The 136,144-nt window shown below is 51.1% G+C and overlaps 38 protein-coding genes across 38 annotated transcripts; 20 read left to right on the forward strand and 18 right to left on the reverse strand.

Moving 5' to 3' along the window:
- Nucleotides 1-10,056: 10,056 nt before the first annotated feature.
- MAA_06313 (developmental regulator flbA) lies at nt 10,057-12,731 on the forward strand (the record flags this gene model as incomplete). The annotated part of the gene is made up of 3 exons (XM_007824311.1): nt 10,057-10,704; nt 11,155-12,492; nt 12,615-12,731. The coding sequence occupies 3 exons, from the start codon at nt 10,057-10,059 to the stop codon at nt 12,729-12,731; spliced, it is 2,103 nt and encodes a 700-aa protein (XP_007822502.1).
- A 2,194-nt stretch (nt 12,732-14,925) lies between these two features.
- On the forward strand, nt 14,926-15,608 carry MAA_06312 (Mmc protein; the record flags this gene model as incomplete). The annotated part of the gene is made up of 2 exons (XM_007824310.1): nt 14,926-15,315; nt 15,393-15,608. The coding sequence occupies 2 exons, from the start codon at nt 14,926-14,928 to the stop codon at nt 15,606-15,608; spliced, it is 606 nt and encodes a 201-aa protein (XP_007822501.1).
- A 773-nt stretch (nt 15,609-16,381) lies between these two features.
- Nucleotides 16,382-17,176, reverse strand: MAA_06311 (uncharacterized protein; the record flags this gene model as incomplete). The annotated part of the gene is made up of 1 exon (XM_007824309.1): nt 16,382-17,176. The coding sequence occupies one exon, from the start codon at nt 17,174-17,176 to the stop codon at nt 16,382-16,384; it is 795 nt and encodes a 264-aa protein (XP_007822500.1).
- Nucleotides 17,177-18,763: 1,587 nt separating this feature from the next.
- MAA_06310 (uncharacterized protein) lies at nt 18,764-21,299 on the reverse strand (the record flags this gene model as incomplete). The annotated part of the gene is made up of 4 exons (XM_007824308.1): nt 18,764-19,339; nt 19,443-19,871; nt 19,927-20,088; nt 20,154-21,299. 4 exons carry the CDS (start codon nt 21,297-21,299, stop codon nt 18,764-18,766), a joined length of 2,313 nt encoding a protein of 770 aa, XP_007822499.1.
- Nucleotides 21,300-23,363: 2,064 nt separating this feature from the next.
- Nucleotides 23,364-23,597, reverse strand: MAA_11348 (C6 zinc finger domain-containing protein; the record flags this gene model as incomplete). The annotated part of the gene is made up of 1 exon (XM_011413336.1): nt 23,364-23,597. The coding sequence occupies one exon, from the start codon at nt 23,595-23,597 to the stop codon at nt 23,364-23,366; it is 234 nt and encodes a 77-aa protein (XP_011411638.1).
- Nucleotides 23,598-25,727: 2,130 nt separating this feature from the next.
- On the reverse strand, nt 25,728-27,255 carry MAA_06309 (bystin; the record flags this gene model as incomplete). Its single annotated transcript, XM_007824307.1, has 2 exons — nt 25,728-26,598; nt 26,660-27,255. 2 exons carry the CDS (start codon nt 27,253-27,255, stop codon nt 25,728-25,730), a joined length of 1,467 nt encoding a protein of 488 aa, XP_007822498.1.
- A 708-nt stretch (nt 27,256-27,963) lies between these two features.
- MAA_06308 (putative domain UPF0507) lies at nt 27,964-29,261 on the forward strand (the record flags this gene model as incomplete). Its single annotated transcript, XM_007824306.2, has 4 exons — nt 27,964-27,984; nt 28,079-28,228; nt 28,291-28,404; nt 28,476-29,261. 4 exons carry the CDS (start codon nt 27,964-27,966, stop codon nt 29,259-29,261), a joined length of 1,071 nt encoding a protein of 356 aa, XP_007822497.2.
- A 241-nt stretch (nt 29,262-29,502) lies between these two features.
- Nucleotides 29,503-32,100, reverse strand: MAA_06307 (Galactose oxidase/kelch, beta-propeller; the record flags this gene model as incomplete). Its single annotated transcript, XM_007824305.1, has 4 exons — nt 29,503-29,936; nt 30,002-31,019; nt 31,081-31,760; nt 31,974-32,100. 4 exons carry the CDS (start codon nt 32,098-32,100, stop codon nt 29,503-29,505), a joined length of 2,259 nt encoding a protein of 752 aa, XP_007822496.1.
- Nucleotides 32,101-35,135: 3,035 nt separating this feature from the next.
- MAA_06306 (glycoprotein X) lies at nt 35,136-37,953 on the forward strand (the record flags this gene model as incomplete). Its single annotated transcript, XM_007824304.1, has 2 exons — nt 35,136-35,320; nt 35,721-37,953. 2 exons carry the CDS (start codon nt 35,136-35,138, stop codon nt 37,951-37,953), a joined length of 2,418 nt encoding a protein of 805 aa, XP_007822495.1.
- Nucleotides 37,954-38,257: 304 nt separating this feature from the next.
- MAA_06305 (peptidase family M3) lies at nt 38,258-40,431 on the reverse strand (the record flags this gene model as incomplete). Its single annotated transcript, XM_007824303.1, has 2 exons — nt 38,258-38,525; nt 38,594-40,431. 2 exons carry the CDS (start codon nt 40,429-40,431, stop codon nt 38,258-38,260), a joined length of 2,106 nt encoding a protein of 701 aa, XP_007822494.1.
- Nucleotides 40,432-41,943: 1,512 nt separating this feature from the next.
- On the reverse strand, nt 41,944-42,965 carry MAA_06304 (myosin regulatory light chain cdc4; the record flags this gene model as incomplete). The annotated part of the gene is made up of 4 exons (XM_007824302.2): nt 41,944-41,972; nt 42,069-42,302; nt 42,383-42,536; nt 42,963-42,965. 4 exons carry the CDS (start codon nt 42,963-42,965, stop codon nt 41,944-41,946), a joined length of 420 nt encoding a protein of 139 aa, XP_007822493.2.
- Nucleotides 42,966-43,863: 898 nt separating this feature from the next.
- On the reverse strand, nt 43,864-44,610 carry MAA_06303 (Methyltransferase type 11; the record flags this gene model as incomplete). The annotated part of the gene is made up of 1 exon (XM_007824301.2): nt 43,864-44,610. One exon carries the CDS (start codon nt 44,608-44,610, stop codon nt 43,864-43,866), a length of 747 nt encoding a protein of 248 aa, XP_007822492.2.
- Nucleotides 44,611-45,267: 657 nt separating this feature from the next.
- Nucleotides 45,268-45,791, forward strand: MAA_06302 (NAD(P)-binding domain protein; the record flags this gene model as incomplete). Its single annotated transcript, XM_007824300.1, has 2 exons — nt 45,268-45,352; nt 45,424-45,791. The coding sequence occupies 2 exons, from the start codon at nt 45,268-45,270 to the stop codon at nt 45,789-45,791; spliced, it is 453 nt and encodes a 150-aa protein (XP_007822491.1).
- A 649-nt stretch (nt 45,792-46,440) lies between these two features.
- MAA_06301 (Baculoviral inhibition of apoptosis protein repeat protein) lies at nt 46,441-49,037 on the forward strand (the record flags this gene model as incomplete). Its single annotated transcript, XM_007824299.1, has 4 exons — nt 46,441-46,569; nt 46,629-46,922; nt 46,978-47,087; nt 47,141-49,037. The coding sequence occupies 4 exons, from the start codon at nt 46,441-46,443 to the stop codon at nt 49,035-49,037; spliced, it is 2,430 nt and encodes an 809-aa protein (XP_007822490.1).
- A 4,542-nt stretch (nt 49,038-53,579) lies between these two features.
- MAA_06300 (MFS transporter) lies at nt 53,580-55,343 on the forward strand (the record flags this gene model as incomplete). Its single annotated transcript, XM_007824298.1, has 3 exons — nt 53,580-53,702; nt 53,917-54,128; nt 54,212-55,343. The coding sequence occupies 3 exons, from the start codon at nt 53,580-53,582 to the stop codon at nt 55,341-55,343; spliced, it is 1,467 nt and encodes a 488-aa protein (XP_007822489.1).
- Nucleotides 55,344-58,407: 3,064 nt separating this feature from the next.
- On the forward strand, nt 58,408-60,009 carry MAA_06299 (G-protein coupled receptor protein; the record flags this gene model as incomplete). The annotated part of the gene is made up of 4 exons (XM_007824297.1): nt 58,408-58,700; nt 58,751-59,017; nt 59,119-59,212; nt 59,314-60,009. 4 exons carry the CDS (start codon nt 58,408-58,410, stop codon nt 60,007-60,009), a joined length of 1,350 nt encoding a protein of 449 aa, XP_007822488.1.
- Nucleotides 60,010-60,711: 702 nt separating this feature from the next.
- MAA_06298 (major facilitator superfamily transporter) lies at nt 60,712-62,468 on the reverse strand (the record flags this gene model as incomplete). Its single annotated transcript, XM_007824296.2, has 3 exons — nt 60,712-61,839; nt 61,913-62,296; nt 62,358-62,468. 3 exons carry the CDS (start codon nt 62,466-62,468, stop codon nt 60,712-60,714), a joined length of 1,623 nt encoding a protein of 540 aa, XP_007822487.2.
- Nucleotides 62,469-66,049: 3,581 nt separating this feature from the next.
- Nucleotides 66,050-66,646, reverse strand: MAA_06297 (Cyclin-like F-box; the record flags this gene model as incomplete). Its single annotated transcript, XM_007824295.2, has 2 exons — nt 66,050-66,150; nt 66,226-66,646. The coding sequence occupies 2 exons, from the start codon at nt 66,644-66,646 to the stop codon at nt 66,050-66,052; spliced, it is 522 nt and encodes a 173-aa protein (XP_007822486.2).
- A 1,386-nt stretch (nt 66,647-68,032) lies between these two features.
- MAA_06296 (Pogo transposase / Cenp-B / PDC2, DNA-binding HTH domain protein) lies at nt 68,033-69,175 on the forward strand (the record flags this gene model as incomplete). The annotated part of the gene is made up of 1 exon (XM_007824294.1): nt 68,033-69,175. The coding sequence occupies one exon, from the start codon at nt 68,033-68,035 to the stop codon at nt 69,173-69,175; it is 1,143 nt and encodes a 380-aa protein (XP_007822485.1).
- A 386-nt stretch (nt 69,176-69,561) lies between these two features.
- MAA_06295 (EAP30/Vps36 family protein) lies at nt 69,562-71,328 on the reverse strand (the record flags this gene model as incomplete). The annotated part of the gene is made up of 1 exon (XM_007824293.2): nt 69,562-71,328. One exon carries the CDS (start codon nt 71,326-71,328, stop codon nt 69,562-69,564), a length of 1,767 nt encoding a protein of 588 aa, XP_007822484.2.
- An 821-nt stretch (nt 71,329-72,149) lies between these two features.
- MAA_06294 (Pfs domain protein) lies at nt 72,150-73,813 on the forward strand (the record flags this gene model as incomplete). Its single annotated transcript, XM_007824292.1, has 2 exons — nt 72,150-73,537; nt 73,600-73,813. 2 exons carry the CDS (start codon nt 72,150-72,152, stop codon nt 73,811-73,813), a joined length of 1,602 nt encoding a protein of 533 aa, XP_007822483.1.
- Nucleotides 73,814-81,672: 7,859 nt separating this feature from the next.
- Nucleotides 81,673-83,697, forward strand: MAA_06293 (scd2/ral3; the record flags this gene model as incomplete). The annotated part of the gene is made up of 3 exons (XM_007824291.1): nt 81,673-81,780; nt 82,010-82,640; nt 82,910-83,697. The coding sequence occupies 3 exons, from the start codon at nt 81,673-81,675 to the stop codon at nt 83,695-83,697; spliced, it is 1,527 nt and encodes a 508-aa protein (XP_007822482.1).
- A 999-nt stretch (nt 83,698-84,696) lies between these two features.
- On the reverse strand, nt 84,697-85,633 carry MAA_06292 (uncharacterized protein; the record flags this gene model as incomplete). The annotated part of the gene is made up of 2 exons (XM_007824290.1): nt 84,697-85,399; nt 85,461-85,633. 2 exons carry the CDS (start codon nt 85,631-85,633, stop codon nt 84,697-84,699), a joined length of 876 nt encoding a protein of 291 aa, XP_007822481.1.
- A 1,619-nt stretch (nt 85,634-87,252) lies between these two features.
- On the forward strand, nt 87,253-89,621 carry MAA_06291 (prolyl oligopeptidase; the record flags this gene model as incomplete). Its single annotated transcript, XM_007824289.2, has 5 exons — nt 87,253-87,738; nt 87,804-88,772; nt 88,838-88,928; nt 88,986-89,149; nt 89,211-89,621. 5 exons carry the CDS (start codon nt 87,253-87,255, stop codon nt 89,619-89,621), a joined length of 2,121 nt encoding a protein of 706 aa, XP_007822480.2.
- A 2,601-nt stretch (nt 89,622-92,222) lies between these two features.
- On the forward strand, nt 92,223-94,479 carry MAA_06290 (ion transporter; the record flags this gene model as incomplete). Its single annotated transcript, XM_007824288.1, has 4 exons — nt 92,223-92,353; nt 92,420-92,554; nt 92,638-93,446; nt 93,503-94,479. 4 exons carry the CDS (start codon nt 92,223-92,225, stop codon nt 94,477-94,479), a joined length of 2,052 nt encoding a protein of 683 aa, XP_007822479.1.
- An 894-nt stretch (nt 94,480-95,373) lies between these two features.
- MAA_11349 (uncharacterized protein) lies at nt 95,374-96,713 on the forward strand (the record flags this gene model as incomplete). Its single annotated transcript, XM_011413337.1, has 4 exons — nt 95,374-95,607; nt 95,678-95,813; nt 95,912-96,270; nt 96,333-96,713. The coding sequence occupies 4 exons, from the start codon at nt 95,374-95,376 to the stop codon at nt 96,711-96,713; spliced, it is 1,110 nt and encodes a 369-aa protein (XP_011411639.1).
- Nucleotides 96,714-98,715: 2,002 nt separating this feature from the next.
- MAA_06289 (uncharacterized protein) lies at nt 98,716-100,106 on the forward strand (the record flags this gene model as incomplete). The annotated part of the gene is made up of 2 exons (XM_007824287.1): nt 98,716-99,575; nt 99,638-100,106. 2 exons carry the CDS (start codon nt 98,716-98,718, stop codon nt 100,104-100,106), a joined length of 1,329 nt encoding a protein of 442 aa, XP_007822478.1.
- A 452-nt stretch (nt 100,107-100,558) lies between these two features.
- On the reverse strand, nt 100,559-102,487 carry MAA_06288 (Glycoside hydrolase, family 35; the record flags this gene model as incomplete). Its single annotated transcript, XM_007824286.1, has 1 exon — nt 100,559-102,487. One exon carries the CDS (start codon nt 102,485-102,487, stop codon nt 100,559-100,561), a length of 1,929 nt encoding a protein of 642 aa, XP_007822477.1.
- Nucleotides 102,488-103,976: 1,489 nt separating this feature from the next.
- Nucleotides 103,977-105,290, reverse strand: MAA_06287 (WD40 repeat-like-containing domain protein; the record flags this gene model as incomplete). The annotated part of the gene is made up of 1 exon (XM_007824285.1): nt 103,977-105,290. The coding sequence occupies one exon, from the start codon at nt 105,288-105,290 to the stop codon at nt 103,977-103,979; it is 1,314 nt and encodes a 437-aa protein (XP_007822476.1).
- A 1,496-nt stretch (nt 105,291-106,786) lies between these two features.
- MAA_06286 (PQ loop repeat protein) lies at nt 106,787-108,036 on the forward strand (the record flags this gene model as incomplete). The annotated part of the gene is made up of 3 exons (XM_007824284.2): nt 106,787-106,866; nt 106,903-107,196; nt 107,295-108,036. 3 exons carry the CDS (start codon nt 106,787-106,789, stop codon nt 108,034-108,036), a joined length of 1,116 nt encoding a protein of 371 aa, XP_007822475.2.
- A 1,054-nt stretch (nt 108,037-109,090) lies between these two features.
- MAA_06285 (uv-damaged DNA-binding protein) lies at nt 109,091-110,066 on the forward strand (the record flags this gene model as incomplete). Its single annotated transcript, XM_007824283.1, has 2 exons — nt 109,091-109,445; nt 109,510-110,066. The coding sequence occupies 2 exons, from the start codon at nt 109,091-109,093 to the stop codon at nt 110,064-110,066; spliced, it is 912 nt and encodes a 303-aa protein (XP_007822474.1).
- Nucleotides 110,067-113,786: 3,720 nt separating this feature from the next.
- On the reverse strand, nt 113,787-115,804 carry MAA_06284 (uncharacterized protein; the record flags this gene model as incomplete). Its single annotated transcript, XM_007824282.1, has 2 exons — nt 113,787-115,466; nt 115,514-115,804. 2 exons carry the CDS (start codon nt 115,802-115,804, stop codon nt 113,787-113,789), a joined length of 1,971 nt encoding a protein of 656 aa, XP_007822473.1.
- A 707-nt stretch (nt 115,805-116,511) lies between these two features.
- MAA_06283 (DNA damage-binding protein 1) lies at nt 116,512-120,279 on the forward strand (the record flags this gene model as incomplete). Its single annotated transcript, XM_007824281.2, has 3 exons — nt 116,512-116,744; nt 116,829-119,922; nt 119,980-120,279. The coding sequence occupies 3 exons, from the start codon at nt 116,512-116,514 to the stop codon at nt 120,277-120,279; spliced, it is 3,627 nt and encodes a 1,208-aa protein (XP_007822472.2).
- Nucleotides 120,280-120,895: 616 nt separating this feature from the next.
- On the forward strand, nt 120,896-121,907 carry MAA_06282 (Rieske [2Fe-2S] iron-sulfur domain protein; the record flags this gene model as incomplete). The annotated part of the gene is made up of 4 exons (XM_007824280.1): nt 120,896-121,175; nt 121,308-121,396; nt 121,464-121,614; nt 121,726-121,907. 4 exons carry the CDS (start codon nt 120,896-120,898, stop codon nt 121,905-121,907), a joined length of 702 nt encoding a protein of 233 aa, XP_007822471.1.
- A 515-nt stretch (nt 121,908-122,422) lies between these two features.
- On the reverse strand, nt 122,423-124,248 carry MAA_06281 (T-complex protein 1; the record flags this gene model as incomplete). The annotated part of the gene is made up of 3 exons (XM_007824279.1): nt 122,423-123,949; nt 124,010-124,095; nt 124,161-124,248. 3 exons carry the CDS (start codon nt 124,246-124,248, stop codon nt 122,423-122,425), a joined length of 1,701 nt encoding a protein of 566 aa, XP_007822470.1.
- A 690-nt stretch (nt 124,249-124,938) lies between these two features.
- On the forward strand, nt 124,939-126,674 carry MAA_06280 (bifunctional aminoacyl-tRNA synthetase; the record flags this gene model as incomplete). The annotated part of the gene is made up of 2 exons (XM_007824278.1): nt 124,939-125,360; nt 125,426-126,674. 2 exons carry the CDS (start codon nt 124,939-124,941, stop codon nt 126,672-126,674), a joined length of 1,671 nt encoding a protein of 556 aa, XP_007822469.1.
- A 224-nt stretch (nt 126,675-126,898) lies between these two features.
- MAA_06279 (Acyl-CoA N-acyltransferase) lies at nt 126,899-128,053 on the reverse strand (the record flags this gene model as incomplete). The annotated part of the gene is made up of 1 exon (XM_007824277.1): nt 126,899-128,053. One exon carries the CDS (start codon nt 128,051-128,053, stop codon nt 126,899-126,901), a length of 1,155 nt encoding a protein of 384 aa, XP_007822468.1.
- Nucleotides 128,054-130,183: 2,130 nt separating this feature from the next.
- On the reverse strand, nt 130,184-132,415 carry MAA_06278 (lipoxygenase; the record flags this gene model as incomplete). Its single annotated transcript, XM_007824276.1, has 2 exons — nt 130,184-132,041; nt 132,102-132,415. 2 exons carry the CDS (start codon nt 132,413-132,415, stop codon nt 130,184-130,186), a joined length of 2,172 nt encoding a protein of 723 aa, XP_007822467.1.
- Between the last annotated feature and the right edge of the window lie 3,729 nt (nt 132,416-136,144).

The following is a 136,144-nucleotide window of genomic DNA, read 5'->3' on the forward strand; positions in this document are numbered from 1 at the left end:
TTGGTTTCGTAACATCACGGCAATCGATTGCGGAGTTGGCGACCTGGAAGACAAAGAACCCTGTACCCCAGGCCGAAATAGTGGCCCTGAGTGCCAAACCATTGAAGACATGCTGGATATTTCTAAAGGAGGTCCAACAGGAGCTTCTAAAGCATCTCAGCATAACCGTTGTGCTTGTGGTGATGCTGGGTGTTGGGTGAACGGACATGTTTGGCAACCAATGACTAAGTACCTAGGAACCTGACGGCAGGAGCGAGGGGGGCCTTTCCCACAATGGGACAATGTAGTACGTACATACAGTACAGATAGAGGCAGCCCTACAGGAAGGTGCGCAACTCCTTTCAGGGCCCTTTAACCTTGGCCTTGCCTGGCGCGAGCACTCATGTGGCACGGAGCGCCAGCATTGTTGCTGATCCCCGTGCTCAGACGCTCAAGAACCAGACTCATTCTAGCACTGGATCCACATGCGGCCTGCTGGGTTCCGCCGGACACTTGACATTTTGGGTCAGTATTCCAAATACTGCAAATGTCTTGCTTGGCATCAATTCTACTCCGTACCTTAGGTAAGTACCTAGGGTAGATGCCACCTACAGGCATACCTCAGACTCACAGACATGGAGTAGTTGCCCCGTCGCCCCAGGTATTCCCAAGTACTAACTATATCTAGTCCGTATTGGCGCATGCAATGTCATGGCCAGCCACCGCACACGAGAGGAGGAGCGCAATGCTCTACAAAAAGAGGCAATAAGCGCGAAATACTCCGCACTTTTTACCGCCAGCAAACCAGCAAACAATAAGCAAAAAGGCGAACGAGCAGGCGAACAAGCGAACGAGGAATCAGGCAAAGAGGCTAAGGTGGCGGACAAAAGGGCGTGGATTCATCTTCAAACCCACGTGGCATTGCCTTTCCCCGCCAGGCCCGTCCTGACCGTCTTGTGCTCGGCCACCAACTGGTCCGTTCCAATTGATGTCCACTATTTTGAGGCACACGCCCCCCTCGAGAATCTCACCCACCCAGATGCTCTCCTCGTTTCCTCCCGAGGCCCTGCAACCTGCAACCAGCATTATTAAACGAGGCTTTTGGTCTGAGACCAGCGTCTTCATTCTTCGAGCCCAGTCCAGTCCCCTTGTTGCGATTCAAGCACAGTCCCTAGAGGCCGGTCTGTCAGCGCCACCCAAGGAGAATTCGCTGCCACACAGAACCATGTTTCTCGTGCAGCTTGCAGCAGGCAAGCTGCACCCTGAGAACACCTGTGCCGTTCGGGGATCTTGTCCACATTCTCTGAGGGCGAATCGTTGATCAGGCACGGGTCTGCGTCACAGTCGCCGCCTGGCTGGGACACGACAGGGTTGGTGCTGCCGGCACTCGCCCACAACCCAGCGATGATTCGGGCCAAGATCTTGAGAGTATGCATAGATACAGACACCCTCGCTGCAGACGCCATGTAGGACAACTGGCGACCTTCTCGATATTTCCGTATCTGCTATTGAAAAGTCATATTTGAGAAATGACCGCGATTGTCAGTGCAATAGGCTCTGGGCCGTCCAAGTTTGTCGGGGTTCTCCCATCCAAGGATTTCAAGCAGCTAATTATTCAGCGTCAACACTCATAAGCATTCGACACTTTTGGAGTCGCTCAACGCCACTGGTTGGTCGAATACCTAGCTATGACCACAAACTGTCATGGAAACCCACCGTCACAAGACCGTTGACGCAATCAATCACCCAGATGACTTGTCAAGCTGTCATCTCATAGAAGTTCCCTTCACTGTTGTGCGTTTCTGCATCCGCTTCAATACATTTGTTGTCGTTGTGGAAATCCCAAGGTCGTGCAGGTTAGCATGATAGGACCCAAATCTTGGTCTTTGTAACACATGCTTAAAAGCTTTTGCGGGGTTCGGCTTACGGGGAGCGTCGGTCCAGCGACTGGAACTTCTGGAGGAATGCCGGAATCATGAATTCAACTCAGAACCAGGTATGACTTCGAAGGTTGCCACAATCAGCTACTGAATGGCCTCAAATGCTGAGTGAAGCAGAGTCGTAATCTGCCTTTTGACTGCTTGGCGAGTGCGTGATTCGTGTCATCCATGCTATCTGGATGCAAGTCTATCAATCAGGCCACGGTCTTGGGGACCACCGATCATCAAACTGCACATAGAAGACGTCATCCTACCTCACCTCGGGTACATTAGGGATGGTGAACCAGCTTATTCCCGCGAGTATGTTAGGTGTCGGCCTCGTTTGCCACCTCTAATTTCCCCTCAAAACATGCGCCAGCGGCGATGGCTTTGGACAGTGAGGGTGTTGCACAAATGGCCCACCCATCAGAACGCAATCCGCGATATCACGGCAGTTTGGAGGAGCCAGTCCTGCGCATTGCGGTGGACTCCGCAACGTCGGCCGAGAGATGGAGTGCGGCCGACCGACAAACGACTATTGACCTTGGGTACCAAGTTTCGAGAGTAAGTTGTATGGACTGTGTGGCCTGGATGGTTCGAGAGTGGGCCAGTGCTCCGTCGCGATGTGTTTGACCCCCACGAAGACAAGAGTCCCGCTCTCTTCAAGAAAATCAACATAGTATTGCATATTCACCCCACCCGCATAGACCTACCAAACCAGTCCGAGTCCAAAATTGCCTACTAGGTACGTATGTAGTCCTATGTCCAAGGATTTCTAACTTAGATACGGAGTAGTACGGCCGCGTACATATATCCAATCAGCTTAGCAACAGCGTGGTTCGCCTTGTGCATTCACCTATCGTAGTGGGGCAACTGAAGGTCAGGTCGTCAGTTGATGTCGGTTCTCAGTCTCGCGTGTTCAATCAGTCGTCCTTGAAATGTTTGCGTTTGCTGCACAGAAGTAAGCAGCACGAACGGATCGTCATGTTGGCGGGCGCCGTTGCTCTGAAAGTACCTAGGATGCATCAGCTGTTAGTCGACCCCAAGCATCAAAGTACCTCGATGCTCATCTACAATGCTCGAGGGCTGCTGTAGTGTCGATCGCCATGGTGGTAGAGTAAAGCAGTTATCGAAACGGGAGCACGAAGTATCCGTACCGAGTGCTACTTTATACGATACAGTTTCTCCGTATGGAGTACTGGGCAATCAATTGATGTCGCATCAGGAAGGAGCGGCCGAGAACCATCACGTCAAGTCAAATGCACGCATCTAGGCACGTCTGGTCTGCAAAACCCTGTCTCTTTGAACTGTACTCAACATCGCAAGTCCCGAGGTTCATGGCCAGCTGCAGCAACATATTCATTTGTATTCTGCATTGCTGGTAGATTATAAGTGCCCTCGGACACTACCTGGGTATCGTACTTCGTCGTGACCGAGGGAGGTCCCACTGCAGAAACAAAAACGTCACCATCTGCTTCATCGTCAACATCGCTTGCTAGCCTAGGGCCCAATTCACCCCACGCCATCTTGTATGATGCGAACCGGCTGCTACGCAAGCCACGAACCGTCTCACCGCAGATATCAAAAGACGCGTTCTTGTGTCTCCACATGGTTTCCAACCTGTGGATGAGACACGGGTGCCCCTTCACATGCTCGGGCGCCAGAGAGTAGTGAGTACCCTCTGGAACGAATGAATGCTTTGCATCGCTACTCTGACTCTAATACATGATGACTGTAGGCTTTCGCATCCAAGTTGGAAAGTCACAGACTCCGCGCCATGACGGGAATTGGCACGTTGCTTATTCAACCCGCGCTTTATTGAACCCTTGAATATCACTCAGCAAGACGCCGTTAGTCTGTGTCGCAAAGCCTGCATTGTTTGCATGTCGCCACCCAAGCCTCAGAGCTCGCTGTCTGTGGTTTGAACACAGCAAACACTCCACAGACCCAAGATCGATACAACACAGGGGGTGTACCCATTGCGCAATCTGCCAAAGCTTTGCGAAAATTCCCCTTTAATGCCCGCCAACTCTGGTGGTTCAGACCTGGACCACCCGAGAGACGCACTAACAAGCACACGAATAAAGTCGGTGCAGAAACTCTGTCTGCCATGTGGCAACTCTCTGCCAAGACATTTGTGCCACCAGTTACAAGTAGAATCAGGAAACACCCTGGTTCTTTGTGCACACCAGTGCAAACGTGATTCTATTTCAAGCTTAAGAAACACGTTGAGCATGACAAGTCATGCAGGACAACCAGCCACACCGGCCATGTGTCACTCACTACCCCTTTCTCCCCGACCCCTTGTGGTGTTTTTTGTGGATGGGTACTTCTGGCCAAGCCTTCCTTCGACAGGGAAGCCTTTGACGGTGTTCCCCTCAGAGATCTGGCAGGGAAGATGCGGCACCCTTCGTACTTCCCACCAGTGAGTGATGTTCACTGTTTCACACGGACGGGTCCTCGACGGAGCACAGAAATCCATCGTGTTTTCTAAAGGCAAGTCCGCCGTAGTCAAATAAGCATTGGGTCACCTATATCTGAGCTGGTCGTTCAAAATTTTGCCTTTTTTCGAAGCCATCAAATTTGTGTGTCCATTCTCGCCATGGTCTTTAAGGCAAACCAGTCACGCCTAGAAATATCTGGAAGGGTTCTTGTACTTTCACTTGCTAATGCTTCCAACATCTAGACACCTCCCGCCAGAGCGTTACGGAATACTACCTATCTGGATTACTGGCATTTTAAGTGGCAAGTGCCGCAGCTTCAGGAGTTACTAGTAGTACGTACATACTACATGAATGGCACGAGCACACCAAGCGCAATCGAGACGGCACATGGCTGGCTGACTCGTCACCGGAGCGTATTTCCGGAGTATGTATGTGCAAGGTCTCAACTTGACGATAGTTACCAGCATCTTTCGCAAATAGCCAGGAACCAGCTCCCTTTTTGCACAAGTTCAGCATTAATTATGGCTTTGTTCCCTGTCAAAAAGGGTGTCCAAAATACCACGCTTGTCGCAGAGATCCGTGGAGAAACAGTGAGTCAGGGAATCCACCATGTGCAAGGGTGAATCGAATCGGGCCAGAGAACCATCATAATTGCGTCTGAGCGGTTTGTACTCCGTCGACATGAGACATCCTCCTTGCTCGTTGAGCAGGAGCTGACAACTGCGCTGAGCATACCCTTCATTTCACCCTTGCCATCATCATCAGCACAGACCCACGACGAACTTCCAGAACATATCTGTAACTGATAGTTGTGGACTACGGCTGGGTCAACTCCATACATTCAGGAAGCTAATGAATTATTCGTATTGTGGCATTTTCTCTCTGCGCAATGCTTGATGTACATGTACATACGACATAAGACCCCCCTGCCCAATTAAGCGAAAATTTCTTTTACTCCATATTCTTGTAGTATTGCGGTGCGGGATCCTGCTAACCGCTCAAAGGGGCTGGTTTGGGAGGCAACTTGTTTCAATATTCGAAACTATTTCCCAGGGCGGCGCCAGCCACAGTGTTCCGGAATTACTACCCACTGATTCACAGAGGGTGCTGGATTGTCTGTTCGCGAGCTAAATGTCCAGGTGCCGTGATGAATAAATCGGCTCTGTAGGAATCAACTATTGGCGTTCTGCGCCCGATCAGAGTTTGTATAACTATCCTCCAATCACCTGAAATCACCCACTTTTGATCCAGAAGGCACCGCAGTCTTGTTGGGGCCATTTGCTTTTGTCAAGTGCAGACGGAAAACACAGGCAGTCGAGGAAACTGTATAGCCTCACAAAGGTAAGTTCAACTCTCAGTTTGTTGCGCCCGTCCGTTTGGTTCATGGTAAAGAGGCTGGACGTTGCATTACCAATGACAAAGGTGGTTGGACCGATATCATCATAACCATGAAGCTGGCTCTGAGGGAAAATATCAATTTTTTTTCTTTGTGGCCGCCACCATGTGCCGACCGACAGGGCAGATCGATGCCTTCTGATCTGTGCTGCGCTGAATCTCAACATGCACTGGCGGAGTCGGCTCGAACACACGAAAGCGAAGCAATCGCGGAGCAAGGAATGGGAAAATTTTCGGCTATGCGGGCCATGACAGGCGACAGGCGGATTGTCTCGTGATGCTGTGGATCGCTTCGCGCATACCAGCGAATGCTTCATATGGATATCATGCTATACCATGGCTTTTATTGCTGGAGATTCATGAATCGAATACTAGTTGCTGTCAGAATTGGCAGGCGAGAACAAGGCAAAACGGAGCCCTATTACTCCTTCGACGACGTCTAAACAAGGTTCAACAGACCAGAACCTGACATCAATTGATGGAGCCCATCGGGCTGGACGGAAAGCGACCCAGCCCAGAAGTACTTGGGTGCGCTGTGGGGGGGCAACACAACAGCGCAATTGACAGTACGGCTACGAGCATTGAACATTGAATCTTGACCAGCAGACATGGACGGACTCGACATTCGCGAACAGCCCTCATTTGCCAAGTACGCACCAAGAAGGGAAGCGCCGGGCGACCCAAAGTGGCCTAGCTGCTTGCTGCAAGCCGATCCCTGGAGCCACGCGCCGATCTGGGACGAAACTCGTGCGAGTCCACGAGGGCGGTTCCGCTATTCGCTGAGTAACTTCTAGGTACTCGATGCCGCACTCTAGAACCCATACCTCCTCCCTGGCTACTCCGTACCTCTCTCTACTGGGCTTTCAGTAATACCGGCATAATTCGGACTGGTATAGGCCTTGGACAGATGTGGATGGATGATATCAATGGTATTATTACTGCCGCATCGACCTCACAGCACCATCTCCCCGGTTCTCCGTCGGCTAGTTTCCTTGTCACAGCATCCCAGCACAGCACGGCACAGGCACTAGAATCCAACATGTCTTCTAGGCCCTCACAGCCGATGGCGGTGTGGCCAAGATGGATTTCGCGCGGATGTCCCGCCAGGGCTTGTTCAGTGGCCGGAGTATGTATGTGCGTATGGAGTGCATAATATTGCATGCGAATTTCGGCATGCTCAAAAAAGTGCAAAGTGGCATTGTGCGCCAACGCACCCAGTGTAAGCGGCCCCACCAATGCTTATCACCGACATGGACTGGGCCAACACTGACTGGGCAGCGGGCATCAATTACTATGATGTGCTTCTCCAAGTCATCGTGAGGACGGTACCGAGTACGTACTCCATACATTGACGGATGACTGGTGCTCCCGAGACGTCATTGCCTCTTGAGCTCCCAAGGGCGTCCAGCAGAGCAGTTCCTGCAGTCTGGGGCAGAAAACGACGGCTCACGATGCAGCCAGGCCAACAACGTGCGCGGGCTTTTCGCATGCGAGTCGTAGCACAGACATGTGCCAGATTCGCCGACAATGGATTCAAGTCGGCTGCGGACGGGCCGTAGCTCGGTTGCGGGCGCGCCTTTCTAGAAGGACAATTTAAACCACGGGCTCGGTCTTGCCGGTATTGCGGCCGGACGTTATGAGCTCAACTCCAAGGAAGCAAAACACCCCAGCCCGTGCATCGTCAATGGACTGACTGCTCGCGAGGGGAGCTTAAGAAGTTCATGCATGCCTCGCGGAATTGGGGCGGGGAGCGACCCTTCGGCGTGTACTGTGAGTGTGCCTCTCGTCGAGTTGCCGCATCCAACAAGTCTTCAAAGCCACATGGTTCCGGTCCATCCACTGCCTGTTGGCCGTTGCTAGACCTTGCCTGAGGCCGCCTTGCAGTTTATTTGTACCACGACAGGATCTGCAATCTGCGATAAACAGGTGTCTGTTTGTGGAATGCACCTCAACTAGTTGTTCGCTCTTGCACGTACTTGTGTACTTAAGTAAGTATGCGTGTACGAAGCGAGGACGTGTGAAGACATTGAGCCAGCGTTTGGTCCGCGCCGGCTTGTGATACATGGCACCAGTCCATCGGTCGACGACTGCATCGATGGTCCTGGATTCTCGGGCATGCAATTTCAGCGTGACGAAAGTCGGTTCCGACTCATTTTTTATTTGATATCGTACGGCTCTCGAGGGTCCAACGAATGCCCTCACAGGAATCACTGAACAGGTACTGGCAACCTGGACATGTCGTTCTTGCAAGGTGGATCGTACAGTACATACAATAGCCTGATCCAAAGCCCGTTTCGGCCAGGCTCCGGATGTGCACATCAAATACCCCGTACGCCTCGTGCTAGCAGGGCGAAGGGTTGAGATGATTGACGCTATTCAAATTCTTTGCATTTGATAAAGCACGCGGGCCCATCGTGATGCGGACAGCCAAGTTCCCGTGTCACACCCACCGGCACATGGCCCGAACGTTGCATCCCACCAGGATAAAGCACAGAGAGTGCGATAATTGAGACGTTGATGACGGACATGCAGTCTGCCCAGAGTAGCGGTTCCCAAGGTTGGCAGCCAAAAGACGGAAGTTGAATAATACCGACTTCCCCTTGGTCTACTTGTCGAATAGACAAAATCCATGTCACGCCGTCGGTAGCATGACGTATCCCCTTTTTATTTTATTTTTGTTGCGCATGGCATTTCTTTGATTTTGACCTGCCTTTCTCTCTCTTCCTTGCTCTTCCTCTTTTTTTTCTCTCCCCATTCATTATACAGGGGCTCACGGAGCCTCGGTTTCACGGTCGTCTTTTATTTTTCTTTTTCTTTTCACGATGGATCATCCCCCACCTCTTGACCACCCTGACCCTGGTCTGCCTTGTGTCAGGCGCTGGCAGATGCTCAAGTGGGCGAGCTTGAGCGCAAGCGGTTTGTAGCTTGGGCTGGTATTTGCATTGCGATACTCATGCTCATCGTGGCTTTTTCGTCCCTACTCGTATCATGTGTGTGTTTATATGTCTTCTCTGGGATAGAAACACATAGCTGGCGGCCTTGAATCAGTGATTCGGCTTGAATTTGAGAAGCACTTGAGCGCTTGGGCACTGCATCACTTGAGTAGACAAGCAATTGTATTTGCTGGCCAACATTTGGTTTACCAAGGGCTTTACAATGTTCCAGCCGGTGGTCCAGTGCAGGCTTCATTCAACTGCTTGAGGCTGAGGAGCCAAGTTACACCAGCCATGGCATTGAATAGTCGCTTGCCCAAGTCTGCATGTGCTGTGTATAGAAGCCAGCAGACGCAGGCTATTGACCAATGCTGGGGAAAATGGAAACGTACTTGCTGCATGCGTGCAGAGTTGTGCCGTTCCAGAGGTTGCCGAGTCGGGGTTGTCACGTCCAGTCGAGCAGGCTTGCTTTGCTGCCATGGCTCAAGGTCCAGCTACGGCTCAATATATGCATGTCGACGATGGGCAATGAGCGTGGAAACCAATGCCGCAAACCGCCAGCTGGGCAGCCCTTTTTTGGCTGATGCGCTCGACATGTCGGCGAGGTGACGCCAAAGTCAAGGAGCACTTGAGCACCGAGGGCTATCAAATGCAGTCAATAATATCCACCTTAGAAGCCCCGGCCCTTCCATCCACGCTATCGTCAGTCCACAGTCCACCACAGCGCACTGGAGCCCGCAGCACTGGAGCCCGCCCACAGCCCACGACCACGAGCGTGAGCACGAGGCCATGCCCTGGTCTTCCTCGTCCGACAACTCGAGCAGCGCAGGCGGCCTAGCTTGGCCCCTCGACCCAGGACCCACCCTCACGCCTCATGTCCCACGTCCCACGCCCCACGCCCCGGGCCCAGCTCCTGAAGATTTTTGCTGCAAGTACCCTCTACATCCGGCCCCTGGGTGGCTTCACACACCAGGCTCAGGTAGTGTGGCATGGCATGGCATGGCATGGCACTTGCAGGCATGGCAGTGGGAGCATGGGCATGGGGGCATGGGGGCATGGAGCGCGGTGCTGGCTCTTGTGCCATCTTGTCGCCTGTGCGCCTGCTTCGTCTGTTCCTGGGCTCCCACGTTAAACTGGGCAAACGGGTGCACCTTTGCGCCCTCGAGTGGTCTCCATACTTGACTCCGTACACCCCACCCCCACCCCCCCTGGCGAGACACTGAGAGAGCACTTGCTTGCACTTGAGACCAGACGCTAGGCGCTAGGCTCTGACCATCTCTTGTCTGGTCCTAATTCTTTTTGGTCGTCCCATGCAGTCCGCTTTGTCTTCTATTTCAACTTTCCCATCGCCGTCACCATCTGTCCTAACTTTTTTGGCTTCGTCAGATGGCCGCCCTGTCGCATCGACCTCCGATCGAAGACGACACTCCCTCGCAAGCTTCCAAGACGCATCATCACAGTCACGATAGCCACCACGCGCACCACACCCCGCCATTGAAGCACTACACCTCTGCACCCCGATCATCGACGTCAGACCGCCTGACTGCCGACCTCACCACCCTGCCCGCTTCCTCCCACCACCAGCGACACTCGAGCACTCCGTCCGCAAGTTCCTTTTCCCGATCACAGCGTTCTGCCACCAGTCTTCTCAGCCGAGCCGCTGCCGCCCTGGACAGAACCCAGAACGCATTCGCCGGCATATCTGAACCCGTCATCCGGCCTCGACACTCGAACTCGGCACTGGCTCGTCTCTCTTTGCAATCAGTTTCTGCTCCCAGTCCAGAACCCTCAAGCCCAGGCAGAACCGCCGGATCCAAGGCATTTTCTGTCAACGGCCCCTTCACTCCCGCCCCAAGAGCCCAAATCAAGGTAGTGTCTCCAGCGGCTCAGGCGAACCATCCACCTTCACAGCCATACTCGGAGACAGATCCAAGTCTGCCCGCACCTATCAGAGTAGCGCCGTCTGACAAGAAAATGCATCAAACATCGTCGCGCTTATTGCGCATGACGGACGATGACCGACCTTTCACAAGGGTATGTTTTCTGCAATCCCATGTCCTCGCCATCCCCTCCTCGCTCTTTTTTGCTGCGCTCGACAAGCCCTGGGATTCATCCCTATCATTCTGCTGTACCGGGAGAGACGTGCATTTCAGTGTTGGAGAGCAATCAGCGGATTGGTTTATCAGGTTGGGTGACGTGCGTTTGCACACCACGAGGCGGGAAGCTCTGTGGGGGTCGCCTCCTTGGTCTTGTTTAAGCGAGACTAGACTCACTCAATCTCTCACTCACTGATGCCAACATCGTCTCACTCAGACCACCTGCTCTGACACTTGAATGGTTCCACTCCAATGCGCAGTGTTGCAGATGCGGAAGATTGTTAAAGTGAAATTGGCTGTTTTTTTTTCTGTAAAATTTATTTTAATTCTCTCCAAAGACATAATTCTTGGCCAAGAAGCTCTTTGCTAATTGCATCCAAAAAAACAGGATTTCAAAGATTTATTCGCAACTCTCATTGTCAGCTTGCTGCCTCTTTCTGCACACCGCGTACGGTTGTCAAAAGTTGAATACACCTTCCTCTCAGAAGATGCCATCAATAACCTCGGCTCACTAAAATTCTCACAATCAAATCGAATGCCCGATCCCAAGGACCCTTCTAGAATTGTTACCACGACGACAACAACGACCTTTTCCATGGCCAAGGACATGGCCAGGTCCATCTGCCAACGCTTCGTGGAGGCCCGCTTTATTGAATCAGCAGACGGTAAATACCAGCAAGTGTACAACATGAAGGGATCTGTTTGGCAATTGACTCCAAAGGGCATCACGGTGCTGGATCGCTTCTGTTCCAGGAATGGCATCCAACAGAAGCAGGTTGGCGAATTATCCAATATGAGCTCGGCTCAGTTGGTCATTCTGGAACGTGACCAGCAAACAGACAAGCTTCTACACGATTGGGGGACTATCGAGGTAATATTCCGCCGCTTTGTTGGTGCCGATCGACGCAACGTCAAAACCAGCGTCACTGCCGCCGACTCGGACTCCCTACACGATTATAGGGATGGGCTCACCGGAGTAAAAATGGCAGCAGAGCGGAAGGTGAACGGCAAGGCCTACAGAGACACATTCACCGGCAAAGCCACCACGGACTGGCTGATGGACTGTTCCACAATCGTCGACCGTCGTGAAACCGTCGAGATTGCGTCCCTGTTTGTAGAGTACGACTTGATGGAGCCTGTCGTTCAGGATCGGGCCTTTATGTCACAGAACACTGGATACAACCTGTTTCAGCCAACGAAGCATGCCATCTACCAGCTCACTACCCGTGGTAAAGAGCTAATTAGTGGAAGTGGTTCTAGGGGCCGTGCATCAGAGAGCGAAAATGGTACAGGCTCTCAACGAAATGGCATCACGAGAGATTCCAACACTCAGAGACTAGAGAAGATCCTGAACGATGCTGCCCTGCGCCTTCTTTTCAGGGAAAATTTACGAGAAACCCATTGCGAGGAGAATTTATCATTTTACAAGGACGTTGGCGAATTCGTACGCAGCTGCAAGGATGCCATTCGTCAAGCTCAAAAGGCACCGAACGCGAGCTCCATGGACACCATCAAGGAAATCATGGCTCAAGCCTACGGCATCTACAATGCCTTCTTGGCTCCAGGATCACCCTGTGAACTCAACATCGACCACCAACTCCGCAACAACCTGGCTACTCGCATGACCAAGGCTGTGGGTCAAGACAACACAATGATTGAGACGTTGCAGGAGGTAACGGCTCTGTTCGAGGATGCACAGAATGCAGTTTTCAAGCTGATGGCTAGCGTAAGTCTATCCTTTTCTAGAATTGGTGCCTCTTACCCTTGTGCCCCCGAGGCTCCGTGGCGCGCATGAATCGGCAGGCCCGGCAGACTGTGCTAACGGAGATTTTTTGCCTTTGTTTGCAGGATTCGGTACCGAAATTTCTTCGCAACGCCAAGTACGAGCAGCAACTCAGGAACTACGATCTTGACATGTCGGCCCGCGCACCCGAGCGGAGCCAAAGTCGTTCCAACCGCAAATAAGAAACATTTCTTCTACTGGGCTGAGAGTCCGAGGCGGCTGGCCAAAGAGCGGCCGCGAGTCATGCACCGTCACGTCAGTTAAAGTTTATACGCTTGCGTCGAACAGCATTTTCCACCACTCACGAGGCGGCCGTCAATTTCACTTTTTTACATGGTCATTTTGTTTTATCATGAGATGTTCTAGATTCGAGACCTTATACCTCTGCATCAATCGGTGTTCTTTGCGTTATTTTCGGAAACTATATACTTTTTGCCTCATTTTATGGCCTCATTTATATACAATACCAACACCCATGGGCGTGGATCACCAGGCGCGCAATCCAGAACGAGACGTCAGTCAAGGGCATTGAGTGAGCGCAGTGGCTAGTGTTCTGAACTGGCTGATCAACACTGCTGCCTTTATGCTTTACGTTTGGCATGCTCCCTTTTTTTCATTATTATTTTCCCTTCTTAAAACGCGCTTGTTGCGATGGCCTGCGGCATTGGCCTGCGTGGACTTGTTTTCTGTGTCTCTGTTTGATTGGAAATGAAGACGGCGTTGGGGAAAACGACCTTAGAGGGGGCGGGGCAATTTCACCTTTTCTATGATGACAACAATGCGAACATGGATGGCATGCGTTGATATCGCGCCATTTATGAGGCGTCGGGCCGAGTTGCGGCCACAGTGAGACCAGTGACATATTCTGGTTGGGCGCGTTCAAAATTTTGCCTCGTGCGTCGGTCCGTAAGTGTCATGGCATATGGGAGACGTGCAACGGCGCAAGACGGGCGGCATTGGCCATGTCATGCAGAAGCCACCAAGCCACCAAGCCACCACCAATGCTGCCACTTAACGGTCTGGCGGAGGGGAAACGGTCGGGAGAAGACTTTGGGAGGAGAGGGCGAAACGCAAACCGGCGCTGAGACTCCCCAAAAAAGGCCAATCAGATGGGACTGGTCTGTCGCCAGTGTCGTTCCCCAACGGCATCCCGAAAGCCGAAGTGGTGGCGGAGTCTTATTCCCCGGGATTTCAACCCTATTCAGGCAAATGTTTGAGATTTCCAAGGCTTTGGATGTATGTACGCCGTACCTAGAAGACGAATGTAAATCATTACGACTCGGGGTTCTGAGGTCTGCGGGCACGCTTGGCAGACAGCGGGCAGCAGACAGCAGACAGGACCGCAGACGGCACGAGGGGGCCGGTACATAGATGATTAGGAAATAAAAAAAGAGACTGAACAGACGACGTTTGAGCTGTCAGAGTATGAAAGTGCCATGACGTGTTAATGGGTTGGTTGTGTTGGACTTGTGACGAGCGCAACTGGTAGTGATGTGCAGGACTGGATGAATGCATGCATGCACAGTTGCAGCAGCTAGGAGGCAACAGGGCAGGCGAGCCATTCCCCAAGCGGGTGCGACAGTCTGGTGGTGATGGATCGACAAGAGGTGTCTGCGAGGAATGCGAAATGTCTGGTTGCCGCGGGAGCACTGCAGGGCACGCGAACTGGCTGGCACGCGAGGAGGCTTCCCGATCTGAAAGCGTGTCCAAGTGCCGTGGCCTTTTAACAGATGTCGGGATCGCCCAGCTTGGCACTCAGTGCTGTGTGTGTGTCACTAGATTGATAGATGTCGCCAGAAGCGACGGGGCGACTGGAATGCCGCGTCTGGCCCGGCGCGTGCTCATTGGCCCGGTGGGCAAGCTTCGTCTGCGTAGGTGCCGAGACCAGTTTGGTTTCTCTTTTCTTTTTCTTTTTTGGTGTTTAAGGGGGATGGAATGGCCCTAACAGGACGAGATTTGACTGATTCACACGAAGGCGGAGATCGGAGACGGTCAGGACAGACGGCGTGTTTTGTTTTTAGTAAAGTGCTTTTTTGGTGCGCGGTGTCTCGTTTGCATTTTTGGCAGAGTGTCTGTTTGCGTAGGCCGGAATTCTGGGCCGCGTACACAGGAACGAGGTCTGGTTTGGGGATGTGAATACAACCAGGAGAAATGGGGGAAAGGGTAGAACCGAGATCCAAACATAAATAGCTGCGCGTCTCTGGCCCTCGAGTTGATAAGCTGCCTTTGCTTTTGTTATTTTGCCTTCTCCTGTTCTATCAAACACACCAGACATTCGTTCTACAACACTCGCTAATTATCTGCCGTTGTTGTTTGCACCAAGCCGCAACAACACAACACTCGCTAGTCCCTTTTTTTCTCCCAGAACCCGTCACCATGCAGACCAAGGCCCTCATCTTTGCAGCCGCCCTCGTGGGCTCCGTCGTCGGCCAGGCGCCCGCGCCCGCGCCCGCGTCGGTCGAGCTGGGCGCCGGCTCCTCCAAGGCGTGGGAGGCGCCGGCTCCGACGGCCAAGCCCGACCACGACTGGGAGCACTCGTCGGCCGCGTCGCACGAGTGGCACCCGGCCTCTTCGTCCGAGGCCCAGCACTCGTGGGGCTCCTCCGCGGACCGTCACAATGCCACCGTCGTCACCAAGACAAAGGTCGTCAGCCGCTACACCACCTACTGCCCTGAGCCTACCACCGTCGAAATCGGCACCAAGACGTACACGGTGACGAAGCCGACCACCCTGACCATTACCGGGTGCCCCTGCACCGTTACCGAGGTATGTTGTTGTTGTTGTTGTTGTTTGTCCCCTCTGATGGATAAGGAGGACTTGCTAACCTGGCTTTTTGTATCCAGACGCACAAGAAGCCGCCTCACACCAAGGAAGCTCCTCCTCCTCACACCAAGGAGATTCCTCCCCCCAAGCCGCCTGTGCAGACTCCCGGCGTTCCCCAGCCCCCTCCCCCTGCTGCCACGACGGGCGTCGTCGTCGCCGGCGCCGACGGCCTCACCGCGGCCTACGGCTTCGCCATGGCTGCCGCTGGTCTCGTCGGTGGTGTTTTCGCCTTGTAAGCCCGGTCATAAATACCTAGGGCGGGGTGGCATGAGCCGCCCTTTTTTTTCTTTTTTTTCTTTTTTCCTCCCTTGCGCAAAAGGGGGCAGACCTACTTGTCCAATGAGGTCTTTTTTGGGTTGTAATTTCTTAGACGAGGGTTTTTAATCTTTTTTTTGAGAGTGGTTCTACGTAATATAGTTCGGTTGACTGGATCATGAGGCGACTTTGGAGGACCTGGATTTGCTCCCTGCGCCGACTCGTCAGCCGGAGTTGTTTTATGGGTGGTTGCTGTTGTACTTCCATTATAGCATTGCATAGGGGGTCTTGTTTGCGAGCCGGGCGGTGCTTTGGATGCCCTGCCGGGTTCGTGAGCGCCCTTGAATATACGACTTGCTAATTCCATCCGTCTGCTCGGGGAGTCAAGTGTCGACTGCTTGATGGACTGTGGACTTTATCGTCGAGGTCTCAAATGTCTGTTCTAGTAAACAAAAAGTAAAGGCAAAAAAAAGAAAAAGAAGACTTTTTTATTTCTTGGTAGTTTATTGATGCAATATATTAACACGGGTATAGGTGTTGCCACAATGTAAAACAACCACGGCATCGGTGGCTTCGGGTTTCTAATGACCCCTGACTTTGTATTCGTAGATATTATTATAACTGGCTTTCCAATCAACGAATTGGCAACCCCGGAGAATAGACGGGCAGGGTTCAGGGTTCTTCTGTTGGCGGCTTTCGTCGCAAGCGCTAACTGGAGGAGCCAAAACATGTATACTTGCGCAGCAGCGCATATTTATTGAAGTTCGGCGGCCTGTGGTTCGCGCTGCCCAAGAGGGTCATATGAAGGCAGCGGCTTCGAATCGTACAACTCGGCCGGCGGCGTGGGCGGCAACGGCCGATCATTGAACGGGTTCGTGCCGCTTGTCAAGGCCGGGCTGCTCACATTCCTGCTATGCCCGTGGAAGCGATTATCACGCTGCCAAGAAAAGCCCAGCAGTGTGGTTTGCACATTCCGGGGCTGCTGCTGCTGCTGCTGCTGCAGCGTCGTCGTCGAGCTCTCGCTGCTCGTCTGGCCCTTGGCGACACGGTGTAGGCGGTCGACCAGGGTAGAGTGGCTCTTCTTAATGGTCTTCTTGACAAAACTGGCCATGAAGATATTACACCGCAGGTCCACGTCCTCCCTCAGGTACAAGCCCGTCGTGGGGGCGCCGAGCCCCAACTCCATGGGCTCCAGAGGCTCGCCGGGCATGGAACCCCCGATGGACCACTTGGAGCGGGTTTCGACGCCCATGGGCGCGTAGCAGTGCGTCTGGATGCCGCGCGGCAAGTCGTGAAAGGCAGCCGTGTAGGTGACGTCGCTGGAGGCGAGACCGCCGGGTAGGTACGACACCTTGTCGGTGAGAGAGTACCACACACAGCCGAGTTCCTCGTCGGGCGCGTGGCGGGGTGGTGGAATGCGGTGCCGGTCCTTGATGAGCGGGTTGAGATCGATCATTTGGAGGTGGTCATGGAGGAAGGCGACTGCGGCATCGCGGGTGAGGCCCAAGGGGAGGGGGGTGACGGTTGTGAAGACGGTTCGTTTGGACATGATTGATGGGCGAGTGAGCTCAACTCTATCTGGGAGCGTCCGAGGGAGGAGGCAAGTCTCGGTTTAGGCCTGTAGGGTTTTGTAGCCAGTGGCGGGTGCTGTTGACGGTGATGATGCCAACGACGTCGGATGGCAAAAGGCAGATGCAACTCCGTTACGGGCGTTCAACCCAAAGCAAAGACTGATGCCGTCGTCTGGGTGTTCCGGTACAGGGGCTGCCCAGCAAGAACTTCAACAGCACAGGCGCAGGCACAGGCAGCATCTGGCCGGTCTGCGATGGGGGGGCGACGAGGACACCGGCAATCATGTATGGGAATGAAAATGAGCCGCATCCAGTCGCAAGGGCAAGGATGGTGTTTTGAAGCCGCCAGGCCGCATGAGGCTTCTCAGCGTCTCAGCGTTGCAGAGTTGCAGAGTTGCAGAGTCTCAGCCCCCTGCATTGACCTTGATGCGACCAGACCAGCCGGTTAGTTGTTGGCTGACTACTTTAACCGTGTAAGTACCCGGAGCAGGTCGTAGCACTCCAGCCTCGAGCGCTCGCAGCGTCCAAGCCTGGACCCGAGCGCCACGTGCGTGTCAACGTTGGGTGGGTTACCCCAACATTGAGCAAGGAGGAGGGCGAGGGCGCGGGCGTGTTTTGGGAAGCGCACCTCATTCGTCCCGCTGGCTGTCTGGTGTCGATTTTGCGTCCGGCACTTGGCCGTCGTCTTCTTCTTCCGGCCAAGGAGAAGACGCAAATCACTCACCCCAAACGACCAGCTCCGTACCATTGTAGCAGACGAGCAGAGACGAAGAGAGGAGAGTGCCGGGATCTGCACCCCAGGGCCGGCCGGCAAAGAAGGGATCCCAGGGCTTGGCACAGATCAATTCCATCAATTGATCTCACATGCAGCCAGGCGGCCAGCTGCTGGTTGGCTGGGGTCCCCGAAATGCCGTCCATGGTCCACGTCGGTGTACTATTCTTAGGGGACACTGCCCTTCCGCACGCACGGCGCACCTGACAGCATGCATGTGGTGTCAAGTCTGGTTCGGCTCCTCCGTTTCCAGCCCTGCAGCACCAGGGCTCCCCTAAACCGGAGACATGAGTGGCGCCGGCTCGGAGCAATCCGTGGTAGCACAGTACTACCAGACTACATGTAGTGAGTAGTAAAAACTACCACCTGCTTCCGAACGTACCAAACGAAGCCCGGCCCGGCCCAACAATTGTACCACCTCATTCATTAACAAGGACAGCCTGGTTGGTGCAGTCCATTAACTGAGCTGTGTGCCGGCCTTCAATGCTGCTGAAAATGAACGAGCCAGCATTGAATAGCTATGCCGGTTGTGGTCCTCAAGCCGACAGACAATTAGTATCAACTAGCATGTACTTGACGGGGTATAAGAATTACCAGTTTCCTGGTACCTGCTACCGGGTAGGTAGAATAAACGAGAGCCAAAAAGTCAACTACAGCCTGCCCATATCTATGCCCTGGTTGTACATATGCTCCTACTACATGCAATGCGATCATCAATGCCACGTCAACGCCTTGTATGATACATCGTGTCCCATTTAGTGCCACCTCCCTTGAAGAACCACCAAAACATGCCTCATATCTCCCGGCACCATCTTGCCAGGGTCGTGCTCAGCTTGACTGCCGTCGGAATCTCCTCCAGCGCAACATCAACCTTCCACATTTTGCTGTCCAGCCCTCCATGTCCGAGGGACCTGCCGCCGCCGATTCCAGCAGGCACCAACAATCCTAGCGCAATCAACCTCTCCCAGGCCACTCCTGCAACACCACGGCTCCATGCCCTCGCGCTGCCGCCCATGGCCAGCATGCCCGCCGTCGACGATTGGACTCGTTGTTTGCCCACCAGCGAGCTGTACTCGTCGTATGCCATGGCAAAATTGACCGTGTCCGTGTGCGCCACAATGTCTAACCTCGCCGCGGCGATGAGTAGTCCCAGCTCAAGATACGACAAGGTGGACAGCAATTGCATCCGTGAGTCTGGGGGAGCCAACGAAGTCGTCGGCGACAATGCTGTCGGGCTGTTCATTGTGAGGTTCCTTGACGAGAGCGAAGAAAGAGGCGATATCCATTCCGTAAAGAAGGCCGCCGCAGACTTTGTTGTAAAGTAATGATATTGTAGCAAGTGTTGGAATTGCCGTTGCTTGTAGAGTTCCTGCCAATCTGTCAGCCTGACCTCCGTGCAAAAAAAAAAAAAAAAAAAAAAAGAAAAGAAAAAAAAAAGAAGAAGCCAAAGGTCACGCTGAGATGAACTTTACCTCTATCTTTTGGGTCCAATATTTATGAAACTCAATGTAGCCCTCCGTGTGAACATCTACACCTTCGCTCTCAACATCAGGTTTGTCAATCATAAGGCCCTGGCGACAAATCTGCCAGAATGCCGGCAGAGATTTGGGTGGAGCGAGATACACGTAGCGGTGGCTAAAACGACTCTTGACTCTCTTCTCAAGCATGTCTACTACGCCAATACGAGTGGTGCAACCCAAAACGGCAATCGGAGCCTTGCGAGACTGCGCAATGTCGTAAAGATTATACAGTAGGGTCTGTCTGGGATGGGACGCAAACATGTCAAACTCGTCAATGATGAACACTACCGACTGAGATGTGAGGTTTTCGTCGGTGCCCATGATTTCGGATGGGTGAGAGAGCAGAGCCAGAAGCGATGCCATCGTATCTGCGTAGTTTATCTGCACTCCGTATTAGCAGTTGACTTTGACAATGCATGCTATGTTATCAGCGTACCCGGTTCAGTAGGTCGTCTTCAACCTCCATCTCCTTTCCAAGCTGTCGCCAAATTTCCTTCAGGGCCAACTTGTCATCAGTGTGGATGAACCCATTGAGCCGTACTACGTGAAACTCATGCCCATGTTCCTTTGATAGGTCAACTATGATGTTTTCCACCAACTGCACATCGTTCATCGTTAGTACACTCTCCATACGCCGCATAATCCACATCTTTTATTTCTTACCGTCGTCTTGCCAGAGCCACGTGGTCCAATGACCAACATTGAGTTACCCTCTCCCGCCATAACAGTTTGTTCAATAAGCTGCCTAACCTTCTCATACGGCTCCTCCTGCCCGAACATCCGTATCCGCCGCCGTCCCGAGCATCGGTCCAAGAGCACACGCTGAAACCCTCGCAGGTGATGATCCAGGTTCGGTATGTCGGGCACCTCGACCGGATATGAAGGTTCGTTCGTTTTGGGGGTGGGCTCGCCTGGCGCCTTGAGCACATCTTCCTGAGAGCAAGATTTGCACAACCAGTCGCCTTCGGGGACCTCTGCGATATCGTAGCATTGCTGATGCACGGCAAAATCGCAATTGTCGCAAAGTATAATCTCGTTTGGCGCTATTGAGTCTGGCTTGTAACACATCTCGCAGACTATACCGTCGTCCTCTTGCTGTGCCATTTGCGCTTTGGCCGCTTTTGGTTTTCTTGCGGTCGAGGTCTTGGGTAGATCATCAAAGTATACTTCGCCATCGGCACCCCCGTTAAAGGTGACGTTTTTGCGTGGCCGGCCTCGTTTCTTGGTTGGTGTAAGAATGCCCTTTGGCGGTTGTGCTTTGTTGCCAGCGATAGAGCCCGGCTTCTGGGCGGATGCTGTCGCCTCCTTGGGCTGGTAGACAGATGCGGGCGGCAATGGACCCTGATACCTATTTCCCACCCCGGCTTGCTTGACTGGACGCTTTGGAACAGTACATTTTTTTGATTCGGGAAGATCGCCATTGTCCCATATTGTTCCTCTCAATGCTGCTATCTTGATGGCGGGCCGTTTCAACGGTGATGAAGCTGGAGGAGCAGGAGCAGCGGGAGCAGCGGGAGCAGCTGGGTTGAGCAAACGACCATTTTTTTTGTTGGTGCTGAGGAGAGGCTTAGGTTGGGTCGAAGTAGCCGTCAAAGATGGTTCGGTGCCATTGACCTCTTTCCGAGACTGGCGGCCGGCTCCAAAAACGCCCGAGATAGCTGAGGCAATGGCTTTAAGGGCTTTGGGGGTCGAGGGTGAGCCAGCTGCTGCATCATCCAACTTTCTCCTCTTGATCGGGTCGGGTATTATATCATTTTCGATGTCGTCCACCGATCGCTTTCGGCCAGTCGGGGTAACATCCTGATCCATCACCAAGTCAGCTATGAGCTGAAATGCAAAGCTCGTAGGTGATAGTTGATACGACGGTGTTCTGGTTGATCAACCTCCTCCTCTGGCATGTCGTCAGACGAGGGAGGTCATTTGGCGCGTCAATTGACTTGGGCGAGACGCGTTGAGCGCGAAGCCGATTGGCAAGGCGCTGTCTGTATCCACCAGACAACTGAATTGGGGACCCACAGAGTGGCTGGCCCAACTGTGGCTCCAGGCCTGTTTTTTCCAAGGTAGGACATGAAAGGCGCTGTGGTTGTAATGCAATGTTTAATAACGGTGATGCGGATATGAAAAAGTTCCCAGATGATGAGTGGAAGAGCCTCCTACAGCCGACCGCTCTTATGGACGTCAAGCAAGAAACAAAGCTCCAAACGCAAACTCATCAACGTCTAGCTACTGTCGATAACGAATCGTCATACGCCATCTAATGGACCAGTCACCTCAGTCTGCTCGCGACACTCTAAAGGCACGGCTTCCAAATCAAAAACACAATCATCAAAGGGTGTAATGATGCTGGATCTACAAAATCGAGCTGACGGCGTTGAGTTTGATGATATACAGCAACTCAAAGAACAGCCAAAGACACTTGCCAAGCTTCTTTATAAGATTCGTCTTATTATGGCAGCGGTGGGAGTTACGCCCCCTCACAGCTGGAATATCTCCTGGGTATAACCATCTTGGGCTCTTGAGAAAACTAGCCACGGTTTAGAAACAGTGCTGACATGTGAGCTCGTAGTCTGTTGTGGCTCACCTGGTGCCTTGCGGCATCATATGATGTGCGATTTGTAACAGATAGTATATTTGGCATGTTGAATGCAGTCATTTTACGACATTTGCGACATCACATTGGTCAACATGAACTTTGCAGAACGTACGGCGAGACACAAGATATAGATGTATTCTCCAAGAACGAGGATGCGTTTTTTACCTTTGTCGCATCTGTCCAAAGCATCATAGAATCCACGACAAAAAAGCTTTTCTCAGTCTTTGGAATCGACGTTGCCAAGGACGTAATTCAGCCGACACAGAACAAGACGGCAGGCAATATAAACGCTGGCATGCTTCAAAACAAGGTTGCCAATAAGACGTGGCGGCGTCATCGGCTTGTGGTACGTATACTGACAACATGTGACATCTAGCATACTCCTTGTGCCATATCAGTTCAAAAACTCTTTCTCATCAATTGCTAATGAAAGATATTCTGCAGTTTGCTTACGGGTCCATTGCTGCAGGGAGCTGCCTCTTTCTAATGGCCATCCTATCGATGATATCTCGCCCGACTCGATGGAAACCTTGGCCAATCCTACGTCTCATTATACTCATCACCCCGGCCCTGGGAACGGGTCTCATTTTTATTCTTCCATGGTTCAATTCGCCGTCCGAGGAACTTGATGCTTCCCATCTTTGCTGTCTACGCCGTTGTTCTCATTCTCACCCATATTGGCGGTAACGGAGAAAGCTTCAAGCGGGCGGGGACTTTTTTCTCACTCAAAAGAAGCAGTCGTACGAACCTGTTGATGTGCTTATGATGCCTAGCAACGACTGGGTGGTGCGGATCAAAAGCCGGGTGTTCAAACTGCTTAAGCTCACCGTACGAGATGCACCGACTGGGGGAGCTGGGTGCTGTTTGTAATAGAAATGAAAGATCACCTTCCCATTATGACCCCCTCAAGGAGTCCAAGGAATACAAAGGCGCCTCCCACATTTGAGCTGGATCTCAGAGGGACAATGAAGATTGAAGCTGTTTAGATTGGCGTTTCCTGAGAAGCAGAGAAACACTATTTTAATAACTCTCACAGGTCTTAGCCTGGCGTTGGTGTACGAGATTAAAAAAAGACGACGAATTATCTCGGGAAGGAATAGAAATGGATCAGAGCATAACGATTGGCAGCAGTACGGCTTTCGGACCACCAAAAAATCCGTGTTTTTTTTTTTTTTAATAAAGACAGAGATATTGAACTTATGATACAAGGAAAGAGATATTTTCAACCTAATAAAGGCCCCCGGTTAGCTCTGTGCTAGTACCCGTCTCACTGGTATCTCTCAGAGTAGACCTGGCTCTCCTTCGCCCGTGGTAGACACACAGTCCTGTCCCGCCGCTTTTATGTCGAATATTGGCAGGGCAAAGAGGACTGCTTGGCAAGTGCTCCGGTACATCGAATACAAAGTCCACAGCAGATGGCTGTTGATGCTGCTGCTTCCGGCGTTTGCTGCGCGGAGGCATTGGATCAAACCATTCTCGAGGCTGAGAGGAGAAACTGCTGCGTTGATAGCCATGGTGAGGGCTTGAGTGGGTGGAAGATTGCGTTGGAGATGGACTGCTAGTTGAATTATGATCTGGAGGCGTCATCGAGGTGAAGAAACCCCTGGGCTTTCCGTCCGCCGTGTCCTCGTCCAGAGGCGGTGTGCTGACTCGAATAGCTTCCTGAAACCTTGTTCAATGTGATGCTCTATGACTATGGCGTTGCAGACTAACAACAGCGGATGTGTACTTACTCCTCCAGGGAATTGACTATTTGCGGACCGGAAACTATCTGAGAAGCTGTGGGTTTGGTCCTATTCGTGCGTATTTGCGAGTAGAGAAAGGCATGAACTTACTGTTGGTGCTAAGGAACATTCCTGACCCGTATTTACGGGTATTTTTGGATCCTCGTCTCGAGGAGTTTGGAGTTGCACATAATGACTGGTGAGAATGCTTCGGATGCGAGGAGGCCCGACCAAAGAACTTGTGACTGAGCTTCGAGTGCGCAACTTCTTCCTTGAACCAAGTACCAGTCTTGCCAAGACTGTGTGACCAAGCAGACATCCACGGGAGACGAGTACATGGGACGCTACTGTTTTCTGGTTTGTGGTCATCATTAGGGCCTTCTTCCATCTGTACCTTTAGTGAGTTGATGCTATTCAAGCGTAGACTTCTTGTGTTATATCACCAACCGTATTATGCTCCAATGGTATGTTGTCGAGGCGTAGCTCATCCTGTTGTTCAGAGTAGTCACTTCTTTTGGATATTCGTAATCTTTTGGAACTTTGAGACCGAACAGACGGGGTATGAGGTGCCATCTGGGGACGCAATACATCAAAGATTGGGCCAGGGGTATTTTCATTCCCTTGCCAATTCACTCTAGACTCATTCGAATTTGGCGATACTCTGACACTTTCATCGGACCCAGTAGCCAAAGTCTTGCCTACTGGATGCTGTAAAGATAAGACATGGGCAGACTCAGAAAGGTACGGGCTGGGGGCTTGCTGAGCGCCGGTGGTGCCAAATTTGGATAATGGTGATGACACCGATGCCGTGGGAGACGCGTATGATGCATCTCTTCCGTCCGTCTCGCTTGTGGACTTGGGTGATCGTGATTTCCACCTCCAAAACCGAGAGCTCGCATTACTCTTCGTCCGTGGTGCGGCTGCAGGCTGTCTCTCTGCCCAGTAGCCCTCTGGGAACCACACCTATTCGTATCCCTCTCGAGCTGGACGTGGCGGGTCTACACCAAAGACAATAGGGGGGTTGCAGCTCTTGAATAAATACGGTAGTACAAATGGCGAGGCGGCAGAGGAAGATGATCCTGTATTCGCTCTATCGTCGGGCATGGTACTGCGCCATCCTTCTCCTCGAGCATCTCTAGGCCCGGGGGGTTGTGTTGGAAAGGTAAGATAGAATAATGGCGGAGTTGAGAAACCCTGGAAAGGAAGATTAAAGTAGCTGTGGCAAAGTATAATCAGCACAACCATTGTAATGTATGGAGATGTGTTGAGTGATATACTTTATCTCGCTTGCTCCCGTTGGGCTAGGTAGCATCATCCTCCGAACCAGAGAGTCCGACATGGGACCTCTCTAATAGCGCGTCGGCCCTACTAGATGAACCGTGTGAAGCCTTGGGTTTTGATGCTGATTTCCTTTAGGGCACAGTGCCACATTGGTGGTTTCAAGTGTTCGGATCGTCAAGTTGTGTCAGGAATTGTGTGAAAAGAAGCCTTTTAGGGAATGGAGACCTTTAGGATCTCGGCGTTGGATAGGAAAACTTGCATAGGGTAGGTTTGGATTAGGGACGGTCTAAATTACATTTTGACAGGCAGGCGGAGGAGCAAGATGGTGGGTGTTTTTGAAATGGTCACAGGGAACTCCATGGGGTGATCTAGAAGAAGGAACGAACGGTGAGTGGTTGTCAAGTGAACCCATCTGTATAGAGAGACAATGGCCAATGCCATTTTTGTCTTTTTCTTTTCTTACCTTTTGGACACGAGGAGAGCCATTTATTGTAACACAATTAACTGTTTTCCGCTAACATATTCGAAACGCAAAAGCGAAGTCATTATTGCCCGAAACTAGCTCCAAACGCCATGCAAGAGCATCCGAATGCCATGCTCGAATCTTGCCCCCAATGCTTTTCTCCAATTGCTTTTGTTTTAAGAGTCGACTGCCATGGTATCATCGCCATCCAGAGCCTCACCTTGGGGTTCCAAGGGAACACCACGTCCCCGTCCCGCCAGCAGTTCTCGTCGCACTTCCGGACCAATGGCAGAATGGCCGTGGCCTAGGAGCAAATCAAGAAGGGCTTCACGTTGGTCTTCGGTAATATCACCTTTGTATCTTTGGGCAAATGCTAGTAGACTTTGATGCCAGATAACAGGCAACTTCGTCTTGACGTCTCCCTCACCGGACACCCCGGCCATGGCATCGCCTTCCTGGACGCTGGCAGGGTCCTCGCTACGAAATCGAAGAAAATGAAATACCAGAGCGTCAATGACCTGGTATGGCAGAGCGTACTTCTTCTCCAACAATGTCCTAATGAAGATGTTGGTAGCACCACCACCTTCGCTTCCCTGGGAGGCTTCTTGGGCAGCGATCTCGCAAAGACCCTTGAGGGCTGCAGCAGAATGCAAAACTGGGACGGAGACTCTAGCAAGTACAGCGGAGATGATGTGGGCTTCTCTCAGGGTGCAGGTACCACTGCCAATAAGCGGGAAGAGAAATCCCTTGAAAAAAGCAGAAGGCTTGTACAGTGCCTTCTTGAGAGAGTTGAACAAGTGAACATTTAACTTCTTGTTTTCGTAAATGTCTTCGCGGACTTTTTCCAAGACCACCATTTCGAGGAATCGCTGCACGACAATTGGCTTATGAGAAACAAAAATTCGGGTTGCCTGGAAGCAAGCATTTGGTGTCCAACGATCTGGTCGGGTAATTTCGAGAATTTCCTCCCAGTGGGGAATAGTTGGGAGGATTTTGAATGGCTTCGGCAATGGACCAGACTTGTAGCGCGATAAGATCTCTCCGATTCTACAGTTGCGGTCAGCACCATCTCCCCTAGTTTTTTTTTTTTTTCACGACGGGTACTCACTTGGTATAAACCTCAACTACTTTGGGAGGTAGTTCATAGTCGTCAACTGGCACGCCAGCATCCTTTCTAGCCTCAGCAGCCTCGTGCGCTGCGATCTTCTGCAGAATGATATCTGCCAAGTTGCGGCTTTCGCCTTCAACTGCGTCGCCCGAGGGCTTGAGGTCCCAACCATGCTTCAATAGATCGTCCTCCTCGTCAGGCATGAACTTCTTGTACATTTCAAGATCTTCAGGGTCGACTTCAATCTCCTCCACAACCTCGTCGTCATCACCCCAGGCGTCATCATCGTCATATGTCTTGACTTCCTCACTATCAAGCTTGTCGTCGAATCGAGAGTCGTACCCGAAGGAGTCGATGGTTGGCTCGGGAGCAAAAGAGGCTCTCTCAGAATTTTCCTCCTCGGCTAACTCACGACCTATCCTCAAGATGTTCTTGGAGGCCTTGGAATCGACAAAGCTTTCATCGGCATCCTCAATGTTCTTTGACTTCTTTTTGGTGGGCTTGTTACGCAAGAGACCAGTAGCGAGAATATCGTTCTCGAGAGGGTTATGGCGACGGGCAGGCCGGTCGGCCTTGGGAGTAGTAGCCTTGGGCATTCTGGGCGTATTCTTTTGGCGATGGAAGCACTGACGACAACAAATGCCCAAGTAGACTATAAATTACGCCAGTCTCGCGGGCTCTCACTCTATGGTGGCACGCGGGCGGTGGGATGGAAAATCGAAAATTTGTGCCTTATCGATCTGCCGCCCCTCATTCTAAACTTGGTTTAGCGCCGAGATGGTTAGCCACAGAGCATTCTCACCGCCTTCGGAATGTTGGTACTTCGACATCTCTATTTCGGACGATGAATCATCTTGTTTAAATTCCAACAATGGTGGAAATCCTATCGCAGAGACTCACAATTGTTTTCATGATATGCGTTCCGACGTTGCCGGTTGTCGGCTTCTTATCGCTCAAAAGCCGCGCTGTCACTCAAATCAACTAACGGGTACGGAAGGGCTGGAGTATGATACGAGTTGCGACATAATGGCAATGCGGAAAGACAATATTTCGTAGCCATAGCCCCCAGTATTTTTGCTCTTTGGAAAAGGGCTGATGAATGTGACAATCGCCATCATGTTGATATAACGTTTAAAGATTGGCCCCCTGGCGATGACGCTGAAGCCCCCATGAGGCTCCGATAAACCCCCACTATCAAAACTGCCCCTCCAAAACTTTTATGTCGAATCGATGTCTAGTCATTGAACATCCTCAGTGCTCACTGTGACACTCACACACTATACTGAACACCTGAAACCGAAAAGATGCCCACAGAACTGGAAGAGGTGCGTCAGAATCCCTTCAAAGCTGAAACATATTTTGGAATTTCTTGCAAGAAAATAAAGAAAAAAAAAATCCTGACTTGGCTTCTTGTTACAGCTTGTGGGCTTCATTGCTCATCCCAACCCACAGATTCGGCTGGCGGCCACCGAGAATCTGGTGCCATACTCAACGTCGGAGCCTGTAATATTTAAAACGGAAGAAATGAAACCCATTAAAAACCTGAAGCTTTTGATTCGGGATCATCCTGTATATTGCGACCGGAAACCCTGACCCTCTGCATGAGTTCAGGTTTCTAACCTTTTGTGTAGAAAATTGCCGAACATGTCCTGACCATGTTGATCAACCTGTCAGGAGACCCTGAGATTCTGGAGGACTTGGCAAACGATGACAAGTTCATCGGTGTGATATTAGACCACATAGTTGTACGTATCATCGTCCCCAGGTCCAACGTAGAGTCACAATTTCTAAATCATCTAACCACCTCCGTGTTTAGGGCCAAGGGGAGCCCAACGCCAACTTATTAGCCATGCTTCTCGCGAATCTAGCCAAACTTGATAGTTTCGAGTCCATACTGGAAAGAAAGCAAACTGCCCCCTCGGCCCTCGGCTCCGACGACTCCATTATGAACCAGCTCATGGACCTCTTCGTCAAGGGCCAGGACGGCGCATACAACAAGAAGGCCGACTTTGACTACCTAGCATATGTGTTTGCTGACTTGTCCAAACACGAGAAAGTCCGAAAATATTTCCTCACGGAGCAGAAATACGACGGGGTCATCCCCCTCACCAAGATCAGAGTCTTCACAGAGCATAAATCGGACGTCAGGCGGAAAGGTGTAGCGAGTACCATCAAAAACGTCGCCTTTGATATCGACTCCCACCCTGTGTTTCTAGACGAGGATGGCATCAATCTCCTGCCCTATGTGCTGCTTCCTATTACCGGAAATGAAGAGTACGAGGTGGAGGATACGATGGAGATGCTGCCGGACCTGCAGCTTCTATCGCCAGATAAAAAGAGGGACTCGGATAAGAAGAATATCCAGACGCATATTGAGACGCTGACGCTGTTGACGACGACGAGAGAAGGCAGGGAACTGATGAGAAGAGTCAAGGTGTATCCAATTGTTAGAGAGACGCATTTACGGGTGGATGATGAGGGCGTTAGAGAGGCTTGCGAGCGGTTGGTGCAGGTTTTGATGAGGGATGAGGAAGGGGAAGAGGGCGGTGCAAGTAGTCAGGTACAGGAAGTGGATGAGGATGACGAGATTGTCGAAGTGTAATGGAGACGTAGCGCATCCAGGTGTGGCCTTACATGGGGCATTCAATGTTGACAACGGGCGTGATTGCACTGGCAGAAATACGTTGGTCAAATTAAAAGCTATTCTGAAACAGTGCGTAAAACAGTACGTAAAAAAAGTCAGTGCATTCTCTATGTAAAGATAGGATATTAATCATCGTGTCACATTGCAAAATCATTATAAACTAACACAAATCAGAAGCTATACCGCAACTATTAGTTTATCAATCGCTGGGGAAACGTCCGTCTTCAGACTCCCCAGACATAGTCCGATCAAGGGGGCTCATTACCGCAGTCGCAGAAATGTAATCGCCGCCAAACCTCTCACTTGTCGAGGTTGGAGATACGGGTATGTCGGGCCGAGAGCGCTCTTCAGGAGAGATCATTGGAGGGTCTTGATTTTTGGAAGATTCAGAAGCGCTGGAGAAATTAGGTATCTCCAATCTCGGACGGGGTTGAGACCATGTGCCCAGTAAAGGAGACTCAGTCCATTCCCTCTCGCCGTCGTGCGTATGGGAATCGGCACTCGGGCTCCCAAGTCCCGATTGTACATTGTACTGGGAAGTGGTTGTTTCGAAACCGTAGGGGCCAAATTGTTTTTGAAATGTGCTCATTGGTGTGAATCCAGTATCATGTAGCTCGGCAGGTGAAGATGTATCTATGAGAACAAGTTAGTCGTTACATACCTCAGAGGGATAGAATGCTATGTAAACCCCAACTTACCGCACAACTCAGATACTTGGGTGTCTTCCATCTCGTGGGGTGTGGTATCTGTTTTATCCGTCGCAATCGGCTCGAAGGTGGAATTCTCTTCGAGATCAGGAGACGTTCCAGTTTCAGGCTTTTGAAGTGATTGTATCATCATTGATCTTTTGGCCGCTCCGGGTCCTCTAGCCCACGTCATGATATTCAACCCGCTCTCATCAGCGGTCGAGTCTGTTGATGAAGCAGTGGAGGATTTCTTTCTCCTGGCACAACAATACCACAGTGCTATACCAAGTCCGACGGAGATAATTATGGGCACAAGAACTGCGGGAAGAATGATTTGAAGCAAGTGGCTATCATGCGGAAAGTCAGCCTGCTCTGGAGGAGATGTTGTAGCACCAGGTGGCGGTGGCGGTGATGACGCGGAGTTATATGGCCAGTACTGTTTGATCTTTTTCGTGTCATATGCCACTGAGAAGACAGCCCCTAGCTCTTTTGAAGCCCAGCCTGAGGGCACAGGCAATGAGACAGTTGCTCCTCCGGATGCGGTTCCGCCTACAGCAGCAATGATCTTTTCGTGTACACCGTAATCGCCATATTTTGTTGGTGAGTAGCCGTCCAGCCATTCCCCACTAGTCAAGTTAAAAACAACCACGGGACCCTGATCTAGACATGTGATTGACGATCCAACCTTGGGTGTATATCCTCCGAAAACCATCATTTGGTCCGGATATGGCTTGAAACACTTGTGTCCCGAGCGACCATGGACGGGAACTCCCTTGTTAAGTAAGGTCCAAGAGAATGACGGTAGTGACAGAACCCAAACCTCATCAAAGAAATCGTTCTTCCGGTGTATTCCGTCATAACCACCGTAATAGTATATGTTGAAGCTAGACTTGTCTGACGCTGGCGCTACGACGGCACAACCTCGCGTCCTTGCCCCTGGACCACCTTCCGTTGGTTGTTGGTACCATTTCTTGTTTGCAACGTCGTAAATGTCGATGGTACGCATAAATTCCGGGCTTTCAAGCTTCTTCTACAATGTTAACACGCGCAATTCAAGGCAAAACGACCACCTCGACGAACGGCCTACTTACACTCTCTGTCTCATTCGCGGATTGGAAATTTCCAGATGCCCAGTCCGGATACACAACTCCACCCAAAACGACCAGAATGCCTTGCTTCCCAACTGGGACCCAGACGACTTCGGGGTTTGCTCTTGGCTTAATGTTATCAGGAAGAGTTATGTTGGTCCACTTCTCGAAAAGCTGGTCCGTCATGTCCAGCTCAATAAGCGTGTTAGAGGGGTTCATGGCCAGTGTTGTCTTATTCTTATCAGTCAAGACACTAATTGGCCCTCTGCTTGGAGACGTGAGGCCTGAAAAATACCATGCTTTGTTCTCTGATGGTGCATTGACCGGCCCTCCATAGGCGATATATCTAGTTACACCGTCATCCAGATGCCCACTGTTGAATCCGCTTTGCCATAAAGGTTTTTCTGGGCCATATGCATATCGACGATAAGCAAGCACTGCATTTGCGGCAGGCTCGGGGTTCGAAGCGAGAGTATTCGCTGTCACGGCTCCTCCATAAAGAAAGAATTCGGCATCGTTAGCCAGCATACCACCGTCGTCGTAGCCTGGCTCTGAGCTGATGCCACTTTGCTCCCCGCCTATTGCTTTAGACATGCGCTTGTTTACAAGAATTCCGGTGACATTTGAGTCCTTTGAGAAGGACTCGGAGAAGTTGTATGACAGGACGTATCCTTGGAAATTGCCTTTGGTATGTCAGTTAAAACTATCTTGTCAATGGAATTATAATGAACTTGCCTTGATTGCGTGGTGGACCAAACTTCCCTGAGGCAAGTCCAGAACTCCACCAGATATCTCCCCCATCAAGATAGACGGTATCGCGAATTAGCGCAGCTGCATGGGGTCGAAGTGTGAGCGGAGACATCGTGACAAGAGACGACTTGACAAGAGTGGCATACCTCTGGGCTGCGACCATGTGCAAATGCTAGTGTTGATTTGGTCGCTTAGCCAGTTGCTAAATTGCGCGTTGGAGTAAGACGCGAATCCTATACATATCGCCAGTTGGGCCTTGGAGCTGATTTTCATTTTGTTGACTTGCTGGAGCTGCGATGATGGATGGAAACCATTGAAAATTGCTTGGTGATCCGCCAAGGTTCACAATGGTCTCAGTATTGTAATTACTCTCGAGTGGTAACTCGGTAGCGCGCGAGGTTTCAATGTGTCGTGTCACCATGACCCATACTTTCTGTTGATGGGATACAGCCCACCGGCAAATGTTCTCCAAGTGACTTCCTAAAGGTTATGTAGGGGTTGTAGTCTGGAACAACGACCAAGTGCAGTTGGGCAGGCTGAATGTACGGAGTATGTCTCAAGGACAAATGAAAGCTGGAGCTGGGGTTGTGAGGCTGATATCGGTGAAGACGAAGATGGTTGCGATACGGAGTACTCCACGACTACAAGTGGTTCTGGTCTGTGATACACGGGTCTTCTGCCACCAATGAGAAAGACACCGTTACTGCGTGAGAAGAAGCTTACCGGCGACGCCAGCCTGGACTCCGTACTCCGGTACTCAGCTTCCAATTGCAATGCTCTCCCAGTCGGCCTGCCCGTCTTCCGACTGACTTTACACAAATGCTGTATAACCACGGCTTGGACCGACTACATGCAGTCTCCACAGAGGGCTTGTACCACATGGGCATACGACCAGGCCATGTTTGCTGCCAAGACAGGAATATATTGACCGAGTCCTACAAGAGCCCCTCGAGTCCCTCGACCATGGACCATACCAGGGCCCGGGGCCCCGTCTCCTCCTCGCACGCTGGGCGCGGGCCCAAGCTCTCGACCCAAGCTCTCGAGACACGAGGCGGCGGGGATCATGGCAAGGCAACGAATGTGAGGAGGAGGCGTGATGACAGCATCCAGGTAGTCGGTGTCTCTGGGGACGAAGCTGCGGTGTAGGCGTACGTGTATTGTGGAGGGAAGACAAGGGTCCAGAATTGGACAATAGCAGTTCCTGATTACTAGAAGGGCAACCCGGACAGCCGGGGTCAAGCAGGAGGGGAACCCAGACCAGTGGCCGACCCCAGCTCTATCAAAAGACCACGAGATGACCGGATTACACTGATCTCGGATATATATGTATGCATGCACGGAGTGCCAGAAGGGCTGTACTGTGCAGTAGCGAGCGGGACGTGTGAGAACAAAAAAGATGGCGGGGAATTTCAAATCAAGATGGGGTGGTGAGTCAACAATAAATGCATGGCTATCGATGTCTCATTCTGGAAGGCGGAGTACGCAGAGTACTCGGTACTCCGTGCATCCATCGTGCTTCCCGTACTTGCAGTCGCAACTGCCTCCTCACCTCCCTGCTCATCCGTCTTCCCCTCCTCGGAGATGGCTCCATCGACCTTGATCATGAATGAACGAGGCTCTGACACAAGAATTCGGCACTTGGTGCGGGCACCCCTCTTGATTTAATGCTCATGTTGTCTAGACTCCAGTGTGTGCGACTTCACGGCTGACTGAGTAATACGAGCTGACGAGGTAGAATCTTTTAACAGGATGCAATCGCGATGCACGAGAGAGGCAAGAAGCAAGCTTCGGCCCGCCGAGACTGGAGTTCTGATATTCGCTCAGACCACTCAGGTCAATTCGACCACTCAGACCCAACGGTGGTCTTGGATGCATCCCGTCATTTTTGACCAGACGAAAGTACTGGCACAAACACAGCCAACAAGGCTGCCAGCGTAACCCAAAGACTTCGACTCTGCATATACGCAGAGTATAGTACACAGTACTTGAGTGCAGACACCGCAACGGCCCGATTAGGTCGCAACAATGCATACATACGGAGTACATACATATCTACTTGGCCTTTTCTTTCTGCGTCCTCCAGACATATCACGATGGCTGGAGAAAAGGCTAAGGAGCCAAAGAAGGAGGGCTTAGGGACTCGAAAAAGTCTCGCTAATGCTCTCGGCAGCGGCTATTTTCCGGAAACAAATTATGCTAAAAACAAACGGGAAAACAAAAAAATAGTTCCTCTGTCCCCACGAGGCTTTCCCTTACACGCCTACTCCGTAGATATGTGGACTTTCTAAAAAAGATGCGGATTCTGTCCTTGCGTTGGGGAGAGTACTAGTGCGTGTCCCCGACACAGGCAGCGAGATGCCACGCCGGGGGATAGACCCAGAGCCTCCCTTTGTGCATCTCGGGCTCAAGCCCAATCGCCAAACAGCGGCCTCTCGTCAGGAAGGCCTCAATCTTTTGCCTCTTGTGGAGTACTTTGGGGCGCCGTGCGGATGCATGCAAGATAATGGAGCCAGCAGCTTCTCCTCCCGACGGCCGCTGTCATCCGGGGGCCGCATCTCTGGAAACCCGGGCAACTTGGCAAGCATCCAAGGCCAGATTCTGGCCCGTGCAGGAAATGAGCTTTGTGTACTTCGTACTGAGTACAGAGTACGAGTACCTACCTACCTAGGTAGGTAGGTAGTTACATGGAAATTTGCTCGATTCGTCACCGCAAGGGATGCATGCGCTTACGATTGGATTGTCTTGGGGAAATTCGGTTTGTAACACCCAGCGATTGCTTCGAGCGTAGTTCATGCTAGACCTATCACCTTGGGCTTAAGGTTTTGGTTATTAGTACGGAGTAGCAGACTGATCTGTGTGTTTTGTAAATTGTTCTTCTCCCCATCTGAGCTCGTCTTCGCCATTGTTTGAAATCTTGTTGGTCCTTCGATTGCTTACCGGAGTCTCACAATTGCCACCAAGCACATCAGATTTTATCTCAATCGGATTATTCGACCTTTGAGTCTCAATCAGTGCAGTTTGCTTGGAGCCCAATCTATTCTTGTCGATACCTGATACCACTCCCACTGCCAAAGACAGCAATCGCGGGCAACCACTTCGACCACCGTGACCAAATAGTCACTGGGAATCTCTACTTATAGAGCCCTTTTGTTTTAGGCCTACCTCCATCTGTACCTGGGATCAGTGTCTTCATTTGGGAGGATAGAAGAGCCGGAGGGTTGTCGCTCGTTTCTCCATTCGTTTCAGGCACATTCTCGAAGTTGGAAAGCTACATTCGTTAGCTGGGCGAGGGCCAGAGTTCACGCAAGATGCGTCTTGCCAGCTCGCTTGGGCTTTTTACAAGCCTCGTTGCTGCAGTCCCTGGGCTTGATGTCGGGGCCGGCGTTGAAGGGTTACTTACGGTTGATCTCAACCTGTTTCCGGACTCCGTTCTGGCCGCCCGATGTGACGAGTGTTGCCCAACGACGATAAGAACAGTCATCTCGAAAATTTAGTGAGTAGCACTTGTTAGTATCGTAGTTATGTGTTTGCTAACAATGGAAAAGTACCACGATTTACAGCGAAAAAACGGTCAGACTTATGTGGTTTCAACTGGGAAAATGGGTTGGCCGATGCTGACATGGGAGATAGATATATACTACCGCAACACAGCACGACGTTTCTACCGAGGTGCAATACACAACCAAATACGTTACTACAACAGCCCTCTCGACTTACACAAGGGTATGGATCATATCGTCGACAAGAACGAATGGATATCTGCTAACGTGACCCAAGTCTTATCCTGTGACCGTAACTAAAGTCATTGAGTAAGTGCAAAGTCTTCGAAGACCAAGGATAAATTTAATCCGGGAGCTACTAGCTACAGCGAGATTACTGACATGATGACGCAGTTGTGACCCTCCCTACACAAACGGGTATGAATCTACTGGGGGCACAAACACTGAACAGATCCCAAAACTCAAGGGACGGACGTACGGCTGTAGGACAACAACAGTAACTTCCTGGGCTACGACCACGGCTACCAAGACAGTTACTGGGATTGAGTCCGTTGTTACCACAAAAACGGTCCCGCAGGAGACGACCATTCACGACACGCAGACTGTAGTCGACTCGACTACAATATGGGTGCCCACAACTTACACGGAGACCAAAACGGTCGTTAGCGAGCACCCAGTCACTCTGACTGTCGACAACACCAAGTACACTACAAAATCCACCACCATAGTTACAACATTTGTGTCGACGGTGATAACAAGCTTCCCTGTTGTGACCACGCTCACACAACCAGGTCAAACTATAACGGCTCCCGGCCAGACAATAACGGCTCCCGGCCAGACCGTAACAGCTCCTGGCCAGACCGTAACAGCTCCCGGCCACGATGTAACTCAAACCCTCACAGGACCAACAGTCACGGCTCCCGGCCAGACAAGCACAATCACTCTTCCCGGCGTAACCAAAACCTTGCCAGCAAGCACGATTGTGACAACACAGATAAAGACGTTACCCCCAACAACGATCCACGTCACCGACGAGCAAGAAACAAAGACAATCACTCGGCCAGGATACACAGTAATAGAGACCAGCACACTTACCCTCCCTCCCACAACAATCGAAAAGCCAGCCACCACTGTCACCGTGACCCCCGTGTTTGACGTCACCCTTTGCCCGACCCCCACAGGAGTCTCAGCACCGTTAGACGCAAAGTCAGACCTTACATTTGGTTGCGAGCCTGGCTATGTCTGCAACCCTCCTAAGCCAAATGGATGCAATCTGTGGCCCAAACCTCCATCCGACGATTTTCTTTGCGATTCAAATGACTGTATTCCCTCGCCGCCTTTCGCAAAGGTCGAATGGCAAGGATGCGAAACCAGCTATTACCCACCCTCGTATGGCTACTTCAACCTCAACCCCGAAGCATTCGGTCTTTCGTACGACATCTTCGAATATCAAGTCATCAACGAGACGAGAAATGGACACCCTTCCCTGATCACAACAGGGAACTGGGGCTCGCAGTCATCGCTGACTGCCTGGCCTAAACCATCCCCGCCGGCCTTGCATGGCGGAATGCGCAAGCGTATCAACGACTATAAAACATGTCACAAGTCCAAGAGAGATGTTCCTGTTCCATCCATATGTTTTGATGTTTGCAATTACGCCTACCTCATTGCTCTAGGTACTGGCAAAAGCGACAGTCTGTGTGGTGGCAATTCAAAATTCAGGGAGGCCTACGACTCCTGCAGCAATTGTATAAAGGACAATGCCAATAGCAATTCTACCTCTACTGGAGAAGCACCAAAGCCGGAATTCGAGCAATTTCTTAATTTCTGCAGTGGTACCAAGGCTGAGAAGCCCCCAACTGCTTCACCTACAACTCCCGAGCAGCTTGTTACCCAGCAGCCTACTATCAGAACCAGCACGCAAGTTGACGTAAGCCATCCGACATTCACGCCAATTCCCTCCAGTGAGAATATCGCCTCATCTGCTCCGTCGACGCCGAGCCCTACCAGTTCCGTAGGCTCTACCAATTCCGCTGGCTCTACTCCAGCCAGCCATGCATCTTCATCGCAGACGACTCACTCGGCTCCCCCATCTTCTGGACAGAGTTCGCCCATCTCTACACCTCAGGGATCTTCTACAAGTGCAAGGTCTGGTGCTCAGAAACATGGAACTTCCACCGGAGGAGAGACGTACTCGCCCACTGCCACCCACCGCACTGCCGTTGGTACTACCGGCGGCAGCGGTAGCAGTTCCAGTAGGCTCAGCAACACTGTCGTCGAAAGCAGTCTTGGCTTCGCCTCCGCCTCCGCCTCCGCATCTGCATCTGCATCTGCATCTACCTCCGCCCCAGCCTCTGCCTCTGCCTCTGGCCCGAGCTCGAAGATTGGCCATGGTAGTGGTACAAACCCAGGCTCGAGCGAAAGCACCAGCAATGCCAATGCTGGCAACGGCGGAAGCGGTCAGCCCAGCGGAAGCGGTCAACCCGGCGCCACGACAGAAGGTACACCTGGAAATCCCCCAACATCGACGCCCCCGGTCGTTACAGCCGCTGCCTCTCATCTTTCTAGTCTCTTCTACTCTGCTGGAGCAATTCTTGTTTCATCGGTACTGATCATGATGTTTTAAACGAAAATGTGGACATAATACCTAGAACGTTCTCACATTCTTTTGAATTATTAATTTTGGTTTTGGCTTGTTTGGGTAATGGATGTATCTAATGTGGTGGTCTTTGGACATGAGAGAATGCAAACTCGGGCGCTGTCGGAAGATATAGGATACCTTTCTTGAATATTTGACAATGTCTGATTTCACAGAAACTGTGTTATCACGAGGCAGTTTCTTAATATATTTACGTCTAGCGTGCAAGGAATATGGCTTCTTGCGTGCTTACAGATCCATCACTATGCTAATTTGTCTCCTTGGGTCCAACTTACGCTAGACCGAGTTCTTGGTAGAAGGCCTCTGTATTGGGTTCTCTGCCCAAAAAGTCCTTCAAGGTCTGTAGCTCTTCCTGGCTGCCGCCACGGCCTAGAACTAGCTTCCGGTATCTACGACCTTCCTTGCCATCCATGGGGTCCTTCTTAAAAAATGAGTGGAACATGTCGAGGGAGAAGACCTGCGAGTACAGGTAGCCGTAATATCCGGCATCGTATCCGCCAGTATAATGCCCAATAGTAGCGAATCGATTGCCCCATTCACTACAAGATATAATGTCAGCAACTTGTTGTTTCATCACATGTGTGTGTGCTTTAGCACAGATACGTACAGTCCTTGTCCCTGGGCCTCGGGACCCTTGATTCCAGTAATATCACGACGGAACTCGTTCCACACCCTGGCAATGGGCATATTCTTAGCCTCTTCGTGAGACTTGGGAGTATGGACGGTCATATCGAAAAGACCGTAGAGTAATTGCGTAAGGTTAGAGGTGGCCGAGTTGAAGTGCTTGGTCTTGACCAATTTCTCAATCATATCATCGGGGATCTTCTCGTTTGTGTCCCAACGTCGAGAGAGGAACTTCAGGACACTGGGTGTCCAGCACCAGTTCTCTAGCATCTGACTGGGGGCTTCGACAAAGTCACCGGCAACACTGGTGCCATGGAAGTAGCTGTATTTGGTGCGAGCAGCTAGGTCGTGGATGCCGTGGCCGAGCTCGTGGAAGAGAGTGACCACCTCATGGTGCTTCAGAAGACCGGGCTTAGTTGCACTAGGCTTGCTGAAATTGCATACCAGGGCAGTCGCAGGGTAGTTGCGAGTTCCGTCCTTGTTCAGGTAGCCAGGCTCGATGTTGAAGTTGGCATTGTGGCCGTACTTGTTATCTCTGGGGTGGAGATCCAGGTACAAGTATCCGCAGAATCCACTGCCAGCAGCCTCATCGTCCCAGACAGAATAGACAATAACATCCTCGTGCCAGGTCATGTCTTCTGCTTTGCCAGTAGGGCTGAGTCTAGCGCGGTCCTCCTTGCTAAGCTCAACAAAGACAAACCCGAAGATCTGCTCAAAGATTTTGATCATGCCCTGATATGTACTATCAACAGGGAAGTATTGAGAAATTTCAGCCTCATCCACGCTGTATTCCTTCTCCTTCATAATCCTCGAGTAGAAGGGGATATCCCACATGTACAAGTTACCGTCGAATGGTGCACCCCGTGCCTCACAATCCTCCTTCTTATACTGGAGAAGGCGATCAGCCTCCTTTACACCTCCTGGGGCAAGTCGCTCGCGAAGATCGCCTAGAAATTCCATGACTCTGCCTGAAGTCTTGGCCATCTTCTCGGAAATGACCAGGCTAGCGTGGTCCGGGAAACCAAGCATACGAGCGGCCTCGTCTCGAAGGGCAATGATTTCGCGGAACAAGGGAACATTGTTGTTGACCTTGTTGGATTCGGCAATGACATAGGTGCGTCTAGTGTCCTCATGGATAGCATACTTGCTCATTGGGAAGAAATGATTGTACTTGAAAGTGACCTTGACCTTGCCCTCGTTCTCTCCGGTGCCCTTTTCAAGCCCGCTAATATCAATATCATCAGAGGGGACACCCTCAAGCTGCTCAGGGGTGAACCAGACGCCGCCCATCTCGTCGTTCAGGTTCTTCTGGCTCTGAAGACACAGCAAACTAAGACGCTTCTGAATTTCCTTGAAGCGGTCCCTCTGGGGGCCAGCTGGCAGTAGAAGGCCATTGCGGATATACTTTTGGCGTTCCTTCTGCAACAGGTGCAGAGACTCGCCATCCAGCTTTTGGGAGTCGCGGGTTTCGAATGCAGCATCAACCAGTTTGAATATATCCTCTCTCATCTTGAGTTCGATATTGAACTCGTCAGAAATTTCCTGTGCCTTTGTCGAAGCTTCTCTGAGCTCCTTGCTGGCAGAGACATACTGGTAGAACTGGGCAACGCGGTAGCTTCGTCCCAGCTCGTTCTCGTTCACCAGGCCCGGTTCGAGAACACTGTCAAAGATGGCATTTTCGGGCTTCACATCAGCCACTACCTTGTCCAAAATACTCTTTGTGAGCTCATTGTTCTTGTTGATATCGGCAACAACTGATTCGGTGGTGCCGGTGAAGAGCGGCGGTGCCTGAGGCGGGTTCTGGTACTGAGCACCGGCCATGCTGCTTGTCATCAATGGACGAAAACGGTGAACGATGCGTTGGTCCGCACTTGAGCGAAAATGATTGACAAGGGTGTTGAGACGGAGGAAAGCCCGTGAGGAGGCCAGGGTTGCGGCGAGGATGAAGACGACGAGGGACAGAGCAAGGAGGGGGGATAAGAGGGGACGGGGCCTGGGCTGCTTTAAATGACTGCGCCTATCCAGTTTAACTGCAGGTACGCGAGGGAATTCGGAAACTTCTGTCCAAGGAGCGAGAGGCCGTCTCGATCTAGTTGAATGATGCAGTAGGATGGGAGCGGCGGAGAGCTGTTAAACCGTCTGTAGGTGCAGGAAGCCGCAGTTCAATGCAATGTACCAACGATGGATGAGACTGTGAAGCGAGCTCGAGTAACCCAGGTTCGTGCAGAGATAGGTTTCGATTGCGTAATAAACGCGGATGAAGATTGCAGATGCAGTACGAGATCGGACAAGAACTTCTGCACCGGTTATGCAAGCAATGGGAATAGCACCAGCAGCAGCAACTTCGCTAGCAGAGACACAGGTTGCTGTACTCCGTACATGCACCGAGACTACTCCTTACTCCGTAGGTAGATAGAAGAGGGCACCTGGGACAGGTAACGTCAGATGTTGCGCAGTCGACGGACCAGACACCAGAGTGACACTTCAATGTTGGGCGTGGAGGATTTCTGGTAAATTTTCAAAGTCAAATCTGGTCAGTTAGTTTGGGAAACAACATTGAAGCTTCCATGTCCACAGACTGCATGTGGCAGGAGGCAGGGACATCTGGACTGATGGGAGGCACTGAGGGGCCACGTTCAAATGTTCTCCGTGACAGAGGGGCGGCGAGGGGCGGCGAGGGGCAGCATTGACGCAACACGGAACACCAGACACCAGCACACCAGACCGCACGGAGCCCAAGTGCTGACTTGAGAGTCATAACGGCGGGGTTCAATAATCATCGTCCGCATCAGCACCTCAGAGCCATGCAACAGGCTGGCAACGCCAATTGCTATAGATAGCTCCGTAGCCCAGCAAGAAGGCCTCGATCAAATCAGCTTGTCTAAAGACCCAGTCCTTGTTAAGTCGCATTTCCCGCAGCAAGTGCCCACCCATGGTGTTTTATCACCTTCACAACACCAATGTCATCAAAGCAAACTGTATGCTACATGCCAGAACCCAATCAACGATGCACAAATAGAATGTCAAAATCAAAGGTTAACTTAAATAAGTAGTCCCACAAGAATAGCCCTCTGAACAATTTATCTACCGTTCCAGAGCTTATATCCATACACAAAATAATGACTCTTGACTTGAATCCCAATCTACTCCCACGCACTTTCCAACTCCATGCCTCATTGCATCCTCCATCGCCAAACACTGTCATGTAAGAGAGAAACAGTACAACAGAAAAGAAGAAGAACAGAGTAACGCCATCCAGTCCGCACATGCAAAAAGACTGAGTAATCATTTCGTATAACACCCCATCATCGAAAGCGGAAGCCGTACAGTCGCCTAGTTGGCGAGGATGGTTCGGACAAGGTCTTTGGAAGATTGACGTCAGGAAATATTCAAATGCTGGGGGGTCACAGGCCCAGGAGTATCCCTGTGCTTGTCACAAATCGCGCGGCAAAACATACCAGTGTAGTTTACTTGGCCAGAACTGGTGTCCACAGCCTTGAGCAACTCATCAACCTCATCCTCTGACATCTTCTCGCCAAGATTCGTCAAGATGTACTTGATCTGACCAACGCCGATGAATCCAGTCATATCCTTGTCAAACACTTGGAAGCCGCGGCAATATTCTTCGGGCTCGCCAGGGTCGCGGAAACCCCCAGGGCGGTTCAGAATGCGCTGGAAAGTCTCGAAATCGACTGCTCAACAGCGCTGTCAGTCATTCGTGCTCACGAGTTCCCTTGCGTTCGCTCTTTTTCCGTCAGTTCAATCTACTCACATTCGCTACCGGCATTCTGCTCGAGGTCCTTGATCTCGGACAAGGTGGGGTTCTGACCACAGGCTCGGAGCAAATCACCCAAGCTGTCTACAGTCACCCTGCCATTGCCGCGCTTGTCAAAGAGAGCAAAGGCCTCCTTGTAGTTGGTGGACGCCTGAGAATCGTACTGGTTAGAAGACATTGTCAAGTCTGTAATCTGTGCTGCTAATGATGCGTCTGCAACAGAAAGAGGAGGCCCCGTCCCGTCGTTCCGTAGTAACGCGCTTGGTTGAGCCCAATCGAGAGATTGTTCGTGTGCACAGCTAGCCACAGAGTGCTTCTTTGCGCCTGCTTCGGTGTTTACAGCTTGCAAAAGAAGATGCGTCGTTCGTCACGAAAGTTGGCAGATGTGTTGTGCAAACCAAGATTTCGGAGCTGGCGTCGTTTGGGCGCATTTGGAGGCAATCCAACCCAGAAGGGGGCAAGCACACTGCGTTGACTGGCACCGAACTGGCGAATCATATGGCGAGGCTCGTCGACCGCGGGGCTTCTCCTCTGCTGTTTGTTTACAAAGGCGGCGTCGGGTACTGGGGCAACTCACCATTGTGTCTGTGTCTAGTCAATACCCAACTACGGAGTAGTCGGAGGGCTAGAGTGTAGGAGGGAGCACTTGAGCACAAATGAATGCACTAGCGGCAGCTTCCCGACCGGAACTCTGTCGTGTACCTGAGATGTGGCTCTCGCAATAGACACCAAGATGTGAAGAAGGTCGCTGAGGGTTTCGCAAAGGACTTTCAGGCTTTGAAGGCGATTTTGGCACTGATGAAGGAGTTGGAGAAGTGTCAAGTAGCAAAGAAAAGGACGACAATGGAATTGCTCGTCTCCTGACACAGACAGACGCTCTGGTCCCATTGATTGCCAAGGGCACGGTGGGCTGTTGCTTCGTCTGTCCCCTGCGCCTGCTTCTTTGGCCCGGCAACCAGTCACTTCGCCCGTTCTGCACCCAGTCCAGCTTCAAAGGTACATGCGCACACACATGCCCATCCCGCAGCGACATGACTTTACTCATGTTAACCATGTCCCCGCCTACAGCGTTCTCACATTTCTTGATATCATCATGAACAAGGCCGCATCCTCTCCGCTGCACAATCCATTTTCTTGATGGCATTTTCCGTCACCTTGCCTGGAGCATGTCACTGACAGCCGGTGCCAGCTGAGCAGGGGCAAGGGGCCGCGTTCGAAACACTGAAGGGATGTACAACGGAGTACAAAGCCTCCGTGCTCGAGATGTGGACAACTTGCGGTGTGCTTTTATGCACCTTCCATGTCAATCAAGGCCCACGATTCATTGGCAATGAGACATCGAGGCTAGCAGTTGTTATCTACTACTACAGCATTAACGTACACCAAACAAAACCTCGCCAAACGTTTCGCATAATCGCTCAAACACATCTAAGTACTTGCAGTCATCGGTCGAAACACAACGAACCATTGCTCCTTATTCAACGCTTCTTTGCCATAAGGATGTACGTGCCCCAGACCGTATCAACCTCGGCGTCCCTCCACCCATCGCCAAGTCCCTTCCATTGCGGCTCTGATTCCACAATACGATCCATGAGAATATCAGCCAGGTCCCCCTGACCTCCTTCCGCCCGGCTCTTAACCTCTGGATGCGCATCACGCCAGCCCTGGAATGCGCTAAATGTTCGAACATACGCCTCCAGTTGCCCTAGATTGATTCTCCTTTGCATCCAGGCTGTTCCAGGGTCCGGTGTCTCTGGACAGTCGGCCTTGATATCGTACAGATCTCGACGGACGGCCGTCCAGTCTTGAGCAGGCGGTTCCACCTCCCGCAACAGGTTCCGGACTTTATTGCGGCCAGGCTGTTCCCAGTAAGCATTCATTCCCTCGACGCCTGGCTCAACGTCTCCATCTGCGTAGCAGTACTTGTCAAATACTTGGTTGGCTCTCTCGTGCCCAATGAGGACGTTGTCCTTGTATCCCCAGAAAGCAAGAGAACCTCCAGGTTTCACCACGCGAGATAATTCAGGCCACGCTTTGTTGTAGTCAAACCAGTGCGCGGACTGTCCAGCCACCAACATATCAATGGATTTATCGGGGAGGAAGGACAGGTCTTCGGCGCCGCCCTGATAAAACGTGACTTTCTCATCCTTTGTCATTGATGAGGCTTGCCTCACCATGCCTGGGCTTGTATCAATGCCAATCACGCTACCAAAGTGAGGACTCATTTCTCGGGCAATCAATCCATGGCCGCACCCAATATCCAGTAACGACCCTGATGAGATGTTGGCATTATGATAGCCCAGAACGGTTCTAAACAAACTTGCAGGGTATGTTGGCCGTGCCGCGGCATACCCTGCAGCGGAAAATGTTGCTTTGCTGGAGATGTTTTGGTCAGCATGTTTGGAGTGCGCACACAACAATTAAAGCACAAAGGACGGGTGTTCTTACGCAAATAGAGACATTGCTATAACAACATGTTGTACGGTATTACAATGGCTGCTCTTGCATTGGCTCCTTACTTCTGGGGTTAAATGGGAATTTTATGTCATGAACCGAGTCCGAGCTATGTACTAGCAACACCACGTCTTGCCGAGTCGGCCGACCTCGGGTTTACAACGGATGGGGCAAACTTGGCGTCCCTTCGACCGCTTGACAGCGTCAACTGGTCAGGTTCGGAAACCCCGCAGAAGCCGACGGATAGGCCTTTACGCTTATCGCCATTTTCTGCTCGAATGAGGACATCAGCCGAGAGCGTTACTATTATTACCGTCAACCCCTGACATTTCGTGGTTCGCTCTGCTAACCGCGACTTGCAAATAGGCAACCAGCAATTGACAACCAACTTGACAACACGACACAACATAGCCACCACCGCCGGTACAATGGCCACCGAAGCCGCTGCCCGCAAGTTCTTTACGTCACCGTTCTTTGCCGTCGTCGGCGCCAGCTCGAATCCCGCCAAGTTCGGTCATAAAGGCTCGTATTTCCAAGATATATCCGCCATCTACCGCTTCGCCCCGACTAATCCTGTGGAATAGTCCATGCTTGGTACTTGGAGCAGGGTTTGAACGTCACACCAGTCAATCCGGGCTCTTCCTCCGTGTCTGTGGGCGGTCAAGAGTACGCCACGGTCCCGGACTTGTCTGGGTTGCCAAGTCCTAAGCAGACCTCGGTATCTATCATCACTGCACCTCCTGTCACTGTCAAGGTGCTTGAGGAAGCCAAGAAGATTGGCATTCCAGGAATCTGGCTGCAGCCGGGCACCTTTGACGATGCAGTGCTGAAGCTGGCCCTGGAGCAGGGTGCCTTTGAGTCTGTGGTATATGGTGATGGTGGGCGGGGGCATGATGGTTGGTGCGTTCTTGTCGATGGTGAAAGAGCAATCAAGGAGGCTGGTAAGCTATGATGAATGAACATGTGCGGATAGTAAATCGAATTTAAGAAGCTTGGTTCCAGCGCGTTGAAAACATGCACGCCGGTACCAGTCTCGCTCGTCGAGGCGCAACCAGAGAATACTCGCAAGCCAGTCGCTGGAAACATTCAGTAAACATTCGGGGCGGTACTGTGGCCAAATTGACCGCCTATATTTATGCGTATTATTTAAGCTGTTTGCCATCGCTGCAGAGCCGTTATGAGTTGCTGTAATTTATAAAAGCTTGTGTAATGTACTATTCCAAGGAACAAGGCCAGGTCTTGAGGTCTCAACGCCCGCAGATCCGTGAGGGTTGGATAGCCCCACTTGGCATGAAAGTAAACAAACACGTTCATGGCCAACCAACCACGACCAACGTCACGGCCGACTTCCCAATCGCCCTTAACAGCGCAACATCGCAACATCGCATGACTTACTCTGTTGTATTTCACAGTGTCACCGTGATCTGGAGGCGAAGACTATTTTTTCTTTCAAGATAAGGCAGCATGAGAACAGACATGCCTTGCATGCGCACCTGAGCTTTCCAATACTTAACGCGACGCGCACCGACTGTCGATGCGCTCTGCACTGACCGACATTTCACGACGACGCAAAAACAAATCGAAACCTGTCGCTCTCTACAATGGACCAATACTTCACATACGAGGCGCGACTTGCATCGTTCCAAAAGACCGCGAAAAAGAGGGGATCAACAGCGGGTGGGCGTAGCAAGGCTTTGAATTGGCCGCACAAACAGATTGCGCCCGCGAGTGTACGCGCCATTGAATCCAACCCCTCCTGCGCAAATGTGGCTGACGATGTTCTTTATAGCTAGCGATAGCTGGATTCTACTTCGACCCATATCCCGAAAACCCCGACAACTGTGTCTGCTTCCTTTGCGGAAAGGGCCTAGATGGGTGGGAAGCGGGTGACGATCCTCTCGAGGAGCATCTCAAGCATTCCCCCCAATGTGGATGGGCCATAGTATCAGCAATTGAAGCCGAGATCGATGAGTATTCAAGGCAAGACCCGACCCTGCCCCATATGGTAGAGGCACGAAAGGCGACATTCGCTGGAAAATGGCCCCATGAGGGAAGGAAAGGATGGAAGTGCAAAACAAAACAGGTAAGCTGTGAAGGACACGTACAGCTACAGCATCTGCTTACTCTGATTACTCTAGCTTGTTGAAGCTGGCTGGAAGTATACGCCTACGGATGAGTCAGATGACATGGCGACTTGTGCGTATTGCCAATTGGCTCTAGATGGATGGGAGCCCGGCGACAAACCTTAGTAAGTAGGCCCGCAAGATCTTGATCAGAGTGTTGAAACTGACTCTTGGGAAGCGACGAGCATTACAATCGATCACCGAACTGCGCATTCTTTGCCTTGGTCAACGAATTTGGAGGGCCCAAGAAGAGGACTGCTCGAGGCAAGGCGGCGGGTGGATCAAAGACTTCTCGACTATCTATGCAATCGGTGGCCACGACTGCCTCTGACATCGCGTCTGTTGCCGATATGACGGCAGAACCAGAGGATAGCATTCTCACCACTACGTCGACGGCGACGCAGGGGAGCAAGAAGACGGCGAGCAAGAAAAAGAAGCCAGCAACGACAAAAGGCAGGACTAAGACTAAGAAGGTGCAAGGAATTGAGAGAGAAGAGGACGATACTGTTGACGAAGAGCCTGTGTCACTACCGAAAGCTACAAAGGCAACCCATGGCAAGAAACGAACTAGTGACGCCATTGATGATTCCGTTCTCTTTTTATCCGAGGCCCCAGCGTCTAAGAAACAAGTCACACAAAACCGAGAAAGCAGCCAAATTGATAGCTCTACCATCACACCTGAAGATGTCGAGTTTGTTGATGCGCAGGCGTCAAAACCGGCCGGTCGCGCCAGGAGTTCCAGTGTAAAGTCAAGCCGCAAGCCATCTGCCCTGGGGGCATCCGTGGCTTCACTCCGGGCACCTCTTGCAGATTTCCCTGACGATGATGAGATTGAGCGCCAGCTCGAGGCAGACTTGGAACGGGCATTGACGGATGACGATGAAATTGCACGCGACTCAGAATCCGAGCGATCGAAAGCAATGGCCAAGAAGAAGTCAAAGGGAAAACTGACTAATGAGCAGTTGGAAGACTACGCCATGTTTGATCCTGCTGAAGTTGAGCACGATGAAGATGCGTTGGATGACGAACTTCGAAATCTTCAAGCCGAAATGGAGGTTGAAGAGCCAAACCAAAAACTTCACGTTCCTAAAAAGGGTCGTAAACCTGGAACTGGAACACGCAAAGCATCCAAGCAGACAAAGGCAAAGAAGGCCAAGGCTCCTTCACCATCTCCAGAACCTGAACCAGAGGCTATTGACCCACCTTCAGAGATTGAGGAGCATGAAGCCAGCATTGGGAGCACAGATGCTGTGGTGAAGAATACCGACAGCGTAGATTCTTCTCCGTCAATCAAGGCCCCTTCAAGAGCTGTCAAAAAATCGTCGCTAGCTTCAAATGCTGCATCGAAACCTGCAGAAGCACCCGCTAGACGTGGCCGCAGACCGAGCAGTACAACGGCTGAACCTATACAACCGTCGGAATCTACTCAGCCAAGTGAAGGCCATGCTGATGATGAGGTCTCTGAGGCGGACGGCGAAACTCATCGACGTGAATCTATAGGGACGTCACAGCCCGAGGAAGCTTCATCGCCTCTCGGGGAAGCTTCCTCGCCAGCTGTGTCCAGGTCAAGACTAGGGGTTGAGCCGCCATCTACTCCCCCAAAGTTCACGTCACCAGCGCCGTCGGCACGCCAGCCAGCGTTGTCGCCGTCACCATCACCGCAGTCATCCGACGCTGAAAATCTGCCCCCGTCATCTCTGCCCCCGGCCAGTGCCAAGGCGAAGCGCGTCGTCCTCGCGCCCTTGACAGCCACGCCGGCCCGCAACTCACCGTCAAAACGCAATATGCTTGCGGCCGGCTTGCAGAGCCAAATTCCATGGACGGCGGTGGACATTGATGCCGTTATGGGTACACCACGCTGCGGGGATGACAAGGAAAATGCGGTTAGCCGGCTGTTGAAGCAAGGCAAGGAACTTAGTAGCCCAGAGACGCGCATGACGGTCGAAGAATGGATTTACTTCAACGCGGGGGAGGCAGAGAAGAAGCTCAAACATGAATGTGAGGCCATGGTCACACAATTCGAGAGGGAGGGCACAAAGGCAATGAATGTTTTGGAGGGCCTGTCGATAGAGTAGAGGAGGCGCGCGGGAACTGGGTTGGATACAATTTTGGATGGGTGGACGGACGGTTTGCAAGAGCCGGGGACAAGGGAATTCTACGTTTAGGCTGGTACATGGGCGGCGTTGGATGATGAAATGACTGGTCGCGTAGCGACTACTATAATGTTTGTTATGAAGTGGACAATGTATGTGTGTTTTGAACTATTTGTTGGCTGGTTATGCCGCGTGTCAGTGATGGACGTGAGTCGCTCCCGGAATAAGAGACAGGACTTGGTATCTTGGTATAGTAATTTTGCTTGCTAGCTATTCTGCGAGGCGTCTCTAACAAAATGAAGATCTGCGTATCTACTAGTCACGGAGCATCTGACGAGAATGCCGGCTTCGTCTGTAAATACTGGCGTCTCTGCACGCTGCACCTACCCGCAACATGCGTCGGGACAACAGTGCATATGATTAATTACGTCCGGCGCGAGTACTCCGTACGGAGCAGTCAGCCCTCTTGGTGCCTCTCTTCGCAATGTACGCAATGTGCCGGGTGACACGGCATAAGGCAGTCGGAGTCGGGATTGGTTCCAAACTCTACCGGAAGAGGGTAGGAGGTCTGTGGTGTTTTTTGCCTCTTTTCCCACTCGGGTCTTTTTTTTTGTGTAGTACGAGCGGCTAGGCGGTATTTCCTTGGCGAGAATCAAAGGGTTGGGAATCCGGACAGGCGCTGCTTCCAAGTACATGTAGCATAATTAGTCGGTGCTTTTGAAATTTTGCTGGTGGGCGGAAAGAGGAACAAAAAAAAAAAAACCTTGGATGTGGTTGCGGATCGAATCAGAAAAGTGTGTAACATGAATGGGTATGTTAGAATCATGGGTAGATTGTTCATAGCCATGGAAGTAACCATGTCTCATCAGGATGCGTAGAAAATTGTGAAAAATAAGGGCACGCATCGAATCGTACTTTGTAGTTTTACTTTCTTTGCTTTTCTCTTGTTGAAACCGTTGCATGTGACTTGCTGCGGCGACGCAACAAGGCATACATACATACTTAGTACATACTGATGACGTTTCTCGCCCGTGAAGCTGACGCAGATCCGAGGTCGAGGTCATTGGTCGCCCTCGCAGGGACCGTTCTAGACCAGCATCAAAATCGTGGATCGTGACTCCATGTCGGCTGGGACGTAGTGGCGCCGCGGGTCGTCCCGCTGATTGACCCGCCCGAGGGGAGATGGCACCGGTGACACTTGCATGCCTGTTGTTTCTTGGAGTAGGGAGACGGTCCTCGACATGCAGCAAGTCCCATCGCCATGAGGCTACCTTTGAGTTGGTGAGAAAATAAAATACAAGGGCAAAGTTTGTGGGTTGCGTCAGAGTTTTGTGGAACGCATCCAGTAGGGTTAGAGTTTGGCCGATGGCCCGACGTGGTATTTCTTGTTAGGAGGGGGATGCTTGCGCTAGTAGAGTACAAGTTAGCGGCGCGTTTCATTGTCCTGTTCGTCAGCTGCCAAGTGCGGAGGAGATGCGCGATCCCTATGTGAAGGCTGGATGCTTCTCTATGGGGATGATTCATCACGTGTTACTGAGTAGACGTTGTTACGGCTAGGCCTTTCCGTCGGACTCTTCGCCATGCCTACTCTCGATTGCATGAACACGGCCTTGTGTGGGCGACGGGTTCCAGATACAAGAGAAGACGGTCAACTTGGATATTTGGAGGGCTGTTATCTGAAATCTGGTCGCGCAGAGTACGAAGTTCCTGCTCCCAACTGCCAGTACGTGGGCAAACTCGGTCTTCTCATTATGCAATGGGTTTAATGATATATGAATCATGCAAAGTGTCTGTCATCACAAATTATGGCATATGCATTCACAATGTTGAAATGGCAAAGCAAAACTGGGCTTCTTTGTGAAGTCTCAATGCTGTTGGTTGTACTAGATGACATGGGTTTGAGGTCCAGGCCATTCCTCATTTTAACCAGTAGTAGTAGTAATTCAAGGGTCCTTTGTTCCGATCATCATGGTCCCTGGGCTAAATCATGAGTAACACAAGCTATTGGCTCTTGGTGAGATCCCTGCGATGCTATGAATATGGCGCATTTCGTGACATCTCCCATCCACAATGTACTGATGTAACCAAAGTCACCAAACTCAGTCATGGCTCAAGCCACATCAGCAAGCCCAGTCGTCGGGGTCAATATGAACCAGATCCCTGGCAAAAGAAAGCACAGCAGGCGGCGTGGAGTGACAAGGTCGCACCACACGACGACGCATGCGGCTGGCCCTGCTTGATATCTGAGTTCTCATTTTCATCGGGTCCTGCCAAAGGCCCGACAACCGCGTATAAAGTCGACTGGTAAATTGCAAGAGAAGAGGTACAGTTTGGCCCCGTAGAGGGCTTGTATCTTCAAGCCCTGGCCATATATGCATGTAATTTGGAAATGGATGTTTTGTGGCATACCGTAAATGTGCTGGGCCATATTCTCATGCTTCAAAGAGTGCTGTGAAGAGACTGATTTGTTCTGAATGCGGCGTAAATGCCCATCGTCCAAGTTAGTGGTCAAGCGAATCATCACCATTCTTAGGAACTCACAGGATGAGGCAAATCGTGGCTGATGCATTGCACATAAAAATGATCTCGCATGGCTGTCTCGTGGAAACATGAAACATGCTACATTGAAAGCGAAAAACGGTACGGAGTAAGCAGACTGAAAAGACAGCTAGGGAGAGAAAAAAAGGCTTCGTCTGCTAGGTAGCTGCTCAGGGGCCAACCATCACTGCCTTGTGCCACCATCAAGCCCAAATTGGCGACGCCACCATTTGTGTTCGATTGGGGATTCGAAGGAGGTTTCTTAGCATTGCATTTGCCTTGGTTCTCGTTAGCACAATATAAGTCTAATACTCCGTATCAAGAAATGAATACCATGGTGATGGCGTCTTGCTCGTGTTGGAGTCCTGGCGGACCAAAGCCAAGAAACCAGGTGACACAGCAAGTAGTACTCCAATGTTCAAGTACTGGTTGCTTTGTCAGTGGAAACAGTGTGGTGGACCCAAAGCCAGACATGTAGGGAGCAGTGACCTCCTGTTTGATGGCAGCTGGTGTTTGCTTTCACTCGCCGCAAGCTCAATTTTCGGTCTCTCTTTGTTCTAGTAGTTGATGCTGGGGAGATGGCGGATGTGTACATGTAGTCTTCTAAATCGATACGCGATCTGCCCCTCGCAACCGTACGACGCAGACTTTGGTCGTCTTCATCTGGTACGTCGGCCGTGTGGTGTTACGACTGGGCGAACTGCCGAATGGCGCCAAGCAGCCCGTTGCTTGACCACTCCCGTATGATCATCATGTATCTACTCAGTTGTTTCCTGACAAAAAGCCATCAGAAACGCCTCTCTTGAAAGGCGAAGGCTTGGCTAAGCTTGGCAGTAAAGCTTAAGCGGATCCGTTGGACCGTTCGTCTCGCCTTCCCCAATGGTTCCGACAAGGTGAGGATGAAGCCGCGCGTAAACAGGCGGATGGTCTTTAGGCTATGAGGCCATCTCCGCATTTGCATCGAGGGTTAACCCAAGAGTGGGATAGCATGGGACTTGGCGATGGGGGTTAGCTGGAGTCTGGAGTCTGGAGACTGGAGTCTGGACGGTAGATGGATGAAGGCAAGGGGGAAAGGGGGGGGGGGGGGGGGAATGGAGACTGACGCGGGGCTTCAAGGGCCGAACGCCACCACTTGGGACGACCAACTTGATCCAACATGATGATCAGCACGGCGGCGGTATTGGGATTACCCTTGCCTTGGTTGACTGGTTGACGAGCCCAATAAGCACATGGCTACGCATTGGACCACAGTGTTCTGTACGATTGTGCCCACCAACTTCTGTGCGCTGCTCATCTGCCAGGGAGGCTCCCATGGTCAGCCCGGTCTTGCTCTTGCTCCGACCATTGCCGATGGGCAGTGCGACCATGACCTACAGTACAGACCAACAGACCAGCCGGGAGTCCGGGACCAAGGATCCCAAATTAATCAGAGACTGGCGTTTTGCGCTTTGGAGCATTGCTGCCGGGTGTGTATTGTACTCGACGTGGACGGAGTGCTCCGTTGTCTCTTATGGAGTACTCCGTAATAGGGCAGCAATGGAATACGGACAAGGTGCTAATGCCCACGCCCCCGTCTGCCTTTCGATGCTGACGGTGTGTCCAAGTCGAATCGATAACCAGTTGTCGGTTGGGTTTGAGTTTTCCTGTGTGTGCCATGTAAAGCAGCTTTCCAACTTCCAATGCCTTGGCCACTCAAAGCTTTGACGCCGCGACATTGCGACATCGCCTTCTTCTCAAATTGAGGTTTGCTCCTTCCCACTTGGCCTTGACTACAAACTCGTGGACTAGACTAAGACGTGCCGGTCCTCGCCTTTTTGCCGAAGTGTGTCCACAGCAACGTTGAATACCTCTCACTCCTGTCACTCCTGTCACGTCGTCGTCGTCGTCGTCGCCGACGCCTGTCGCCGTCACGACTTCAACTTGCTGTGCTCCGCTTGAGGACCATTTGATCGCACCCTGCTGCTCATCACCTTACGACTCGGCAAAATGAGTGAACTTGAAAAACCGAGCCCAGTTGACCAAGGCAAGGGGGATGCTTTGTCCAATTCTGACCTCGGAAACATCGTCGATCCCGATGCCGGCTTGTCAGAGGCTGAGAAGAAGGAAGCGGTAAGCTTTTTTCTCCCTCGCGCAACGCCTCTTCACTCTTCACTTGATTCTGACGTATAACCTTTTGGTCTCTTTGAAAAGGAACGCAAACTACTGTGGAAGTTGGATCTGACGCTCATCCCATGGGTATGTGCTGTTTTTTTTGTATATTGAAACTGTTCGCCACATGGGCAGTTCGTCTTGCGTCTGCTAACTTTAAAAATGAACAAAAAAGCTCTGTCTTTTGTACTTGATCTGTTTTCTTGATCGCACCAATATCGGCAATGCCAAGATTGCTCATCTGGAGAAGGATCTGGGAATGGACCCGAAATCCCTCAAATATGCGGCCACACTTATAATCTTCTTCGTCTCTTACGCCATGTTCGAGGCGCTCGCCAACTTCCTACTCAAGAAATGGAAGCCATCCAGGTTCATCCCAAGCATCATGTAAGCTGACGCCCATCCCGTCCATCGAAGAACCGACGCGGTTTACCACATTGTTGATCTTATACTGATAATCAATCTTCTAGGATCTTGTGGGGTTGCTGCATGCTTGGCATGGGCTTTGTAAAGGACTGGTCTGGTCTCATGGCGGCCCGATGGTTCCTTGGCGTGGCCGAGGCCGGTTTGTTCCCCGGCGTCAACTACTATCTGTCATGCTGGTATAAGAGAAACGAATTTGGAGTGCGTGCTGCCATATTCTTTTCAGCAGCGGCGTTGGCCGGCTCTTTTGGCGGCCTGCTTGCGGCTGCCATTCAAAAGATGGACGGTCTCCGAGGCATCCCGGGTTGGGCTTGGATCTTTATCATCGAGGGTCTACTGACCATCGTCGTTGGCTTCTTCTCCTTTTTCATGGTGCATGATTTTCCAGACGAGGCCAAGTTCTTGGCTCCCGAAGACCGCGCGCGTGTGTTACTCCGACTAAAGAACGACAACCAACACTCTGCTAGGCACGAAGACTTCAAATGGGACTACATGTGGGCCGCCGTTAAGGACTGGAAGACTTACAATGGTATGCTGATCTACATGGGCCCTCTGATGCCACTCTACTCTTTCAGCGTCTTTCTGCCTACTATTATTCAGTCCATGAGCTTCACGTCTGCCGACCAGATCATCAGGAATCAACTCCTTAGTGTCCCGCCGTATGCGGTTGCAGCCGTACTGACAGTCATCATTGGATTTTGGTCTGATAGGGTACAACAACGTGGCGTTTTCATCATGGGATGTGCCGTTATTGGAACAGTTGGCTTCGTTATGTTGATATCAACAACTGATCCGGCTGTCCAGTATGCAGGCACCTTTCTTGGCGCCATGGGTATCTACCCGCCCATCTCATTAACAATTGCGTGGGTAGCCAACAACGTTGAAGGTGTCTATAAGCGCGGTATTGTGCTTGGATTTGTTATCGGCTGGGGTAATCTCAATGGCGTGGTCAGCAGTGTCATTTACCGATGGCCACCTCGCTACTTCCAGGGCCATGGAACTATCATTGCGTACCTGGTCGTGTGCATGTTTGGAGGCAGTTTGCTCTTCGCTACTATGCTCAAATTGGAGAACAGGAAACGCAGCAAGGGCGAGCGCGACCATTGGATAGAGGGTAAGACTGAGGAAGAGATCAATGCCCTTGGCGATAAGCGACCCGACTTCCTGTACACCCTCTAACCGTGAGTGCTGGAGACCTTGTACGCCTGGCCATGTGGCGAGTATGCAACACCAGAAACGACTGCATAGCGATGAACTCGTCATACGACACACATTCAGCGAATCCTCCGGGTATACATCTGCTAGTGTTCTCTGTACCGGCGTCCACTGCAGGGATACAGATGTTGGATATTAATGTTTATTAATTTTGGATATAGTCAGACATGATGCTTTTGATTAAAGTGTCAATATTTTTTGGATGCCACTACCATTTCTATGTGCTGTTAAGTAGGACACAAGTAGGGGTGATGAAATTGGATGGATCGAGGACCCCTCTGCAGCTTGAGTAGCACGACTATTCAGGGTGTAGATGGAGAGCCCAGTCATTGTTCTCTAGTATACATCTGACAGCTTCGTACTCGAAGCACATCAAGTTCCGACCTAGGTGGCTTGTTAATGAGCAAGCCAGAGAAGATTGATTCGGCTTGAGAGAACCTCGAATCAGGCTCGGCCATTGTCCCCTGGGAGGCCACTCCATGGAACCAGTCGCGTGCGAGTCGGCATTCTATTACAGATTATGGACGGTACGGAGTACTTCGGTAGTGATTGAAACGACACTTGAAGGAATCTTTCATTGGAATATGGAGGCCATCTTGGATAATTTCCCAGCCACATGGCTCCGGCTCAGTCCGATTTGACGCCACCTCTGCTGATGAGATGCATCTAGGCACATTATTTGAAAAACAACGCAAAATTATGCAACGTAATCACAGCACGCCACATTACTGAGACATGACTAGCACACCCGCACCAGAGATATTCTTGAAGTCGAGGCATTCATACTTCTGACCTCCCATGGTCAGTTTACTTTCCTGCTATGGAATCAGTGGCTGAGGTGTTCTAATCTGGGCTGGCCTAGACATCAAGGCCCTCGACTCGGATGGATTTTCTCATACGGAATAAGAACCGGGTTCATAAATGGCTCACAGGCACCTAGCTCATGGAGACTGATAACATGCAGTGTTTAGAATGTGACCGGATGCAGCAGTACTTGTCATGCATGAGACGGCCAGAGAGGATGAGCATTATTTCCATCTTTCTGCCCAACAGGTGCAGCGTATCGAGTACTTGGCCCGTGTTCTCAGAGGTCATATTGCCAGGCCACCAAGTATGATGGCCCCAGCGTACAGGGCCGTATTTTGTGATGCCAATGAAATTAGCGCACCAAGGCACGACAATGATGGATATGCCCGGAGATGGCCATGCACTCTTGGGACCGTGGGTAAGCCACAACCAGGCAGCGGTTGGTGTGAAATGGCGTCAATCGCCGCGAATGCTCTTTGTAGCATGGCAATATCGGCATTCTGACAAGCCAGCGTTGCGCCCAATCGACAACAAGGCGAGCTGAAATGCGAGCTTATGAGCCTCCACTGCGATACATTGCTTACCAAGACTTGAATGAATGGCTGCTCATCTTGTATTGAATATCATAGGAGCTTCATTTCACCAAAGCACCAAAGAATCGACTTAAAGGGCCGGGCAGAGAATTTAATGCAGTCAATCCATGGGCCGCGACTCGTGTCGTTTCTTTTAGCACATATCGGCTCAAGGGCCAGGCCCCAGCTTTTCCCCTTTGGATTCGACCTGGAGTGAACGAGTCAAACATGATGGACGTTCCTTTTGTGTATTGGCATGCCACAGTGGGCCTTTTTTATGGCGCAGTTAGCAATCATGAACGGTAGTCGTCTTGTGCATACTACGGACCGTCTGCTGCCCTGGAGGCTGGAGCTCACAGATGAGATACAAGACAACGTTGGAAAGGGCTGTTGTACGATGAACACGCGGAGAAGCCGTCCAGTTGGAGAACAAGCCAGTGTCTGCCATGTGGAAAATCCATGTGGCAGCCGAGACAAGCCTTTGTTGTCACATGGGACGCCTCGCCAAACTGGTCTGCGAGACCCTGGCTAAGAGCATCTGGGGTACGGGCCCTTTGGGAGCAAGTGATGGGCATTGTCGCTCTAGCGGAACGTGGTCAAGATTCGGCTTGATCTGGAGGGTCAATGGGGCCTTTTGTTCGATATTAGCCGAGACATGATTTGCACCTGAGGCCGTCAACAAGGGCGGTTAAGAGATGTTGTGGCTGCTAGTTTCGAACCACTACACGGTGAGCACTCACGGGCCCTCGATGCATGCCATCATGTTATAAAGCAGCTTTATCCGTTCTGCTTTCCCGCTTGAAATACTATTCTCGTCGGAAACTCGTTCAGTTCAGACGTCTGTCATGAGTAATGAAGCTAAGAAGAATCCGACCTATGACCCGAGCTGGTGACGATTCGCCGGGACCAAATCCTGTCATTTCTATCGTTGTTCTTCCAGCAAGGAACAACGTCTTTACACTTTCAAAGTCCCGTATCAAATTGCAGTAGGCGATTCAACTAGGCCAATAGGATTGTCAGTAACACCAGGTGCCACCACTCTGGATCAATCCCCTACAAGTCTTGGTTCATCAACCCGTCAGGATATTTCTCAGACCTACGGATCCGGTTACACCAAATCGGCTGCGTGGCATCTACCAGCTTAGCGGACTCTAAACAAGAGAATTGCCAGAATTCTCGCCAAGCACGGCCAGGCGCATCGCATTGTGTGGCACAAGCCCAGAGTCCAGAGTCCAGAGTCCAGGCCGGCTGGCGTTAAACAGCTCCGGTTGTCGTATTAATCCTGGCCGATGCCAGCTATTGACGATAAGTGGTCAGGCGTTTGGGCTGGAAACACAAGCTCTTGTCGAGCTGAATGACGATACGGAACCTCTGTTGCCATCCGTCGCCCAAGCACCTGCCAGTCAGTCACCTTTTCCATCACAACCCGTGCCGTCATCTACATCTTTGACGGTGCTACCTGTCAGCCTCGTCTCTGAGCTTACTCGGTAATAAGGCCCATTATTGCTGTCGACGCTATTAGAACGAGGGCTGATCTTTATTTTTATTTTTATCTTTTTTTTCCCCCTCTCGCAAGTACTTGGATTCCCTTTTTTTTTTTTGGGAGGGGAGAGGACCTCTTAATGACCCTCTGAATATTAAAAACCACCATGCATCCCCCCCGAACGACCGCCGTATCATCCTCCGATCACCTCACTCGGGGCGAAATAGAAACCATCACAACGTTGGAAAGGATAGGAGGAGCTATCAGCCTTGTGGCCGTGTGCTTCATCTTCGTCGCGTATGCGCTTGTGCGTCGAGCCCGCAATGTTCAAAATACCTTCATCGTGTTTGCCAGCATTTCCAACGTCGGTGCAAGTATAGCCTGTATCATTGCGCTGGATGGATTGGTTCTAGGTGAAGCGACATCATTGTGCCAGACACAGGCATTTTTGTTCGAGATGTAAGTTGTGTCGTTGCGGCGCCGCCGTCCGCATGGACTGACAAGAACAGGTTTATGCAATCTGACCCTTGGTGGTCCTTGGCCATGGCCATCAACGTCGTTCTCGTCTTTTATTTTCGCACGAGCCCAGATTCCTTCCGTCGCTGGTGGTGGCTATACTGTCTGATATGCTATGGCGGGCCATTCATCATCGCCTTGTCGTTGCTACTTATACGGGCTTCGCCCAAGGGGCTGGTATATGGAGATGCAGTTGTGAGAAGCACCACCCCTATCCGCTTCGTCTTGCCTACCGCCATCACGTCTGGTGGACTAACTCGGTGTGCTAGATATGGTGCTGGATAGGTGGTAAATGGGCCGGCGTGCGCATTTACTCATACTACCTGTTAATCTTGATATGCATTGCTGGCACGATTATCAGCTACGCACTGGTTGGATACCACGTATTCCGATCACGAAACAGACTCCGTAGCTTCTCCGTGTCCAAGAGCCGCGAGGCAGGCCACAGCGACCATGTAAGTCTCTCCCGCTTCCTCAACACCAGGGGACCACCACCTCCTTTCCGGTCAACATCCATCCATGCAAGACGTGAAGTAACAGTTGCCATCATGTATAGGTTTCCGCCCCTGATCACAGCCAAAGCGACGGTTTCTACGGAACCGTCACCACCGAAGTCCTCGTCACGCACACCTCGGCAAGCAACCTCGTCCACCCCAAGAGTGCACACACCGCCCGGCACCGGGAACCCGCCTCCTTTCCGGGCGCCACGCTCCGAAGCTCTGCGGACGCTGCGGCATTCACCTCGAGCGTGTCTGCGCCGCCTCGCCGTCAGGATCTGCGGCTGCTCAACCCCATCCACGGCACGGTGTCAGCCTGCAAATCCGTCGCCTCCAAATTTTCCGTCGAGGACCCCATCAAGAGGGCGTACCTGCGGACAAGTCTCCTCTTTGGCCTCAGTGTCCTGGTCACCTGGATCCCCAGCAGCATGAACCGCATCCACAGCTGGATAAATGGCGACTCCCCATACACGTACCAGGTCGCCAGCGCCGCTGTGCTGCCCTTGCAAGGATTCTGGAACTGCGTTATATTCTTCGTCACGAGCTGGAGGGCAGTCAAAGACGACGTAATGTACAGGGCTGGCAGGATGCCGCCGGCATCACATAATGACAGCGGAATAGGGACGCTCGAGAGGACCGTGAATAGAGAAGAGAGCAGGGCTTCGACGGATGATGAAGTCGAGTCTTTAAATACACGCAGTGATGTCGAGTTGCGCGCGGTCGAGCACGCAGCTACGAAAGGGGTAGCTGTGTGATGGTGTTTTCTTCTTCTTTTTTTGCGATCTTGGCGAATACGGAGTTGGGGGATTATAAGAATAGTGCGAGAGAGGCATTGCTAAATCTCGTCTCCAAGAATTGCACGACGATGTCGCAGTGTTGTATTTCTTAAACCTGGGTACCTTGTAGCCTGCTTTGTTTTGCTCCTCGGGGCAAATCTTGACGTTGGAATTGAATAAACTGTACTCAATTCGAGGCGGCTTGGACCCAGAACAAAGTATCGATGCACATGGATGAAAATAAATGTCAACGCTCATTGCTCATTCCCGCACATCTCAGCGTCGAAAAAAAAAAGACTTGTATTTATACATTGAGCATGGATCTATCCATTTAAACGTAGCCGTTATTTACTCTGCCTGCATTCATTGCGTTCGTATCCTAAACCGTGAGTCATAGCCAGTTGAGACAGCCTTGCCGGTATCAATCAGCTTCAGTCACCACCATGTCATCTAGCGTGGGTCACAACACCTAATAAAACAAGGGAAAAGTAATTGAGTCCCAAGCCGTTAATAAAGTGAAAGTCCCATCCCATCGATCAATCACCATTTTGTATGCCCATATTGCAGTTTCAGTACACATGGTCGTGCTTGCACGTCTTCGGCGCAGAACCTGCTTCTGACCTCTTTTTATGTCCGCGTGGTTTGTTCTCTCTTCTTTTTCATTTTTATGCTTTGACTGATTTAATCGGCATCGAAGAAATTTAATGATTGCTTCAGAAGCTTTAGGTCAACGAGTCCCATAACCCTTCCATCCGCCCTCCAGATGGATTCGTCCAAGTACCACCACAACGTCATGGTCAATGCTGTGAGTATCACTTGTGTAGTACCTAGGCCAATGACGACCGATTTGAGGGCGCCATAGACGGTGAATGCGTTGGGCATGGCGAGGACAAATACCCCCGCGGCAAGGTTTCGCAGTATAATTACACCGGAATGCATGTCGCCGATGCTGCGCTGAGCTACGGCGATGCTGGACGACGTGAAGGATGCGGACCGTGCGAGCAAGGGTCTCGTGATAGTGTCGAGGGTGTAAGTGCCGCCGGCAAGGATCCCTAGTTGCAGTGACAGCAGGGGCAGGCTGATCTGACCGGCAGTGTTTGAGGTGAAGAACGGAGCGGGAGGCCCGGGATCGGCTGTCATGAAATTGTGGATGCCAAGGCCATAGGAGAGCAAGCCTGTCAGGGACAGGATGCCTCCCGTGCTGATAATGAGGTAGCTGACACTCTTTGTGAAGCGTTCGTACAATCCGCGATAGAAACAGAAGCCTCCTACGACCAGTGACGCAATGATCCATGGACCAGTCATCATGGTTCCTGTGAGGGAAACGTCTAGTGAGATAGGTGCAGGTGTGGTCAGGATAGAAACCGAAGATGTCAAACCCCAAAGTGCACCGTAGGGTATGAATGTCAAGACGAATAGGAGGCAGGTAGTCGGGGCGATGATGGCGCGAGGGACCTGAAGAACAGTCGAGATTGTTATCGAAGCTTTAAATGAGAGCGGCTTCATCTTTTTGATGTATTCCACGGCAGTCTCCATGTTCCGCCGATGGCGAAACCGCCGGGGTCGCCGTCCGTCCAGACCGAGTATGGGGAGAGGAGTTATAGTTGCCCTTGAGCGGTCAAATACTGTTTCAGGGGCTCCAAAGGCAAGAAGTGGGAGAGCCAGAAAGTAGAGACAGTTGATGATGCGGAACTGGCTTGTGAAACTCTTCGCATTGCTAGATGCCAGACCGCCGAGAAGAGGCGAGCCCCAAGTTGTGGTAATGGTCAAGAGGTTATATATGGATACTGGCAGATTTCGTTCATGCTCCTGTTGAACAATGAAGAGCCCATGTTAGCGTCCATTGTAGAGGAGAGTTGACGTGTCTGCCAATTGCACCTACAAAGTAAGTGTCCTGAATGGACCCCATCACCAACGTCTCAAATGAACCCCATCCTAGGCCTTGAAAAACTCGAGCTCCAAGACATGAACCGTAGTTATCGCCTGCAGTCATGTTCCAAATGGTTCCAAAAAATAAAAATAACGTCGATATCAAGTAAACCGGCCGTTTGCCATACAACTTGGCAACAATGGAGCCAACTAGGCTTGTTAACGTCGAAACCATTAGAGGCCCAGCCGTCAAGGCGCCAATGGCCATGTTGGAGACTCGATAATGAGTCGCCAGAGAACCGGCAGTAGTAATGAATACCGTCTTCATCCCCCCAATGAGACCAACCATGACGAGAAGTGAAAACAAATTAAGATCTTTCCGCCATCGTGGCCAGTTCTAGTTCAGAGAGGTATTGTTAGTCGAATTTGTTCTAATGCCAAACCATATATGTACGTACCAATGGGTCGTCTGGGTCATCACTTGGTTGCGGTACAAGCTCAACATGAGCATATTTACCCCTTCCATACTTGATCGGCTTTTGGCAGTTTGAGAATGATGAACTCGTCATTGACCTTGGTGGAATATCGCCATCTTTAAAATATTCAACATTGTTTGTGTCGAACGAGTCTGGAGAGTTGGGTATCCGCGGAGGAAGCGGCCTCGAAATAATATCGCCGGGTCTTTTGATGTCCCATGCCATTTTCATCTTGGAACCTGCAATTTGAAGATAAAACCATACAAATCGAAGGGCAAGCGGTAGTGGAAAGCAGGGAGAGTGGTATATAAGGAGCCAGAGAATGCGAGGCGAGAGCCAAGCTCGAAAGCGAAAGCGAAAGAAGATAGATACCAATTCCTGCTAATATTTCTTTAGTGAGAAACAAAACGAGACACGATCACCGTTGACAGTGAAGCAGGTCTTCGGAGACAAGAGACAGGATGTAGAAGCCCACAATGGGAAGAACACAAACTGAGAAGAAGAAACGGCTGGAGTTCTTCACACCGACGTGTTACACTCTTGGATTGTTGTGCTGGAAATGCAAAAGTGAAAAACCGGATGATTATGTGGCACAAGTGAGAGACATCCTTACGACTGGATCGCCAGATAGCAAAAGAAAAATGGTCTCGACACTACACGAGACTACATGCTTCTTCGTAGGAACCAGGTATGGATGCAGACCCTCACTGTAGATATGTACACTGTGGAATCCAAAAGAAAAAAAATGACAGCCACCTCGGAGGCTTACGAGAAGATGTCCGAGAATACTAGGTCTGTGACGAGCCAGGCGTCTGTTAATTTTAGGGAGATGCTGTCACCGACGTGGCTAGGCATAATATGGCATCCCTTTGAATGGGGCTGCTTTGTCGCACACCACCAGCTCGCCGCCAAGTTTATGCACGGCATGTACCACGTTGTATTGCCGAAGCTTGTATATCCGTTGTATTTGCATCTATAGGGATTGCACGCCGAGTATGGATTGATCCACGCTGCGCATCACGCAGCGATGCAACGAACATGGTAATGGAATCGGGTCAAAGCCGAGGGACGCTCCCCACATCATCGTTTCGGTTTAACTCGAAAAGCGCATTCTGTGTTTGCCATGATCAAAAAAAGAGATACAGGCTCATAAGGCAGTGAAATTGCGGCGTAGAAAGCTGAATTTCTTCCCCTCTCCCATGGCGAGGCTTTCCTAGACCGGACGATGAGATATCCCATCCTATAACGAATTTGCGTGCATGTAGTGTGCATGTATCAACTTCGATCAACGGCCCTCAAGTTCAGACCAGAGTAGCTGAGACACGCTTGACACGGAATTAGTAAACACCTCGTCAGTTGCCTCCTCTCTCATGGCGTTGGGTCATTGAGGTGCTTGGGTCCTGTTTGACGCAGGTGGAGAGAGTCAGTCCCCGAGACCATGACCTGCAGCCAAAGGGGCATGCTTATGGTGGCTGTATATCGATTCTCGAGTTCCTCTGGGACCCAAGTTATTGCTTTGTCGACAAAAGTTGGAAGCAGGGTGATGGTGGCCGCGGTAAGGGCGGGGCACGGGATCGCAGGGGTTCAGATGACTTCGATCCAAAGCTGCGGAAAAGACGTGAAGGCAGAAGATGAAACTTGCGCGCGTGGAACAGGTGCGGATGAAGTTGACAGGTGTGGAGAACTCAAGGGCGGGATCGACACTCTGGAGAGAGCGAGGGGCTGAAGGAGTTCGGGAGCAGGTTGGCAGGCACGTCACGTCCCCAAGCTCCCCCTCCCCCGCCTGTCTCCAGTGCACATGTGCGCTTCACTCCACTCCGTTTCTTCGGGACGGAGCTGCTGGAGCTGCTGAGCACTTGGGCAGGCAGGGACGGGACATGGAGGGATTAGCTCCATCGTGCCTACCTGCCCCCCCGGGCATTGTTCTGATAGGCCATTGGCTACTTCCAATGTTCCACGTCTAACGCAAGGGTGGTCCATGATGAACTTTTGAGCTCGGTGCCCCTTCAAACGCGAACACGTCGGCCATGGAGTGAACGGGTTGCTTCACTTCACGGTTGCTGCACAAATACGCGCATGAATTCGAAACGAGGCCGTATTGCGCTCGTAAATGTCGGCATACTCGCAAAATACCAATCATCAAAGCGACTCGTTGGAGCTCACCAGCTTTGACAATGCCAATGAACCATGCCTCGCCAGCGTCGTAAGTGGAAAAATTGCTTTTCAGGTGGAGGGTATCTCCCTTGTTTTGTCTCCGGACACATATTCTACGTCCCTTTTTTTCAATAGTTCCTAGCTTTATTCCATCCTTTACTTGATGCCAGAAATGGAGCGCATCAATGGCAGTCTTACCCAGCGCCACGACGCCCGCAATCTATGAATTGTGCGAGGGCAAACGAAACCACGGGCTCCGTGTGATTTGCGAGGTAGGATACAGTCGATATTTTCAGCCAGAGAGTGAGGGAGTGAGTCTTTCCCCCTATGTGCCATGACTCTCCCCTCTCCCTGATCTCCGGCTTTTTGGTATGCATTAAGAAGTACGGCATTCGTACCTCCTCTTCAGATATTGATATATCATTGCTCCGTACACTGCTCAGTAATCCCAGTCCATGGGAAGTTATTCATGATCTATATCCGTCAAGTTTGGAATAGATTAACGCATCGCTGTCTTGGCGGCAGTCCACCCAATACCCAACCTGTTCTCGCCTTACTTCTAATCTCATGCCAGAACGGGTTCAGCAGCTGTACTGCAGCAAGGCAGTTTCTCAGTATTCGCCTTTGCCGGATCGTCAACTGACCTCCATGTCCTGTGAACAGTTGGGGACCCGCGTTGTGTAGCTTCTCAGTGCTGGAGATTATTGAAGGCCAAATCTTTATGACACGCACAAAACATTGGACACACATTCGCTTCTGTTGCTCCTATATGATCCCTGATCCTTTTTTTATGAAGCTAGCCGCCATGCCGGCAAGCGGCTCACGGCGAAAGAATGCCAATTAGATCGTCGTATGTGATCTGCTTTTAGGATCTCCAGCATGTGGCGCACGCCCAGTCAATAGTCTGATGACCAAGGCATCTCTCAGATGCTAATAATTGTACTAGGCCTACGAAAGAGCATGTGTTCGGGTTTAACTCAGACCATAGCCTCAAGCCGGCCATTTCCCAAAGAAATATAACTCAGTTAGTACATCCACGCTCTGCTAAACTGTTCACTCCGCATCTCACTATACGAGGGATGATATGGCAGAATAACTGTGAGTGATATAAATTTAATAAACCAAACTATAGCATCGGAAAGGCGGATCTCTTGACATCTTACTATCCCATCGATATATCACGTCTCCCCACAATTTGCTGACATTACCTGAGATTCCGTAACAAGGTGCTTGGAAGGCGATGGTTGGTTATCTCAGTAGGTAACTTGACCAAAAATGTAGGCGTCCTGTGCAATTTATCCTTCATTAAAAAGCCCGAGAAGCGAGAATCGAAAGGCTGTTAGCCATTATTAATCTTTCTACCTGAAATGAGACCTTAGATTCGCCCGCGATATTCCAGGATACTCTCAGGATCAAAGTCATAACTCGATATGTCACGATTGACACAAGGCCTACAGTAGTTCATCTTTAGCACACGCGTTTCGAAGGTCAAGCTGGCGCAAGATGCTGAGTCCCGGCACCTAAATCTGTGAAATTATGATAGCTTTAGATGAGGGGGAAGCCTCTTGCACAGTCGACGCCTCCACAGCCATAAGCAGTGTGGTCGTTCGCACAACCAATTCTGCACCCGTATAAAATGTCAGAAGCTGTCTCTCACGAATCCTGAACGACTTCAAAACTGGAACAGCTGACATACCTTCGTAGATCAAGGTATAGGATACCGGTGAATCGTCGCCCGGGCCACTGAGCAACGGCAGCCGCTCGGTTGGTCCAAGCACGACTCGAAATCTAAGGCCAACGTTCTTGCCGACATCAACCCATAGAAACTTGTCAAAATCGACAATCTTGGAGTGTAAACCCTCATCGGCACCATTCAGATTCGCCTTCTCTGCCAGCCATGGCCGCCATACGCGAATAACGCCGTCACACGTATTCACCTGACTGATGTAGAATCCTGGCCTTGAGGCCTCCTTCACCACGTACGTGACGGCGCACAGTTGTGAAAACAGCAAATCGTGGTCAAGGTAGACGTCCTGGGCGGCAGTCTCGTCACCCTGCAAACCCTTGCTCCCCGTACGTCGGGAAGCTCTCCGTCTATCGCGACTTTCTTCCTTCATGACTGGACGATAAGACGAGTATAATTTACCGAGGTCACTAAACTTGAGGGATTCGTCTGTGATGGGTTGCTCCCCCACTCGCTTGAGACCAAGATACCTGCATGACAATGGCGGCGTCGTTAATCTTTCGCTGGGGTGGTAGCAATCGAGAATGAGTCGATTGTCTGGGAGAGACGATACGTCGATCAAGCGGCGATAGAGAATCCGGGTGGCGAGTGTGTAGAAGCAGCGGCTGACCGGGACGACTTGAATGAGCTCCCTTGTCGAGAGGCATGCCAACGATGCAGCCAACACCTAGGTATGTCGTCTAAGTAAAACTGGAACCAGAAGGGTAGCGCGCAGATTTACCTCGTTGGGTAGAGCCTCAATCGGGCATACGGTTGTGGTCATGGTTCACCAATGATCAGGGTCGGGCTATTGGGAATGGTTGAAGCTGAAGTGATGACTGTTTATGGATCACAAGCCGGATCCTTGCTCGGCCGATTTGGCCGGAAGAGTTCTTGGGGGAGTGAAAGGGCCGTGATGCTCATCAAAGTGCTCTGGTTGGTGGTTGACGCCACATGGCCGTATCTAAGCACTTACGTAGTAGGCGATGACGCCGATGAGCGTTGACGCTGACCGGCAGTTGTGAAAATGCGGAGAACCGGAGGCACGTCAATAGCGCCATTATTATGCCATGTTGCCTGTCATCACATCGCCTCGTCGCAGCTTACTGAGCTTCCGGGCCATTCTCTAGTCATCCCGACGGCATCTCGGCGAGAAGATCAGAGAATGCGAAAATTTCAAAGTCGTAACAATGCAACGTACGGACGGGAAAGTACCGGAGCGACCATCAAAACATGTACTCCGTACTAGTTTTTTTTGACATTCCCGGGTTGAAAAGTTCCACATTATGGGTAATGGCCAAACGTGGCTGGATCTCGGTCTTGTAGGGTTCTAGGCTCCAGGGTATGTGTAGGGTTAGGGTTAAGAATTACCAGACGAAATTAGGCGCGGGCGATTTTCTGGAGTTTCGGTAGGGCCCAACCCGTCGGCAATATCAAAGCCTAACACTTTGTACGCCGTACTTAGTACAGTCAAGGTCACTCGTTCGTTCCGCAAGTAATAGGCCGCCGGGCCGCATTGATTGACGTCGGAGGGGTCGAATACCTGTACCTAGTATGTACCTAGGTACCCTAGCTAGTATGAGGCACTTACCTAGTACTACCAGGTACCTGGGTTGGTGCCCCCCCATGTTCGATTTCCATGGCTCATCGCGCTCACGTCCGCTCTCCATAACTTGCTTCCCGGGACAGCAGTTGCAACCCCACTCTAAACTGACTTCAACCACACCTTCACGGTCCTAGCCAAACTCCAACCTTCAACGCGCAAACTCGCATCGAGGCAATGTCGACCGACCCTGCGCTGATGCCGTCGCCGCCAGCCGACCTCACCCAAACCGCGGAACACACGATCAAGGAAAGGCATTCGTTAACCCTAGATCAACGCCGCGCACTGCGGAGGTGGGCCGAAGCCCAAACCATCCGCCCACCGCACAAAGCCTGCATCGCATGGTTCCATTCACAGTTTGGCCAGCAAATCAGTCAGTCAACCGTGTCTCATTCCCTGTCAGCTAAGTACTCGCGGCTGGACGGAAACAACCCACAACTTTCTGGCTCGCGCCTGCGATTTGGCAATTGGCCCGACGTCGAAAAGCTCGTGCTTCTCTGGTATCGACAAGTCCAGGCTGCAGGGCGACCACCAACGAATGACGAGTTAGGCGAGAAGGCAAAGTCGATATTTTTGCAACTACCACGGTACAGAGGCCAAAACGTGCCCGAGTTCTCTCCCGGCTGGATACATCGCTTCAAGAAACGCTACAGTCTTCTGGTCCGCAGACAACGCCGATCGGGGGACGGTGCCATCAACCTCGCCGAGGATATCGACTACCTGGCCGACTGTGTTCCTAGGGTGATGGCAGTCACGTCTGATACGAGTCCTGCCGCAATCAGGGAACAAGTCCTACGCGTGGTGGGCGTGGAAGCCAGTCTGAACACCTGCGCCTTGGTGCGAGACGAGGTCCTAAGAAGGATGAGCACCTCATCAAACCATTCGCTGCTGCCGCAACACGCCGTCCCCCAACCCGAACCTATTCCTCCGCCGCCGCCGCCGTCTGAGCAGCCAATGTATGCCGACGATGATCCCGAGGTCGTTCTCCAAAACGCTTTGCGCCAGCTCCAACAGGAGGAGCAGGCGGCCGAAGAACAAGCTGCCGCGGTCCGAGAGGAGAGGGAGCGCGTTGAGCGGGCTGGGATACATGTGGCGGGCATGGTGGCTACGCCTGGCCCACAAGACTCTTCTTCCGACCCGCGATATACAATGCCTGCACAGGAAATAGGTGGCCACGATCTGACTCTAACACCAATTCATTCGGACGGACCGGTCTCTTCCAATGACCGGCCCATACGCTGCCCCTTCTGCGTAAATCAGCGCATGTTACGTACAATCAAAGAAGCTGTGGAACACATGTCTACGCATGTCGTTGTTTGAGTGGTAAAGAGTGGTGTTCTCTTCCACTTTTTGGTCCATCGTATTGTCGATTTCTGTGTTCTTTTTTTTTCAAATGGTAAAATAGCGATGGGAACAGTTTTTAATACCCAGGTCACGGGGCTGGGGCTAAAGAAAGAGGCATAGCGTTTAGGATCGTAATAGACATCGGTTAGGGCCATGGCAGTAATTTATCAAGCGGGCAAGCTCTTAGTCGGGGCACAAGCATTTGTCAATATCAATCGTGGCGTGCAACAAATCAATAAACAAGATGGTAGGCACGAGCTCACCAACACTAATGATTGGCACAATGTCACTGGAAGTCTAGGTTGTGCATCCGAGTGCCCGCGTATTAGCCTGTGCATGGCTTCTTACGCAAGCTCGGTATTCTACATGAATCCGCTATCTTGCAGTGCCTTTATGATAGCCTCATCTTCAAGCATGGCCTTGCTCTTTGGCGGGGGGGCATCACCCGTATCAATGTAATTCTTCCAGAACTTTAACCCCTCCAACCCTTCTTCTCTGCATAGAGCGCCGTGCTCTTCTGCCATTAGCAACTCCTCCTCGGCAACACCAATGCTCCAACCGAATCGTTCCGCAGTTTCCAGGGCCGTAACGCCACGTCCAAACTCTCTCCAATCCCAGGTGACTTCTCGCTCTGGGGGAAATTCGTGTAGATCCAGCAGCCAGGAAAGCAGCGACTTGATAGTCGCGTCGTCGGTGCGATCGTGGCCCTGGACTACCATTACACCGCTGCGGAAGGTTCGCAGCCGGACCGGAAGCTTTAGACTTTCCCACAAACGTGCAGCTTTCTCAAAGTCCATGGGGCTGACAAGCTCGACACCCCCTCTTGCTCTGTTGAACATGGCCCACAGATCGACGAGCGTGATGATGCCTCCGGCTCGTTTCAAGACACCTCTCGAGTCATCAGCCAGGAACTCGGCAAGATTCCGAGACAGTTCGGATATGTATAGATACTCAGAACTTCCGCCGGCAACAATATCCTTTGTAGTAACCAAGCCTAGTTGGCTTGCGGACTCTGCCAAGATGGCATTTTCTTCGGCTGAAGCTCCGCCAGTGACACCATTCGTTTGGCGAGCATATCGTTCTGCGAGAGCAATGACCTCCTTTGCTGACGACATCAACGCCTCCAGATCTTCAAACGCACTGCCAATCAGCATTTCGTTGTTCTTATGCATATTGAGACCCAACTGTTCCAGGCCTGCAATACCCGCAGTCTTGGTCCTACTGGTCGATGTATCTGATGAACCAGCTAGAGTATTTGGGTCTGCACTCCTTCCATTTTTGGGAACCGGAGGAGCATTCTGTAGTAACCATTTTCTTTGCGTTATGGCTCCCTTCAGCCTCTCATAAAATATCTGCATACCCCCACCCCGAAAGGAAATCTTGATGCTTTCAGCCACGTCAATGCCTGAAGGTGCATTGCTGGGGGCCTCGTGGACAGGACCTGGGGATTCCGTACGAACCGTGGGCGATTCCGTTTTCAAGCTAGGGGTATTCTGTGATAAAAGGGGCGCGCCACAAATCTCGCAGGCAAGTAATGACGGGTGATTTGAAAATGTGCACCGCGGACACGCAAAGGATGCCCCGGCGTCGACCGAGGAACCCGACCTATTTTGCTCGAGTGCTTGGCCGCGGCTTTGCTGAAAAGAATCCAAAGGGTTTGTTGATGTTGTTGACAGGGCATCTGATTCATGTTGTCGATTCGAGAGCGAACTGAAGCCAGAAGAAGTGTTTATTACGGGCGTTGGACGTTGGCTGGCGTTGTTAATGGCTGCTTTTAGAACATGTGCCAGTGTTGGCTTGATTCCACAAGCTAGGCATGGCGGTAGCGGCGTATGTGCGTTCGCTGCCGCAGGATCAAAATTCACCGGTATCGGATTAGAGAAGCTGCAAATGGTGCAGACCCAAGTGGCCGTCGTCACTTGGGGATGCTCTGGTGGAGGTCTATGTGCACTGTCCCTTTGCCCAGGAGATGCGGAATCGTTTCTCGAAGGAGATACCGCATTGGATAAAGCTCGACTATGAAGCGAGGACCGCTTCAAAGGTTTGGGAAAGATGGTGATTTTGGGTGACGACTTCAGAAACCCGGCATAGAAGTCATACCGGTCAATGTCCTTGAGATCCAATGCCATAGAGTTTGTTCTAGGCTCAGCTTTATCGACATAGCAAATTCGATGGGATGTCAAGTAAACTTGGCCATTCTGGTGGTTTGGAAGCTTTAGCTTCCTGTGACACTCTGTTAACAAAACCCTAATCTTCATTAAAGAAGGTCCGAGTGGCGAAGCTCACCCCTCATAGAGCCCAACATTATCCTGCACAAACAATAAGATCTCATCTGGCAAATAAGATGGCCGCAATGCAGTAGTCAGATCTATGTGTTTCAGAAACATTCGTCATGTCGTAGTGGCTGATCAGCCGGGAGACGATGTCCAGATGCAAAGCCGCCGTGATTGTGTTATTATGTGCTGATAAAGAAGCGGATGCTCGGGTACGGTCGGTAATACAACTAACAGCCGCGTCGAAGTTAGCTCAGAGCTATGGTGTCTAGTCCACTGGTTATGTTGTGACGGCTGAAGGTTGTATGCAATAGAAGGCTTGAGCTAAGGAAAGGTGAACAGAATTATATCTTGTCGATAACACCCCCAGATGACTCGCTGAACGTGTGTTGAACTCGCTTGAAGGTCATTCATGATGCAAGACAGACCCACCCACCCACACACTTCGTATTAGCCGATGATCTGCCGGCTCGTCACGGGCTTGGGCATTTAGACTCTTGTCCACCCACAAGAAAGGGCCATTTTCACCTCTCCCACGTCCACACCGTCAGTTCGAACACATCGACTCCAATATTCTCGACAATCGCTACGCCTGCCCATTTTGAGCCAATACACACAGGCATTTGAGCTATTTCGACCAAAAAAGCTAACACTCAGTAAATCGACAATCCAGCACTATGTTGCCAGGGTGGTCGGCCTCACAGCAAGCGCCTGGCGTCTCACAACGGACCCAGCCGGTCGCGTACAGTTATGCTGCTAGTAAGAAACCTCATCAACCTTCATCAACCTCTGTCTCTCCCTTATACAGAACCGATCAGCTCACACGCACAGGTCCTGCCTTTGTTCCAGTCCAAGTCCGCCAGGGCTTCAGCCAGTACGCTCCTCCGACGCCTCCGTACCCAGGTTATGTGCCGCCTTCCGTTGGTGCCCAGTCTCCTGCCCAAGCAGAGCAGCCCAAGCCGAAGACGGAGTGGCCTGAATCCGTCCGGAAATATGTTCAACGATCCTTTCTTCCCGAAAACGACGACCCGACCGTGTCTCGCGCAGAGGTCGAGGCCAAGCTCAAGGAGACGATTGGCACAGCCAAAGAAAATGGCACTTTGTATACCATAGACTGGGATGCTGTCCCTTTGCCGCAAGCCCTCGTGAAAGCCGACCGTGACGCACTGTATAACAGCGGTAATCACACGCCATCATCTTCTGAATCTGTCGCCAAGTCCAGGAAAAGAAAGTCCTCCGATTCTGTCGACGGTGGATCTAACCAACCACCGTGGCATAATGCTAACTCGCGATCATCCCTTGAGACCCGTATTTCATATCCATCACCAGACAAACGTTCCACTTTTGACGACAACCTGGCGAAATCAAGTAAGTTTCAAAAAGAGGCCGCCAGTAAACGCAAACGTCGCTTCGAGAGCGAATACAAGGCGGTATACAGATCACCTAGTCCAACTCCACCCTCCTCGGGCCCAATTATTGGAACCAGTGAGGTGTTGGAGAAGAGGTATCTTCGCCTAACTGCTCCTCCTATTCCTTCCAATGTTCGACCTGTGCATATCCTGCGCCAAACTTTGGACTTGCTGAAGAAGAAGTGGAGGAAAGAGGGGAATTATTCATACATTTGCGACCAGTTCAAATCCATGCGACAGGATCTCACTGTTCAACGCATTAAAAACGATTTCACTGTCTCCGTCTATGAGATACATGCCCGCATCGCCTTGGAAAAGGGGGACATCGGTGAGTATAACCAGTGCCAGACCCAACTTCGTTCCCTCTATTCTCTGGGGTTAAAAGGCAATCCTATCGAGTTCAAAGCGTATCGTATTCTTTATTTCATTCATACTGCCAATCGTACCGGTCTGAACGACACGATGGCAGATCTAACCGCAGCAGAAAAGGAGGAAAAGCCGATTAAGCATGCTTTGCTAGTTCGGTCGGCTTTGGCTTTGGGGAATTATCACAAGTTCTTCCAGCTTTACCTTGACACGCCCAATATGGGCGCATATCTTCTGGATATGTTTGTCGCCAGAGAACGTCTTGCTGCATTGTGTAATATTTGCAAAAGGTATGTTTCATGCCATTACGTGTGACGCTGATACAGAACGGCAAATGCTAATGCTTTTGTAGTTATAAACCTGATGTTAAGCTCCGTTTCATCACTGAAGAGTTGGGCTTCGAGTCTGATGCCGATGCTGCCCAGTTCATAATCGACCACAGTGGACAGCACCTGCTGGAAGACCGCTCAGATAACATTGTTTTTCTGAGCGGGAAGGCCGGCCAGCTATTTGAATCATCCAGATCCGAAGCTTTTCGAAAAGTTGACATCAAGGGACAGATCTAACCTTGGATGGGCTTTCCTTGTTGTTCACCTTTACGCATCTGCCCCCTACACCATATGCTTCAGCCCCTTGGCAACAATAGATGCCAATACGCCTGTGGTTGAACCACAACGATTTATGTGACAGTGACGCTTTTGTACAGATGGATCACAGTGTACGCTGTCAATTCTCTGAGGAATTTTTGGCGTATTAGGAGCCCGTGGCCTCTCCCGGAATGCCTGGAGAAATGAAATCGCGTTTCGGTTTGACTTGACCTGCTATCGACCTGGAAAATATTGCGAAAAGCCAGAGCTATACGCGCCAATTTCAATCCTAACTAAACCTCAGAGCTTGTATTGGGCAACCTGGCCGGGTTGAAACGGTATTACGACTACGATTCCCATGACCGATTTTCTTTCTTTCTTTTCTATGACACTTGCCTTTTTCGTTCAATGTAGCGGGGCGGTGTTGGCTACATAAGCGTCTTTCATCCGGACCTGATACCCATGACCCTTGGCATTCAATGCGACGAGCGACGAAATATAGCTTCCCCAATCTCAACACGTAAAATAACCGACCATACCTTCAGCAATTGACAATAGAGCATACAGATACGGAGATGATTCTGGATATGATGACTAGTGCGGGGACGTGTATTGCTTCATAGTTTAGCCTAGCATATTTAATCAGATAAATTTCTTGCCAAGTCCAATCAGACACACAGCCTCAGTTGTCTGCCAACCTCGCATCCAAGGAGGATGCTGCTACTTGGCACGGCAATAGTCTCTACTTGTGACGAGGTGAGTTCTATATTACCTACCTACCTAGGTAAGTAGGTAGTCAAAATAGGACCTGTGGTGACTGGCGCTGCAGAGTCGATGAAGTTGGTCAATGACACACCTACTAAGCCACCCAGGCGTGATGTTGGATGGTTTACTGGCCTGCCGTTACAGACTACCGTCCGTTTACGCAACCAAAAGCTGGCAATTCGTAGAAAGACGACACCTAATCGTTCCCTCATGTGGCGGAGCTCTGCATGTGCCGTGGGTTTGACTACTGCATCATCAGAAACCCGGCTAAGGCTTCGACCCTGAAGCTGTATCTGGAGCAAACAAGCTGAGTAGCACGTGTGAGGCCGACGGCAAGCTCTCTTTGATATCGTTGAAAGCTGAGAGATTACAGCCTTGGCCGGTACTTTGAAGTCCCGCGAACAAGCGTTGTTGGAGATGAAATATTCAGGCAAATACTCGGTGTTGCAGTCCGTCTCGTGACATGGAGCCAAGTTCCCATCCAGGATTGACGTGTGTACACTGATCTAGTTCTCCTTTTGGAAGGTACCAAGTAACTATGCCGGTAGAGATAAAACCACGCCCAGAAGCCTCGGTAGAGACACGACGCAAGATTCGCGACTTTAATTAACTCAAGTTCGAGAAATGACAGAACCCAGCGCATGAACCTCCTGGGAAGGATTGCGGAGAATTATAGTAAGGTGGCCGACAGGGCTGTCAAAGGCCGATATGCATACGGATTCTTCACTCAAAAGCCTCACACAGGCAGCCCAAAGTATTAATGCTCGCGCTCAGATGTGATATTCCAGCATTGCCTTCACGGAAGTCATCTTCCAAAAAGGGCTGTTCCTTTTTATCTAGTAGCAAACTCGCGAAGACAAGGAAGCGTGGCAAAGAAGAACCTTTATTTCCATATGAAAAGTCACACCCGAATCACCCGAATTCGATGCGTACGGGGCTTCAGGACCTATAGAAGTCTCGAACAAGGAGATTGAAGAGAAGGTCCGCAGAGAAACAGAACAGAATCGAGACACCGGACTCCGCGGCGGAACAAACCGCAAGGCAGCAATGGACTTGTTCCAGTACGTGACTACCAGATAGGACTTCATGGGGCATCGGCACAGGGCGCTTCTCTTCTTGGGGTTCCTAGATGTAGAATCAAGGCTGAGCGGGGCCATCAGTCGCATTTTTTGCAGTTTCAACATGTATGTATTTGCAGCTTTCAATCAAGCCGCAAGCTTAACAGCGAAAAGCTCCCCCCTATTAACTTTGACCCCAGTTGTATCTGTACTCTACCTGTTTGACGCACAAGGACTCACTCACATCTACACCTCGACCCATCAGTCTTCCTTGGCCTTGACACCAGAATAGCCATCCAGACAGGCACAACGCGTCCGTGTTTCCAGTTGCGCATATCTATCAACTTTTTTTTCTTGTTTCCCTCTCAAGTCAAATGAGATTACAAGCATGACACAAGGATCGTGCAAGCGCAACATCTAATAACACAGTATGTATTAGGCTGTACCAAGCCAAGAACAGTAAGAGACCAGAAAAATAAACCGTCTGCGCATCGCGACGCGTCAGACATACCAGCGCAATTGGTGCTGCGTCTTGCCCACACATGCAGTACATCAGCGAGGCCTCGTCCGCATTCCAAGTTAACCCTGCTCCTCTCCATCCAAGTCATCTGCCTCCTCTGCTATCAAGACCTAACACAACTATTCGTGAGTCCCTGCCTCCACATAAATCTCCTAAAAGCACTACAACCACCTGCTTACTGACATCGCCCACAGCTATCTACTCTCACAGGAATAACATGGCCAAAGACGGCAAGCTACCCAACGCACAGCCCAACACAAGCAAGTCGCCGGGTTAAAGCTGACAAGACTAAGGGGGCAAAAATAACACAAACTAATACCGATTTAAAAGCCCTTTACAGTAAAAGGGATACCAGCTTTAAAGCTTAAAATCCTGATATGAGGGAAATCAAGGAGAGCAACAAGGCTATAAGGGACCTAGAAAAGAAGGCCGTGATGAACGCGGAGCCTAGACGTAGCAGCAAAAAAGCTGTTAAACTAGCCCAAAGGCCAGCAAGGCCAAAAAAGCCAAGTGCTCTAGGCTCCGCGTTTATCAAAGCTTTCTTTTCTAGATCCCCGATAGCTTGGTTGGTCACCTTGATTTCCCTCAAATCAGGATTTTTAACCTCAAAGCTAGTATTCCTTTTACTATAAAATGCTTCTAAATCGCCGTCGGTTGTGTTGTTTTTGCCCCTTGGCCTTGTCAGCTTTAACCCCTGAAGGGTACAACAGGCAACTATGGTAGTGAGAGTAGATAGCTGTGGGCGATGTCAGCAAGTGAGTGGTTGCAGTGGTTGTGGTCTTGACAGCAGAGGAGTGACTTGGATGGAGAGGAACAAAGTTGACTTGAAATGCGGACGAGGGCACACCTCGCTGATATACTACGTGTGTAGGCATTTTAGGTTTTCGGCGTGACTTGGCGTGAGTCACCGGCAGAAAGTCAATTTGCTTCTATGATGACGGTGGCTGAGGCTATCGCGAGATGGCTTTGGCTAGCGGGCCGCGACTTGCGCATATCTATACGGTTCGATTCCTCCTTGAATGTTCCAGAAATCTTGAATCTGAAAATCACAGATAAGCGGATAAGCAGCGCAAACCAAACTTCATGGAGTATAACACCGGCAGGACAAGTATCCGTCAATGCAGTCCCTCGCCCAGTCCATGACAAGGGTCAAATGCATTGTTTCAGAGTTGCGATGCAAGACAGGGATGGTGGTGGATGGAGAGCTGCAATATGGCATGGTTGACCTTGACTTCTACTTGACTTCTCTTGCACACAAGTACTAGTACCAGCCAACCAGTCCATAGCAGGACGCAGTGGAGGCAAAAAGAATTTGACCAGACAGGTACCTGGGTATCGTGCTAAACACGGCAATATACCACGGTATAGTAGGGATATGCTTCTTATTAGGCAAATGTATTCTGCCACAAACTGTTCTTGGTATGCGTCGATGGCTAGGTACAACGTCTCTACCGCAGTATCACATGGCGCACCAAACAGTTGCCGGGTGTAATAGGAGGCCAAGGATTTTTTGCTCCCCGCCGTCTCGGACTGGAAGCCATTATTAATTTTCAAGACCAGCTTCAACAGTGACGGCTTTTTCGGGGGACGCGTGGGCTTCGGCTATTATGCCGCTTTATGCGCATGGACGATCAGCGTGGCGGAGGGGCCCAATGGTCTGGGCGGCCATGTGCCAAAGTTGGCTATCAAAGCCGTCTGGTGTTTGGGATTTTGGAGACGGAGTGGAGTGAATAAGGCGATTGTGTGTGTGTTGCAAGTTTTGTGGCGTGCTGATGCGCGATCGACGGCGAATGCCGAAAGAGTTGCGCTCTGTACTCGGTGCTCTGTATGTATGCTTGATCTTGGCCATGGCCGCGATATGGTTGGTGTCATGCTGGACACATGCAACGTTCTCTCCAAGCTTCAGCAGAGTCGGGTATTGCCATATTGGTGCCATTCGTCTCCGTCCACCGAGTCAATGTCGATGTTATGCAAGAATGACAGATGCAGCGCTGGCACCTCTGCCTCCACTGCCACTGGTGACTCCCCAGCTGAATCGGAAAGGGAGGTGGATGCAGCCCTTATTAGGCATCGGTTGAGCAGTTCAGCATGGGCATAGCCTGGAGATGATGAAACACATAAATTGGATCGCGTAGCTGTGGGGTGCATATGTTGTTGCATGTAAATTGCCATTGGCGGCACTGGTTGTGAACAGAGTTGCGCTGTAGCTGATTGCTAGAGTCCATCGAACATCTACGGGGATGTCAAGACACCGTCGGCTGCCTCCTTTCACATCTCCAATAAACGTCATCCATCCGTAGCATCATGGCGTTTAAGGGCGTAGGATTGTAAGGCCAAGGTAATACAGTACTTTTGCTGTACGACTCTTCAGCTGTTTTTGCACATCAACAGCTAACATGTCGTACATCAGCTAGACGCGACAAGCAACCGTCTTTGGTGGAACAAGATGGAACGGAAAATGGCCAAGACCAAAGCAACCGTTGAGCAATGCAACCCTCATGTTGTAGTCGACTTCAACGGACGCAGGGGTGCGGCAAAGCGCCGCCAATATTGTCGTATGTATGCATGTATGCATGCATGCAAACACTCCAGACCACTGAAAGCCGCAGCTGCATGGCTGGCTTCAGGGATGGCTGGCTTCAACATGTCCGGCCCCAGCAGACAGCGTTACGGAGTATATGATGCCCAGTTACGATCCTGGCCATGTCTCTGCGCCCGGCGGGAGGGCGTGCGTACATGCCTGTACGTGCACATTGGAAAGATACGCGTGGTTGCGTAAAGTAGCTGTTGTGAAATGGCGGCACCTGGGGTATCAAAGGAGGCCCTTCTGTGCTCTGAGCCTCGTATCAAGTAACGGTCGGGAGGTCGAGGTTGGACAAGGGCCAAGAAGAGCAAGACGCATAGCCGGGGCAATGCAAACAAAGAAAGGCAGAGTTGCACAATGTGGCAAGGTTGTATTGAACGCTGTGCGAGAACAACATTGAAGGTACTTGGAGTTTTGACAGCCGCTGGCCACCAGACAGACACAGTCTCGCGGTTCAAATGTTCAATGTTGGGTTCAACGCTGAATGCTGCCTGGCCCATTGACCACAGAGGACGGCGTGGTGGCCTGAGGTACTGATTAACCACACAGTGACACCCTCCCCTGGACTCCATGCCGGCGCCCCTGCCGCATTGACGGTATCCGTGGACCCATCCATGTCAGTTTAAATCTCCGTCATTACCTGTCAATAGCTTGATGCCGCGAGTATTTGTATTCGGCAGTTCCAATCACCTTGACTTTTCGTACGGGGCACTTGAAGGCAATCCATCCATTTCACACTCCCTTGTCCTTGGGGAGAACATCCATGTTTGGTCAACAGGCAAACATCAAGGCAAAGCAATGGTAGTATTCAAGCCCTCGTCATGCTGCAAGCCATCCAAGCCGGCGGCAAAGGTTTGCCCAAGTCCTGCATGTGCTGGCGTCGTGTGTATGCACTACTTCCTAATTTTCAGTGTTCCGTGCCCGAGCAACCATGCTATTGCCTGGTTTCGGATTTCTGGCATATTCTTCGCCAAACGACGCAAGTATGCAACCCTGTTGTGACGAGTAGTTGGGAATGTTCGAAACGATGCGTCTTTATGGGATGTATCATGGAGGTTGGAGTCCATGTTATTCACTTCAACAAGTACTCGCCATCTTGGTCCCCAGTATCCGTGTCTGCAGGTAGTCAATTCGTCATCAGTGTCAGTAGCGAGTAGTGACAAACAGCTGGAGGCCAGATTCGGGAGTATCATCCATCAATCACACCAGGCTCGACTTGATCCTACATATGTAGTCATATCTGCCCAAATGCTCAAGTGGACAGACATACATAGCGTTGATATCACACACCACGAGAGCGCCCGAGCGCATAGCGCATACATGTGTAGAATCCACCACTTCCCTTGCTTCCCTCTTATACATATCTGCTATAGTATATCCTCCGGGCCCGTCCCCATATCTCCATATCTCCTCGAGATTCGGTAACGTCCTCACATTAGTCTCTCCTCCTCCTCCTCCTCCTCCTTCTTTTTTTCCTGTCTGCGCTTGCCGGCTCCGCTGTCGTCATACTTGCCATGAGACATTGTGGTTGATCTTCTCCCTCGATCTGCTACCTACCCTTTCTTGGCGTATCGCCCTGGCTCTCTCACCCTCGGATGTACTAAGCCATATCCAGAAAAGCGATTTGCCAAGCAGCATCAGTAATATAAAGTTGTCGAAGACGACATACCTCGAAGCCCTCGACAAAATACGAGTTTCTGTTCACAACCGACTTATTAGCTCTTCGTTCGTACAGGTACGACGCGAGAATTCGAGCACCAACAGTTGTTTGCGCCGCGATTCCTCCGCCCAACAAGACAGTCATTCAACCTTCTTCCATCGCTTGCTCAGTCCAAGATTGTGCGCCATCGTCGCGCAAAGACGCGTACACTGGGCATCTTTCGCCAGCGCGAACAGCATCCATCGCCGTGAATTTTCTTCTGCCTTGGAAAAGCCTCAAGTCCACAGTCCGCATACTAACCAGGAACAGCCTGCAGTCGACGCAAGCCGGCGAATTTGACTTTGCGCCAGTCCCCAACGATCAAACGGCTGCCATCAACGCCCCCCTCTCGAGTGTTGTTGCCAGGCCTGCTTATTATCCAGCATCGAAAAGTCGCTGTTCTCTCTGTGAGGCGCCTCCAGCGTCTCCACCCTCGAATCCACCGACCACCCACCCAAGGCCTGAGCCAAGCTACTGCACCATTGTGACCTCTAGGCGACATCGACGTGTGAGACCGGGCCACCAAACCGGCTAGGACCCAGAGACCGGGTAGACCAGGCTGACCTTGCTGGGCTGGTTGTTAGTAACGCCTAGTGGATTTGTCGCGGCTTGATCGAACCGGACAGGACGAGGAACAGGCACAGGCAAATTCACTGCGCCGCCCCCCTTCAAAGTGCTCACCTTTTGCGCTTCCTACTCTGGACCCTTCCGTCTCTCCCTTCCGGTGCGACAACTTGTCTTTCTTTGCTGTCGTTTTGCTGCCAACCCTCGCCGCAAAGTCGCAGAGTGAGTCGTACAGGATGAAGGTACGTTGCCGTCCATTGCTCAGCAGCGTCGTCATGCTTATCTCGAATTTTCATCTGCGCTCGCGTCTGGTTCATGGTTGCAGCCCTGCATTCCGGCCCTCGTCACTGCACAACTCCCCCTCTGTCTGTACCTTTGCCACAGTCTGCGCATTTTGTCTCGAGGACCTTGACAAGCTGTCGTGCGTTTCCCGTGCGTTCTTGTTCTCGCTCAGATGCACCTGCTCGGTTGCCTACGTGGCGGGACGGTTCAAGCACTTACGCGCACAGTTGCTCCTTCCTTTGCTTTGTCTTGCTCGCTTTCATTTTCACCCCGCATTGAGTCCCAGATGTTTTGCCACGCCGCCATGATCCGACATACCCAGACTACTCCGTATATCCTACAAAGGTTCTCGACTTGCTAATCTTGATGGCCCTCATACAGGCTCTTCGTCGGTCCATCAAGGGCGATAAGGAAAAGCAGCACCACACCTCAATAGGGACCAAGTCTGCTGTCGCCATCATCCCACCCAAAAAGGTTGGTTCCCGAACCGCTCTCGCCTTGGCAGTACACCCCTTCCCACGACCCAGCCCATTCCCTCCCGAGGCGATGTGGCATATATCGAATATCGAGAGACACAGTTGCAGCGGATTCTAGGATACAAATTTCGTTCCTTTTCCTGTTTTGCCTCTTCTCCAGACGCCCATGCTATTACTTTCTCCCCCCCCTGCAAGTATTTGAGTGTTAACATTTGGTTTCCCCGCAGGTGATTCGAGCGTTGTACGACTATGAAGCCCAGTCGTCGCAAGAGTTGAGCTTTTCCAAAGGAGATTTTTTCCACGTTATTGGCCGCGAGAACGACCAAGACTGGTATGAGGCATGCAACCCTGCCCTGCCTGATGCCCGAGGCCTCGTCCCGGTCGCCTTCTTCCAAGCCTTAGGCCGTACCGAGCGAGACAGTGCCCAGTCAGACAATAGCAGGCCGCCTACCGCGAAGAGTCCCGACCATGACTCTGGTTACAGCGAAAATGCCCCGCACCCCATTACTACAGCGGTACCAATCACCCACCGTAGTACCAAGTCTACCGATATTGACAACAAAATTTTTGCCACCGTCATGTATGATTTCGAGGCCCAGCGGCCAGACGAGTTGGGCGCTACCAAAAATGAGCAAATCATCATCATCGCCCAGTCCACCCCGGAGTGGTTCGTTGCCAAGCCCATCGCAAGACTGGGCGGTCCTGGCTTGATCCCCGTCTCATACGTCGAGATTCGCTATGTCAGAACTAAAGAGGTTGTTCCCAACGCAGTGGAAGCTGTAAAGAGAGCCGGGGTTCCGAGTGTCGAGGAATGGAAGAGGATGGCGGCAAACTATAAGAATAGCAGCATTACTCTGGGTAAGTTCGCGGGCCCTGATGCAGGGGGTCAACGGGCAGTTGAGCAAGGTATGGAGAGTATGAGCCTTCAAGAAGGGAGACAGAGCGCACAGAATGGATCACAGGTATGGCCTCATTCATCCAGCCACCACGGTGGTTTCCCCGCGGTGTGATATTTTTACCATCTTTTTTGCTCCCATATACTAATTTATCTCCCACGCAGCACCGTGCCGGGCAACACAGCATTTCCCAGTCCCAACAATATGCTCACAACCAGGAAATAACTCCAGTATACGCGCCAGTCAGAGCCTGGATACCCCGATATTGCTTTGCCGAAGACAAATATTGGTTTGTTATCGTGGCTGTTCTTGAGGATGGCAGACATTGGGAACTCTCGCGATACTACGAAGATTTTTACGACTTCCAGATTGCCCTTCTCAACCAATTTCCTTCAGAGGCTGGTCATGACGGAACGAATAAAAGGACTTTACCATACATGCCAGGTCCTGTCAGTTATGTCACCGATGCAATCACAGAGGCAAGGCTACACAACCTCGATGCCTATGTTAAAAATCTTCTCGGCCAGCCAGGCCGCGTTTCGAAATGCGACCTGGTGAAGAAGTTCTTTGCTCCTCGTGAAGGAGACTATGAGATCGCTCCAAATTCTGCCGATGAGGACATGCGACTTTCACAGGGCTCACAACCGTCCGCCGAAGGTTTTGGAAACGGCGGCTCCCGAACCAACCTGAACGAAAATGCCTATATCGGATTCCCCGCCGCATCTCGACAATTGAGCAACTCACAACAGGGTACAAGCAATCAGCCACAACAAGCCGTGATGAAAGTCAAGATGTATTACAATGGTGATCTTATCGCTATTCGTGTACCGCCCGAAGTTGATTACCAGCAGCTGTGTGACAAGATTCGGGATCGACTCAAACTCACCCCCGATAATCAATTACAACTTTTCTATAAGGACGAGCCAACAGGAAACAAACTTAATTTAATGAGCGACAAGGATCTCGACTCTGCTCTTGAGCGGCATGAGAAACTCGTTCTCTATGTCGAGGTTGCATAAGAGATGCTATCACGAATCTGCTCGCATCCTGATTTCTAAGCCTCACCCACATACACACAAAAAAAAAAACCAGATCACGGAGCTCAAAACATGTTTTTCTCACCTTTTCACCTCTTTTTGGGTATATGATTAGTAGCTGGAATACGGATGTATTTGCGACACTGTACCAGCCACTTGTTCTTATGCAGCTTCCGCCCCCTTCTCTTCAAGGGGGCAGCATTCGACTCTTTTTGTTCCCGTCAACAAAATTTCTTTACTAGCATGCAAGCCTTCATACAGTTCGTAAGTACCTGGGGGGACTTGCATGTTTAACTCATTGTAAAGGGACTTTGCGTGGATTCTGTTTGATGATTGTGGAGTAATTTAACATTTTCGACTTGTCCGATTCTACTTAAATAGGGGGCTTTTGGTCTGGGGACGGCGTTCCGGAAGCTGATTTGACGAATTGCTTTTGCTGCTAGGAATACGGCGACTTGATACCTTGACGAGGTTGGATGCCTGATGAGCTGAGTGGTGGGGAGAGCCCATACAAGGAAAGACGGCGTGGAGAAGGCGGAGACGATGACTCAGTTGATGAATTGAGATGAGCATGAGCATGAGAAACGAAGTAAATGGAAACGAAGCCAGTTGCGCGGCTTGAACTGGTAAGGGCGGCACTTTGATACACCACAGATTAAGTCGCGGCTAGGAGGGAGGGCCTAATGAGTGTACATACCAGCACGACACAGCCGTGGCTATTAATGCATGTCGAGTGATTTGTTTCCAAATTAACGCGTTCTTCAGCAAGTGGCCTGATGCGAAAGTGAGATTTTCTTTCTTCATGATTCCCGTTCTATGGTGTCTACCTGCACTCCATGAATAGAGGATGACAGGTTCAAAAATCACACTACACAGTACCATCTCAACAGTCCCAACGCCTCATGATGCTAACCCATGAACAGATGCCAATTGTAGACAAAATGACCCATTATATAACAGACGGCAGAAGCAGATGTGGTTTTATTCCAACTTTGTCATCAGGCTGTGCCGAACCTTGAAGTTGACTACACCCCCAACACCGAAAGCCGGAACGATGCGACACACTCTGGCCGCGGAGCTAATAAGCCAATTGGATCGAACAATTTCAAAGCGATCACGCCAAGAAACGGCAGGAGACTGGCCAGGCCGATTGTATAGGTCTAAACCAAGGAGGTGCAGGGGCGTAGAAAAGAACTGTACGGCGGCAGGGGCGATGAATTGCGCGGCAGTCTGACCCGAAAGGTGCTTCTTGAATTCGACGGATAAACGCGAATCTATATATGGCGCAAGGAGGGGGGGAATATTGAACGAGGCAAATATCGTCAAGCAGTCGCGCAGGGTAAACAGTGCATAGGAAGGCAAGGGCACTGCGCGGGGAGCCCCCACGGGGCCAAACATGCGGACAAACGAGCGGTCCTTGTACATGCATAGGCCGACGTTGGCGGCCGACGAGGCGGCAAATTTACCTGCGCCGGAGGAGATGGCTGTAGCGGGTTTGTTGGTGGCGGTGGATGTTGCCGTGTCGAGTGCGTTGGCTGTCAGATATGTGCCGCCGTACAAAATGAAGATGAGGGCACAGGGTCGAGAGAAGAGCGCTGGTCCGGGTCGCAGGATGAAATTTCGAACGGAGGAACGGATCGAGTCGATGAGGGAACTGCGTCCGGACGCATTCTCCATGATGGATCTGGTTCACATGTTAGAGCATGGTGTGAGGTGGTAGATGGAGATATCCTGAAAAATCGTACCGATCAATGATGGAAATGACTGGCGCAACCAAAACACCAGCGCACGCAGCACCGGCAGCATCAGCAGCCAGTCTCCATCCCAAGTTCTTCGTGTTCCATCTTTGTGTTGATTCAGTAGCACGTTCCAAGGTTGGTGTGGCGGTCGCCAACTCGGACTCATTGGTGACCTTCATGATGGCCAAAGCCTCCCCCTAGGAGCCAGCACAGATACAAAGGCACGACGAAGCGACTGGAAATTTGAACAGAAGCTACGCTCGACAAGGCTGGTCCAGGTGAGGTCTCTTTTTATTGCAGCTTCTTCTTCTTTGAGGTTTCTGTTCGAATAACGATTGCTGCAGACGCATTGCGGCTCTTGGGAATCCTTTTATCGTGGAATCGCTTCAAGTTCTGGTTTGGCGAAGATGATGAGGCAGAAGCTCGTCGTGGTTTTCGTAACGCCCCCGCCCTGGTGATGATGTGCTCAGCCCTGAGGCACAGCCGCGCAAACAATGCGAAGGAAGTCTCCAAGTCCCCCGCAGTACGGCGTGCTTGGAAGCGAGTCAGCAAACTGGCTTGCAGGACATTTCTGGAGATGAATTGAAAATACGTAGCGTGTCAAAAGTGCTCCGAGCATTGACGTCGGGGGACCAGCGTCGACAAAGATTCAAAATGCTGACCGGGCCGGGCGGCCAGTCAGCCGGGTTCCCCGAAATCGGAGACGGGACATGGATGGCCAGTTAACAAGAGGCCCCGAACTCGTCCAATCACTCGGACATGGTAGAAGCAAGGGCCCCTTCCGGGGACAAGGAGCCAGGGCCTTGGGCACATGCCGGCAGCCATTCTGAACACGAGAATGCGGGTAGTCGCGGCCTGGGGTGATGGCGTGCAAAGGATGATGCTGGAGTCTGGTGCCATCAGGTCCGGGTACAGCAACCCCGTGCTGCCGTTTCTTCAACTCAATGGCAGCAGCAGGGATTTGAGGATGACTGTGGATGGATGACCACGTTTGAGACCCTGCGGTTTTATGTATTAACGTTGGACCAATATTAAGTGGTGTCGAGATGTCCAACGGGTGGACATAAAGTTTGTGACAGCCGATGCCTTGCCTCCCACTCTACACACGTTCGCAGCGAATCACTCGGCAAGTCCAACACAGGCTGGAGTCTGGTAGTGACATCATTGACTCCAGGTGCTGTCTCCTGAGGCTCCCCTTGCTCCTTCCTACACCTCTTACTGTAAAACTACAAGCATTTTGACATCTTCCTTTCGATTTTCGAAGTGTTTCAATGTCATGTCCGAGCTTGCTCTGTAGCAGCAAGTAAAGCTGCGTACGGGCAACATTGGCCCTTGCCTTCTGTACCTCAAATTCCGAACTGCCCATCCAGGCCGCGTGAGCCAACGCGTACACTAAGCTGGCACCTACGCGTACGCTTCCGTGAGAAGCTACTTGTAGGTACTTATCTGATCGGTACTAGATAGCTACTAACCTAGGTACCTATTATGTATGTCCCAATTCTGGACCCAGTCCGCTATTGATTTCTTATGGTTGCGCAAGCTGCCTAATACTCAAGTAGATTTCTGCACCGTCGCCGCGGTTAAAATACACGTACATAATATACCGAGCTGCGTGTCACTCTGTCACGGCCTATCGAGTACCTAATACTCGTATGCACCATACGTTCGCTGCCTAGTGGCTACTTACACCTCTCGGTGGAACTTCATATGACATCCACTGCACCTCTCTCATACATGAATGAGATTGAACCGGAAATATCACCCATGATAAATCTATCGAAACACAGAAGTAGTCATCATGGTTCGTGTTCAAAAGTTGACAGCAGAAACTCTCATCGGAGCCCCTAGGAGGAGTACCGCGGTTCCGAATCACGATGGCAAGCTGGCCCTCTACACGATTTCCACCCACAAGTTCGGTGACAAAACTGTGAAACAAGTCCGTGTTATGGACTTGCAGACCCGCCAGTCATCCCAAATATCAGATGACGACAAAGTTCACGATGCCGTTTGGGTCCCTGGCACCAATGATATTTTGTTTCTCAAGTCTGGAGACAAGGGCCGAACGCAAGCCATTGTGGCCAAGGGACGAGACGGATCCTGGGAACACATGCCCATCGCCGAGTTCAATGGACCGATTGAAAATCTTAAACTTAAGAAACTTGATGACGGATCTGTCGTATTCATGGTTACTGGTCAGGTTGATGATGATGGTCTTCTGTACAACGAAGAGGCTCACCAGAAACTTTCCACAGGCCGCATCTTTGACGGGGCGCGTGTTCGATCTGTGAGTTCAAGCGCCAGATGACAGCACGTGTCGCTCGCCAACCTCTTTTCTAATTTGCATCACAGTGGACCTCATTGCAGAATGAACAGCCCTATAGCTTGTGGTACAATAAGCTGCAACAGGATTCGTCTGGCAAGTGGGAGTTTGCAGGCCATCTCCTCAACCTAGTCAACAGTCACGAACTAGATGCACCTGGAGGAATGTTGGACGTTGGAGATCCTCTGTCAAGCTTTGATATTTCTCATAGAGGCGCCGTCTTTATTGCACAGGACCGAACAGTCCTGGATCCTGGAGAATTTGCTGTAAGCTCAGCGTATTTTGTGCCACTTGATTCGTTCACCCTACCACCGACCGGACGACCCAAGCGAATACAGTTGCCATCAGGCGTTAATGAGTGCATCATGTCTAACATTCGGTTTTCTCCTGATGGCACCATGATTGGCTTTCTTCATGTTCCACGTGGGGACGAGTATGGCTCTCGCTTGCTTTTGGCGTCGACAAATTCCCTCGATGCCTTTGATGCCTTCAGTCTCGTCACGCCGACATGGGGTGGCGGCGACAAAGAACACGATCCACCCAAAGGGTTCGAGTTCGCTGGCGACTCTGAAAACATTATCATGACAAGTGCCAACTGTGGTCGAACTGTTCTGTCGAAGCTCAAGCTTGCGGATGGGGAGATGCCGCACATTTTCTTCAAGCATGGTAGTGCATCCGCGTATTATCCACTCAAAGATAATAATTGGGATGAAGTTCTGGTTTCCGGTTCCAGCTTCATAGACAGTAGCCTCTGGCAAGTTGTGAATGTGTCCGAGGCCGCCGTTGTCAAAACCCTTTCATCAGCAACTAGTGAAAGTAAAAAATTCGGGCTATCCCCAGACATGGTCACAGAGTTCTGGTATGAGGGAGCGGATGATATATGTGTTCACTGTTTCATGTTGCGGCCCACCGACTTTGATGAAAATAAGAAATACCCGTGGGTATTGATGCCACACGGTGGACCGATATCTTCTTGGGATGATGCTTGGAGCACCAGGGTGAGTCGTATTCCTACACTTGGGTTTTATCCGCAAAGTTCACACTGACTGGTTGGTGAATGGAGTGGAACATGGCTGCCTGGGCAGAACAGGGGTACATAATAGTTTGTCCCAACATCACAGGAAGCGTGGGCTATGGTCTTGAGTTTGCAAGAAGTATGACTTGGCTTATCCTGGTGCTAGCCGACGCTCGCTAATTTGGCCTAAATCTAGGGATCAATGGCGAATGGGGTGGTCGACCATTTCAGGACCTCTTGAATCTCATAACTTATCTGGAAAAGCTGCCTTATCTTGACCAGGACAAAGCAGTGCTTGCCGGAGCCAGCTACGGTGGCTACATGGTTAGCTGGATGCTTGGACATGAGATCATCAACAGGGTATGTAGCAGCCGCAAGCTATTTTGCCGATGTGCGTGACTAATACATGTCTCGCAAATAGTTCTGCTGTGCGATCTGGCATGACGGAATCTTCAACCTTCCCTCATTCTTTTTGCAAACAGACGCCTTGTATGAGGGCGGAAATTTTGAAGGCGCTCTCTATCCCTGGCAACGGCCCATGGCTTTTGAACGCTTCAACCCTGCTCGGCCCGAGTTGTTACGAAACTGGCGAAACGCGCCGCCGACTCTCGTTATTCACAGCGAGAAAGACTATCGATGTCCTATTACTGAGGGCATTGCGACTTACAACACTCTGAAGGGAAATGGCGTACCAAGTCGGTTGCTGATCTTTCCAAATGAGGGACACTGGGTGCTTGATCCGGAAAACTCTCTTGTCTGGCACAACACGGTCTGGGATTGGGTCAAGAGGTGTGTGAACGGTGAAATTAAGAGAGGAGATACGAAGTGGTAAACCCTGTGAACATGGAACAGCATCCAAATTTGGGCGATCATTGGTCCTCAGCCGTTGGCGTTTTTCATCTGTTCATCCAGGTAGTAGCACATTATTTTTGAACTTTGGATAGAAATTCTACATATGGAGCGTTGGAAACTTTGAAGCGTGTAAAACTAGAGACAATTGTACGGGCACATGGGCGACACGCCTCGTAAGCACGATGGCGTATTGTATTGTATAACCATGCTCTATGTGTGCTTACAAATGGTCAACTAGCCAAGGATTATACAGATTCTGCTCTTATACTCGTGAGAGTAGAGTAGGCAAGGGGTTGAATTTACAAACTGCGATAAGTCCCAACTCTCCAAACAAGGGCCAAAATTACACAGAGCGACATGTCCTGCATGTTCATTCCACGCCGACTCAACCAACGCCGTAGCTCGGTACATCAAACGGATCGCTGAGAACATGGAAACTCGACAGGGATAAATAACTCCATGCCACCGGGGATTTGGATGTCGTCTCCGGCGACGAGTAAAGCGCATTCTTTATAAAATAGCACGCATTTGGCCATGCATCTAACCCACCCAAGCGCAAAGCAAGTTTGCGGCGAGTTTCGTCACATAAACTCTGATAGATATATATGCCGAAATGAGAAATTTCTTGGAATCCCTTGTTCATAATAGAAATGAGTTTTTTCTGAAAACCTAGGAGTAAAGATGCCTGCCGTCCGCGGCAATCCTCCAGACACCACTCCTTTACACCAGCGTAAAATGGCTGGCCTACGCCGCCAGGCTACTTTGTCATCGTCATCAATAGCTTTTCTATTCCCAGGGACAGAAATGGTGTCGTGGCAAGACATGTGTTTCTCGACGGCGGTACAACTGTCACTGAGGCTTGTACAGAGTACGTGCTAGTAGGATGCACTTTTTGCGATGGATGATGGGTCCGAGACCCGGAATATTTCAAGTCTAGGTCAGCATGGGCACATGTACATGACTTATACTACTTCACGGCAATACAAGGGTGTTGCGGAGGAACGTGGGATGTTTCAAGAGGAGGGGGCAAGGAATCAAAATGTAAGTTGCCCCGAGGGGCGAGTGAGAATTAAACCACTAATAACTAGTCATTGTGGCGGTGACCAAAGGCACCGCGGCAGTAAGGAATATCGTCAATAGCTGTAGAAAGCCTTGCATGATAGATATAGATACTTGTACCTGAGTGCTGTCTCTCGTCTTTCACTCGAATTCCGGCAGGAAGCGAAGCGCGTTTCGTCAATGGAAGCAGTGTGATGGCTGTATCCTCGAAATGTGCCCTTACTTTGAGCCGGAACGTGACGTCGCTCTCACGACGTGCTTCGAGACGTCAACTTTGTTTGCCGTCTTGGCAGAGCTATTCGTGGGTGATGTGATCGTCAAGGTTTACACGGAATCAGCTTAGCGACTGTACTGGGTGTTATATAACAAGCCGAAATTAGATAATACGCATAGTGGCATGTGGAGCGAAAGCGCTTCTTTGATTAGAGATGTATGTGATTCTCGTCTTTGGGCAACTCAAGGAAAAGACTTGCATGACATCAAAAAGGTGGCATGTCCCTACGCTCCTTGTGCTATACCGGCCCGTAAAAAGGGTTGCAATCTTCCCTATTCATTCCCCTTTGAGCCTTATTCTTGTCCAAAAGCTTATCTACTTGAGTATACAGCAGTTATGCTTTGGGCCCCTCTCGCTCCCCAGGGGCTGCCAGAGGCGGAGGGCGTCCTTATTTTGGATCCCCCCAACAACATGCCCAGACATGCAGTAAAGGTCTGGTATTTGAATACATTTCCGTATCCAGTGTCGATAGTAATGAGCAACCCCAGTGTGAGGCAATCGCGGCAATTTCACGTTGACATTGGACCGGAGCCAACCTCAACGCTCTCTGGTTCGATATTACTAGTAGCCGTTGGCAATGAATTAGTGGTCCTTAGCCCACTTAGTTGCCAACCAGTTGATGGCACCTCACCTGGGGTAAATTGATTGACCGTATTACGGGGTAAATAAAGGGTCTGCATGTGGTGTAACACTGAGTGCTAATACTAGTACCCATGGGTAAAATATATCGTTGGCATTATACATAGGTACCCGCCTGTACATGTCGCCCGTGACACTCATGGGTCCCCGCAAGAGCAATCAGTTCATGTCACCAAGAAAAATACCAAAAAATGGCGTGCGTCGTCAAGCCACGGTTCTTTACGACTTGTCCCCCCAATACTGTGCGACAGTTGACATTTTACCCCAGCCTCTACATGTACCGAGTAGACCATGACAAAACTCCCATGTGGCGTCTGCTTGCCCCCTGGTTCCACAGGTAATAAAACGGCCTGGCAGGAGCGACGCATTGGCCAGTGCCGTGACGGACCTTGTGAAGAGATAAGTAGTATACACCTCCCACTGTAATAATACCAGTATGTATTGACCAGACATCACGGTACCAGACCTGCCTTCGGCAGTGGATTCCGCGGTTCTACCCCGTGCCCGGCCACCATCTCGTCACTGCTCACTTCTCTCCATCGTCCCATTTCCATTTCCATTCGAGATATTCGTGTACTATATTCTTTTGTGTCGCCCACAGCCGATACGATGCCCATCCGGCTGAGGATGCGGCCGCAGCCCGTTCGGGACCTCAGCCCCATGTCTGCGAGATATGACTTTGATATGCCAGACATTGCCGAGGACGACTCCTTTCGGGACGTGGTCAAGAAGCTTTCCCTGTTGGTACTTGTGTTCGCTGCAGTCATACCCTCAACTTTGTGCTAATTCGCTGCTCCTGCATTCAGCTACTTCACAGACGTCATCGAGCTGCCGAGCACATTTGAGCAGCTAAGGACCACCGAAGCTGGAAATTGTGTTCGTGTCTTGGTTGACCACCTCGGTCAGAACTGCACCAACCCTGCCATTGTGAATGCCCTGCTGTGAGTATCCGCACATGACCTCGCCTTTCTTTGTCTTCGTCTCCACGGTATTTGAATTGGGCTAATAAACACTCGCATAACAGCGCTCTCAAATGGCATTATGCTGCCGCAAACGAACACTTGAGTCTTAGAGAGACTCGCTCGTTTGCTTGCGAGATTACAGCGTGGCGATTTCTCACCAGACTTAGCGAAAGACAGGCTGTCGACTTTTGCCTCTACGAGATACCCGTGGCCGCGGAGCACGAACATCATTCGCAACCGGCGAGCCATGATCAAGAGGCTGGAGAAACCTCCCCCCTCCTCATTCGTAGAAACTCTTCTGACGAGGGGTTGCCAACCATCGTTGTTGGAAGCGCCAGGGAGCGGACAAAGATGCTAAGCTCCCTCTCACGCCTGACACATCTGAGCGACGAGAGTGACGACGAGGCAGACCCAACATCAGCCTTTAAGAGCTTGAATGCCCTGGAGATTGCCGCAATTGCCAACGCAAAGCGTTTTCTGAGTCAGCATGTAGTCCAGAAGATCATTACTGGCATTTGGAACGGCGATATTGTATTTTGGGACACTCTTTCGGTCAACTCTGTGAAAAAACCACGATACTACAATCCCCACACCTCAGATCCCTTTTCACGCCTCCGTGTGCCCAAGTATCTCAAGACCTGGGAAGTTCTCTTCTTCGTTGTCTTTCTGTGTCTCTACTACTCGGTTCTCATCACCCGTGACGACACACGCATCACACTGACAGAAGTATTTCTCTTTATCTGGATAGCCGCCTTCTTCTACGATGAACTGAGTGAATGGATCGATGCCGGTTCAATCTTCTACGCCACAGACATATGGAACGCGTTTGACATGATTATGATCCTGATTGGATTTCTATTTGCGGGCCTTAGTAAGGTTTTGGATCTACTATTGACTGAGTATTGCACTTACTGACCACCAATTTAGGAGTCATCGGGCTTGCCAAACACAATGCTGCGATGAACGAGATGGCCTTCAATGTTTTGTCTCTCGAGGCTCTTTTTATGATGCCACGAATTTGTTCTATTTTGAGCTTGAGCCCGTATTGGGGAACTTTGATACCTTGTCTGAAAGAAATGGGCAAGGACTTTGTGAAGTTTATGGTATTGGTTGTCATTGTTTACTTTGGCTTCCTGACCACCTTTTCCCTTGTTGGTCGTGATACCTTCAGCTTTGGTCGAATGACGGGCATTTTGACAAAAATCTTCTTCGGATCAAGCTACGTTGGATTCGACATCATGGATCAGATTGACCCTATTTTTGGGCCGCCTCTCATGATTATTTTTATTACTTTGACGTCTATTCTCCTGCAGGGGTCCCTTACCGGTATGCTTTCAAACAGTTTTTCTCGTGTTATCACGCAGGCAAGAGAAGAGTATCTCTATGTGTACAGTGTTTATGTGCTGGAGGCATCAACGAGTAATCGGCTTACTCATTTCTATCCGCCATTCAACCTGATTGCCCTTGTCATCTTTCGGCCCTTACGATTCATCCTACCTAGAGTCGGCAAATTCCGTGCAGGACGAATCGTCCTTCTCCGCGCCACACATTTGCCCATTGTTGGAGCAATCAGGCTGTACGAGTACATCCGACGAAACTCGCAGGATAATGACGAGTACGCCGGCTTCAGGGGACCGCGTGAGTCAAAGAAGAGTAGTCGGTCTACGGTGCACAAGAGATCGTCATCTGGTTATATTAGACAACACGTTTCGCTGTCGCAAGAGTCAACTCTTCTAAAAGCTGACGGGAAAAGAAGGGACGGGGACGGGGATGACATGGAAGAGCCCAAGGGTGTGGAGGGCCAGGTTGCCGAACTGCACCAGAAGATTGACCAGCTTACATCCCTAGTTATCGCCATGCAGACCAAATCTGCTGGTGACGACACTCCGCATGCGGGTACGTGAGCTTGTGATGGTCCTGGCTGGAACTAGAGGACTGTGGCACAGAGGCTGTGTGGTTGGCAGGCGTACGCCTTGCGACAGTACGACGCGTCACGGCCTACATCATCATGAGGCCAGCCATGATAGGACTCTTTTGGCTGTGGGCATGGAAGAAGTGTAGAATGTCTGTAAGAAAGTCAATCCACTGTATCTTGTTGAGCACCTTGTCACTTGCCAATTACATATTCCTTGGTTCTCGATGCGAATCGCTATGGCCTCTCCTGTAAGTGCTTGGTTATTTCCAGCTCTCGTAGCCTAAACCCACCACCATCGATGCGCAGTGTCAGTTGGGAAATTTCCAACTATCAATCATCCCGTAACGAATCCTCTATATATAACGAAGCTACGAATGCGGCGCCACACCGATTAGCGCCATTGATTCGGCTGGACTCCGTGATGACGGACGGTTGTCTGACGCTGGCCAAGGGTTGGCAGGAGATGTATTCCGGTGACGCGTCCTACAGTATAGGGCCAATGATACTGAACCAGATCAGGTGTCTGGCTATTGCATTCTATACTATAGTATACTGTACCATATTGGTGTATACTTGTCAGTAGATAAATATATCCTGTCACAGGCTGTATAATAGCCTTGATAGTCGAGGCGATTATGCTCTGTGGATGTTCCCCAGCTTCCACCAAGCCTCTCGTGACGCAGCTGAGACTCGCCCACGTGTATTTTCGTCTACAAACTTTTATAAAGGAGTCTAAGCTAGGAAATATACCAGACGTCTATATACTGCCAAAGTCAACAAAGGAATGTTTTCCGTATGCGCAGGAATACAACGCCAGCCCGATAATCTGCATAAGCAACCTACAGGATTCCCAAGACTCAGCATTATTGTATCCAGGACAAGGATGGCGACGGTGACAGCGCCGTCCTTGGGACCAGGGCCAAGCACCGCCTCATCCTCGGCCAGCTCAACGACAACATGTACCGCCGCCGCGGCAGGAAAATACAGCCATGTGCCTCCCGGGTCTTGCGGCTCAAACTACGAATACGACCCGAGCTTTGGCGGGAACATGGCCTTTGCCGTTCTGTTCGGCCTCTCGACTGCGGTCCACCTGGTTCAGGCAATTGTCCTCAAAAAGGTTCGATTCCACGTTGGCAATAAATACCCTAGATGTGACGCACAAGCGTACTAACACCATGTCGGGACAGACATTTGCGTGGGTTCTCTTGATGGGAGGGGCCTGCGAAACAGCCGCCTTTGGTATCCGGACCGCAGGCGCGCACGACCTGCAACAAGTGCAGTTTGTGATTTGGGGCCAGCTGCTTCTTCTCTTGGCGCCGCTGTGTACGTGGTCCTTGTTGTTCGTGTGTCCCCTTGTGATTTTACTTTGTGGAAGGGGAAGCTGAAAAACCATGGCGCGCTGACGTATAAACTGTTTTGAGGGATCAACGCCTTCGCCTACATGACGGTTGCGAGGGGGGTATACTTGGGCCTGCCTGGGAAGAAGATCTGGGGCATCAGAGCTACCAGGCTCACAGTGATATTCGTATGGCTGGACGTTGTCTGCTTTATAGTTCAGGGTGTAGGCGGGAGCGTGCTTTCTGGCGATTCCGCCGCCGGGGTGAAGAATGTCGGCATGAGGGTGTACACGGCGGGCATTGGACTGCAGCTCGGGTTTGTCGTTGTATTCACGGGCATGACGGTGTCCTTTTACTGGGAGATGCGGCGGGTTACGGGCTGCCGAGTAGGGAGAATGGGCTGGCTGATCTGGACAATGCTTCTCGTGCTGGGTATGATTGTGGTGAGTATAGCTTGTAATTTTGGTGCTGGGAAATGAGTGTGCTGACGGAAAAGCGGTCGCAGACGCGCATCGTTTTCCGACTGGTCGAGTTTGGTCCGGGCCTCAATCACTACAATCCAATGTTGGGCAAGGAAACATGGCCCTTCTTGCTGGATGCGTTCCCGATGCTGGTTGCACTTGTAGCGCTTAATGTCATGCATCCGGGATATGTGCTGCGGGGGCCAGATGGGGATTTCCCTCGATTAACGCGGGCGGAGAAGAAGGTGATTAGGCGGCAGAAGATGGAAGAGAAGCGACAAAGGAAGGTTGCAAAGAAGGGGCAGTCTGCGGGCAAGTACATGAATACTGAGAATATCGCACTCGAGGATACTCGGAGAGCAAACAGCGAGAGCGAATGGCCGATACAAGAGCGGCAGCGAGTCCAACTGGTCGAGAGCGCATAACGGGTGAGGATGGCATATCTGGTTTGTATACGATAGCCTGGGTTTGAATCGGGTGGCATTGCCAAAGATGGCTTGCATCATGGCGCAGTGACGAGATGACCACTGAACTGAACCTGAACTGTGTGCTGGATGAAGTTGGTGATCGGATAAATGTCCCCGCATAAGACGTGCTGTGGCTGCGCATAGCCACAATGCCAGCCAAATTCTAATTTAGTCTTTTAGCCCTACGGATACGGAGTAGAGTGCCGGCAGTGGTGGACATCGGCACCTGGTTGACATCTGGACTGCGCCACAAAAAGCTTGTTTTGATGGTCTTGGTGGCGATGCTCATGTCCGAGTCCCTGCCAACTCGTCGACACGCACACATGGGGTATTAGCATTGTTGCATGCAGTGGCATATCGGCAGAATGGAATCCGAACAACTTTAGAACACCGCGTCAACGGTACCGTTGCAGAATACAGCCGCACGCCAGCATTACGGCCGGCCACGTCTGCAATGCAAGGCCCGCGCCATCTTGGGGGTATCGATTGGACCAGTTGACCGCAGCGTCTGCAGCCGTGGCTGGATTCGGCAGGAACTGGACAGCAAAGCCGACGCTGTGGTTGTCACAGGAACCACAGGGAGAGCGGGGGAAGGAAATGGACATGGTGGATGAGGATGAGGCCGGTGAAGCAGGTTTTCACCCCGAGCTCGAGACGAAATCGCTGTGCCGAGTACGGGGTATTGATTGTATGGAGTAACTAATAAAATACCTAGGTAGCTTTCTTAGTAGACTTTGGTGAATTCTGTCGAGGATGCAGCCCCTGTACTGGCCTGCTATTTTCTTGGATTTTACTTTTTCTTTTTTATTAATTTTTCGTCTATAGCGTGACATTCCACATTTCGCATTCCTTGTTTCCCTGTTGGGTCCGTGATGATAGTATTGTGATATTTTTGGCCCCATGCACAGACCGACTTTCAATGACTGGGGACAAAGGGAGCAATGGGGAGCAATGGATGGCCGGTGAGCTCAGACAACAGGACTAACTTGGAAGAGGTAAACGTGCCGCCAACCGCCAGGCTGCATCAGAGTACGGAGTATGGAACCAGCATGCAATATTCGAGCGCAGGCTGCCCAGCAATGGACATGGACATGCTCCAGCATCACCAGACGTACATAAGCCAGAGTGCGTAGCCAGAGCCCAGCCATCATGTATTTATTACTGGTCGACTTGGCGAGAGCGGTGGGCGGTCAGGGTCTCGTATCCCCCTCGTCCACCAACACAGCCAGCACCTGGCGACAACGCCGTGCCACACACCATCCTGGGAAACCAACGGAAAGCACGTCGACCCGAGGCAGGGACAAAGAAGCGTGCCCTGGGGGAACAGTACGTACCTCAAGTACCAGTGCAGGCACTGCTGGGCAGTCGGTGCCGAGTGGAACATGGCACTGAGGCTGATGGCGCCCCAGGCAACGCAGGAAAAAGCATGCATTCAAGGAAAGAAGAATTCTTGCACCGTTGACATGTGCAGCCATTATTACCCTGCACTCTGGTGCAATGTACTTAAGTACTACGTACTCCGTATGTGCTGTCGGGTCGTGCTGCTGCATGTGGTTGGCATGCCAGTGGCTCTTGCCAAGCGATATGGATGATACGTGCCGAGTACCAGCCTATTGTAACATGCACTCCGTACCAGTCGACATCTTGGTTGGGCCGGCCTGGCGTTTTGGAAACTCGTCGTCTTTTCTCCATCCCGGTCTTTATTACCTTGTGCACGCCCCCAGCCCATTGTTTCCTGTTTGTCTTTTTTTTTGGGCTGCTTTTTTAATCTCTCCGTCATCATTCATCCCACATCGCAGCCTTGCGTCGGCAATGAGCGCTTTGCTGGATCACGAATCCCCTTCTTGGATATTATTCCACTAGCTCATTGCGCCGACCCTGTCCGCATCGCATCACACCGCATCGCCACCGCAGGGCTCAACGGCTCGCAACGCAAGAAAGAAAACATCGACAAAGCAAAATGATTTCAAATCACTTCTTTACGCAGCTGCCGCCGCCCTCGACTGCATTGTTCGTATTTTCCACCTTGTGCAGCTTGGTGGCCGGCAACGTGCTGCCGCAAGAGACCAAAACCATCGAGGCGCGCGCATTCAACGTCAGGCCTTGGCCTTTGGCTACACTAGCTCCCGCATCACCCCTGGAGCTTTTGCGCAGGGAGTCTAATACTATTTGTGGTTACATAGGAGGTGATCCCAATCTGCCAGCTACATGTTTAGCAGGCTCTCACTGCGCCGCCGATGTCGAGAATGGAGTTATAGGCTGCTGTCCCGATAAAGGACCATGTAACGCTGGAATCTTCACGGGATGCGTCGACCGGAACAGTGGGCCGCAGACCGTGGCCGATCCCTACATATACACATGTCGCGGCAAGAATGTATGTTACAAGAACATGTTTGAGGGAGGATATTTCCAGTATGGGTGCGGTTCGGCTTCTCCACTGGCGACAACCGTCGTTCTGACTGCATCGGGGAGGTTACCGTTGGACCTTACCACCATCTCCGTTAAATTGACTGCGACGGTTACGCCTCTGTCAAGCCCTGCTACGCTGAGCTCGGAGCCATCTAGGACGTCGGACTCTAGCACGGTTTTGGAGTCGCCCGTGGCTAGTGGCAAACCCCCAGAGCCGTCTGAAACTCACGGCGGTGCTGCACCAAGCAGCAACGGAAGTAGCTCGACGAATACCGGAGCCATCATTGGAGGCGCTGTTGGCGGTGTTGCCGCCGTCTTTGCCATCGCCACTTTAGCTTTCCTTCTGTGGAGACGAAAGTCGAGCAACGTCCGTCGTGGTCCCGGAAATGAGAAGGATAACAGATACATCCGGTAAGTTTCATTGCTCATTGGCAAGGTCATCGCAGCACGGCAATAACTGACACGCATGGTAGGTCAATGGCACCAGCAGCACATCGCGAGTTTGAGCCACTCCCATCCTCGCATGACGCTTCCGAGGCTAGATTCCACGCCGGTTATGGGAACAGCACCCCTGGGAATAGCACACCCGGCAATAGGACCCCCGGTATCAGCACTCTGGCCGCAAGCACTTCAGATAGTGTTAGTGCTGTGAGTGGCCGTTCGGGTAGTCCTCGAGTGCAACCATACAGCCACGATACTATAGACGCGGTGGCTACGAGAAGTGGGCACACCAACTATGATTCTGACCGTGTCCCGTTGACGAGGGAGCTCGACGACTTTTCTCACGGATTCAACTCGGCGTTGGAGGCTATAGAATCTGACAGCGATGTCGAAGCAAATCGAAATCACATGGCAACATACCCCGGGCCTCGCAGAGGCGGTGGTGGTGGCGTGCTCTGGCAACAGAACCGGAGACGCAGCAGAAACCTAGCGTGGATGTAATCCAAAGGGAGCACCCCTTCCCCCCCTCCCCTTTTTAACGAACTTGCTTTTGGGTTCTTTTGCTTGGGTTAAAATAAAACTTGCTATTGGCGTGGAGCAGAGGCGTTATCGTGGATGAAAGAGCACTGGACATGGCGTTCCACAACATGGTTTTCAAAAGGTCATCACCAACGAGGACATTATATCAGAGTAATTAATCATTCCAAAGGTTAGTGTTGGAAATTTGGTTTCGTCGAGTCAGTCGGTATACAGACAGAACAGAAGCTTTTTTGTTGAGGCCCCCTTGGGATTTGAGGCTGTTAATTGTATATTTTTAAGCACGATGTTTCTCTGAGGGCCTACAGCAGCAAATACACGATCTTATTTCATGTCCATTCTCCCCCTCACCTGACGTCGTCCTATTCTGAGTCGTGCATTTGAGGTCACCACTCTATAAAGCAATCATCATCACATCATGATTGTGGCGCCTCCGGGTCGGGACGGTTCTCCCACCTCTTCGTGGTCTCCCCTCTTGCGGTCAAAGTCATATTCCAAGGTGTGAGCTCCAAAACATGAATCTTGTTGGCGAAGCCCGGTTTCAACAGAACACCCGGCACATACAACGACTGCTGCGGCCCGGAGACCCAGTACCGACCCAAATTGAAGCCGTTGACCCAGACGATACCCCTGGTGCCCCCCTCAATGGTCAAGTACGTGTCCATTCCGGAGTAGAAATCGTCGGGTCCCAGATGCGGAACCTTGAATTTGCCCTTGTAGTACACGGGCAGAATTCCCTTTTGGATCGACCCCCCGATGGGCTTCTTGAGGATCGGCGGCTCCTTGCACGGGATCTGTCGAATCTTCCAGCCGCGGAGGACGGACGAGCCCACCGTCACGGACCCGTTGATGCCCTTGAACGGATCGTCCATGAGGTTGGGCTCGCGGGATCCTCTGCGCCAGTGGCTGGTGCGCCCGGCGTTTTCGACCAGCAGCCGCAGGATGTCGCCTGCCTGCAGGGAGAGCTTCACGGTGGCAGGGCACTCGTGGAAGCTGTCGATGATGCCCTTGCGCTGGCGGTTGACGTAGACAATGATTCTGTCGCGGGGGCGGTCGCCGGCCTCGAGCGTGCCGTTTGCGGCGGCGAGCACCTTGTGCTCGTATAGAATGAGGCCTTGTCCCTGCTTGAGCGTGTCCATGTACACTGGCATCTTGCGGGTTTTGGTGTAGGTGACGGTGTGGAGGATGGATGCGTAGGGCTCCAGCTTGACCTCGTCGATTTGCATGAGCGGCAGGTTATTCGGGGGCGGGGGGAGGGCGCTCTCGTCCGGGACGTATTTGAGAATCTCGGCGCGGAGGATGTGGTAGAGAGGCGTGGTGCGGCCAGCCTCGTCGAGCAGGGACTCGTCGTGGTAGCTGTTTGCCCAGGGGATCGTCCTGTTCCCCGTGTATAGGGAGCCGGCGCTGAGGCCGAAGTTTGTGCCGCCGTGGAACATGTACAGGTTGAGCGAGTTGTTGGCCGACAGGGTCATGCGCAGGTTGCGGATGTAGCTCTCGACGAGACTGGGTTGGTCGGTGTCCATGGCGTGGTGTTTTGCCTCGGGGCCCCATTGGAGTGGTTTCGAGATGTGTGCTTCGCCGTCGAGATGGGGGCCCAGCGACGACTTGTCGGTGACGGCTTCGTCTCGTAGAGGGAACCCTTGGGGCCCGCCTTTTACGACGGAGAGCACACGCGAGGTCTGGCCGTTTTCGAGCAAGAGCTTGTCTCTGCCGTCGGCGGTGTACAGGGGCACGTCGAAGAGGGAGGCGGCCATGTTGCGCAGGGCTTCTTTATACCGCACGTCGGCGCCGTAGGAGCCGTACTCGTTCTCGATTTGGACCATGATGACGTTGCCTCCCTTTGTGATTTGCCAAGGGGCCAGGTCCTTGGCCAGCCGGGTGAAGTAGCTCTTGGTAGCGTTGAGGAATGGCGCGTTGTAGCTTCGTACTTTGAGGCCGGGAATCCGCGAGAGCCAGTATGGCAGGCCGCCCCATTCCCGAGCACCGCCGACGTATGGTCCCGGCTGGAGGACCACATACAGGCCTTGTTCCTTGGCAATATGTAAGAAGTTGGTGAGGTTGTTGGCGGGCTGCTTGCTGGCCCATTTGCCCTTCTCCGGCTCCATCTCGTTCCAAAAGATGGAGCTGAAGATGGTGTTGATGCCCAGTGCCTTGGCGAGGATGATTCTTCGCCGCCAGTAGTCGAATGGTACTCTCTGCGGATCCATTTGTCCGCCGATAATGACAAAGGGCTTGCCGCGGAGGAGGAAGTCGGTGCCGTTGTGGCCGAATGCAGCCGGCGGTGGTGTAGTCCACGTTGGCACGGCGAGGGCCATCACAGCGAGCACGACCCGGATGAGGTGCATTTTGAGGCGATTTTGTTGCCCAGTAGGTGATAAGGGGTGGAATATTAAAAGAATAGAAAACGAAGAATAAAGAGTAAAGAGAGAGAACGACAGAGAAACAGTAAACGTAGGCCTTGTGTTTTGGATGTGTATGCGGCGTCGAAGCTTATATGACATGCCGGCGTAACTACTTGCGCCGGTGTCCCAACGGCGGGACATGCCGAGAGCTTAATGCATAAGTAGGCAAAGGTAGCTGAAGGATGCTGAACCAGTAGTTCTGCTGGAATAATACATCTATTTGGGTTGTCAAGTGAGTTGGCGCACCTTTGATTGCGGCAAGCTGCTTACACGACTTACACGACTTTGCTAGGCCTATATTGTGATTTGGGCCATCAGTTGAGCTGGTATCGAAATCAAGATCTTGCGCATGCGTTTGTCTCAAGAGGACGAAGAGAAATGTCTCCGGCTACCTGTCCGTAAGGAGGACGGCGCGAATCAGCATGTATTCTCGTGCCTGATCATGTTGCAATTTTGGGTTAGTGGTGTAAGTGGCTGCGCTTGGGCGAGACCCGGCCGCGGGATCTGGTGATTTAGATAAAGCCACGCTGTTTGCTTTCTTTTCAAGTTAGCAACTTAGTAGTGCGATCCGTAAACTTGGGCAGGGCCTTTGTACATTCTATCAAGTCGTTAATATTGCAACCCCCCAGCAAACTCAGTTGAATATACTCCCTCGCATAGTCCTACGGTATTGTATTCGACGGCATTGATAGTTGCCATCCAGGACGCCCGTGGAAGCAAGGTCTGCCGTTCCAGTGCAGATGAGAAAAACAGCTTACCTGCAGCTACATGGCGACGGATGAAGCCGTCGCATTGCGGGTGCAATCCAAAATATGCAGGATTTGGCCCACCTAGCAAGAGGCAATCCAGCTCTGGGCACTCGTCAATAGTCGTGGTAGGCACGATCGTAATAGCGCTGGCCAGAAGATGCACGAGGTCACGGATCAGTCCGATATATTGGAAGACAAATTCCGGTGCGCGAGCAGGGTATCATCGTCGAGGGGCCCAAAAGTTTCCCCAGCCGTTATAACTCTCTTGCTTGTGGAGTGGAGGAGATCAGTTGCACCAACTATGTCAATGACTTGATGATCACAAACAAGATAACTGAAGTGAATCGGAGCTATGTCGCTGGTTGTAGTGCACCAAGCCGTTGTGACGATGAGCTGATTAGGCACAGGTGTTAAACCTCACTATTATGTGTTCTTTGATAGAACTCAAGTGCAGTTTATATTGCCTCCGTCTTCATGAGCCTGCACCCAGAGTACCTTTTAATAAGAGTATTGTGTTGGTAGTTTCGACTGGGGTCGTATGTTCAACATCCTCTACACCGTGCCTTGCTAATCCGTAAGCACCAAATCGATAGTTTCGAACATCCATGAGCTGCGATTGTCTTGCCCCTTATTGAGAAATATCCTTTACCAGAATACCCGTGAAGATTTCACGTCGTGTCATGTCACCCTACCACACCGCCACCGAGCGACCAAATTTTAAGACTTGACTCCTCCAAAATTTTGCAGCTCCGTCCCTGCGCAGCGTACGCATCAACAGCATCATATTCATCATTAACATCGGAATGCTCCCAACCTCCAGAACACGTGGCGACAACTGATCCGCTTTTGTGCAAGATTGAGGCACAGACCGGAGAATTATGAGGATTCCAACTCCATGACGGCTGCATTTCTGCTGCAGTCAGTCCGACTTGGTCCCAAACAATTACAGAGCCATCTTGAGAGCCAGCCCACACCTCAAAACCTCCGTTCCCGTATTGGCTGCCTGGAAAGACGTCACAGTTCAGTCTCTGCTGCGACAAATTCTTTCGGCCAGCCAAGATGCTGAGCAACCTTCCCGAACCTCGAATATCGTAGACCAATAAGCCATCCGCATGTCGTTCGTTGATGATGAGGTAGCGACCGCAGGGACTCCATAGCACTTGTACGACTCCCTGTCCGGCATAGGAGTCTGACGAACCTGGCAAATCGGATTCCGATATTCGCCAGTTAGCAACTGCGCCGTCCGAGCGATGGAGATCGTACAATCCCATCCAGCGTGTCCATGTACCGGCAGCAACAAGAGGATGCCCATTAACATCCGGGGGTGAGACACCCAGAGCGGAAACGGTTCCTTTCATACCCACCCCGTGTCCCTTGGAGATATGCCTCTTGGAGGGGATGGTAGGTACTGTTAACACAGGTCCATCCGATCCATGACGCGATACGTCAAAATAGTCCAGACGGTTGGCAGAACCGCATATGAAGTGAGTGCCGGGATACGGCCATACCAGTGAGGCTGGTACAATGTACTGCTCTGTTTCGTGCCGGATTAACTTGTAATGACCGATGGGGGCAGAGCGAGGATCGTCCGGAAAGGCATGATAAATATGCAGAGGATGATCTCGACACCCAACAAGGAATGTTTGCGAAGCCGCTTCAGACAGGGAGAAGAACGGAGCAGGTGCTATGACTTGAGTTGGTTCAGGTAACTTGATTTTCGCCTGGGGTTCCAATTGGCGAGTGCCGCTGTCGAAATCCAATAAATCTGCGGGCAGGACAAAGGACGAGACAGAATTGTCAGAAGATCCCGTGATTATTGTTGTGCCATCCGCTGTCCATTGTGCAGAAGAGTAGAAGACCCGATTAGAAGACGGCCCCGAGCATTCGGCTGGAGGGTTCGCGAAGTGTTGCGCCAATAATTGCGTCTTGGGCGTCTGTGTTTCTGTGCCATCATCGGCTTGTCCACATGTAACTAATGGTACTGATTCATGCTCCATTGTCTATTCCTCGTGCTAAGCATCTTGGATGCGATGTAATGTACGAATGCAGAGACCAGGAGATGTCTGGTGGACACTAGACTGATTTTTAGGAGGTGCAGCCGAACACGGCACAGTGTGATCACAAATGGCCCCTCTCGTGCAGGTCCTTACATACTGTTGATGCAGAATTTTTGCAGCATGGAATGCTTTTTGCTCGCCATTGAGAAATGGGTGTGGGATTTAACAGTAACAGTAAGTCAATGTACTTAATAATTATCATGATCAGGAACACAAGGGTGAGAGTACTGCAGTGCTGACAATGACATCCAAGGTTTGGTTCGAGATATTTTTGGCAAGTCCAGGCTCTCTGTCACCTGCAAGCCACATTGGCCAGCACGAGATGGTCCTGTTCGGAAAGACCCACGGTACATTAACTAGGGCAGGAGCTAGTCGCGTCATACGGCGATGTTGCACTGTTAGTGCCGACTGGGGCATGTGAGTCTAGAAATCGTGTGTCGTGTGTTGCTGGATCGCTCTATTGAACCAACAACCAGCTCGCGATGCATAGGAAACCAGGTCCTGTTCTGAATGAGAGGATATAAGTGGACAGAGTACGGAGTGCAGGTGATGTTGGAGGGCTGGCACTGGAGTGCTTCCCACGTTAGGCAGGACCCTTGTACAAGACTGCACTTGCTTGGTGCGCAAGAGCCCCAGACGTGGCCAAAGACCACTCGGACGGAGTCGGACCGCTCGAGCCGCTGCAGCGCCATCAACACTGCAGCAAGCCAGTCGTCCTGGCAAGGATAGCCGCGAGCCCACGCTGCCACGACGGAGCCACACGACGACGTCGGCGCGATCACGCAGGTGGGTCCTGACTCCTGCTCCTGCCTCCTGCGTCACATCCCCTCAGGTGCTTGTTTGGTGCTTCATAGCCTCCAGATGTCCCAGGTGCCTTGAGGTCCACGGCCGCCTCTGCCCTTCAGTCGTCCTTGGCCGGGTGGCTGCGAGCTTGTATGTCTGGTCCTTCTGGATGTCACCTCAACCCGACCCATATCCCCATATCCCCATATCAATCTTTCTCCTCCAACTTCGAGCCTCACCAGCTGCCCGACTCCACCATTCGAAAGCTTCAACAGCTTCCGGCTCAGTTGTCGCTCACTGCACAGGCTGCTTCGGAATTATTGCGGCCTCTGGATCTATTCATCGGCCTCTCGCTTACCCGCACCATTTTCCTCGTCCACGTTTCATCCATTGCCCCAATCTCACGGACAAACATGTTTTCGTGCTGCCTTGACGCGTTCTGTCCGTTGATATAACTCGCCCTGTACTCGGAATTAGCCGATTTCAAGACATCCGAAAACTACCGCATTTTGGTTCACTTGACCATCCTACGCAACTGCCAATATCCAGAGTTGCGCATTGCCTTCCCACATATCAACCCGACGCGAAGCAACAGAAACAATCCAACACACGGTGAAATAATATCTCCTCTATGCGAGGGTCGGGTGGCCAATATGGATTCCCTACTTTCGTATAGGAATTCTGAATGCGAGGCACTCAAGGATCCCTCGTACCTCGAACTCGTAATATCTATGTATGTTACACTACCATGTCCTTCAGCCTACCCCAGGTCGAAAGTTACTGACATGGAGTCCTACAATAATAGCCTTATTTTAGTTGGCCTCTTAATATCATATCTTCCACAGCATTATCGAATCATTTCCCGAGGAACGGCGGAGGGTATCTCCCCCTACTTTGTTTTGCTTGGAACCACGTCCGCCACCTCGGGCTTTGCCAACATCTTGACTGTTCCGCAGTCCAGGGCTGCTATAGGATGCTGCAAAGAATTAGAAGCATTTCAGTGCACTGCTGGATTATTGGGCGTTGCTCAGCTTGGTACGCAGTGGGTCTGTTTCACGCTCATGTATGTGTAATTCATCCTGCGTTCGTTTTGGTGGTGTTGGAATTCTTGCTTTGGTTTCTTGACCAAGTATTTCTTTATTGACCCGATGGCGGCTCTAGACTCGTTCTATTTCTTATATTCTTTCGATACCGAGATGCGACTATACCTTCTGAGGAGCTTGCAGGAGAATCTCCAAAATGGCAGACCGCGGTCGGTGTCGGCCTTGCCTGCGTCGTGCACGGCCTGCTGGTAGTCATCATCACTGGCGTCTTTACAATTGCTTTGCCGAACCATCTGACAGCTTGGGCAAACTTCTTGGGGGTTATGGCTACAGTGTTGGCAGCAATTCAATACTTTCCGCAGATTTGGACCACGTATCACTTGAAACATGTTGGGAGCTTGAGCATTCCGATGATGTGCATCCAGACTCCCGGAGGCCTCTTATTTGCCGCAAGCCTCTATGCCAGGCTTGGTCCAAAAGGGTGGAGTACATGGGCGATTTATCTCCTGACAGCCATCATGCAAGGCTGCGTCTTAGTACTTGGTATCTACTACGAGATGGCGGCGCGACATCATGAACGCCAACAGTCGAATCAAAATGTCGACGGCGCCTACTCCTCCCTGCAAAATTCAGCGCCACCACGACCTTCGCTGGCCAGCAGGACTTATTCCGAGGGATGGGAACGAGGCTTGCCGGGCCCTTTCACGGGCCATCCGGAGCGATACGCTGAAACTGAAGAAGACTTGGACGACATTCAGGAACGAGAGCAAAGGGCTATTGAACGGGAGAACCAGCCTTTGTTACGCCCCGGCGGTATTGGAAATCCTCGAAAGAATTATCGCACTACCAAGAAACGCTAGAAAAAAACCTGGGTTTTGGACTGTACGCAAGGGAATCCGCGATTTGTTGTTCTTTGGTCGTTCTCTTGTAATAATTGCTCCTGTTTATGGGCATGCGCATTCCCGAGAAGACATAAAGGGAGAGAAAATGCATTGCGTTGTTTCACTAGACCCAAGAAACTACATTCTCTCGTTTTGCCAAATCTATTGGAGTTATGGGACATCTGCATTAGCCAATCGTCTGCCACGGGAAGAAAGGATGGCTTTGTCCCGCCTCTGACGTGACTGGCGATATTGGTCATATAGAGACAGGAGCCCAGCCTACAATAGAGTCTGTTTGATCATTTATAAGTCCTTATGCATGTTCCTCAAACTACTCATGTGAAGGCCAGTCAGGCTGGTGACATGACGATTGGACAAAGGTACGTATCACATTGCTTTTGGCGGGGCATGCTTTAAGTGCTTGCATCTCACTTTCCGACTTTAGGAGGATGCCTTTAATATGTACTGCGTACTGCAGCAAGTATGGTCAATGTTGAGGTCGCCCATTTTGGAGGGCTCCTGCCCTGACCTTTGGGCAAACTGAGAGTAGGGCGGAACACAATTCGTGGCTGTCAAAACGCTAGAGCCATGAGGTAGGTGACAGTGGTGTTTGTGTGTCGCCAAAAAGGCGCTTGGCCAAACACTTGCACAACGTAATCGCCGATGACAGATCTCTGGGGTACATGTATTATCTCTGGCCTATCGTGGGCCTATCCTACTTAAGTAGCCTATCGCAGCGCGCGTTTTACCTCGTGGGCCCCACTGTCGAGTCACAGCATGGCAGTCGCGATGCTTGTGACAGCCTACTCCGTACTTTAGGATGCGCCCGCCCCTCCATAGATACCACGACGACACTCTCTCGCTGGTTGCAGCCTGGAGCGTATCAACAATCATCATTAAAGACGACATATGCCGGCTCTAGGGGTCACTTCTGGCAAAGACTGAACGCCCATCTGCGTTGTCCCCCGAATTGGTCCATTGATTCGCTCTCTGCGCACTGCTCTCTCTTTGTGGCTCTCTGTCCGCTATCTCCATGGCCATCTATAGTGCAGTTCCTCCGCCAGAGGAACACACCAACATTCCTGTCCATTTGCAGTCGCCGTCCACGCCTGTCACAAATGGCGCCATCGATATTGATGCATGGACCGTATCTGCACTGCAATCTTTGAGCGTGTCCCCAGTTGCGCGTGGGACTGGTACTCCGTTGTCTATCCCACTGGACAATGAAGCAACCACACGGAAGCAGACGCGTGTCGTTGCATTCAACGAGGCTGGAGGTGAAAATGCGCTCCCACGTCGACCCCCCTCGAGGCGCGACAGCATGAAGCGCCGAGATGAATTGCTCAAGGGTAAGGAAGGGAGTCGCCAGCGTCGGCGATGGGAAAATGGTAATGCTCCAGCCGTCTTTGTCTTTTGATTGCGGCCGAATCCGCTGCTTACCACACCGTCCAGACCGGCTCGTTGGTGTTCCCAACGTCCAGCCACCGGCGGCTGCAGATTGGGAGGTTCGGCCGACGCATCCAGTTCAACGTGTTCCGTATCAGCTTGCCCACTTCTGGGACCGAGGCGTCCGACAGAGAGTTGAAGAGAAGACAACCAAGCTTCAAGCCGTTCGTAAGAAGCAACAACTCAAAACGGGAAGTGCTACCGGCCTGGGTGTTGGTGAAGTCCCTCGAGACCTACGGGAGATAGCGAAACGCACTCCGGCCATCCGCAGTTGGGTCCACGCAATAGAGGATCCTGTCCGGCAGTTCCTTTTCGAGGAGCAGGACCGGCGTTTGGAGTCGGCACGACGACAGCGCGGAAGCGATGAAATATCTAATGAATCTGAGCTGGACTCGGACGACGAGGAAATTGTCTTTGTAGGCAGAGAAAGTGCAATGCGAGAGTTGCGCGAGAAGAAGGAGGCTCGGCATCGCAGGGCCCAGAGGACAGTTCCCCAGGAGCAAGTTGATTCTGGCCTTGTATTTGACTCCTTTGGCGAGGGCGAAAGTGCGGCTTTCAAGTAAGGGACCATTGAATTCCTACGTGGCACGGAATGATACTAATGACATTCAGGCGCTGGCTGGCCCATGCCATATCTGATTACTATGGCCTTGCATCAACGTCCATGACCCCAACCAACACATCATGTCGAGTCGTATGCATCGGGCTGAAGCAAATCCACCAACTCGATGGGTCGTGGCCAAAGAAGCTACCTCGACCATTGTGGGAAATGTGTTGAATAGCTCTGTTTGTTCAGTCTTATCCTTTCTCTTTCTTCTGAATGTAGACACAATTTGGACATATCATAGAAAAACAGGCGCTTTCGCAAGCGTAACCTATTTGTAGGATTGACAGAAGCGTCGGCGGCCAAGCCTACCGAACTAGCAGCGTTGAGAATAGACATTCATTACCATCAAGTCGCCGATTTATGGGTCATGACCAGTGCATTTTGTGTAAATGGAACACGGCTCATGCTCAAGGGCGGAGGTGATACCGTCTTGGCTTTGATCTGAGGCTTGAGTCTGCAGTCCAGGATAGATGCCGCGCATGACACAACTCGTTCAGGCAATACTGTCTAAATCCTTGGACTGGACAGGGGCAATTTCGGCCGAGCGCAAGGACTAAGTCTGTGGCTTTTAAATTGTTTCAGCCCTGCGGAAATGAAGTCTGGAGATTTGAGGTTCTAGATTCCCAAGGGTCAGGGTTCATAAGGTGCGTGTCCTGTGTGTCCAGGGCAGTCGGAAGCCGTTGTATGCTAAACAACTAGATTGGGGGATAATCGTCGATTCTGACTGCCTGTCATGGAGCTGATGGTTCTCAAGTTTCACTTCCGAGAGTTAGGCCGAGGATTCTGTACATTGCCCGCGTGTCAAATCTGATGCATGCGTACAATAGCTTTCGAGTCCACGACAGGGATCGCCAGAATTGGCCATCGAGGCTACGAAGCCAGTGACACCATTTCTCTGAGGTCGAGGCTGTGTCCACTGTCGACGGGCTCCAAGTTTGTGGCGGGGAAGGGATCTCCGTGCGAATCGTACGAAAGGGGCAGGGTGGTGTGTTGTCTGTCTGTCTGTATACTCTGTACGGAGTAGCCATGGATGATCTCGAGGTGGTGAGACACGGCAAGCTGTTGTGACGGAGCATCACTTGCTGCGGTGCAAGAGTTACACCAGGTCATTACTCCGTACTCCGTATCCTTTTTGATATGTTATACGTCACCTGCCTCCCCCTCACGGGCATCTGGCACAAGTGATATTTTGCATCGATGTGCTGCCCTATGGCTAGTTCGGCATGCGTGTCAGCCGTCTTCTGTCGGTCCTGTTTGCCGCCGCCTAGATTGGCTGGTTTCGAGGTCCTTTGTCTTGGCTCCCGAAATGTCTGGTGCAGCAAGAGCCTGGCTCGAAAGGTCTGCTCATCATGTTACCGTGGCTTGGTGGATGACTTTTTTTTCTACGGAGTACTACAGCTTTGAATCGCCCAAGACGTGAGCTGGCTGATGTTCATTGCATTTGTAGGATGGTAGGGGCCGATGAAGCAACAATAACTTGCGTGCAAGTATTTTGTGCTATTCCGAAAGCACCATGCACGTTATACGTGCATACATAAATCCTCGACAGTCCGGAAATCCTACTGCACGGAGACATGTTCAAACATGAAAGCAGTTATGCCAAGCCAGTAAGAACGTCACATCATCTCATCCTCGTCCCATATCTTCCCTGAGTTACGTGGCAATTCTATTTGGCCCTTACGCCGTTGAGGTGCATGCCTGTGATGATGCTAAGGGGGCTTCTGTCAGGGAAATCAGCCTGTCTGGCTTCAACCTGGCTGTAAATAACAGCTGGACGATGATTTGAGAGCGCAATCTCTTGAAGTATAATATAGTATACCCCTCCGCGATGAGGATAAACGCGCACATGGCGTTACTACCTTGTAATAGCTAGCTCTTTGGTGTCCTTCTTCATCTTATGAATCACCAATTCGACTTGTGTGTCTAACGCATTGCGATGCGTGTACTTACTGTGTATTGCGTGGTAGTTACGGTTCCCCGGCCTAGGTGCGGCCAAAGCAAAGTGTTACTAGATTCCTTGCATGATCATCTAGCCCCTTTTTTTTTAAAAAAAAAAAATTAACCTCATAATGTAGCATACAATATATACGAGTCTATCCCTTTACAAGATTCGAATAACACAATGGTCTTCGCTGTCGGCGTCCAACTCGTCGATATTAACCGCCGCATACGCGGGGAGAATATAATGCATCGAGAAATCGACAACCAGTCTCGGACGGCTAATTCTGAGCTGGGGTGAAATAGGTTAATCAAGGCGGTCAACTGCTAGGTCGTTGTTCATTCGCACCTCATATGCCACCAACCATGTCGACACTTAAAAGCGACGGCACGAAAGAAATCAGCAGTGTATAATGATCCAAGTACCAAAGCGCCTTGGGACATTTTTTCTCATTTCGTGCCTATGGTCGTGTTAACACGGTGTCATGCCCTATTTCCTCCAAGAATCTCGATGCCGGCAGAGGTTCTTCATTCAACGTCCGAGGAAATCTATTCTTCTTTTTTCCCCTCCAACATTCCGTGGTAGCTTCTGCAAATCACGAATCGCCTCTTGACCGTCTTTCACGTCCCGGATCGTTCGGCACTACTGCTCCCTTGTAAATCGGCCCGGCTTCCGGGCCGCTGATCCCAATATGTAAGCCACGATTCTGGTCTCAGACCTGCAGCAGGGAGGAGGGTGTCGTGCCAACGTGCTGCGTGATCGGCATGTACCTGGCCGAAGTAGGTGAATCATATTCTCCCCTTTTTTCAAGAAAGGTGTTGCCACCGCCATCCAGAGCTCATTATTCCGTCTGTACTCCGTAAATTGAGAACAATCTCTTGAATTCTGGGAAAGGATCGCTGGCGTTGTCATATTGGTGCCCGGAAAACAAGATGTGGTCGCTGAGTGACACACGGCGCGGCTGGGAGCCCATGTACCAAAGACTGGTTTTTCCAACTCTGTATTGCTTTTTGTTCAAGTGTACCCTGCTATAAGGGCCTGCCATGCCTTGTCTTCTGCTACCGCAGAATTAAAACTAAAAAAACCAAAAGGCGTGTTGCCGCTTATCGAGACCCAGCTGCCCGTCATGCGCCTCCACGTTTTTGCGACTGGCGCGATGTTTTCTGTGGCGGTGAATGCTCTAGTTTTAGAGAAGGCAAGCGCAGCTCATTATCTTGAACGAATGACAGGACGATTCCCTAATTCGCAGCAGGCAACCGTGTATTCTGAAGAGGGATGCAAAGGCAAAGCGTATACGATCAAGCCTGATGGCAAATGCACCCTCTTACCTGAAGACTTGTACGTGCAGTGAAAAGCGAATCCTCTTGATGCAGTGGCGGCTAATGAACAATACTATTAGGACAGGAAAAATAAACGGTGCCAGTGTCCCAGAGGGCGTCGTGTGTGATTTCTACATGTGAGTTTGTTACAACTTACATTCTCCCTTGTACGGTGGGCGAGCTGACCCTAGATGTAGTGATAAGAGATGCATGGAACCCCTTTGGATTGGGATGGAGGATCCTGGAACCTGTAACTTCAGTGAGCTGGAAATCGGGAATCAGGCGAAAAGCGTTCACTGCTATGATGATACCGAGCGAGGGGAGGTATGAATACTTCCCAGTCACAGACCCCGTCAACATGAGTACGGATTCAAATCATCAATCTTTCCTGGTCAACCACCATTCAATAGTTGATGCACTATATTTTCTTGTTATCGGTATCCCATATTCGTCCTGCATGTGAAATATGTTCTTCCAGTCCCAACGGCACCCCATATTTTGTCATTTGTTGCTCTGTCGTCATTCGTAGAAAGGAAGCCAGTCCAGAGCTCCCAAATTCCTTGAACAGCACATGAGATAACACAAGGGAAGCTCGCACATTCATACCAGATCGTCGAAAGAACAGCTCCCACTTGGTATTGCAAAATGCCATGCCGTCTTCAAGATGCTTCATTTGTGGATTATAGTGTGCCATTGCCGACAAGATCCAGCTGAAGAGCGTCTTGTCTGCCCCTGGGACAAGGTAAACACTGATATCCGCTGCAAGGTGGGAAACGAAGCAAACGAAATCAGCATATGCAGCCGAATCTGACGTTTGCAGTTCTGTCATATATTCACCAGCGGTATTGGCTTCAGAAACAAATACGATAAGTGTTCGGTATTGTTGGCTAAGGCTCAATATTCTTTGACGCAGCGATGTCAAAATCTTTGACCCGGGCAGTTGTTTTTGCTTGACCTGCAACAGAGTCGTTACAACTATGCCGTCGTTTGGCGTCAAAGAAACATCAACTTCATGGGCGTGAGAAATAAAGGAGCCGGCGTTGTTGCCACATGCGTACTGATCTGGGGGGCGTAGATGCCTCGCATAGTCCCTGTCAACCAACTTGTCGGCCGGCCAAGCTTTCTCCAGGTTCTTGATCATAGAGTATCCCAGCTGGAGTGATATCAAGCAACATCCGGGTTTTTGTAGAGTCATCATTCTTGGCGCAAGAGCAGGTTGTTGATCCGGACTTTTTTCGATGTTTGTATTGGTTTGCATCTTGGCCAATTCTTGGTCCGGAATGCGGGCTTTTGGGTGACTTGATATCGACGGTGGTCCATTGTCGGAGGTAATCGCTCGACTATTCCTAATACCTCGCATTTGCATAAACTGATCTAGCAGGTTTCCAGTGTTGTAAGCATTCTCACTGCTATTTCGCTCTTGTATTGACTCTTTCGACAGTTCGAGGAAATTGCGGGTAGCGGCCTGTGCTTGTATGCCGGCCACCCGTTCTTCTGTCGTGCTCTTCTGCGAGAAACTCCATCCCAATCCTTCATTAACCATACCACCAACTCGATTTCTCAGTCGGGTTTCCAACCGTGGAAGTTCAGGTGTTTCATGAGTAGTATCAGAAGCTGCGTTTTGTACAAAGTATTTTGAAACGGATAGCTCGACAGACTCCTGCTCGGGCGACTCTTTCTCCGGTATCTCATCATTGACGACCGCTACCAGAGATTCTTTGACCTTGTCATGGGGTTCTTGAAAGGAGCATGACTTGGAATCATCCGAACAGCAACGGTACGGGGATAGCGAGAAACTATTACGAATCCAAGGCGAGCGGAACACCTCCGAATCCTGCTTGTGAGAGTCCTCACTCGCTTCATAGCAAAGTTCAGAGCCGTTGGTAGGCAGCATTTGCGATGGGGAGTAAATAAGCGTATTTGTATCGGTATACGGGTCTGTCGCTGACACGGCGAAATCGTGTTGTCGTAGTTTGATGCAATCCGGCTCCGACGTAGGATCAATGACCGAAACAAAAGACTCCGCATCGTATGAGGATTCCCCATCCTGCTGTGATAGTATAGGCACAGCCGCGAGTTCTATGAAGTTCTCGTCTAACTGGGTTCGTTAATAATGAGTTGAGAGTGCTAAACAATTGAACTTACGGATGGCAACACAGGGAACGATGTTTTACTGAAACTTTCCAGGACCCGATCGGCTTCCTGCCTAAGCTCATCTAAATATCTTTGATCGGCATCAGTTGTCGTCCTCTCATTCTCAAGCTGGTGCCAAAGCAGCTGGGCTAATCTGCGCGCTCGCGGAGGAAACTGTAAACCTTCATCTTTTGCTTCATCCACTCGCGAGATTGGCAACCAGACCTTGGTGAGATCGGGGTCCCTCTTGGTCCTTATTTGTTCCTTGTGTACTGCTAAGTCCAGCTCTGGATCGAAATCCATTTTGGGAAAATTGTCGGCCATGTAAAAATTTTGAATGCATCATTCCACGCTGGGAGCATTCGGGGGAGGGATTCTGCGATGTCACAACGTTCTTCCAGGCCGTTTAAGAATTGCTGATATCGGTTGGGGGGGCCTTTCTGCTCAAGCATTGGAGCAGGTAACGGTTCGACATAAAGCTCGTGTTTTCCTTCTGGAGAATTAGGCTGGCCGGGAAATGTCGTTTGTTGGAGAGAGGATAATTGATGGCCGATGTCGAAACGGTAGCCACGATGGTTAACAAAACAATTCTCATGCCTCGCAAATTAACCCGCGGTTTCAACATTGTCCATCTGGAATATTTCTCATGTTCCCCCTACCCGGGTCTGAATAAGGACTTCAGGACTCAGATAATATGGGCAGTAGGCAAACGAACCAGAGTCAGATGAGGCCGGCATTTTCGTCACTACTATCATTCGGTTGCCCCCGAGATTTTGAATTACCGCAGGTGATCCAGGTGTCACGGCTGAGTTGGATTTTTAGGCAGGAACGACCAAGCTGTAGGTCTAAGCTCATTGCTGTCAACATTGAAGTCAATTGCAAGTCATTTCAAAAGTAGCACAGGGTAGCCTAGGTACCTACGCTGGGCCAGACTCTGGTGCCAGCAGGTCAAGGTACCTCCAGTCAGGTGCCTCCAGCGCCCGCCCAGACAGATTTGCCAGAACCTCCATATGTCCGCCCTAATTCCGATCACCAATGACGACGACCCGCGCAACCTCACCACCACCATTACATGGAGTTCTTCGTGTGGCTCTCGAGGAGAGCCTCTTCAATCGTGCACCCCTAAATCGCCTTGCCTTGACTTCGCCATGTCGTACATTGCGCCGGTGCACAAGCCAACGAGCATTCGGCATGCTCTGCGCATCAGGTTCTTGTCCCCAGATGTAGAGGACCTGGTAGTCGCGTGAGTTGCCCCAGCTGCCCTGGTTCTAGATTGTTATCAAATGTTTTGTGGTTGGACCGTTGGACTGATTTTTGGTGATGACAGGAAAGCTAATCGGCTCGAGATATGGCGCCTTACCGACGAGGATATGACTTGTCTTCATACGAAGCTAATCTACGGGACGATATCCATGCTCCAACGCCTAAAGCCCAAGGATTCCGAAACCGATTTGCTCTTCATAGGTACCGATCGATTCCAGTATTTCAACGTTGCCTGGAACCCCGAGACGAACCAGCTAGACACAGTCGAGCAAACCATAGAAGATGTTGCCGAACAGTACATGCGACATTCTCAGAGTCAGAACAAGTGTTTGGTAGACCCCACAGGCAAATTTATGGCTATGCACCTTTGGGAAGGCGTTCTAAATGTGTTCCGTCTTCCTATGCGAAAGGGAATGACGACAAAACTGGAGGCTCTAGATCAAGTGCGTTTAACTGAGCTCTGGATGAAAGCTAGCACTTTCTTGCACAGCCAAACCGGACATCCCAAAATCGCCTTCCTATACAAGACTCAAACCGACCAAGAAGAGGCTCGTATAGCCGTATATAGGCTCACAAAGGACGACAGTCGCGGCAATGTGGCCAGGTTCGATCCACATAGGGAGAGAGAGCTGGATCAAATCATCTCCGACCCATATGCATCTATGCTTATCCCAGTCCCCTTCAGAGAAGAGAAACGATACCATGTTCGCCATAACGAAGGGGCAAAGGCGCACCTGGGAGGATTATTGGTGGTTGGAGAAACACTCATTACGTACTTCGACAGCCTCACCTACTCGAGGGTTTCATCGACTCTACAGGACCCGAAAATATATGTAGCATGGACGGAATATGACGACGTCCACTATTTATTAGCCGACGACTACGGACGATTGGACATACTTACCATCGAAACTGCTACTGAATCAACCGGTATCGTGGTGACTGGCATGGCGATCTCGCCCATGAGGTTCCCTGACTCATCAGGCTGTACTTCTCGAGCGTCGTCACTTGTTTATATGGGAAATGACATGCTCTTCTTGGCTTCCCACCATGGCGATTCGCAGTTGCTTCGTATCGATATCGATGCACAAGTCATGGTGGTGGCCAAAGCTTTATCTAACAATGCCCCAATCTTGGATTTTGCAATTATGGATATGGGGAACAGAGAAGGTGACAGTCAGTTCGGAAACGCTTTCTCTTCAGGCCAGGCCAGGATTGTAGCCGGATGCGGTGCGTATCATGATGGCAGCCTGCGAAGTATTCGGAGCGGTGTTGGTCTTGAAGATCAGGGTATCCTTGATGAAATCCAGGACACCAAGGGCCTCTTTACTTTACGATCTCACCAATCGAGCCATGTGGATACACTTGTGGTATCATCAGTTGCAGACACACGGGTTCTTAGATTCGACTCTGCGGGCGGCATAGAAGAAGTTTACGCCTTTCAAGGCTTAACTTTAGATATGGAGACTTTGCTGGCTGTCAATATATCTGATGGCCAGCTCCTGCAAGTAACTCCTAAATCTGCTGTCTTGCTAGACTCTGAAAGTGGTGTGAATTTGTGCTCATGGGATGCCCCCAGTGGCAAGGCAATCACAGCTGCATCGGCAAATAAAGGATGGGCTTTGCTCTCAATCGATGGCTCATTACTCGTTTCGTTGAACCTGCACGACAATTTAGCCGCCGTCTTGCGGGATACATCTGGAGATGAATCCTCAACTCAACCGGACCAGATCTCATGTCTACATGCCGCCAGAGATTCTCCTGATATAGGAGTGGTGGGATGGTGGGCTTCGGGTACTATATCGATTGTCGATCTCGCTACACTACAGCCTCTGCATGGTGAACCTCTTAGACAGACTGAGGATAGTGCGTCGGTACCACGAGATATTGCCCTGGTGCAACTGCACCCACCCCAAGTTTCTGGTCCCACTCTCCTCATTGCTTTGGAAGATGGAAATGTTGTTACGTTCGATATGTCTATACAAGGGTACACGATATCAGGCCGGAAGAGCGTGACACTAGGAAGCAGTCCAGCTCGATTGCATGTTCTTCCCCAAGAGGATGGAACTTGTAACGTTTTCGCAACAACCGAGCACGCCAGCTTGATTTATAGCGCTGAAGGAAGAATTATATACTCGGCAACAACGGCAGACGACGCAACGTATGTCGCTCCTTTTGACTCGGAGGCATTTCCAAACTCCATTGTTCTTTCCACAGACAGCCATATACGACTTAGCCATATTGATAAGGAACGTCTCACACATGTCAAGACACTCTCGGTGAAAGAAACCGTTCGACGAGTTGCATATTCGCCCACCCTGAAGGTTTTTGGGCTTGGTTGTATCAAAAAAGAGCTTATTCAGAACGAGGAGGTTATAACAAGCTCATTCAGAATAGTTGACGAAATTATTTTCCAAGAACTTGGGAAGCCATTCATTTTCAACACCTCCACATCATTGGAAATGGTTGAAACCGTTATTCGAGCAGAGCTACCAGACAGCATGGGAAATCTCGCAGAGCGCTTCATTATTGGAACGAGTTTCATAACCGACGATGATGCCATAGAGGAGAATGATACTCGCGGACGAATCCTGGTGCTTGGTGTTGACGAAAATCGTCAAGTTTACCAGATCGTCTCTCACAATCTGAAGGGTGCATGCCGATGCCTCGGCACACTCGGAGAGCACATCGTGGCTGGACTTTCTAAGACTGTGGTGGTGTATCATTATGTGGAAGAAACCACGGTATTCGGCTCTTTGCAAAAATTAGCAGCCTATCGTCCAGCATCATTTCCTCTGAGCCTAGACATCTCCGGCAACATCATTGGAGTGGTCGATCTAATGCAATCCTTGACCTTGGTAGAGTTTATTCCATCCGAAGATGGTTCTCGCGCTAAACTGGAAGAGACGGCGCGACATTATCAACCTGGTTGGGCGACGTCCGTAGCCCATCTAGATGGGGAGAGGTGGTTGGAGGCAGATGCCCAGGGGAATATTATCGTTTTACAGCGGAACCCAGAAGCTCCTACTGAGCAAGACCGGAGTAAGCTGGAAGTCACCAGTGAGATGAACATTGGGGAACAGATTAATCAAATCAGGAAATTACATGTGGCATCGAACGAGAACGCCGTAGTCTCCCCCAAGGCCTTCCTTGGTTCAGTAGGTTTATCAGAAACTATCATCACCTGTTGGAACCAACTGCTAATGCTAGTACAGATTGAGGGGACACTATATCTGTTTGGCGAAATTGCACCAAACTATCAAGATTTGCTTCTTACCTTCCAATCAAGGCTTCAAGACTACATTTATGCTCCAGGAAATGTCAGTTTTAACCTTTGGCGTGCGTTCAGGAATAAGGCTCGTGAAGGCGACGGGCCCTTCCGCTTTGTAGATGGGGAAATGGTAGAAAGGTTTCTGGATCTAGACGAGGCGAAGCAGGAACTTGTCTGTGAGGGCCTTGGACCAAGTGTTGAAGATATGAGAAATATGATCGAAGAGCTGAGAAGGATGCATTAAAAATATGGATCCCACTGGATGATAAGATGCCAAATAGACACATGTGTAATATACGGATGAGGATGAAGGTGGGAGAAAAAGTGGCGGTAAAATCTGATAAAGTACTTTTCTATCGTGCGTTGTGCTATTGTATGATAGCTGGGAAATGTTTGCCTATACTCGGCTAAGCGGAAATATATCTTGGCAGAGACGTCAGCTTACTACTGGGTCTTAGACTTTTTAGTGCAGTGGTATCAATTCTGCAGCGTGCTCAAGTCAAATGTATCATCTTATTTGGAAGCAGAAATTAGACGAAAAACATTGACTTGATAAATTGTAGGATTCTTACTCATGCTGCCATGTGAATTGGCCTGGCCATCCAACCCGCCCGTTGCATGTGAGCAGGGTGGTACGATCAATTGGCGTGGACCAGATACCCGGGCGAGCCCGGAAAGGCAGCTCTGAGAGGCCGCCCCATCCAATCAGAAGCCACCAATTTCCGAGATATTTTGTAGCCTCAGGCAGCAACTCCTTGAAAATCATCTAGCGGCTGGTGTACCTCGAAATTCACAGTAAAGAACTCATACCTCTGCATCCCCGTCCACTCCGTCGCCGGCACCGAGCAACCCTCCTCACGATGGCGTCTCTTACTTCCGCATCTAGGCTATGCCTGCGCTCTGCCGCCAAGCCGGCCATGCCCGCGGTGCGCGCTCTCAGCACCACCGCCATGCGATCGGACAGCGCGGCTTCCTCCTACCAAAGCCCTTTCAAGATGGGATCCGACAAGGGCAGCTCGATCCCGGACTTCGGAAAGTACATGTCCAAGAAGGGCGAGGGCAACAACAAGCTCTTTTCCTACTTCATGGTCGGTACCATGGGTGCCCTATCTGCTGCTGGAGCCAAGAGCACTGTTCAGGGTATGTTCCGGCCGACTATTTCTTTTCAACATTGAGGCGGCGTGGAGAGCCATTGAGCTTTATGTGACTGCGATGGATGTGCAATTGGATGGGGGAATGCTTCAATGGATGATGCTGATGCTCTTGGGGCAGAATTCCTTGTCAACATGTCCGCTTCCGCTGATGTCTTGGCCATGGCCAAGGTCGAGGTGGACCTGAACGCCATTCCCGAAGGCAAGAACGTGAGTCGACCTCCACGAGACGACGATGCCAATTGACCTGCCAATTAATCTAACATGATCGTTTCAGGTCATTATCAAGTGGCGTGGCAAGCCCGTCTTCATCCGACACCGAACTCAGGACGAAATCGACCAGGCCAACAAGGTCAACGTCGCTAGCTTGCGAGACCCCCAGACCGATGATGAGCGTGTCAAACAGCCCGAGTGGCTTGTGATGTTGGGTACGAGGGTCCTGGTTACGGGTTCAACCAGGTGCAGTCTCGATAGTCGCTACCGAGACTACCATCTTGTTGACCGCGGCACATAAACACTCATACTAACTGTGGCTTTAGGTGTTTGCACCCACCTGGGTTGTGTGCCCATCGGTGAGGCCGGCGATTTCGGCGGCTGGTTCTGCCCCTGCCACGGCTCCCACTACGATATCTCTGGCCGGATAAGAAAGGGCCCTGCGCCCCTAAACCTCGAGATCCCCGAATACGACTTCCCCGAGGAAGGCAAGCTGGTCGTCGGTTAAGTGGTTGAACCTGGTGTATGAGTAGGGCTAGTCTCGAGCGATCCGACAAATAGAAATTATTGTTAAAATGTTGCGGTGGGAATGTGGACGAGGAGACGGAGACGAGGAGTAGTAGGGAAAAGGACCGTTGGTATGATGAAGCTGCCATGTCCGAATGAGGCGACACTCCTGTTTCTTAGACGTGAGCTACAGGCTTTGTATAAAATACAACGTACTACGAAATAATTCCATATGTTCCTTTACTTTCGTCGCCTCACATCCGGACACTGGACCCTATGCACCCTAAATTGCATGTGGGTGTCAGCTGCTATCTGTAGTAGAAGCAAATACTGCCACATGTCCTGCATGTGATTCCCCCAACCTGCAACTTGCATCACTTACCACAAGAACGACACTTGCGGACAACTCAATACGCGGGATGTTCCGAATATTTTTCTTCAGATTTAGGGCGAATAATCTAATTACAACCGAATATCCCACTTTCCATTGCCAGCCCACCCAATTTTTTTGTCCCTTTAATGACCGTGGCCATCATCCTCTGCCTGCTGCTCTGGATCCAACTTGATCAGGGTATCAATTCTCATGATGCTGATGCAAGCCTCTACGGCACTCTTCAGCTGTCGCACCTTGCTGATGCTAGGCTCCAAAACACCTTGCTTCAGCTCATCCACAACCTTACCACGCATCAGGTCCAGACCGTAGTTCTTGTAGCCTTTCTTTCTGGCAATGGTCTTTTCATCCTCGCTGCCGTCGCCTTCTTGGATACGTTGTGACAGGGCGTGCCGTGATCGAAGCTGGGCAACGAGCTCGGCTCCGTCCTTGGCAGCGTTGACGGCCAAGGTTTTGGGAATGATGAGCAGGGACTGGGCGAATTCGCCGATGGCGAGCTGCTCGCGGGATCCGACGGTGCCGGCAAATTCTTCCAGGTAAATGTGCAGAGCGGTTTCCACGGCACCGCCACCAGGAACAATGCTGCCGCTTTCTAGGGTCCGCTTCACGGCGCACAGGGAGTCATGTACTGAGCGCTCCATCTCGTCGAGGGAGTAGTCATTGGGACCACGCAAAACAATCGACGAAGATGAGTGAGCCTTGGTTCCTTTGATCAGGATGCACTCGTCATCGGAGATGCGCTCCTGGCTGACTTCATCAGCATGGCCAAGGTACGAGGGTTCGTACTTTTCGTCACCATTGAGGTCAGATAGCGTGCTCAAGAGGGTACCGCCAGTAGCCTTGGCAATCCGTCGCAGGTCCTCCTTTTTGCACCTTCTGACACCCATAGCACCGCGTTCGACAAACATCTTGAGTACAAGGTCGTCAATGCCCTTGGTAGTGAGAATGACGTTGGCTCCAGCCTTGAGAATCATCTCGACTCTCTCAAGAATCATGCCAGACTCGCGGGCCCGGATCTGTTCTAATTGTTGAGGGTCGTCAACAGTGATCTGAACCCCCATCTTCATTCTTTCTTTTTGCAGGTTCATATCCAAAATGGCAATTTTAGCATCCTGGATTCGAGTGGGCATCGCCTGAGAAGCAACGGTGCAATTCAGGGCGTAGCCCTTAATTAGCATCGATTCGCGAGTACCCTTTCCGTGAGCCTTCAGAATGTTGACGGCTTTGACGGGGTACTTTGTCTCGTTTCTGTTGTTGGTGGTCTTGACTGCCTGCATAGCGTCAACGACCATGTCGGCAAAGAAATCAGAGTCGGCGCCAATAATTTTGCTAGACATGGATGTCTTGGCAATGCTGATGAGGGACTCGCGTCCGAGATTTTCGACCTTGATGCTGACATTCTCGTTGAGATATTTTACAGCTTCTCGGAGAGCCAGCCTGTAGCCGGTGATTATCGTTGTGGGGTGTATACGGTTCTTCATAAGCTCATTCCCTCGTCGCAGTAACTCGGCTGCAATGAGAACAACTGACGTGGTGCCATCGCCAACTTCCTTGTCTTGTTGCTGTGCTAAGTCGACGAGAATCTTTCCGGCGGGATCTTCGACATCGAGAAGGCTAAGGATGGTGGCGCCGTCGTTGGTAACTGTAACGTCCTACGGGTATGTGAGGGGTATGTTCAACGGCGCATAATGGTCGAATAAGACAACTCTTACACCAATGTCGTCCACCATCATCTTATCCAAACCACTAGGGCCGAAGGAGCTTTTGACAACATTTGCGATTGCTTGGGTAGCGAGGACTGGACCAAAGATTAGCAAAGAACATGGTCGACGGCCACCCCACCGAGGTGTCAAGGGGCCTTACCGTTCTGATCACGAATGTCGGACCCTGATATCTTCTGGCCGCCCAGAAAAAGGGTGCCGTTCCTGGGTTGCTCGAACATAGACGCCATTTCCGTGGCTGTCCAGTTTTTTCGGGCAGTATGCGTGGTTTGGAGCTGGCAGTTGTGGTTATCGCGGATTGAATTTCTGCCTGCAGGTTGTGTCCTGGAGCCAGCACGAGCTACTAAGCTTCAGTACATCTCCGTCTGCTGCCCCTCGACTTTTTTATCCGGAAGCAGGATTGTTCCGGCTCCGAGATGGCAAGTGGCCACAGGGCAACCACGGCCAGGATGTGCCCTCACATCAGTGTGCAACACTAGTCTGCTTGTTAGTAGTGGCGCAGGGGCCGGGGAGGCAGCCGCGACCTGCGTTCTTCCTGTGTCCAGGCCTGACCAACTACGACAGAAGGGGCGAAGCCCAACGCCCCGATTGGACAGCGCACGTGTGGCCTGAAATTTTGAATGGTGCCCCAAAGTGCCCCTCCTTCCAACGAAGGGAAAAAAAAGAAAGGCAAGCGTCGCGGGGCACATTGACCCCGATGCTGCTCCGACGACCACGGCAAGAGTCACTCAGAATCCCTTATCCTTTCCTTCCCCAAGCAACACTAGCCAAAAAGAACCTGCCTTCGCCCACGCTTGTGCTTCTATCGTTGTTTTATTTCCTCGGGAGAATCGAAGTGGTTCATTCATTGGCAATTTTTAATTCATTACGATTATCACGGTAGTTGCCAATTTCCCGCCACCCTGCTGTTCTCGCAAGACATGGACCTCCCCGCTGAACAGTCGAAAAGCGCCTTGAAGAAGGCTGAGAAGCAGGCCAAGCTGGCTGCCGAAAAGGCTGCAAAGGCTGCAAAGAAAGCCTCTCTTCCCGTTGTTGGAGGCAAGAAGGCGGACGAGATTATTGGAATTACTCATTCCAAGGCTGAGAACTTCTCGGCATGGTATCAAGAGGTAGTCCTTAAGGCCGAAATGGTCGAATACTACCATGAAATTTCGGGTTTTTTTGTTCTGCGTCCTTTGTCTATGCACATCTGGAGCACCATCCGCAAATGGTTCTCGGGCCATATCGAAGAACTTGGTGTGGAAGAAGCTAGCTTTCCTCTCTTCCTTTCCAAGACGTCGCTCGACAAGGAGAAAGACCACGTCGATGGCTTCGCGCCTGAGCTTGCTTGGGTTGAGAGAGCGTACGTATTGGATTGAACTTGCCAACGACTAGAGACGTGTTCTGCAGTCGCTAACAAACATATAGTGGTGACAAAAAGCTCGATGTTCCTGTCGCCATTCGTCCAACTTCCGAGGCTGTCATGTATCCTTACTACGCAAAATGGATTCGCAGCCACCGAGACCTTCCCCTCCGACTGAACCAGTGGAACTCGGTCGTGCGCTGGGAAGCTAAGCAGACCACCCCGTTCCTCCGAACTCGAGAATTCTTATGGCAAGAAGGCCACACTGCCCATCTGACTGAAGAATTGGCAGGGGAAGAAGTACTGGAAATTTTGGAGCTGTACGCAGGTGTGTACGAGCAGCTTCTAGCCGTGCCTGTAGTCCGGGGCAGAAAGACTGAGAACGAGAAGTTTGCTGGAGGATATTATACTACAACCGTCGAGGGATACATTCCTTCCAACGGTAGAGGTATTCAGGGAGGTACGTCCCATTGTTTGGGACAAAACTTCAGCAAAATGTTCGAAATCACAGTCGAAGACCCTCACAACAAGGGTCAGCACGTTCATGTGTGGCAAAACTCTTGGGGCCTGTCCACCCGAGTCATTGGTGTAATGGTCATGGTGCATGGTGATGACAAGGGTCTTGTTCTTCCTCCTCGTGTCGCCCAGACCCAAGCCATTTTTATCCCTGTTGGTATAAACAAGAATACCACTCCTGAGGACAGACAGAAGCATGAAGATCAGATTGAGGATATGCGTGCAACTCTGAAAAAGGCTGGTGTTCGCACGCAGTCAGATTGGAGAGAGGGCTACACCCCAGCCTGGAAGTTCAACGACTGGGAGATGAAGGGCGTTCCAGTGCGATTGGAGTTTGGACCCAAGGATGCCGCCAAGGAGGTTGTTTCCTTTGCTCGGCGCGACACTGGTGAGAAAGGAACCATCCCTATCGCCGACATTGCGACCAAGATCCCTGAGCTCTTGGAGACTATCCAAGCGGACATGTACAAGAAAGCGGAGTCCTCCTTCGCCGAGCACCGCAAAAAGATCACCAAGTGGGAAGACGTGCTTCCCGCCCTTGATGAAAAGAACGTTGTCCTTATTCCTTTCTGTCTGGATGGCAAGTGTGAGGACCGCATCAAGGAACTGACCACGCGCGCGGATGACAATCGAGATGTCCCTGAGAATCAAAAGGTCCCTTCCATGGGCATGAAGAGTCTTTGCATCCCCTTTGAGCAGCCCCAAGGGACCGAGCTTGTCCCTGGCGAAACTGCCTGCTTGAACCCGGAATGCTCCGGCAAAGCACAGAAATGGGTCATGTTTGGCAGGAGCTACTAGAGTATTTAACAAAGAAGATGATTTCGGCGCTCGGAGTAGCATGTAGTACAAGGAGTCCTGGCATTTGGGGGACAAGAGGAAAAGTGGATGTCTGTCTGATTTTCAATGATTTTGGCAGGGGATATTCACCTTGGGGTAGAATAGATGGATAAAATGACGATGATAAATCCGTGTTGTCTCTAGGTACCGTCTATACTTTGGCTACGCCAGAATTTATAGGGCTATCAACACCACTCAAACTTCTCATTGTCAACCCACTCGACCTCGGACACTGGTGCTTGACCAAACCATCTGAGGCTTGGAATGTTTGTTTGGTCCCGAACAATCAGTTTGCCCTGCAGGTGAGTCATATTTTCCAGCAGTCTTTGCGTCCGCTCATCGGGATTCCACATGTCTACCCTGGAGCAAAGCCATTTCTGGGCTTCGGTATGAACGAGACCCATGATGGCACCCAATGCCCTTGACAGGTCCTCATCGGAAATATTCTCATCCTCAAGGGCATAATGGAGGATATTCATGACGTTATCCTGGGGCTTTTCCTTGCCCCCATAGAGGATGTTGGACCACAGCATCCAGACGCGGGATCCGGGCGCGTCCGCGGGCGTGTAAATGGCCCCATGGACGGTCGGGGCCTCGCCTAGCAGGTAGTCGCACAAGAACCTCTCCCTGGCCATCTGCCACTCGTACGTGGCGAAGTCGGGCAGGACCGCCGCCCTCACTGTATACCCTCGGCCGGGAGGACGGGCAATCTTGCTGCGGAGAGTCTGCTCGTCCAGCCGGGCGACTTCCTGCAAATTGTCCCCCGTCACGAGGGTGAGCCGGTCGTCGTACGGCGTGGCAAAGGGCGCAGTGGGAAACGTCAAGTGTGCGCTGGGAAACGGCACCCACTGGTGGTTGGCGTAAAAGTCCCTTCCAATGTCGGAGAAGAGGATGGAGAACTCGGCGCGGCCGGGGTCCTCGGCCTGCTGGGCGGCGAGGGTCTCGCCGAGCAGGGCCAACATGCGGCCGGCGTAGCCCTGGCGGCGGAACTCGTCGAAGGTGAAGACGCTGGCGACGCCGTGGGCAGTGACGTCCCGGACGGCGCCGGCTGGATCGCGGACGACGGCGCGCTTGCGGTATGTTTCTACGGCGGAGAGGATGGGGCGGCCGCCCGGGGCGCCGTGGGCGTCGGTGCTGGTGGGATCCGTGAGGATCCACGAGGTGAGGCCGCCGTCTTTGGTGAGCTGGTAGGTGAGGAGGTGCTCTTCTCTGTCGATGTAGGCTTGGGCTGTTAGCCTGTGGCCCCAGATGGGCTGGTGGCGAGTCCAGATGTAGACTCTTTCATCTTTGGTGGCCTCGGTGAGTATGAGCGACTTGGACGTGGCGCTGGGCAGAGACATGGCTGGAGCTGGGTGGATGTAGAGCCGATGACGAGATGGCAATGCACAGGGGCAACGTGAAGAGGTTGACTTGACTGTATAACTCGGTTGCTCGATCGTCAGACGGCGGGGGTAGGGGGGATGTGGGGATGGGAATTGGGGAAGTCCGGGCATCGAATCCGATCGTGACATTACAAGTCCCTCTGGCCGTGGTGGGTTTTACATGATGGAGAGTGTTGTTCCTTATGCGTGGGATAGGTTGTTTGAGGCATGTTGTCCATGAGCTTTGATCTGGTACTTGGGCTTGAGCTTCTTTGCCTCTGATACCTCGATCAACTCGACTTCTTGAGCCACCATGACTGTTACCAGAACAGGAGAATATAAGATATTAAGCTCATGGAAAGCACATTGGTCGACTGAACTGGTCGGGTGTATTTTCCTCTCTCTTTCTTATTTCCCGAATCCATGCGTGAGTCAGTGACCAAGTCTTCTCCAGTTCAGCCAGCCTTATCGGACCACTTGGCTCTTCCTCAATTCAATACATGAAAAAGCCTTGGCTTTCATGGCAAAGTGGGGGGTTGCACTCGGACCTGGCTAGTTTGGCTAATGGCATAAAGTTTAGCCTCATCAAATGAGGTGATGCGTCGGTGGCCAAGCTGAAAGCCAAGTACGTGAACGGTTGGGAAATACGCAGCAGGATATTGACGCGGCGCAAAATTGTTATTGAACATTGTTTTACAACACCGGCAATGTCATGAAATCTCGTGGTATATATATATGTCGTGATGAGCTCCTGTATTCGCTCTCGTCTTCCATGCCTCGGAGAGCGTGCCATATTCAAAAGCTACCACAGACTACAGTCGTATGGTTCAGAAGACTGGTAACACTTCCATATAAAAGAGCTAGACCACTCATCTTCTGCGATAGTACCTGGTGTTGTCGGAGACGAATACAAGATCAAATATTTACCATCTCACCCGATTGTAGACATGAGGATTGACGACCCAACACGGGATGTACATTGTCGACATGACAAGGCGTGATATATCCACGGCGTTGAACTTGCCGGCACCTTGATCGAGTAAGACTCATGCCACCTTGATAGGTTGTTTTTATTGGTCTTCACATACTTGCAACCAAGCCATGTGTCAACGGCATCAAGAAACGACATCACCAGCAGTGCATACAGGCGCAAAAATTCATCGTCGACAATTAAACCTATTCCGACCGCAAAATATAGATATTTGTTTTTTCCAGAGTCGCATATTTAGTCCGTTAGTCGCCGGCATCATCAAGCCCGTCTTACACGACGGTAATGTCTTTTTGTTCACCTGGTGTATCATGCCCTGTCTCTGCGCGACGCTTTACATCTTCCCTCCTGGTCTCGCCACGGCAGACGCTGGCAGCTAGACCCGACAACCTCGACGTAACACGGCAATAGTTCCCGGCGTGCACTACCACCTGGGACGGCAGCGCGCCGGTTCGCGCGTCTCTTCGGCGGGAGTGTGCGGAACCGTTGCAGGCGAGGTGCACCCAGGCGAGCATGAGATGTGCCCAACGAGATTTTGTCGAATGTGCTCAAGGGAATGCTTGAGGCTGTGACAACAAATGGTCCTAATGGACATGTGCCGATATAAAGATAGATGAGGAGATGGCGGGCAGCCCAAAGAGCGTTGTGAGTCCCGACAGAGTGCGGACGCGGAGACCTCCATGACAAGATTGTTGGCTACCTATGTATATACATATCGTCTGTGGACGCATTTTCAGCGTCCCGACTCGCGTATCTGAATGGAAATGCCAGACGAGCCAGCTGTATCAGCTCTTTTTTGCACTGCGGAATCGTGTACTCCCCGACCTGGGCTCGCAGATTTTAAGATGCAACTACCAAGAAGTCGACGCGTCGCTGGCAAGAACAGTTCTGCTGTGTAATTTGGTACAAATTAAACTAGTGAAATCAGATGTCGTGGCACAGCACCTACAAAGGCGATCTCAGCGAATGTCATTATATTAAAAACCTGCTAGTCACCTACACATACAAGACAGTGAACGAAATAGACAAGGTGTCCGAGTGACAAAAGGGTAGAGAAGCAAAAAAGAAAGAAAGACAGACAAATGAGAGAGAAAATTGTTTCCAAGTCCATCATTGAATGCTTAGATCAAAATAGATACCGCGGTATTAGTTGGATCCATAACCATGTAAGGAATGCTTCCGTCATCCATGGCGTGGCTAGTAGCAAGAAACTCAACCTCCAATTTCCTAAGCTCATTGTAGAACCGCTCGCTGATGGCCCTGATTTCTCGGTCGGCCCTGTCGTTGCCATAATGCGCCCTCCACTGGGATTGCGCAAACGTGATGAGGCTGCGATCACTGGGTACCTTGAAACTAAGCAGCCAGGGAATCTGCACTGACAGCAGCCATTGCCTCTGCCTGCCAATGGGGAGCGCGTTGACGAGGTTTTTCTCAGTATACTTGTTGAGATCTTTGATGTTTTCGGGCATTTTGCTGCAGAGACAGGGTGGTTTGGCGAGAACAAAGGCCTGGTAGAAGTTTTGGAGATAATTGACGGCGGTGTGGAACGGCGCTGCAATGTGAATGCTCATGGTGACGGCATCGCACAGCTGGTCCAGGGTCCCGATGGTAGGGAAAGTCTTGATGAACCCGTTTGTCTGGACCTCCTTGGACCAGTCCATGATGTATTGGTCTTGCTGCACCATCTTGTCATCCTTGTAGTAGGTTCGGAGCATCGTCATGACGTATTCACGAATGCAGGACCACATGGAGACCATGTTCTTGGCATAGGCGTAGTTCTTGTACTTGGCGTCGGACAGGCCCTGTGCCGTGTTGGGGAAGCCTCGTCTTTTCAAGTCGTTGGGGATGTAGCTCTGCACAAAGTCAAAGTTTTCAAACTCGTACCGGATGAACTGATACAAGTAGTCGGGCTTCAGGCCGACCAGGTCCTTGATGATTTGAGGCACAAGGGTCGATCTGGCCGCGGCGTTGAGAGAGAGAGTCTTGTACCAGTGCGGCTCGAGTAGCTTGTACACAATGTGATTCATGGGAATGGTGCGATGTGTAGCCACAATCAGTGATTCCTCAATCATGTGCGCGCGGGTCAGATGAACGCCGATTTCGTGACGAATCCAGTCGGAGACCTGAGCACACGTCTTGGCATATCGCCACGGCCAGTCGCTTTCTTGCCGGTCGGTTGGGTCCGAGGGGAGCCTCCTTTGGTTAAAAATGACAACCGAGCTTGCCATGTTGACCCTGTAGTCGCAGACAATGGCAACGGGGTGTAGTTTGCCATCTGGATGAAGCTGAAACAGCGTCACGGCCGCACATGCCCAGCTGTCGTCTGATGAGGGTTCTTTGTGGTGTAGCTCTTCGTTGGGCCCAGCACCAACGGCTTTTCGAAAATAGCGGCAGTCTTGGACGAGGAGTGAGCTTGGGTCGGTGGCACCAAGGGTTTTGGCCCAGTCGTCATATCCGCCTCGCTCTGCCTCGGCGATAAACTCATCCAACAAGTCCTTGGGGATCTTCTCGATCGTAGTAGGGTTAGTCCCTGTAAAGGACTGATCAGCAAAGCGGCGATCGCCATACCAGTCCGCCAAGAGACCCAGGTTGGCTCCCTGCTCGATATCTGTCCCAGACTTGCGGTGGAGCTTGTTGTATGTTTCGTAGGCTTTAATACTGTATCCTTGATTCGCCGCATCGCTGACGTTTCCATTGGCAAGATCAAGAAGCCATGTAGCGGTCTTTCCCAGAAAGCTGTCAGGAATGACTTGCTTGATTAATATTTCAGTCTCTGCAAGACCCAGAGCATTGAAAATCTTCAACAAGGAAACTTGATCATCTTTTGGAATGTCTTGAAGGTGGGGAGGATACCGTGCAACGGTACCATTAGCGTTCTTCGGGTACGGCGAGTATTGGAAAAGGCCCCTTTTTGTCGAAAGATCTGTGTATCGAGGCAGCGTTGATTCAACTTGCATGACATCAAAGTAGGATTCGTAGCTAGACCGTATTAACGCGCGTGATTACAGCTAGTTCTGAGCCACCAAGTCTCACTCTCACCTTCGCTCAATTCGACTGTAAGCATGGGTCAATGCAGCCTGGGTTCCAGAGTATGTCCCCTTTGTGATGTTTCCTCCACCTAGAACTGGCGGTTTCTCCAGGTGCTCTGGGTTTGGCTTGGCATACAGCTTCAACTTGACCAGTTCGGTATTAAAGACACCAGGATCGATGTCGACAAAGGGTACATCTTTGATATCAGTTTCAAGTTCCCTTCTGCGTGCATCAAGGGATGGATGCTTCAGAATTTCATCTGGTTCAGGAATCGCCGGGGCATTGGGCGGCCGCAGCGGTAGATCAACACCAGGAATAGGCATCTCCGTGGTTGAAAGAGTTCGTATTAATATTCTCAAGCTCAGCTGGGTACAACTCAATGGGAGACAGGTTGTCGATTTGCGAAACAGCAGTGGACAGAATGCACGCAGAAGGAATTTATATTTGATCACCGCCTCCTTCACGTTTCTTTTGGCTTTATACCCCTACAGCGAGGGCGCACGGCACAGGGGGCACGAATACCGTGTCCCAAAATCTGACGTACGGTGAGAAGATGCCAATACGGAGGCCAGGGAAAGGTTACAGACGGCATGTGCTTGATGGCAACCATGCAGCCGTCAGCCTGAAACCTGAAATCTTATTCGCAAAAAGAAGAAGGGGACGAAAACGATGGCAGCGTCAGTCACATGGCTGCCATACTGTTGATTCCATGCTGCTGTACTCGTCAGACTTTGCAACTCGCTGTTTTCGCTCATCGCACAAAGTCGCACAGCGGAAAGCCTCGTTCAGCTCCTTTTTATTGTTGACTTCTCCTTTTGACCTCGAGTGTTAGCGCTACGAACAGTGGAGGGTTGACATCTCTCCATTGCCACCCAGATGGCAATGGGATGGATGGAAAGCAATGGCAAATCAACCATTCCTTGCAACTCACGATAAGACGTTACAACAGCCGAAACCAGTATCTGGCGTAAAGTATTTTCCACATTCAGACAAGGCTAAACTCAAAGCCAGGAGATTGTGGCTGTTTGCACTCTGAAAGAGCTTTACGGCAGAATCCTCGTCGAGTCCGGTGCTTCAGTCCCTGGCAGCGAAGTGAGCAGGCAAACTGAATATCTACAACGATGGGTGCATCAATAGGCATGGCGCGATGGAATCAGCCTAGTTGCCGAGTCGGCAACGTACAGGTTGGCCAGTTATCAACGCCGAACCGGGGCTGTGGCAATATGGCCATCAAGTCGGCATTTTCAGAGAGCCACCGCATCCAAATTTAGGGTGCTCAGCTGCAAAGTTAGATCTGGCAACGTGACTACTCCAGACGGTTTTGGCATGAGCCGCTGGCGTAGATGGCGGTTCAATGTTGGCTGGAGTTGCGGGGCCAAAGAATCTTGCTGTGGTTGAGGAAGTCTGAAGCACGACGACTACTGACCTATTTAGGTACCTAGGTGCCTAAGGTAACCAACCAGTCATCAATTGACAACTGGAGGAAGAAGAAGAAGAGAAGTGAGGAGAAAAATGCCGGCAAGACACGGACAGGTGGGGAGGGCATCTGGCCCCAATTGCAAAAGGGCACCGACAAAACAAATGAACACGGAAGTCACTACCCCGACGCCGGCGCTGCGCGGACGCCGCGAAGCCGTCAATGGACGTCTCTGGTCATTCTGGTCCCAGGCCGTGCATCGCACGTGACTTGTAAGCGCTTGCCGACAAACTGTACACCACCGCAAACTACAATCCGAACCTCGCGGTAATACTTCTGCCGAGAATGAAACAAAGCCATGAGAGTGGACGTACCTGTGTCGCGGCGGTGTCGCGGGCCGATTGCCCTCGATTTTCCCGCCCCCCCGGTTGAACCTGGATTTAGCCTGCCGGCTCGAGATGTGCCGTCCGGTTGTTGTTGCCTACCGAAGAAACCCACACCGGGAACGCCACGCAAGACCAAAGTCATCATTGAGGAGGCGCAGTAACATAGCACCCAAAAAAAGGATGGGATAAGGGTTAAGAAAATGAACTGTGGCCGTAATTTCCAAGAGATCTCGAATAATCGGGCTAAAAATATCAGCTCATGCAGGGACTTGCCAAGGACACAAGTCTAGCCACAACGCGTTGATCCCATCTTCACACCCCGAGCCAGAACGTAATGGGATTTCAGATGACCGATTGAAGATGATGGTGAATGTAGACACCCCCAGATACATGAAATGGGACTATGTACGTACCTAGGTAGTTGAAAGGCGGAACTCGTGTTTCGGCACCGCTATACTTGGTGGCACCCACACGTGTATACGTGAATACGCCTGCACTGCCATAACCCCTTACTCTACAGCTCTAACCTGTATTTTTCGTATGCCTGCTAAAAGAAAAGGCTGCTTGCTGTGTTTCCCCCAACATGTTACCGAGTACAGTTCACTGTTCGCGGGGTGGAGGGTGTGTGCTGAAACATACAAGCCCAAACCGTCTGACTGTGCATCGCGGAGACAGAATTTAGAGCGACCGTGGCACCTGAGTCGAGTAGTAGTTGCAGTTGAATGGATACAGCATGTACATTGGCAGTCTTAACCAAGACCGGAGCCATACTCGACGGCTCTGTAGAATCTCTTGCACGTGACTGGTAAGCCAAAAACATGAGAGTCGTGACCTCTAACTCGCCGCGTGTGTCGTTGCCAATCTATACGTACTGGAAAAGTCTATGTATGAATTCATTGTTCGTAGCACGTGTGGCTTCGGTTGCTCCAAGCCTTGGTCAAACTACCTGAAAGGCCAGATCCTGCAACAATTCATAAAGAGTGAGAAGTCTTGCGAGTAATGACAACGGAGCCCAAAGTCGTGCTCATATAGTCTAATTCCAAAAGCCTAGATCTCCTTGTTTAGAGCGTTAGCTATGACATGTTTAGTCCGAAGGCCCCCTGAGGGAAGAAGTATAGGTTGGGATTGGCGCGCTGGCGGTATCCCTCGGAAGTAGTGTTGCCAAACAATTCTGCCACAATTCATTCAAGACTTGTGTAGTTTTGAGAACGGTTACTGAAAAGCATCGGGTTGATCGACTCTTGAACACAGACTTGTTGGTGCCTGCTCAATCTCAACTTGGAAGTACTTGACAAAAGTAACAGTTTCCACTTTGTGCTTACGTGCCAACCCATCTCGAGACTGATCGGCGGATCATGCTAACGGTATGGCTGAACGAGTGAAGTGGGGGTCGTAAACTTGGAGACTTTGCCAAGCAACAATATACTTAGACTGGAAACACGTCCAAGCCTTGCATACTGCGGCATGGAGTCGTGAACGAGATATGACGCGAGGCGGAATGGCGGTCCGATGCTCGTCGGCGTGTAGTCAGCGCTCAGCAATCTGCACAAACTGCCTTGCTGTATATAGTCATCTACACTCCGTAAGTTTCACTGCATGCATGCGCATGCATGAATCCCGTCGCAGAAAAATACGCAAATGGGTAGTGTTCTCGCGCCTCGGATATGCGTGTTGGAAAAGTCGGGATTCTCATGTTACATCTGGAAGCAAACCCGATGAATGCGACAGGCAAGACCAACTCGGCCGCATCGGTTCATTTCACTGTGCCCTGCCGACAATGTCACCATGATCGGACAGACGTCGCATCAAGCCACCATGCGAATTAGCCTCACTTTTATTTCACAGTTGACCGTGGATATCCCCTAGAAGGTTTTGTTTCCTGTGTCTTGAGTGCGACCATTTGGGCGGTGGTGAAGGCGGATAAACCTGCGTCTTCACGTTTTGTCCGGGTCAGGCCGTGAGATGCTGCTCCACCCTACTCTAGGCAGTTTCTGGATGCCCGAGAGCCGGATTCGAGTCTATTCCTGGGGATGGCTTGCCAAGTCTGGCAGCCTTCCGGAGGGTGTGTCTCGTAGTACTCCGGAACGAAAAGTTTGTTCTAATTTTCCCGGTTGGTGTGAAGGTTCGGTCGACAAGGTCCGAATTAAGGCTCGGCATCAGAGATCCACCTTTTTGATTTCCGGGTGCCGAACATGTCGTTGCTTCAAACTGCCACGGCGAAAGGAAGATCCATGTACAGCGTATGGCAG

This window comes from Metarhizium robertsii (assembly GCF_000187425.2).
Source record: "Metarhizium robertsii ARSEF 23 chromosome Unknown MAA_Scf_6, whole genome shotgun sequence".
NCBI classification, from domain to species: Eukaryota; Fungi; Ascomycota; class Sordariomycetes; order Hypocreales; family Clavicipitaceae; genus Metarhizium; species Metarhizium robertsii.